Source organism: Delphinapterus leucas, chromosome 6, assembly GCF_059928025.1.
Source record: "Delphinapterus leucas isolate spDelLeu-1000000601 "Yukka" chromosome 6, BTC_Dleu_Yukka2, whole genome shotgun sequence".
Lineage (NCBI taxonomy): Eukaryota > Metazoa > Chordata > Mammalia > Artiodactyla > Monodontidae > Delphinapterus > Delphinapterus leucas.
Genome location: NC_143134.1, coordinates 117,553,333 through 117,661,122, shown reverse-complemented (window position 1 = coordinate 117,661,122; position 107,790 = coordinate 117,553,333). Strand labels below are relative to the sequence as shown.

Genomic DNA, 107,790 nt, shown 5'->3' with positions numbered 1-107,790 from the left:
ATCTCAGTCTGAGGCAGAAAGGAAAACTCTCGAGTTTGAAGCAATATAAACATTTCCCACAAACTCTCTGGACTTTTTGGAATACAACATTTTACGAAGAAAAATAGAACACTCTTGGGAAAATCCCAGCAATGGACCGAAAAAGAGGTGTTTCCCGCACCATCATTACAAATAGCAGAACCCTGCACTGAGGAGGTTTTCATTAGTTTGGCAAACTAATGAAATGACAAACTATACAGAAATGAATGCACATTGGTGTAAGTTTGCCAACTGTTTTTTCTTAGGAAGAGCTTTCATACATTGGATGAAAGTTCAAGTCCATTTATGTTAAGGGTGTGAAAACAGGCTTGGTTTTGTGGCCGTGGTAGCTGGTAGTAGTGATTTCAGTGGCCTTCCTTGGCAAAATTAAAAGCTGGAAATAAAATTAAAAACAAAACAAACAAACAAAAAAACCCAAAACATTAAAAGCTGGAAACTACGCATGTCTCCAAAACGGGGGGATGGGGGGGTGGGGGCGGTTCTGGTAGTGGAAGCCAGATGCCTGGGTGGGAGCCATTGCTTCTGAGGACATAGGGGAACTCTTGGACTTGGGTTAGCGTGGCTGAGAGAGGACCAGACTGGATCTCCCAGAGGTCAGTACCAGCACAGTACACCAAATTTGTTCTCTTCTCTCTGAAGAATTTTTTTTTCTTTTAAATACAGGACAATGTGAAGAGAACAAAAATAGCCCATAACCTTATCATTCAGAAAACAATTAACATTTAAAAAATAGTAATACATACACATCCCATCTTCCTCCTAACAGCTAAAGTAGGCTGCCCTCACACACTGAGCAGTGCCCTTCAGTGTGTCTCCTCCAGGCCTTTCATGGGATTGTAAGTGAAAGCACGCAAAGGAGAAAGAGCCAGCCTGGCCAAAATGAAATGAGGAGTCTCATGCACCAAGTCCTTTAAAAACGTTTACTGGCTCTCCTGCAGCATTTTACTGAATCATTTTTAGAAGAGGGCTGGGGCGGGTAAAGGAAATCATCCGATGGAGACTTAAATACTGATTATAAAAGTTTTTGTAAAACAACATACATGTTTCAAGAATAAACGCATTCCACAGATACAAACCTGGCAAAGAGAAAAATCAATGAGATTGGGATTGTACTTTTACAAGGCGAACTGGACATAAGCCCTCGAGTGTCTATTGGCAAGTGCGTGAGGGCAAGTGGCCTTGAGGAAACTTGGCCATGAGAGGTTTCCACTGGGCTTGGGAGGGGAGCACCTTGGGGAAAACACCGTACCCGTGAAATAAGGGAAACAGCAAGTGAACATGAGGTGCGGTGAGGACCTCTGGCGAACAGCTCCTGCTGGTTCAGGTCAGGGAAAACCCAAGAGACAGTCCTAAAAAGAAGAGAGCTGTAAGGGAACTGGAGGGCAAGTCCAGTCCAAACATTCTCTTGGGAAAGGAATGAGCAAAGTCACGGTGAGTTACAATCTGACCCTAACAGTAGTAACTTTAAGGCCTGTCAGGGTAATTAAAAACTTCCGTCAGGCGATGCTGTCAGAGAGGAGAGAACGAAGTGGGTTCTGCTTCATCCCCTGCTGCTTCAGGCACTTTTCTGGAGCTAGTAGCTAAGACAAGACCCTGAACATACTTCATCACAGGACGAGAGAGGAAAACCAACAGGCTTTCTGGGTATGGCTTAGCAAAGCCTCAGTTCCCACAGCATCCATCCGAGCTCCTAGCCCAAGAGTGGCCGCCTTAGGCAGGAGGAGACCGGGAGCGGATGGGAGAGCTCGTTAGGTAGGAAGTGTAGGGGCCATCCCCAAACACGTTGGCATAGGACGACTTCAGGAACTGGACGTAGTTCTGCATGCTGCGGTTGGTGCTCTCCGACTGCTCCAGGCGGTCTTTCAGGTCTTGCAGGCGGCTCTGGTAGCGGCGGTCAGCCTAAGAGGAGGAACGGGGCCGGGGCCAAGTGTGTGTGACATCCAGAACAGACAAACCCATAGCGACAGAGACTTTATTAGTGGTTGCCAGGGGTTGGGGGCAGGGGAATGGGAGTGGCTGCTAACAGGTAATTTTATTTCTGAAAATATTCTAAACCTGGATTGTGGTGATAATGGCACAACACTGAATATACTCAGAACCACTGAATTGTGCAATTTGAATGAGGGAATTTTACGGTAAATGCTGTCTTAACAAAACTGTTAATAAAAAAGGGGGTTGGCCTGGGATATCCTGAAGGGATGGGAAAGTGATGCGAGAAAAATAAAACCATGTCATATTCATAAAAACAACAGAACATCTTGCCCTGCAGGCGCCAGGAAGCTCAGATCTCAACCCACTCCCTTCTTGTCTGCTCCTACCCCGTCCTCCCACCCCCAGCCCGACTCACATCGTCCCGGCTCCGCCGGAGCTGGTTGAGTTCAGTCTTGGTCCTGCTCAGCTGGGCCTCAAGGTCCAGAATTTTGTTCTGGGCTGCTCGCTCCTTGGAGGCTGCGTGCTCCTTGGTTTGTTCCACCTGCCAGAAAAGCACAGAGGTGGGGCTGGCTTACCTGGCATGGGGAACACCTGGTAAAGAGAAGGCTGGGCCGCTCCCACTAACTGGTCTCGCTGTGGACAATTCTCTGGAGCCTCAGGGCAGGAGCAAACTATGGGGACAACTTCTGCAACCCCGCTTTACCTGCCCTTTGCCAACGCTCCATGAGTCATCACCTAAGACGTGGTACACCTGTCTGATGCCCACTCAGGCAGCAGTCAAAGGAGCGGTTGTGAATAAAGTGCCAAGTCCTTTACGATAATTGCTCACTTGATCCTTATGATGATTTCATGAGGCAGGTACTACTTCTATGTGCCCATTTCTCAGATGGAGAGATAGGCTCAGAGAGGTTAGGCGATTTGTCCAAAGACACAGAGATAGTTTAGTAATGGAATTGAGACTGACCTGCCTCCTGGCATCTTCAATGGCGCTCTCCAACTGCCTCGCCAGGGTCCCACATTCCCGGGTTTTCTCCTCTAGTCGCAGCTGGGACTGGTGGATTGCCTCCTCCCTCTTGGCAATCACCTGTAGGAACTCGATATTCTGGGCACTGGTCGCCTCCAGTTTCCTAGGTGAAAGCATTCAATCAGATCCTGCTCGTCCCCCTGCCTGTCGGGTTCCACACAGCTGGGGGCTGCCAGCCACCCCGGGCTGGGGTTCTCATCACACCAAGAATCTCCAAGGAACAACAGGAATAAACCAAAGAAATCTGCTGAGCAGCAAGGCGGCAAGGAGCTGTACGAAGGGTGGGAGAAGCACAGACTGACCGCGGCTGTGCTAAGTCTGTATGTCATCACGTGTAATACGGCAACTTGCGGCTCAGGCAGGTGGGTTCCATCATGATTCCCACTTTACAGATGAAGAAACTGAGCCGAAGACAGGTGAAGTCATTGGCTGAGGCCAGCACAGCTAGCACATCTGTCACCGAAACCTACGTGCTTAACTTCTTCTGTTCACTGTTGCCTCCCTCAGCAAAGGGACTTCAGCTGCGCCACTCAACATCATACATGACCAGCCATGGGGCAGCAGTGACCATCCCGTGTGTACACATGGTTCCCGCTGCACTTCCAGGGCACCTTCCAATTTAAGGAGCTCTGCAAGTCCTGCTGAATCCAGCTACACCTTCGAGGCCAGCAGAGTAGAGGTGGAGCCCAGGGCAGACCACCTGCTTTAAGTCCCTGCTGGCAGGCTGTGTGAGCCACCTGGGCCAGTTACAGCCTCCTGGGACCCCAAGCCTTTCACCTCTGAAAACTGAGGCTCCAGCCCTCATTTTACAGATGCTAAAAGCCCTGGAGGAAGACAGTCTAAGTCGCAGCTTTGCCAAGTACCAGCTATGTGACCTTGGGCAAGTCACTTAACCTCTCCCTGAGCTCAGTTTCCTCACATCTAAAATATCAACTCATATATACTAACCTATATGGCACATTTTTGCATGCCGGGTAGTATGCTAAGCCCTTTGAGGATTATCTCATGGAGGACTCACAATAATCCCATGAGCTGGGTTGTTATCCCTACCTTGGTCCCTTTCTCAAGGTGAGTAAACAGAGGTTCAAAGGGTGAAATGACTTGCTCAAGATCACAATGCAGGTTAAGTGGCCAAGTTGGGACCAAGGCCCAGACCTTCTGATTCCAAAACGTGTCCTCTTTACCTGACTGCTTCCAACAGTCCATGAGGAACACGGAAGAACAGATCAGAAAGGTCTTGGGAAGGACGATTGGGAACAAAGAGCAGAATGGGGGGAGGCCCCCACCGCAGCATCCTGGCCCTGCCCGTTTGCTTGGACGAAGCGTGCCTTTCTGATAGGTGATGCCTATGGATGGTCTGACCTTGATCACACTGCTATGGAGCGTCCCCCCTGGCCGGAGAACGCCTTCCTCTCTCCCACGACGCCTACCACTGCAATGGAAGCAGCTTTTCCTCTAAGGTCTGCCTAGTACCTTCCAGGGCCTTGAGTCCCTCAAACACTTCTGCACACTAGGCCCAAAGCAGCTAAGTGGCTGAAAGTCTCAGGTCCTAGGAAGAGGACAGAGATGGGACCAAGTGCCTCTAACCTCTCCAGTTCATCCACCTTCAGACTCAGTTGTTTATTTTCCTTCTGGGAAGCCTGATGTTTCTCTCTTGCCATCTCCAGCTTGTCCCCCTGATGTTCGATCTAAAATGACAGGAACACAGACTGGTTTACGAAAGAACTTCCCGGTACAGCCCTCCCTTCTCCCTGTGACCTGTCATCCACACCCAGGAGAGAGGCACACTGCCCTCAGCAGGCATCTGAGTCTCAACGCACAACCTGGAGGAGAGGGGAGAGCAGGGACAGGTTAGGCCCGACCCCCAAGATTGAAGGCTTTCCTGCGCCGAGAGAAGCCAGCTTCGATCCTGAAGAGCCACGACGACAATTCCTTGATCAGGAGAGGCCAGTCAGTGGGATCTGGGCGGACGTGAGAAGGCAGAAGCAGACGGCAGGCCTAACTGGCCCACATGACACACCACGGAGCTTTACCGAGGATGTAGCTGGGACCGCTGAGTTCATTCTTCTTAAATGGGGACAAATGCAGGCAAGGCCACAGGAAATCTACTGAGTCCTTCAGGCTGGCAAGTTTGAGAAGTTATCCAGAAGGCTGCTTTCTACAGAAGCCTCAGACGTCTGGGCCTGAAAGGCCCTGAGAATGCTCAGGTTCAAGAGAAGCCTGGTGATTTAAGAGTGCTGAGAACCTGGGCTTGGGAACCAGACAGAGCTGGCTGGGTTCCAATCCCTGTTGACAAGTATTAGCTCTGTGACCTCAGGCAATGACTTCTCCCCTCTATGCCCTGGGCTGCTTTCTGTAAAATGGGGAAAATAAGACCCCTTACAAAGTTCCCGGGAGAATTCAATGAGGGAATGCTGGAGCACCGAGCACGTGCTCAAACAATGGTAGCTACTTTCACTGGTACTACAAGGAAGCAGGTTAAGAGAGGGGAAGGGTCTTGCCCAAGGTCACAGTGCAGACGAGAGGCATAGCATTTCTTAGACACCGTAGGCTTGGTTCCAGTAACCCAGAGGCAGACTGCTTCTGGTAGAAAGGAAGTCCTCTTTCAGGACCCCTAGCTCAGGCAAGGGGTCTGTTAAGACTACGGAAAGGCAGCTAAAGCAAGAGAAAGATGGAAAAAAAGAAAACCTATGGCTTGGTGTCTGCTGGTGGCGCATGGCTGAGGGCAGCAGCGGAGCGGGAAGGGCAGAGGCTGGCGGAGACTTGGAACCCTCGGGGAGGGGCAAGAGCAGGAGGGCCCGGCAGCTCCCATCGAGTGGCGGCTCCTATAACTACAATCACATCGTGCAAACACAAGGCATTTGGCACACCAGACTTTTATTTCACAGCACTGATGATAGCTCACTCCTCTGAGAAAGCGGCAGCCAAGAAAAAGGAAGTGGTCCTCCCTGGGGGCCGGGGGGCGTGCAGCTCATCTTGGTAAGCGGGCCCCTGCTCGGGCTAGTTCGTGGGAACCTTTCTGCCAGTCCCTTACCCGGCTGCGCAGGTCTGATATGATGGCTGTGAGGTCGATGTTCTTCCTCTCATAGCCCTGCAGCTGGTCTTGGCACTCTGCCAGCTTAGCCTCCGTGATCTTGAGAATATCAGGCAGCTGCTGCAGGTCAGCCAGCTGGGACTGGAACTGCCTCCGCGCCTGGAGTGGGAGAGAGGGACCCACCGTTGGGAAGGGCCTGGCTGTTGAAGAGGCCAGGCAGAGTGCTTTGGATTTAGGGCAGGGCCGCCCTCAGTCCCCAGTAAAGGATCCTGAAAGATCCACGGGCAGAAGTGCGGCCTCCCTGCAGGCCACTGAGGGTGTCTAGCTGTTCTCTGGGGGGACACACTTGGCCCTGACTGGCCACTTGAGCCTGCCACTCCTTCAGTCATTGAAGAATAATGGCAACCATGTAGCAAACTCCAGGACCCAGGCATTACTCATTAAATTCATACAACAACCTATTAAGTAGGTGCCGTTATCCCCATATAAGGACGCTGAGGATCAAAGGATCATTTGCCCGTGGTCACTCAGCTACAAATTGGCAGAGGCAGGATTCAAGTCTAGTCTAACCTCAAAGCCCCTAGGAAGGCAATCACAATGCTCTAGGTCAGAGGGAAAGCTACAGCCTATCTGGGCTTAGTACATCCTTTTATTAACGAGGAGCCTGAGGACTAGAGAGAGGCAGTGACTTGCCCAAGGTTATGCAACAAGTTAATGGCTGAGCCTGGACTCAATCCATCTCCAAGGTTACTATTAAGATGACCCCTTTGCTTCTAGAGAGACAAGTCATCTCTAGAAGAATAAGGCTCTTTGGGGAAGGGGACAGGAGGAACACTTTCGGTTGGCACAAAATAAAGACATCACACAGAATGAAATAGGCACAGCTAAGGCCTGACAGATCTGTGGATTTGAATCCACTTGGATGTTCCAAGCAGAGGAAATTTTTTTTAAGGAAAGTGAAGAAAGAAGGTAATCAGGATGAGAAAGAGGGATAATGAGGAAGCAGGAGAGAAGGAAGAGATGAGATGAGGAAGGAGAGAGTACGTACACAGTAGAGTGGACCAGCCCAGCAATAAGGACCTTTATGAATCTCTGTCATCCACATCGGAAAGGGCCAATGACAAACAAGACGGACAGACTGACAGACATTGGACTGGGTAGGGGAAGAGGGCGAGGAAGGGGAGCAATACCGTTTCAATCTCTTTGTTCATCTCATCTTTAAGGATCTTGTTCTCTTTGTCACAGCGTTCCAGCTGGGCAGCCACTTCATCAGCCTCCAGTCTGGTCTTCATCACCTGGGGACCAAGAAAGCATCGGGCCATCTTGGGCAGAGCCAAGTTTTGGTGAAAAACACCTTCCCAGGAGAGGCCTTATGGTGAGTCTCCATCCCAGCCTACTGGGAGGCGCTGCCCTGGCAGGCTTGGCACCTGAGAGGCCTACCTGACTCTTATAGTTGTCAATCATTCCCTCGTAGTTCTTAACCGATGCCTTCAGTTGCTGAACCTCGACGTGCGCCTGGTTGAGTTTCTCCTCCATCGGGGTGAAGCTAGCCTAGAAGGGATGGCTCGTTGGTCACCAGTGGGAAGGTTCCGGGGCAGGTGGCCATCCCAACCTCAGCTCCTACTCCGAGGGGCCAGCAAAGGGAAGCCCCACCTACTCAAACCCACGCCAGCAGTTTTTCTCAGAGAGGCATCAGGGCAGGATTCCTGATAAGACCAACTCAAGTGAATACCGATGCAAATAAGAGACTCCTGTGTTTTTTGTTCTAATTACAAACAGCAGTACATTATGGGGGAATTCCCTGGCGGTTCAGTGGTTAGGACTCAGTTCAGCACTTTCACTGCCAGGGGCCCGGGTCCAATCCCTGGTTAGGGAACTAAGATCCCACAAGCCTTGCGGCTTGCCAAAAAAAAAAAAGAGCACTACATTATCACTAAAGAAAAGGGAGATAAAACCAAGAAAAATGAATCATGATGCCTTACTATATGGCTATATATTGATAACCGTGTAGCTATTTTATTTTTTCTAATAAGAATGGGATTATGATATACTTACTGCCTTGCAACGAACTTTTTCAATTAACAAGGAAGTTGGGAACTACTTCTCTCATCAATGAATGTTCTACAACCCAAATGCTCACCTTAGCAGATAGGACAAAATAAATCACGGTATCTCAAAAAAATAACAAGCAATCATTTAAAAGAAAGAGATAAAGCAAAAAAAAAAAAAATCTAAAAAGATATCCACGGAATATGGTTGAAGGAGAAAAGCGAGCTGCAGAATAATGGCTGGATGAATGGATGTGCATGTGTTTGAATGTGTATGTGAGTATCAGGGGAAAAAACTGGAAAAATACACATCTACAGTAACAGGGACCTTCACTTCTATATAACGTTTCTGTGATGTTTTCAACTTTCACTATGAGCATATTTTATCTTTGTAATGATAACAGCTAGGAAAATACACTTCTACAATCATTTTGAACAGTCACACTGTGTTTCACCACACAGACATACCATACTGCAACCAATACCGCAGCTAATTGTTAGACACGGGGCTTATCTGTCATTTATCCAACAATTGCACTACAACAAATGAGATACTACTATCCTCCCACCAGAGTGGCTAAAATGAAGAAGATGGACAATACCAAGTATTATCTCACATATCCCTGATGGGAGTGGAAATCCGTACAACTGCTTTACTATTTGGTGACATCTACCACAGCTGAATTTGTGTATACCACCTGATGACTTGGCATTTCTATTATACTTCAAGGTATAGAAACTGTAAAAATACACCATATATATGCACCAAAAGAGGTACAAAGACATTCTACAACCTAAATGTCCACCGACAGTAAAATGGATAAACACATCGTGGTGCATTCCTACACTGCCCTGCACTGAGAATGATGAACTGCCACACATGACATGGGTAACTTCCACAAACATAATGCTGAGTAAAAGCCATAAAGGCCAGGCACAAAGTTCAAAACCAGGCAAACTAATCTGCGGTGACAGAAGTCAGGATAACCATGCCCTTGGCAGGGGGTGTCTGTAACTAGGCAAGGTCACCGGGGTGCTGGCTTTAAGGTTCAATCAGGGTGACTGATGGACAAAGTTACATTCATTTTGTGTACCTTTCTGTATTATACTTCCTTAAAATCAATTTTACTTAAAAAAAAAAAAAAATCAGTAATAAATAAATAAATAAATAAATAGATCTAGATGTTATTGCCCAGATCAACTAAAAACCAAGATCCAACCTGGCTCTGCAACATCTACCTCTTTTCGGTTGCCTCTCGCCCTCGGTGTGCTAGGAGGGTGTAGAGGGAGTGGTTAAGAGCTAGTGGTTAGAGCCCCAGGGTCAGACTGAGGTTCAAATCCCAACTCCAACGCTTCCAAGGGCAAAATCTTGGCAAGAAACTTAAACTCTAAGCTTCAGTTTCCTAATTCTGTAAAGTAGAGATAATAATTACACTATCGGGAGGCTAAAGTGAGAATTAATGCATGTGAAGGGGCCCAGTAATGCCCCAGAAGAGTCAATGTTAACCTCAAAGTCAGGTCCATCTCACATGCAGGGGCTGACTGTCATGCTAAGCACTTCACATGCATCACCACCTTCTCACAAGGACCTCATTTCCTCCCGCTGAGGAAACTGCAGCAACACAGGAGGAAACGTCCCGTTCAGGTCCTGCAGCTCTAAGAGGCAGAGTCAGGACTTGAATCCAGGTCTTTCCGACTCCAGAACAAGCCCTCTTATCACGCTGCTGCCTCCAGGCCCTCTGAAGGCCCCGGTGGTCATCTCTGGGGCCCAACCAGGAGTACCATCAGCCTCTGCTCTCCACCCAACCGTCCTGGTCCCGGCTCTCACTACCAACCTTCAGCCTCTCATTCTCTAGCTTGAAAGCGGAGTACTCGGCAGTCTGCCGGTGTAGTCTCTCCACCAGGCTGTCCCGGTCTTCCCGCATCTTCTCCTCCAAGGTTTGTTGTTGGTTTACAAGATCTGTCACCCGGCTGGAAGGTCACAAAGTGAAAGCAGACAGAATCAATTCCACAGGTTGTGAGCAGCCCTGGACTTGGTATGGAGTAGGGCCAAGTGTTCCTACCCAGGTCACCCATGTCTCTCTTCTTGGCACCCTGCCTGCTCCCCAGTCTCCACCCTGAGGAGCAGCTGCCCTGCCACTGCCGCCTGTGGCATTCCCAGGTATCCCACTTCGTATTAACAGCCTTTTAAGGTTTGTCTCTCATACCACCCCCTCCAAGAAGCCTTCTCTGTTGTGATCCTCCCGTGAGGCTGAGACACTCCCTGAAGACAAGGGCCAGAGACACAGTACCTCCCCAGCTCCCCACGGCACCCCCTGGATCTCTTAACCCGTTAGGAACTGAAGTTAGGACAGAACTCGCAGGCCCAGTGGTCAGGGATAACCCCAGGCACCCGTCTCCCTCAGACACATATTCCACTGGGGTTCTGTCTCCCCCAGTCGAGGGCAGGTGCCATGAGCAATAACAAAGCACAAGCTTCCCTTGCTCCCTTCCCCTACCCGCAGGCCCTCAGCAGGGCTGTAATCCAAGAATAGAGACTGAGGAGAAGAGCACTGGGGCTCTTGACTGTAGACCCACTTGATACTGCAGAACCTTCGCACAGTGTATGTTTCCAGTATTGATAAATTACAGTTCACCGCTCAGCAAATATTTAGTGAGTACTGACTAGGCCCAAGAAAACGCCTTGTATTGGTTTACTAGCAAACTCCTACACAACTTTATTTTTTAGTTTTTAATTTTTTTAATTAATTTATTTCATTTATTTCTTTTTGGCTGCGTTGGGTCTTCGTTGCTGCACACGGGCTTTCTCTAGTTGCGGCGAGTGGGGGCTACTCTTCGTCGAGGTGCGCAGGCTTCTCATTGCAGTGGCTTCTCTTGTTGCGGAGCATGGGCTCTAGGCGAGCGGGCTTCAGTAGTTGCGGCACGCGGGCTCAGTAGCTGTGGCTCGCGGGCTCTAGAGCGCAGGCTCAGTAGTTGTGGCACACGGGTTTAGTTGCTCCACGGCATGCGGGATCTTCCCGGACCAGGGCTCGAACCCATGTCCCCTGCATTGGCAGGTGGATTCATAACCACTGTGCCACCAGGGAAGTCCAATGCATTTGTTTTTTTACTGCTGTAACCTTCAAGGCCAACACATAGCCTGTTATATAGTAGATGCTCGATAAGTATCTTTAAATGAATGATCACATGACTATAGCTGACTCTGAGAATGGTCACTGTTGACAGTTCACCAGTGGCAAGAAAGGTATGAGTTCAGTCACCTTCAACTTGAGGCCACTTTTGCCCCCTGCTCCCAGGCCATACCTCTGACCTACTGACTGGTGGACAAAATGACTGAGAGAAGACAGAGGGATTACCAGCTGCCCTGTGCCCCAAGGACAGGAAGGAGGATACCAGCGTGGCCTGTGCCCATTTCCCATGCCGTGCAGACTGGGGCCCAGCTCAAGCCCAGGTGTGAGCAGAGAAGGCCCCTGCATAGTGCCTGCCGGGGGGTAGGATGCTGGGGCAGGGGCTGGTGCCAGGACCCAGGGTCCAACCAGAAGGCCCACCCCAGGGCCGCCCACAGCTCAGTCCGATGCAGCCCCTGACCAGAGAAGACCAGATGGCAGCCGTGTGAGCGACGTGAGCTGTCGCGGGTTGCCTGGCGCCGTGCACTGGCACACCCCCTCCTCCCATCGGCCCACACGCCCTCTCCTAACACAGACGTACTCGTTCAGGACAATAATTTCCAGCTCGAGGTCCCCCTTGTCTTTCACAACTTGGTTGTAGCGGCTCCTCCATGATTCCAGAGTGGATAAAGCTTCAGCAACATAAAGATCCTGGGAACATGGGACAGAAGGGCCCATCAGCCTGGTGTCACCGCTGAAGCCAAGCAAGCTAGGAGTCACCCCAGGTCACCCCTCACCCTGATAACTTCAACCTCACTCCTGCAATTCCTTCCTAGAAGCACTGAGAGTGAAGCGGGAGCCCAGCTGTTGCTTTTGAGTTTCCAGCATCCCACGCGCCCTGACCGCAAATCCTTCCTTAACCGTCATTCCCACCCACAATATGGATGTGGTTAAAATGTCCCACAAACCCTCCACTTGCCTCCAGCCAGCTGCCCACCCCCATTGTCATCCTTTTACCCATTTACTGCCCCCCCGCCTCTCCCTCCACCCAGCAGCCAGCAGTCCTCCCAGCTCATTCACCCTTTTCCACTGCCATCTTCCTCTCCGTTCGCCCACCCGCCCGGCCACCTCTACTCAGCTTTTCACCTCTCCCTGCTCAAAGCAGCCATCCGCTGGCAGCCAGCCCACCCCCGACCCTTCGCCGTCGGCCAGCCCGTCTCGGGGAGGCCTGCTACCTTGTCAGCAAGCTGCACGTGCAGCTGCTCAGCGTACTCCTCACTCTTCTCAGCTCGTTCTTTCTGGGCTCGGATGGCCCTCTTCAAGGACTCTTTGTCTCGTTCTCCCTTCTGCTTCAGTTCCTTCAGTTGCTCCATGATGGCCTCCACTTCCGCCTTATGCTGGTTTCCGCTGCGCTCCAGATTCTGGGAGAGGACGGCCCGGGAGCAGGTGTGGGGAGAGGGACAAGGATGAGGGAGAGTCGGAGGAGAGAGACAAGGAAGGCCGGGAAAGGGCAAGGCAGAGAGTAGAGGTGAGAGGGGACGAGCAAAAAGAAGGAATGAGGGAGAGAGAAATCAGGTCAACTGTGTGGAGGCATAAAGCTCCCCCAGTGCAGAGCAGAGGTGAAGGCCCTTCCCAGCTCTCCGTAGCACCCCTCCCATTACTGAACCCACTGGGGTCTTAGTGTGAAGACAGAGCTCTTCTGGAATCCTTCCTTGAACTCAACATAGTGGTCAGAGATATTCCTCAGTCCCTCAGCAGAGCTGTGACCTCAGCAGGTCCCTGGCTCAAAGATGCAAGCTGCATTGGAGCCCACCCCCTACCCCATGGGTAGTTACGAGAACTGAAGGCCTAAGGGATTAAGTGATTGACTCAGGGGCATGGCACCCAATTGGTCACTGCTGGGAAGGGCACCCAAGACCCTCAGGGTCCACTGCTCTTGCCACTGGCTCAGAGTGCTTTGGCAACAGCGGCCCTGTACACCTTTAGGGCAAAGCCTTCCTGAGTGTGAGAGCCTTGGCCAGGCCACTGCCCTTCGACTGCCAGGCCCCGCCCCCTCCCTTCCCCACCTGTGGGGCTGGCAGGTACCTTGATCTGCATGCACAGGCGACTGTTCTCTGCCTCTTTGCACCGAAGCTGTGCCTGCAAATGCCCACGCATGGTCTCCATGGACTTCGAAAGCTCAGATGCTGTCTTCGCTTGAGCCTTTGGAGAGACAGAGAAAGTGGCAGAGCCGGGGTTTGAACCCAGCTCTCCTGTTCCAGAGCGCACTTTACCCACTAAGCTCTGCTGGCCCATATAGAGGAGCAACTGCTGGGGACGGTACCTTCTCACATTGTATTTCCTGGAGGAGCTCTTCCACCTCCTTGTCTTTGTCTTGCAGCAGTAATAGCAGGCGCTGGAGAGGGCACACACACACTGTCTGAGCTCCCTGCGAAGGGTGAGGAGGCCCCACCCAGGGAGGACAAACACTCCTGTGAGTGCCTGGCCACTGGGCCCAAGTCCCAAATACATTGGCCCAAGTCACAGAGACCCTAGCAGGAAGCACCCAACATCTGTATCACAATTTTTTACAACAATTTAAAATAATGCTAGTTGTGGGACACACTGAAACACAGACACACAAAACACTAAGGAAGCCCCATAATCCCCCACCCAGAGATCACCATTGTTAGTACACATTAAAAAGTCAGATACCTATTTTGCACTATAACCACATTTACCATAGTGTGATTAAATCTTCTATATCTTTTGAAAAAGCACCTTAACATTTCAATTTACGGATGTATCATAATTTGATAAGGCTCTTGAGCTGGGAATGCAGGTTTAGGCATTATCGCCATGACCGTTGAATCCCCTACAGCGATGTTCGGCCAGGCACCGAGGGCCAAGGGCCAAACCTCGGGAACCATGGTCTCTATTTCTTTCTTTCTCTTGGAGACTCCCAACAGGCATTAATACATCAAAGGCTCCAAAAGGTATTGTAGTTAAGCAGCTGGTTTAACTTGTCATTCAGGCTGGGCAGCAGTTCCCCAAATTTATTTGGCCATGGATCAACCCCCCCTTTTGTTTCTTGTACCCATTAACACCTTGAGGAACTCAGGGCTCTATGGAACAGACTTTGGAACATGCTGCCTTGGGAGAGATTCCTTGGGAGGATTGGAATTGTTGAGTCAACAAGTCTGTACCAGAATATAAATAAGGAAATTCAGGGAACAGACTCTGATGATTTACAAATCCATCACTGTCATCACCATCCCTCATGCTGATGTCCAGCTTGGTGGTTCAAGCTCTCGAGTGATTGACTAGACAAGCCCAGTGGGGCAGGAGGGACGGGGATATGTGTTTCATGATTTCACAGATCATGAAACTAAGACCCAAAGAAAAGTCAGAGCGGGGCTCCAGCCCTCTTGCCGCCACTCAGCACCTCTACGCCGTCGCCTATACCCCCTGGAGCAGGCAGGGGGAGCTGTGTGTTACCGCTTTCTCGGAGTCCGCCTCTGCCAGCCGTTTCAATAACGTTCCTTGTTGCTCCATCAACTTTTCGGAATCCTTCAAGGGAAGGCAGGGAAAGCCAACTCATTAAGCAATAAACTGAGATGTCTACATCCTCTAGGTCCTGTTCCTTTTCTAAAAATTATACTTCTAATGATAGAAGTAGTAAATTATATTCTCATTATAAAATATTTAATGAAAACCGATAAAGTCCCCCTCATCCCTACCTCCAAATCCAGCCCTGCCGTTATGAGTTCGGACTGTCTTGCCCATCCTATCTCTATGCATTTATACGTAGCTACACCTAGAGAAGTATCTTTTGGGGGATGAGGGGTGGGAAGGGATTAATGTGTAATTTTACCAAAATGATATCATACTGTATTTTTGTGTCACAACTGGATTTTTTAACCATAGTTTTATTGAGATATAAATTCAGATACAAGTCACCAATTTGAAATGTATAATTCAATGGTTTGTGGTATATTACATTGTGATTTTTTTAATTGTGGTAAAATATAACAAACTTTTTCATTTTAAGTGTAAAATTCAGTGGCATATGGTACATTTCCAATATTGTGTAACCAGTATTACCATCTAGTTCCAGAATTTTTTCATCACCCTAAAAGGAAACCTGCACCTGTCAAGCTGTCAGTCTCCATTTTCCCCTCCCCCCAGCTCCCCCCAAACTCCTAATCTGCTTTCTTTTTTAGGGGGCGGGCACACCACATGGCTTGCAGGATCTTAGTTCCGGGACCAGGGATAGAACCCAGGCTCCAGCAGTGAAAGTGCTGAGTCCTAACCACTGGACCGCCAGGGAAATCCCCAACCCCTAATCTGCTTTCTGTCTCTAATATGCTGTGGCATTTTTTAACTTCTCCCCGTAACCTTTGGGCAATAAGGTGGTTCCCAGGCTCTGCAGCTGTAAACACGGCAGCAGTGGACATGTTGGGCACGTACTAAGTGTCTCTTCAGGATTGATACAAAGAGTAAGAATGGCTGGGCCCGAAGATCTGTGATTTGTGGCAGGTGACATGCCCTGCAAAATGCCTGCACTGACGCACACAAACAGGACGTGAGAACGCCGGGCAGCAGCCAGCCTCTGCCTGTTGCCAGTCTTGCCAGCATGAATCCTGCTGTTTTAGTTTGCATTTCCCTATTTATGCATATGCTTATTAGCCATTTAAGCTTCCTCTTCCCCGGACTGCCTGCTCACACCTTTGCCCACTCTCGCACAGGGCTGTGTCTCTGAACTGTCTCTATTCTTCCCAGTCACCTAAATAAAGTGTCCCTAGAAGAAATCTCACCCCCCTTTCCCTTTCAGTCCCACAGGTCACCTTTGCAGGCTAAGAGAAAAGGGCTCCCTGGTCCCAAAGTTTCCCAGGAACCTAGGAACTGGAGGAAGACAGCATTATGGGTTCTCTAGCAACAAGAGGAGGCAAAGAACGTAGGACGAAAACCTAGGCCAGGGACCCAGAGCCTGAAGCTATTCTCACTGCCCCGACAGGCCATGCCCTCTGAGCCTCTGGGGGACTCTACACAAACTAACACACCATCTCACCAAATCCCCCACTCTGAGGAGCCAGGCACTATCACCACCCCCATTTCACAGACGAGGAGATCGAGGCTGGGAGAAGTGAGGTGAGCTGCCTGAGATCACACAGCCAGAGATGGCAGAGCTGGGCGCTAAGCCAAAGGACTCCAGAGCCAGAGCATTCCCCCAGCACACTGAGTACTCCCCAGTAAGCACCGCAGCGGGGCTGTGGTCCTGAGGGCCACATGGGCGGGAGGAGGTGAGAGCCTGTACAGAACCTGGAATGCCTGCTGCGGTGGGAGTTTAAATTAGCTGACCCTTCACCTCCAACTGGAGATTCTGGGATTCCGGGATTGTAGGAGCTAAGAAGGCGAAAAGGGAAAAAACTGGTAGGAAGACGTTTTCTGAAGCCCCGCCCCCCCCCACCGCCCCCAGTCCCAGGACAAACAGCAGCGACAGCCACCATTTACCAAGTACCCACTGCATGCCCGGAGTACGCACAGTCCTCGTCCACACATCACTTCTAAGTCCCTCACAACCCCACATGGAAGATGCTATTCCCATTTTATAGGTGGGAAAACTGAAGCCCAGAGAGGTAAAAATCACCCACCCATGAACACTGAGCTGGAAATGAAACAGATAAAACTATTTTAAGAGAATAATTTAGCTATAACTAGTAACATTCATAGAAATATATTCTGGAAACCCTCAAGTACACCAGGATAGTACAGACGAATGCGCAAAGTAACACTTGTAAAAGCAAACAACCAAAAATTGTCTCCATCAACAGAAGAGTGGGTAAATAAGTTGTGGTATTGTCATAAAATGGAATAGAGCAGTGAAAATGAACTACCTTAGGCTTCAAGGATAAAAATGGACGGATCTCAGAGAAACATTGATTGAAAAAAGCCAACTCAGAAGAAAACATATGGAACAATATCATTTATGTAAAGTTTGAAAACATGCTAAACGATACTATATGTTGCTTAGGGATACATATATAAGTGAAAAACTCTCAGATTCCGGATAGAGTTTCCCTCTGGTGGGAAGATGAGGTTACTGCCAAAGGAGACACCAAGAGGGATTTAACCGTGGGGACGAGGTTTTGTTTGGAAAGCTGGATAGTGGGTACACTTTTACTTATTTTAAATATTAATTTTTAAACTACAAACAAAGGAAGTTGACACTGTTTTTTTTAAAAAGTTAAACTAAAAAAAATATCTCATCAGGACGGGCTTTTTTTTTTTTTGGCTGCATCTCGAGGCTTGCAGGATCTTAGTTCCTCAACCAGGGATCGAACCCACGCCCACGGCAGTGGAAGCGCCGAGTCCTAACCACTAGACCGCCAGGGAAGTCCCAGCATGGGCATTTTGAGACTCTCGGTATCCCTTTGGTTTTGAACCAAACAGGAAGACAGCTGTTTATACTGTCAGTCTTTTCAGAGTCATTTGCTAACATAAAATATATTTCAGAGACCACCTTTTAAGAAAACAAAGTGATACCATACAACGTGTCCGCCAGCCATTAAGCCACCTGCTTCACCAAAACTCAGGTCTGGTCTTCTCCCCGCTTTGTCGCATGACCCCTGGGATGGGCTGAACCCCTGCCTGACTCTCCACTGTTCTTCTGACTTTCAAGGTCCTTCCTGTGCCACCAGGCCCACTTCAACAACGAAGACAGCACTCGTCTACCAGATGCCCAGCATTTCATATGAATGATTTCAGCAAATCTTTCTATGGCCCCCTCAGGTCAGGCAGGCACCAAGAATATTTTCTTTTTACAGACAGGAGCCTGCGGTGCTACAGGGCCAGGGCTCCGAGTGAGCACTGGGTAGGGGTGCGGCTAGGACCGCAGCTCACCTCTTTGCAGTGCTGTTCCCTCAGCAGTTCTCGGAGGGTGCGGTTGGTCTCCTCAAATGTGCTCAGCTTCTGCAGGAGAAGTTCCTTCTGCCTTGTTAGGGTGTTGATGTCCGTGCAGGTCATTTGTTTCTCCTGGAAGACAGCAGGCAGTCTTGCCAGGCACAGGTGGAGAAGGGAAGAGCTGGCACAGGGAGTCCCCATGGGGAGCTTAAGAGGTATCGGTGCCAGGCAGCCCGAGCAAGAAGAGCTGGGCAAAGGCAGGCTTCCCGGAGGAGGCAGACCTGGAAGGATGGGCAGGTTCTGAGCCTGCTGAGAACACCAGGTGGGGAAAAGGGCGGGAGAGTTCGGTGTGGGCGAGTGCAGTTAGGGTGGGCTTCTTGGACAAGGTGCGCTTCCTGGACGACAACATTTGGTGGCTGATACTGGCAGGAATCAGACACGTGCCTTGACTCACTGTGATCCCAGGAGACCCACGATGACATCTCAGAGGCCCTGGCTACCAAAGGTCAGCCTCGAAGGTCAGGGCCCAGAAGTGAGAAGAGGGGTGGGGGCCGAGGAGTTAAGTGTGCCCTGCCCTGGCCTGAAGATGTCATAAAGTCAGCATGACGACTGCGTAAAGACCCCGCCACGGTGTGCAGCTGCCCCCGCTCTGGGCCCGGCCCCGGCACTGGGTGGTTGGGCTGGCCACCTACCGTCTTCAGTTTCCCGATGGTATCCTTCAGGGCCATGACTTGTTTGGCCGCAGCAGCCCCATCCATTTCAGCCTCCATCAGCTTGGACATGAGGCACTCCTTCTCCTGCTGGAGGTGTTTCTTCTGAAGCCTGGGCCCAGAAAGAATAGGGCTCTGTGAGCCCTCCCAGGCCCCTGCCCACCCGGAGCTCCGACGCTCACCTCACAATGCCGTGCGAGGCTCATCTCCTGGTCAGGGAACAGTGGGGGAGGGGGCAGGGATGGCCCTTCTGGCCCGAGTGGCCTTCTGGAAGGACACCTGGTCACCAGAGCAGGGCCTCCACACCGGGGGACATTATGCCACCTGTTTGTCTCTCAGACAGAAATCAGTGTCACCTCATTCCCCAGCCACTGCCATGGCCACCTAACTACCATCTTCAGATCCGCTTTTGAGCCCTCCCCTCCACTCTCCCCATTGGAGCCAAGTCTGGTCACACCACTTCCTGCTTCGAAAACCCTTCTGTGGCTCCCAACCGCCCTCGATGCAAACACCCTGAAGTGGCCACCAAGAGCCGGCCCCTGCCAACCTCCGTGGCCCCCCTTCCCCTTGGCCCACCCTCTCCCCTTGCTCTGCCCCGCTTTTCATTTCTTAGTTGCAAACTCCTCCCGCCCTGGGGCCTTCCTGCAAGATGTTCCTGCTACCTGGTGTGTTTTCCTCCCCCGCACTCACCTGCCTAGCACCTGGCCATCCTGCTGGACTCCCGTTGTTTCCAGAAAGGCCTCCCTGATGCCCTCCCCCCGGAACTCTGCGGGGCCCACTTCTCTGACCGGGAATCATGAGCGCATTAGTGACTCTGTTGAACACTGTAACCCGGGCTAGGCTGGTGCTCCCGCAAGAGGGAAGGTGCCCAGGGCAGCGCCGCCTTACATAGTGAAGTCCTTCTCCTCCTTGATGCGCTCGATGCTGTGCCGCAGCACCGTGTTCTCGTGCTCGGTCTCGGCCAGCTCTTGGGCCACCTCCTCCAGCTCCTCCTTGCGTTCCTCCAGGAATCTTTTGGCCATCTGGCGCTCTCCCTTCTGCATCTTGACCTGTGCAGGGGCATGCAGGCAGGGGCCACTGAGGGGAGGAGCTCCTCTCCACCGCATCTCAAGGCCCGCTGCTTTGGACAAAGCGAGGGGCACCTCCGATTGAGCGCTCCATACTACTGAGGTCCTTTGGGCGCAAGCTCAGTCAATCGTCACAAAGACTCTGGACAGACATGATTCCTCTCATTTCCTTGTCACTGAGCAAAGGGAGCAAAGGGAGCCTGAGTGACTTTCTGGCTGGGGACAGAGCCAGGATACAAACGGTTGTTCAGCTGGCACTCCACGGGAGGAGAGATGTCACAAAAAGGCCCCTGCCCCTCGGGCTGTGGAGAAAGGCGGGCCTGTTACCAGGCAGCCACCAGCCGCAGGTTCTCCAAGAGGGCCCTGGGCCCCAGTCGCAGGGGAGGACTAAAGACACAGGCCCCGTCAGCAGCCGCAACGAGGAGTCCACGGCAGCTCCACCAACTTATTAGTTGGGGGCCTTGGACTTCCAGGTTGTTTCCAATTTCATTGCCACATCCCACCCAAAGACACAGCCCAGCAACTGGGGACAAACTTCCTCTGCCTGTTTGGGGCATTGTTTTCTGTTTTTGTTTTTTTTTAACTTTTGTATAAAATGGAAAACAGAGGCCCCAGTGTCCCAGTCACTTCATCTCCAAGACAGGGACAATAATACCACCGGCTTCGTTTACTGTAGTAAAAAATCAAACCAGGCCATCCATACAGAGCACCAGGCAAGGTCAGGGCCAGGCCTGGGCTAAGTGCTTGATGGAAAGGGATCCCAGGTTGCCCCGACTACCTCCCCAGGGGCACGTGAAACCCTGGGAGGCCTGCAGAGGCAGCAGGAAGGAGGTGTCCACCAGGAACTCACCTGGCAGTCCCAAGTGTCCTCGGGACACTGGCCAGCCTAGCCCCCTACCTCCCTCACCTCAGACTTGAGACAACCAACCGTGTTCATTAGACTGTCAATCTTCTTATCATAACGGTTCATTTTACAGTGACCCGAGTCGTCATCTTCGGTAGAGAGGTCACTTAACCGCATCACTGAGACCAGCTTTTCTGAAGATGGTGGTGTGATCTCCAGGCAGTGAGGTGGATTCTGATGTAGAGGAGGGAGAGACACATGAAGTCATAAGGCAGAACTGCAACCATTGGTCCCACCATCCCTGGCTGTCCGCTGAGCAGGAAGAGCTAAAACTGCTACAGGGCAAAACCACAGAGACCCCAAGGGGAAGGGCACACCGACCTTCTTGGTGGAACACTGCCTCATTACCTACCCTTGTTTTTTTTGTCTTTTTTTTTTTTTTGCAGTACGTGGGCCTTTCACTGCTGTGGCCTCTCCTGCTGCGGAGCACAGGCTCCGGATGCGCAGGCTCAGTGGCCACGGCTCATGGGCCCAGCCGCTCCGCGGCATGTGGGATCCTCCCGGACTGGGGCACAAACCCGTGTCCCCTGCATCGGGCGGACCCTCAACCACTGCGCCACCAGGGAAGCCCCCTACCCTTGTTTAAATGTTGTTTCTGAAGCTCTTCTAACATAGAAATAAAAAGCGTGTGTTACACAACTACTGAAGCCCGCACGCCTACAGCCCGTGGCTACTCTTCATTGCGGTGCGCGGGCTTCTCATTGCGGTGGCTTCTCTTGTTGCGGAGCACGGGTTCTAGGCGCGTGGGCTTCAGCAATTGCGGCACACGGGCTCAGTAGCTGTGGCTCGCGGGCTCTAGAGCGCAGGCTCAGTAGTTGTGGCGCACGGGCTTAGTTGCTCTGCAGCATGTGGGATCTTCCCAGACCGGGGCTCAAACCCGTGTCCCCTGAATTGGCAGGTCGATTCTTAACCACTGCACCACCAGGGACATCCCCAGTGTCAAGTTTAAAATGAAGGATATAACAAATTGGCAAAAACTGTGATTCCCAAAGTTGGCAAAAGTTGGGGGCAGTAAATATTTTCATACACCTAGGGTAGACATGAAATATGTCAAAAGTCTTTTAAATGAATATGAATACATTGGATATTGTATACATTGTATATTGTATGAATACACTGAATATTGTGGATAGTTGCAAAGGCAAACAAATCTTCTATAACAGGTATTTTAAGGACAAGTGGAGAAATTTAAATATTAACCAGATGTTACATGATTAGGAAATTAAGTTTAAAAAAAAATGAAGTGAAGTTTTTAGGACTAATCACTGTTATTTTGGTTATGGAGAAAATGTTATTAGAAATGCATACTGAATTATTTAGGGTTAAAATGGTATTTCTGGAAAATATTTACCTAAATACATCAGCATAAAAAAATATTTTTTAAAATGCATGTGCTCCTCAGAGAAGTTTATGCAAAGCTGTATAATACTTTCAAGACTTCAAAAAGATATTCTGATCTGGGGGCGAGTGTTTCCATGTTTTTTATTGTTGTTGTTTTTTTAACTTTTAATTAATTAACTTATTTATTTGGTTGCACCGGGTCTTAGGTGCAGCAGGCGGTCTCCTTAGTTGTGGCAGGCAGGCTCCTGAGTTGCAGCTCACAGGCTCCTGAGTTGTGGCATGTGAACTCTTAGTTGCGGCATGCATGTGGCATCTAGTTCCCTGACCAGGGATCGAACCGAGGCCCCCTGCATTGACTGTGCAGTCTTATCCACTGCACCACCAGGTAAGTCCCTCCATGGGATTTTGATATATTGAATTTGACTCTCTCATTCTATACATTTATTCCATTGTATTAAGTAATTGCTATTTCTCATTGTTTGCACCGTTTTTTCCTTCTCGTAAGCTGAGGTGGCTAAACTTCTGTGCTAATTTCCAGGGAAAGGTGATGGCTATCAGGAATAAAAGGAAGTATTTTATTTTTTTAATTTTTTTAACATCTTTATTGCAGTATAATTGCTTTACCATGGTGTGTTAGTTTCTGCTTTATAACGAAGTGAATCAGCTATACATGTACATATATCCCCATATCTCCTCCCTCTTGCGTCTCCCTCCCATCCTCCCCATCCCACCCCTCTAGGTGGTCACAAAGCACTGAGCTGATCTCCCTGTGCTATGCGGCTGCTTCCCACTAGCTATCTATTTTACATTCAGTAGTATATATAAGTCCATGCCACTCTCTCACTTTGTCCCAGCTTACCCTTCCCCCTCCCAAAGGAAGTGTTTTATATGGGTGTAAACTGTTATGTCAAACAAGTAGGACTCATAGGGTGCAATTTAAAAAATGTATGTGCCCTTTGTCCCAGCAATTCTATTTTTGAGGAATTTATCAAGAATATCTAAGAATGTGAATTAATATTTAAATTCAAGGCTAGGGTATAGATAAATGTACAGCAAGATAGTATTGGTTAAATACTAACAGTACACAAATGTACACACAATGGAATAATGCCTTAAAAAAATAATGTGCGATATAAATATAGTCAAAATATGTGGAAAAAAGAACATTACAACAATAAGTAAAATATAATCCCATTGTTACAAAAATCAAAAGAACACGTCTATTCACAAGAAAAGATCCAGAAGTCTTGCACCTAGAAGTTACATGGGTCTCTTCTCAGGGTGGTGGAATTACAGGTGGTTTTTACTTTCTTCCTTGTGCTGATTTAGATTTTCTAATTTTTTCTAATTTTCAACAATGACTGTGCATTACTTTTATAAGAAAAAGAGTTATTTTAATATATAAAAGAAAGACAATAGGAAAATGTATAGACAGTATGATTACAATTTGAAAAAAAAACTCCGCATGGGAAAAAGTGATAATAAATGTATCGCAATATTAATAGTTTTAGGGTGGCAGTGACAAGAACAGGACTGGTGATGTTGTTTCTTGAGCTGGGTCTTTGTAAAAATTCATCAACACGCTTCTGATGCATGTACTATCCTGCACTTTCCAATGAAAAGGTTTTAAAACTTAATAGCAGCCAGATAAGAGTAGTAGAATTACAGTGATTGTCTAGTTTTCTGTATTTTCAGCTTTCTGTCATAAAAATAGATGACTTAATTAGTAATAGGGTAGAGAAAAAACCCAGACCTGCTTTCTCCCAAAGATCTTATCTTGTGTACCAGGAGGGGTTTTAAAAATGAAACACGGGGACTTTCCTGGTGGCGCAGTGGTTAAGAATCCGCCTGCCAATGCAGGGGACACGGGTTCGAGCTCTGCTCCAGGAAGATCCCACATGCCGCGGAGCAACTAAGCCCATGCGCCACAACTACTGAGCCTGCGCTCTAGAGCCCGCGAGCCACAACTACTGAGCCCACGTGCCTAGAGCCCGTGCTCCGCAACAAGAGAAGTCACCACAATGAGAAGCCCATGCACCGCAACGAAGAGTAGCCCCCGCTCGCCACAACTATAGAAAGCCCGCATTTAGCAACGAAGACCCAACACAGCCAAAAGTTAATTAATTAATTAATTTAAAAAGAAAGAAAAGAAACATGAATCCCCACAAGCACATAGCAGCTTCCGGGGTCCATGTCCAGCTCCACCACAAACTCTTCCTCCTGTGGTCTTTTCTCTCTTGTCCATAATGGTAAGGGCAGGCTGGGGCCTCCCAGGAACATGGAAGGTCACTGAAAAATGGAAAGGGGCTGAACCAAGAGGACAGCATGAAAGACAGCTACTGCTTGAGAGGTGGTAAGTCACATCTCTGGGCCCCTCCGTTTCTAGAATTCTGTGGCCCCAGGACTGGACGGGGCACTGAGCTTTCCAGGGGGGACCATAGTCCTAGCAACCCATGTCAACAGGAAGTCCATTTCCATAGCGGCATGACTTTGATATATAAGTTGAGAACTACTAAGTCTCTTCATTAAAAAAAAAGAAAAGAAAAAAAGCATTTTAAATAAAATATAGTATGTTTGTTATAAAGAAATTCAAGCAAACCATGAAAAGATAAAGCATTAAAGCCTCCCACCCCAGAGGTAATCACTGCTTACCACTTCTTATATTTCCTCCCCAAAACAGGTTTGCACATATAAACATATCCATACACACATGGACACACAGATGCACTTTTCTGTGCAAATAGGGTCAAACTCTCCGTGCTGTGCCACTTGGTGCTTCATTATCGTCTAGAAATATCTACCTCAATCTTCTAGTGGTTGCATGGCATTCCATTGTATGGATGCATCATAATTTAACCAATACCCTCCTGACAGACATTTAGGTTGCTTCTAATTTTTCTCTATTGCAAACAATGCTTTAGTAAACATCCTGATACACACACAGATCCCTGTACTCTTCTGTGACTTTTAGCATCAATTCCCAAGTGTAGAACTATAGAATCCATGTTTGGATGGATGCTGCCAAACTGCCTCCAGAACGGCTGAATCGGTTTCACAATCCACTCAAAACTGTCCAGGGGGGCTTCCCTGGTGGCGCAGTGGTTAAGAATCCACCTGCCAATGCAGGGGACACGGGTTCGAGCCCTGGTCCAGGAAGATCCCACATGTCGCGGAGCAACGAAGCCTGTGCGCCACAACTACTGAGCCTGTGCTCTAGAGCCTGCGAGCCACAACTACTGAAACCCGTGCACCACAACTACTGAAGTCCATGTGCCTACAGCCCGTGATCTGCAACAAGAGAAGCCACTGCAATGAGAAGCCCGTGTACCGCAACGAAGATCCAATGCAACCAAAAATAAATAAATAAAACAGATAAATTAAAAAACATATATTAAAAAACAACAACAACAAAAAAAAAACTGTCCAGGGACTTCCCTGGTGGTCCAGTGGTTAAGACTCTGTGCTTCCACTGCAGGGGGCACAGGTTCGATCCCTGGTTGGGGAATTAAGATCCCACATGCCACGCTGCGCGGCCAAAAAAAAAAAAACACACACAAAAAACCATCTAAAAAAGATTCGTTGATACCTCCCATATGCTTGTCAACACAAGGTATTCATAATCTTTTCAACTTTTTTCCATTCAATAAAAATGATAGCTTGTTTTATCTAAAATGTAATTGTTTCTAATTTACATTTCACTGATTATTAGTGAGGTACACATAGTAAAAAAAATCTAAAAAGCATTTTAATTCCAGTCTTCCTTGCACTTTATATAGAGAGATATGTCAGAACACTTTTCATTTATTCCCTAGAATACCAAACTCCCTTTGTCTCTTAGGGATAACATGGTAAATCAGGGAGTCAAGAGAGTGAAGTATGACTCTAAACTTCAGAGTAATTACTATTATTTCTAATTTTAAAAGTAATAAGCTCTCAGAAAGAGAATCTTTCAAAATAGATCAGGGGCTTCCCTGGTGGCGCAGTGGTTGAGAGTCCGCCTGCCGATGCAGGGGACACGGGTTCGTGCCCCGGTCCGGGAAGATCCCACATGCCGCGGAGCGGCTGGGCCCGTGAGCCATGGCCGCTGGGCCTGCGCGTCCGGAGCCTGTGCTCCACAATGGGAGAGGCCACAGCAGTGAGAGGCCCGCGTACCGCAAAAAAAAAAAAAAAAAAAAAAAAAAAATATATATATATATATATATATATATATATATATATATATCAGGCATCATCATCTTAAGGTATAGTCATCCCTTGGTCTCCACAGGGATTGGCTCCAGGTCCCTCATGCATATCAAAATCAAAGGATGCTCAAGTCCCTTGTATAAAATGGTGTAATATTTGCACATAACCTAGGCACCTCCTCCTGTATACTTTAAATTAGCTCTAGATTATTTATAATACCTAATTCAATGTAAATGCTTTGTCAGTAGTTGCTGGCACACAGCAAATTCAAGTTTTGCTTTTTGGAACTTTATGGATTTTTTTTTCTTTCTTAAATCTGTGGTTGGTTGAATCCACAGATGTGGAAACTGCGGATACAGAGGGCCAACTGTAGTTTCAAGCCCTTTACTTGTCTCAATAATAAGATCTTTGTCTAAAACACAGTCACAGGCCTTGTCTTGTCAATGAGTTTTTTCACTGCAATTGACTAGAACGTAAGCGTAAGGAAGGCACAGCTGCCAGTTTGCAGCTGTAACCCCCGTGTGCAGCAGTGTCGCAAGAAATGCATGAATGACTGCACGGATGGATAGATGGACAAGCAAAACGTTTTGAGGTGTGGCTAAAAAAAGACAACAGTTCTCTTGGAACCTTGGCAACTCACACGGAAGGCAGTTATTCCTCAGGAGATTATTCCAGTGGTTTTGATGACATCCATGGAATACGTGCACGGTCTCTTATGGGGGTGACCGTAAAAGTGAAGATGCTTTCTTTGATATGTACGTTCTGGTATATATTTTAAAATTATGCTTCGGCACTAGCAAAGTTACGTGGGGCAAGACATGTAGCTCCTCACATACAAATCAGAGAGCCTACGAGTACCGCCTCTAGAATGAGACCCCCCTGAGTCTTAACTCCACCTCTGCTACTCTCTCTGTGAGACTTCACCTCTCTGAGCCTTGGTTTCCTCATCTGCACCTTGGGAGAGCGGGACCTACCACATTGCAGTGTTGGCAGGACTCAAGAAGATTCCCATACTTTCAGGGTTTAGCAAGGCGCTCAGTAAGCGGGACCTACTGGGATGTCTCTGAGAGCTCCTGCCGACCCTGAACCATACAGAGTGTGAGGCCTGCTAGAACCTGACCAGTTGGAAAAGAAAAGCCTGAACGAGAATGAGCCTACCTCCCACTTGCATCCCACATGCCGGGTGGATGATTTTCCAGGGGGCATCCAAGGTACCTTGGTTTTCACCCGGACACTCCGCCGCACATTCACGGTGTCCCCTTTCATTCCGCGCTTATGAGATTTCTGTGGAAAGGGACAAACCCAGGGTCACTTCCCCACGCAGCTGGCCGTGGCATCACTCTGGTGGCATCCGCTTCCAACTCTGCTGGGGAGCCGCTTCTGACTAAGGCTACTGCTGCCACTTCCAGGTGACCGTCCTACCTTCCAACCAGGCAACTGAGCTCTGAAAGCGAATGTGTCTGTCTCTCAAATCTCTGGAGTTAGAAGTGTGAGGAGGCCCAGCTGGGAGGTGTCGCCTTGCTCCACAGCCTTGGCCTTGCCCCACAGCCTTGGCCTTGCCCCCCTGGCATGCTCCTACCTGGCTGTTGGTCGCTGATGCTTTCGGGAGTTTTTTTATGTGGACATGGACAGGGGTGTTCTCATCCACGTGAACATGTAAGGGGGGAGTTGAAGAGCGGTCCTTCATGGTTCGCTTCTGGCAGGTGGGGGAGGACAACACAAAAAAGGTTGATCTGTGGATGAGTAAACTGGGCGTGAAAAACCGAGCTCACAGCCTCTGGGGGCCACTGAAAGCCTAGCCACCAAGCGAGCAGGACAGGAACCAGCACTACTGGCATGCGGGCAGGAAGCAAGGCGGGCGTGCCATTCAGCAGGCTCCTGCAGAGATCCCAGCTGAAGACCACCGGGGAGACACAGGTCCGTTCAAGAGAAGGGTCTGTGAGACCCACAAGTTCTACAAAAGAGCCCAAACCCAGGCCCCGGGGTCCTCAGAGCTGCATCTCTTTCCGAGACTGCTGGAATGCACAGCTCCTCCTCATTCAGCACAGCACAGATGGAAAGGTGAGTCCTCCTACACCGGAATCTGAATGGGGCATGCGGATTAGCACGGGACACTCACAGAACAGTTACGGTGCAAAATACTTCAAGCAGCAGGTAGATAAAGGATGGTGAAGACAGAAAGCTGGAGGAAATGCCGAGATGAGAAGGTTGTATGGATTCTAAAGGCCACTTAAGCAGGGCTGAACACATACCCCTCGCCTACCTCGCCTACCACCAGCTCCTGTCAATCCCCATTCTTTTTTTTTTTACTTTTTTCTTTTTTCCTTCTGGTCTTTTTTTTTGGAAATTCTGTTTTCAGATTTTTGAAGTCTGTCTGGAAGGATTAGGTTAACACAACCTCCTCACACCCAGCAGCCTTGCCACAGGCAAAACCAAATCCAATCAATCAGCAGGCTATGCATGAAGGCACCTAACAGAGCACCTGGCCGCCGGGCTGCCAGCAGAAGCGTTTCTTCTGGCGGGGCCACAGACCACGGGGCTGCTCCGCGCGCATGTCACCTACCGTCACAGTCACACTGGGTGAGCCACAAGGTGTCCTCAAGACCTTTTTCTGCTTGAGGCTCGTTACTCTGTTCTTCTCACACGATGGAAACCTGTACCCAGGCACAAGAAGCAGATTATAAGCAGAAAACTAGGGCTCTTCTATTTCTTAGATCTCCCGAAGTTATATACTACATATGGTGTCTAACGAGTCCACGGCTAGGAGAACCAGTGTGGAATCATTTGGCTCCCTGTACACAAGCACCAAGCTCTCATGGTGTGCCTGGCAGGGGGATGGAAGCAAGGGGTGATGGGCATTCGCAGGGCTGGCCTTTTAACCTGCCATCGCATCACACGTATTGTGACCTTTTACTGAAAAGCCCAGCTGTCATCCTGTCTGTCAGGAGACAAAAAAAGCAGGCAGCATGTGGGCAACAGCCAACATGCTAGTCTGGCCAAGGGCGAAAGTGCCCAGGACACTGGCTGGAGCAATGCTCAGTGAATGACTGCCATGAAAAGACAGAGGCACAAGCTCAGGAAGAAGGTCTCTGTGACTCAGTTTCATAACATTAATAGTCAAATATTCAAATAAGAGGATGAAAAATGACCATTTCCCAAAATATTCCATTTGCTACCCTTTAAGCTTTTATGGATTTTTTTTAATACCACGTGTAATTCATCTTATACATAAACAGCCCCATCACTAAATTTGCAAATAAAGCAAAAGTTTAATCTCCAAAATCTGGCAGCAGTCAATCCAAGAATTCCAGGACGGGAAGGGACTTGGAAAGTACATTTGATCCATCCCACTGCCTGATGACAGCCCCCAAAATATGACCTTGCCCTCACCCTCCATTATTTTGGAAAAAATCATGCAACATAAAAATTCTTTAGCACTTTAGCATACATTTTGCTGTATGTATATCACACCTTGATATAAAAGAAAAAGATTTTTTGAGTCCTACTAATCATTTAGCCAAGGAATACCAAATCTGTGCAGATGGGGTTTTTTTTTCCCTCCTCACTTAGAACATTTCTGTTTACTTGAAACCAATAGATTTGGGAAAGCTCTCACCCTCAGCGGGTTTTCCATCAAACTGCCTGGATTCCACCAACATTTGACTAACTGCCGCGTCCACCTCTTACGTGGTTGTTATTTATTTACACCTAACCTTCTTTCAAAAAGGATCTGAACCTAGTACTCCAATGACAACGATGGTGATCCTATTTGCTACCAGGAACTGGGGCACCTGAGGAGGGAGGGCCAGAGGGAGGCAGAACTGGGATTACATGCGTGCATTTTCCTCTTTCCTCTTAAAAATTATTTTTAAATGTTTTGGTCCAGGCTTTCAGTACACAGAACAGAGAGCTGAAAAGAGGATCCTCCAGTGAGCCTGGCCTGGGAGCCCCTGCCCGCTTTTCCCTGCCCTATGGCGGAGGCGCCCCCCACAATGGCAGTACCTGGGGGAGCCGCCTGAGGATGACGCAGACATGGTTAGGCATCAAAGCCGCAAAGGTGGGCAATTGGGTCAGCAGGCTCTGCTCAGGGGGACCCAGAGGGGCGTGTCAGTGAGAATCTCAGGGGCCGGGCATCAAACGTCCTGAGGGGAGGAGAGTGTAAGCTTTGGGGGTGACAGTTGGATGAAAACTTGGGAGGTGCTCCTCTGCTGTCCAAGTCGCACAGCAACTGACCGTCCTGCCAAAGTGGGGGGAGATAGGAGAGGCTGAGCGACCCGGTGGGCGGGGCGGTGAGAGCTCCCCTCCCCAGGGAGGGCCAGGGGGCGGAACTTCGAAGTAAAGGACCACCACACCCAGGCCCCACGCGGGAGGGAAGGTGGGTGGCCACCAGGGGGGAAACCTGAGATGCTGGCTCGCGTGCGAAGAGGGCGGGAGAGAACCGCTAGGCTCCAAGTGGGCCCCAAAGGGCCGGAACCGGCGTCGGCAGCGGGAGGGATATTCGGGGCGGAGCCAGGGCAACTGTCTCCTAGGAGAAGGGCGTTCCCGGCAAAATAGACACCCGAGAAGACCAATAGTATTTGAAGGAGGAAGGAGCGGAGGCTGCAGGGGGAAAGGGGCGCTAAGCAGCGAGTGGGTGCCCCGACGGCAAAGGGAAAATCCTCCAGGGCGAAGCAGCGGCCGCTGAGATTTAGTATCCGAGTTAGAGCGGGTTCGACGTCGGGTCGTGCAGGGAGCGCGGCGGGAGAACCGGGAGGCCCGCTGGACAGGTGAACCCACCCAACGGGGTAGGGCGGCCCGGAGGCGGTCCCCGGGGACTGCGCTGCCTACGAGGAGCCGGCAAATAACTGCCGGGCCGAGGCCCTCAGGGAGGGCGAGGCGGACGGGGCGACGCCCACCGGCGGGCAAGAGGGCGCGGGGCCAGTCTCTGTCGGCGGAAAGAAGGGACGACCACCCACCAGCGGGCAGGAGGGGACCAGTTTCTGCCCATAGAGAGAAGGCCGAAGCCCGGAGGGAGCAGAACCCTGCCGGTGGCCAGGTGAGGAAAGGCCCGCCCGTTAGCGGGAGGAGGAGAAGGCCCGCGCCGGTGGGCGGGGCGGGGGGGCGAGATTCTGACGGGAACTGGACGAGCGCGCCGGAGGGTGCCGGCGGGGGCGGCCCGGGGGGGCAGCGGGACCCGGCGACTTCGGCGGGGGCCACCCCGCCCGTGGGGACCAGGCCCGGCGGCGGCCGCGGGACGCCCCGGAGCGCCCTGGCTCCCGCCTGCCGGCGGCCTCTCACCAGGAACGACACGGCTGCGCCCAGAAACGCCTCCTTATGAAGTCGTTGAAGTCGGAGGCCAGGGTCTTGCCATGGAGACGCCGCGGCGGATTCAATCCAGCTCTGGCAGCGACGCCTCCCCGCTTTCTCCTCCTTTTCCGACAACAGGTCGGCAGGTCGCCCATTGGCCAGTTCAAACCCCCCCGGGAGCCTCTCGGGTGTCGCCATTTAGGCCCAGCCCCCTGGCGTCACAGAGATGCCCCGCCCCACCAGAAGCTCCACCCCCTTCCGGGCCACGCGTAGCGTCGCCGGGGAGACGCGCGACGCCACTGACGGGCCTGGCTCGGGCTTGCCTCGCCGGTCAAGACGAGCTTTCCCCCCTCCGCCATTTTTACCCTGCCTTCAGCCCTCGTCGGTTCCCCTAACTCAGAGGAGCGCCCAACTTCTAGCCTACTCCCTCTGATTCATATTAGGCCACTGGGCTCAGGGGTCAGGAAACATGTTACTGTCCGGAGCTGCGCGCTGTTTCTGGAAATACAGCCCTGTCTCTCCTCCCCTGTTGGTGCAGAGATGGAGCCCGCTTCTGCACACCACCCAGACTCTCTCCCCCTCCCACATCGCCTGTCTTTGTCCGGGGGGAGGAAGGGTCCGCGTTCCCCTTGCTCCGCACTGCCCTCCTGCACACTGTATGCTGCTGTATGTACACACCTACTCCGTTGAAGTTCTCGCTGCGTCTCCATCTTCTCAACTATGCTTCACTGTCAGCCAATCATGGGGGGCTGTCACGTGGCTCACGCAGCCGCCCTGGATTCTGGGAGACTTTAACGTCCTCAGGGCCATCCTGGCCTCAGTTCCTTGACATCCTCATCTCCATGACCTTCTCTCCACCTCAGCCATGTACTCCCAGGGTCACACAACTGGTCCACCTGAAATCTTAAGTTCCAGCCCCCCCCTCTCCAAACAGAACTCATTCTTTTGCCTTCCCGCCTACTGTCTAACGCTTATGGCGTTCATTCCTCAGTGTTAGGGAGCCCTCCACTCCCTTGACCCGTTCATTTTCTCCCTGTTGAAGAAATGATGGATCCCCAATCCTTATTGTAATCCAACCACCTGAGTCTCTGCAAAGATCAAATGCACAAATCATTTCCTCCACCCTCGGCTGAGCCCTCACCACTGCCCAGCAACGGTTTAATTTATCCCCCTCGGCCTCCCCACGTTGGCTTTTTATTTATCTATCTATTTATTTATGTATTTTTGGCTGAGTTGGGTCTTTGTTGCTGTGTGCGGGCTTTCTCTAGTTGCGGTGAGTGGGGGCTGCTCTTCGTTGTGGTGCGCGGGCTTCTCATTGCAGTGGCTTCTCTCGTTGCGGAGCATGGGCTCGAGGCGCAAAGGCTTCAGTAGTTGTGGCTCGTGGGTTGTAGAGCGCAGGCTCAGTAGTTGTGGCGCACGGGCTTAGTTGCTCCGCGGCATGTGGGATCTTCCCGGACCAGGGCTCGAACCCGTGTCCCCTTCATTGGCAGGCGGATTCTTAACCACTGCGCCACCAGGGAAGCCCGCCACGTTGGCTTTTCCGAATCTTTGCCTCTTCCCCATCCCATATGACAACTCTCCTTTTTCATAGAGAAACATAAATTCATCCAGTGGAATTCTCTCCACCTTCTCCCACCTTCCCCCACCTTATCCCCCCCCCTTCAGAAGAAGTGATGTCATTTTTGCTGCCCAAGATAACCTTCTTGTTTCCAGGCAGGCCTAGGTCAAACATCTCTGTAAAACATCTCTTGCCAGTCCCAACGCAGAGTTGTTGATCATTTCTCAGTGCTCCCACATTCAATGAACCAACATTTATTAAGTCCCTACTGTGTGCTAAGCCCAGGGTGAGGGACACCAAACCAACACATCCCACTCGGTCTTCAAGGAGTACACAGCCAACCCCTCTGATGTGACCAGATGAAATGATTAAAGCTTTCCCCTCCCCACCCACTGAAGGATTTTGCCTCTGTGGTTTTGTCCCCTACCCACCATCTGAGGAGGGTTTTTCTCTGCCAGTGCAGTTCTTCGGGGCTTTTGTGATGGAGAATCTGAGAATGGACAGGACTGAGAGGTCACCACCCTCAACACACACACACATACACACACATGCATACACTGGAAGCGAGTGACAGGAAGGAGGAGGGGGAAAATCTTAGAGACAGGCAACAGGGAGGAAGGGGTGCTGAAGACAGGGGCACAGGGACACCTGTAGTGGGTGAAGGACATGTGATGGGAAAGAGAACAGGATTTTTTCTTTAAATATTAATTAATTATTTATTTATTTGTCTGCGCCGAGTCTTAGTTGCGGCTTGCAGGATCTTCTGTGCAGCATGCAGGATCTTCTAGTTGTGAGATCTAGTTCCCTGACCAGGGATCGAACCCGGGCCCCCTGCATTGGGAGCTCGGAGTCTTAACCACTGGACCACCAGGGAAGTCCCAGAGAAGAGGAATTTTTAAAGCATAGCTGTGGTCTGTTATCTGCCCCTTTTGTGGTGTTTGAGAAATGCAGGTAAAGAACTTGAGTTATTCTGATATCACTTTGTTTTTTGTGGGGTTTTTTTGTTTTGTTTTGTTTTGTTTTTTGGCTGCATCAAGCGGCTTGCAGGAAGGACGTGCGATTGGAAAGAGAACAGGAATTTTTAAAAATATATTATTTATTTGGCTGCGCCGAGCCTTAGTTGAGGCTTGCGGGATCTTCTTTGCAGCATGCAGGATCTTTTAGTTGTGAGATCTAGTTCCCTGACCAGGGATCAAACCCGTGCCCCCTGCAGTGGAAACATGGAGTCCTAACCACTGTACCGCCAGGGAATTCCCTGATATCACTTTGGATTGCTGGACCGTGTTTTCTGAATTCAAGCCACTCCAAGCCTGGCCAGCACTGGCCACTTTTTTTTTTTAAGAGCACTACCTAGCACTGATGAGGACATTGGGAAATAAGCAGTCTCACACATTGCTGGTAGGTTTAAAAATTGATGTAACCGGACTTCCCTGGTGGCGCAGTGGTTCAGAATCCGCCTGCCAATGCAGGGGACACGGGTTTGAGCCCTGGTCCAGGAAGATCCCACATGCCGCGGAGCAACTAAGCCCGTGCACCACAACTGCTGAGCCTACACTCTAGAGCCTGCGGGCCACAACTAGTGAGGCTGCGTGCTGCAACTACTGAAGCCTACGCGTCTAGAGCCCGTGCTCCGTAACAAGAGAAGCCACCACAGTAAGAAGTCCGCGCACCGCAATGAAGACCCAATGCAGCCAAAAAAAATAATAAAATAGATAATAATACAGATCAATTGTTGAATGTGGAAAGGTTTCCAAAACATATAGCTGAGAAAAGTAAAAGGCAAGGTGCAAAGCTGTAAGTCGACCATGATGATGTAGATATATATTCACAGAGAAAAAAACTACAAATTTAGGGTGGAGGATACATGGGTGTTTCTTGTATTACACTTATATATCCTCTTTTTAAAACTGTGAACAGGGACTTCCCCGGTGGTCCAGTGGTTAAGGCTCTGCGCTTCCACTGCACAGGGTATGGGTTCGATCCCTGGTTGGGTAACTAAGATCCCTCATATCGTGAGAGGCGGCCAAAAATTTAAAAATAAATAAATGAAATAAAAAATAAAACTGTGAACAAAAGAGGGTATGTAATGTGTATTAGTTTCCTAGGGCTGCCTTGACAAAGTACCACAAACTGGGTGAATGAAACAACAGAAACTAAACAGAACTAAACAGTTCTGGAGGCCAGGAGTCTGAGATCAAGGTGTTGGCAGGGTCATGCTCCCTCTGAAGGTGCTTGGGAAGGATCTGGTCCAGGCCTTGGTCCTAGCTTTTGGTAGTTCCTTGGTAGCGGAACTCCAGTTTACCAATGGCCTTCTCCACGTGTGTGTGTCTGCATCCAAATTTCCCCTCTTTATAAGGATAACAGCTGTAGTGGATATTAGGGACCCATGCTTCTCCAGTATGACCTCATCCTAACTAATTACAACTATAACAAATCTATTTCCAAATAAAGTTGCATTCTGAGGTACTGGTGTTAGGACTTCAACATATTAACTTTTGGGGGACACAATTCAACCGAAACATAATGCATATGTTCCATTTAAAGATGTATAATAAAATCGGGACTTCCCTGGCGGTCCAGTGGTTAGGACTCTGTGCTTCTACTGCACGGGACATGGGTTCCATCCCTGGTCAGGGAAGTAGGATTCCTGCATGCTGCACGGTGCGGCCAAAAATAATAATAATATTAATAACAATAAAATAAACACTAATGGAGCACTACCCAGCCACCCAGCTTAAGTAATAAAAGATTTTTTTTCTAATTTTTAACCGGAAGACACTATCTCAGAATGTTAACACTAACGATTTTAGTTTCCTCATTCTGTTTCTCTAAATTTCAACAATGAACCTGGGCTTTTCTTGTTCGTTGGAAATAAACACAGGTGAAGGAGGAGTTGTTAGCTCCAGCGCTGGACCCCAGCCCTGCGTGCAGCTCCTGGCAGGGGGATGGCCCGAGTCCTTAGGCTCTGGAGCAGCCTCTCCATTTGCCCTAGGGCCTGATTACCAGCTGTTTCCATCTTAGAGCACTTCCTCCAGGGCCCTGATGCAATGGCCACAGCATAACCCTGGGGAGAAGGAATCCATGCTCCAAACAGGGTCTAGCTTTTTCTTTCAGGTGACTTGAGAGATTTCAAGTCCTGGGTGGAGTAGGGAGAGAAAATTCTCCCAGGCCCTATCAAGGATTGGCTCCTCTTGAACCTTTAACCAGCCCCTCACTGACCCTGGGCCTCTGAGATTGGATGGACGCTGGACTCAGTGGAGAAGAGAGTCCAGGTTCTACGGTGGCCCAAAGCAGCGGTTCTCAAAGTGGGGTCCCTGTACCAGCAACATCAGCATCACCAGGGAACTTGTTAGAAATACACATTGTTTAGGCTCCACCCCAGACTTACTGAATCAGAAACTGGGGGGCGGGGGGAGCAGCAATCTGTGTTTTAACAAGTTCTCCAGGTGATTCGGATGCACTGTAAAGTTTGGACTCTAAAGTTTGAGAACCACTTCCCGGACCATCTGGGAGTGATCTTGGAGGGCAAATCTGGTCATGCCCCTTCATTTTAATGAAGGAAACACATTTTACAGAGAGGAGAAGGACCTGGCTCAAGGGGTACAGATAATTAAGTGGCAGAGGTGAAATTGGAAATTAGATTACCTGTTTACAGAGACACCCTCCTTCTCCCTGCCCCACTTTTTCCTCTGACTCAGGCAGACCACCCAAGTCCATCCTGATTCATGGTCATCGTCTGGAGGGTCACTGTGATACCAGTGACCCTCAGTGCAGCACTCCCTCTGTGCCAGGCACCGCGCTCACCTGCATTAGCTCAATGGATCCTCACAACATCCGGTGAGGTCGGCTTGAGTGTAATCCCATTTTACAGAGCAGAAAACTGAGTCTCGAGAGAGGTCAGGACACTTGCCCATGGTCATAGAGCTAGAAGGGGCTGAGACAACTCAAGCCAGTTTTCTCTGCCCGCAGGGCCTACGCTGTTACTAGTAGGTTTGCAGGGAGGGCTCTTCTCCAGTATCCCTTTTTTTTTTTTTTTTTTTTTGGCCGCCCTGCTGTTTAAGGGATCTTAGTTCCCCCACCAAGGATTGAGCAAGGGCCCTCAGCAATGAAAGTGCGGAGTCCTAACCACTGGACCGCCAGGGAATTCTCCAGCATTTACAATTCGGCTAAGAAACCAGAAGGAAAAAAAGAGCTCCCCAAGCAGGCGAAACAGTTGGCAAACAGCCAATGCCCAAAAGCTGCCATTTACTCATAGCAAAGCCCCTTGTCTCTTGGTTTGCACACTGTTGTGGCAGTAGCGGGGTCGGGGGAAGAGCAGATTAGAAGTGGTCCAGCAGGAGTGAGAAGGAGACCTGGTTCTTGCCCCAACCCACCCCCACTCTCACTTTCTCACAGTTCCCCGTGCCTTCCCCAAGCAGTGGGTATGCCTTGGAGAAAGACTTCCCAGCCTTTTTTCAGAGCAGGGCACCCACAGAAAACCAAAATATTTACACAGCATCTAAGTAGTCTGGTGGGTATTGGGGGACGTTTGGAAGTCTTGATGAAAATTTCATACTTCATTCTTCATAATATATATTAGGATTAGAAACTGTGGTATAAAATATTAGGGAAGACTTTAAAGCTCAGTTTTGTATAAAACTTCCAAATAAAACATACTGGATAAAAGAAGACAGACACAAAAGGCCAGGTACTACATGACTCCATACAGGTGACAGTTTGGAAAAGGCAAACAGATCAGTGGTTTCCAGGGACTGGGGTGGGAAAATGGAATCGACTGCAGAGAGGCAGAGGAGAACTTTTGGGGGGGATGTATATATTCCATATCTTCACTGTAGTACTGGTGGCATGACTTTACATCTGTCAAAAATCATCAAAGTACAGAGAAAGACAAATACTGTATGATATCACTTATATATGGGATCTAAAAAAAAAAAATACAACAAACTGGTGAATAAAACAAAAAAGAATGAAGAGTGGCCCCCGCTCGCCGCAACTAGAGAAAGCCCTCACACAGAAACGAAGACACAACACAGCAAAAATAAATAAGTAAATTAATAAACTCCTACCCCCAACATAAAAAAAAAATAAAATAAATGTCCATAATTAAAAAAAAAAAAAACAGACTCCTAGATACAGAGAACAAACTAGGGGTTACCAGTGGGGACAGGGAAGGGGGAGGTGCAGTAGAGGGTTAGGGGAAAAACAGGGTTATTATGGAATTATATGAAATCATGTGTGTGAAACTTTTGAAAATTGTAAAGCACTATAGAATTTAAAGAATCATTCATTCCAAAAAAAAATCAAAGTAAATTTTACCGTATGTAGATTTAGCTACAGTTCCCAAACCTGTCAGCTCCTCAGGATCACCTGCGATAGTTTTGTTCAAAAACAGTCAGGCCTCACCCACAACCTACTGAATCAGAACCCTGGGCAGGAGAATTAGGAGGGGGCAGGAATCTGCATTTCAACCAGCTCCCCAGGTAACAGGTGGTGGAGTGTGTGGTTTGGGGCCAGGACTTCTGGGTCAGGACAGGGGATGCCAAGCTTCTATCTCCAGCCCAGACCCGACCCCTGAATCCCAGGCTCGTGTATCTAACTCATTGACACCTGCACCTGAATCTCAAATGTAGCACATCTGAAAATGATCTCCTGACCCACCCCAAGCCAGCCCCCTGCCCCACACTCTGTAGTTTTCTCCATTTCTGTTGATGGCAGTTCCATTCTTCTAGTAATTTGGGTCCAAAACTTTGACATTATCCTCAATCTGTCTAGGTCTCTCTCTCTGTTGTTGTTTAGCTTTTATTTCATAATCATAAACTTAACTCTGCAATTCAGCTAGACTTGGAGCGGGGAATGGAAAATGTGAAACCCAAAGCACTGCAGCAAAAGCACAAAGATTATAGGATGTCACGAGCAGATGAGGGTGAGGGATTCTCTACTGAGCTACGGAAGGAATGGGCTGTTTAAGATAAGGCACGAGTCAGATTTACTAGATTTGTCCACAGACAGCAATGGTGAGCTTCTTGCTGGTCTTGCCGTTGCTGGATCCAGAGTGGTCCACGGCTGCCACACCGTTCGTGACCTTTTCTACCTTGCCAAAGACCACACACCTGCCATCCGGCCACTCAGTCTTGACAGTGCAGATGAGAAACTGGGAACCACTTGTATTGGGTCCAGCATTTGCCACGGACAAGGTGCCAGGACCTGTGTGTTTCAGGGTGAAATTCTCATCATCAAATTTCTCATTGTAGCTGGATGCCACCAGTGCCATGATGGCACCACCCTGGCACATAAATCCCGGAATACTTCTGTGAAAGGAGGACCCTCATAACCAAATCCTTTCTCCCCAGTGCTCAGAGCACGCAAGTTTTCTGCTGTCTTTGGAACTTTGTCTGCAAACAGCCTGAAGGAGATGCAGCCCAAGGGCTCGCTGACAATGTGGAAGAACACAGAGGGGTTGACCATTGCTAGGCAGCGCAGGGAGCAGCTCCCAGCGGTGGTGTATCAGTGTCTCCTCCTGAAATTCTGCTGCTGCCTCTCACCGGCCCCACTGTTAACATCCTGGTCTGGGGCACCATCATGTCTCACCTGGATTATTACAATGGGTTCCTAACCCATCTACCTACTGCTACCCTGGATCCAACTACAGTTCATTACAGCAGCCAGGGCAATCATGTTAAAATAAAAATTAAATTGTGTCATTTGTCTGCCTCAAACCCTCCAGGGGCTCCCTGTCTCAGAGTAAAAGCCAAAATGACCTCCAAGGCCCTCCGTGCTCTGGCCCTGACCTTGGCTCCCTCACCTCCAGAACTTGGCTCCTCCTTGCTTGTTCTGCTCCAGCCACAGTGGCATCTTCCCTGTCTTTTGAACCTGCCAGTCCTGTTCCTGCCTCAGGACCTTTGCATATGCTGCCCCCTTGGCCTAGAATGGTCTTCTTTCCCATATCCCCATAGCTTGTCCCCTCACTTCCTTAAAGTCTTTGTTCATGTGTTAACTTCTCAGCTCATACTTGATATTTCCTCCCTCATTTTGTTCTGTAGGACTTAACAACCTCCAATATTTGCTTCTCTGTTTTTGTCTGTCTCCCTCACTAGAATATCAGCTCTATGAGGTCAGGGATTTTTGAGGGACAGTTTTATTCACCGCTGTATCCCTAGTATCTAAACATGGCCCATAGAGGGTGCTCAATAAATGTTCATTTTAATGAATGAAAGGGACACCTGGAGCCTGGAAGGGAGAAGTGACTTACTCAAGGTCATAGCCATCCAGAATCAACGGCTTTTGGTCTTGGAATGAACAAAGCACCAATTCCACAGCTCTGGCCCAAAGTCCTTCTCAGAGCCATGCCAAGCTCTGGAACCAAAGCCAGGCCAGCAGGACCTCATCCCTGGTACGGAAGGAGGGAAAGCCCAGCCCCAGGGGGTGCCTGACTGACTCTGCCAGGACCCAGGGGCTTACAAGACCAAGTCAAGGGGCTGCATGGGGGAGGGGCTCCTCTGAAGGAGGAAACCTGGAGATGGCAGGTCCTGCGCCGGTGGAACCACAGCAGCTACGGGCAAGATATGGAGTCGCCTCCCCATCCCCTCCGGCTGCCTGAGCGCAGGCAGTGGAGACAGTTGCTGGGCCTTCCAGGGGTGGGGAGAGAGGAAGGCCGGCAGTTCCCAAGCAGGAGAGCGTTAGAAGGTGAAGCTGCTGCGAGTAGCCCAGAGCACAGGGGGCAGATTCCAAATGCCCCAGGCTCCCTTCCCATTGCTGGCCCCAAACCAGCAGAGGGCGCCCTGGCCCACAAGGTCCAGGTTCTGCCACCTTGCGCCCTCTGGCTGCCACACTAGTTAGGGCAGGAGGGGAGCCCTGGATCTCCCCAGCCACTTCCAGGGGAGGGGTTCCAACCGCACAAGTGAAGATCCAAAGGCAAGGAGGCCTCAGCAGCCCTCGGTCTGGCCTGGGCCCACCCTGGCCAGCAAGGTGAGGCCAGTGATGACCACGACAGCCGCAGTGGGTAAGCACTCACTGTGGGCTGGGCTCCAGGCCTGGCTACTTTATACCCACCTGGCCCGTGAGATACTTCTCCTCCCACCTCCACTTTACCAATGAGCAGACTGAGGACGTGATGCCAGATCGATCGCCTGACTCCTTCTCTAGGCTGCCCTCCCCCTCTGTCTCTCCACCTGCTCATTCACAGATCAGGAACGCCTCCCTCCCAGCCCTCAGGACACACAAAGAGGCTCAACCATGAGTTAAAAAGTATAAAGTGCAATACCAGCCAGCTTTTATTGAGGGCCTACTGTGTGCTGGGTCCTCCTCCCACCTCCCTGCACTTCCCACTGGCCAGGGAAGAGGGTGGCAGGTGAGACCCATGTGTCAAGCTGGATAGGGAACTGAGGTGGAGGTAGAAGGTGGCAGAGGGGCCCCAGCAGCTGGGTCCTCAGCTGGGGGCAGGGCTCCTGTGTCCGCCCAGCTTGAAACTGAAGGCTGGGGGCCCTCCCTTCTTCCCTCCACCCCAGGCCCGGAATCAGGCTGGCAAAGTAAGAGGGCCTGCGAGCCCTGCCCTTGTGCTACGTGACCTTTGGGGAAGGGGACCCGTCTCTGAGTGGTTTCTCCCAATGGAAGATGAGTCCAGAGGGCAGAGTGGCCATGCCCAAGGTGGCAGCCAGGTCTCTACTGGGTCTATGGTTCCTGGTGGCGGCTCTTGCTCTGCTCCCTGGACAGCTATGGCCTATTCCCTGGTATTTCTCTGGAGTCACCACCCTGACCTGGTGGGACAAGAGAGGTAAGAGGAGAGAAGTAGAAAGAACTAGAGTTGGACAGTGAGAGACAGAGACAGAAACAGATACAGAGATAGTGAGAGACACAAAGAGATAGAGATGGGCAGAGAGAAAGAGAGCGAGCGAGAGGGAGTTAGAGGTGGACAGAGAAATGCAGACACAGTCAAAGATACAAACAGAGACAGAGAGAGAGAAAGCCCGAGACAGAGAGAGGGAGAGAGAGAAGACAGCTGAGAAGAGGAAAGGGAGACCCAAACACAGAGTCAGTCGTTGAAGGCGAGAGAAAACCGAGGCCCACCTAGAGCTCATCCTGGGGGTGGGGATGGAGGCTGTGCCCACTGCTGCCGGCCAGGTCCAGGCGGGGGTCCCGCAGGGTCTTATAAGAGCCACTCCAGCTGACGAGGCGGCCGCTGTCATCGTCCCAGGGCGAGGACGTCTCTGTGTCGCTGAGCCACTCAGCGTCCCCCGCGTAGTGGGTGGGAGCAGCAAGCAGGGGCCGGGCTGAGAAGGCCCGCAGGTCCCGCGGCCAGAAGTGTGCCTTGTACTGCTCACTGAGAGGTGGGAGGCTGGCTCAGGGGGGCTGGGGTAGGCCCCTCCACCCAGACCCATGTCAGCCCGGAGCCAGGCACCTCACCCCCAGAGCACCTGACCGCCCTCCCCATCTAATCCTGAGGCAGGATTTCTCTTATCCCCATTTTCCAGATGGGGAAACTGAGGCACAGAACAGGAAAATCGCTTGACTGAAAACCACAGGGCATCACAGAATTCACACATAGATTGGTCTGACTCCAAGGCTAAGCTGGGCTATTCCTTGGTGACCAGAAGGAAGTGACTCAGCCCTGCCAGCCTCAGTCTCTCCACCTGCCCAGTGAGGGGACTTACTACTTGCTGAGGTGGGCTCTCGAGACAGGCTGACCCTGCCCTGCCCCCATCTGAGGCTCACTTGGGGTGCTGGTCAAACATGATGGGCAGGAACTCATCCACGGGCAGCATTCGGCGCAGGGGCTCGGAGGCCAGCAGCTTGCGGGCGCCAGCCAGGCTCAGGACGTACGCCAGTGTCCAGTACGAGTAGCCAGCTACCACCAGGTGCGGCAGCCCCTCCACAGCTGCCTCCTCCTCAGGGTTCACCTGCTTCCGGCCGAGGTAGCTGCAGGTGACACCAGGGGTCCCAGGAGTCACTGTAGATGTCCCAGGACCCCTCAGGAGGAGGCAGACCCCTGGAGGCCCACCCCTCTCCCTGGCCCCTGGGGGCACAGGCTGCCTACATCAGGTCCCAAGGAAGTTTCTCCGCCTCCACCTCCTTCATCAGCAGCTCCAGCCGCATCTTGAAATTGCTTTCAAAACGCACGTCGTCCTCAAACACCACGACCTGGGCCAGGCCCCGGGCAACCACCTGTGGTACACGGTGGGGGAGGCTCTTTAGACCCCTCCCACCTGGCTGACTCTGACAGACACTCCTGGCCTCAGTTTCAGGCCAAATGCTCAGCCCTGGCTGCGTCGCTCAGCTGCTAAAGGCTGGGCGGGGCAGGGGGGGCCTCCCTTCTTCCCTCCACCCCTGGCCCTGAATCAGGCCGGCAAAGTAAGGGGGCCTGTGAGCCCTGCCCTCGCGCTACGTGACCTTCGGGGAAGGGGACCCGTCTCTGAGTGGTTTCTCCCGATGGAAGATGGGTCCAGAGGGTAGTCTTGCTCTCCAAGCAGATCACAATGGCAATCAGAACCCTTGCTGCAGTCACTGAGCACTGGGGCCACAGTGCTCATCTCCAGGGAGCCTCAGGAGGCACGATGTCCCCGTACTGCGGCAAGGAGATGGAGACACAGGGAGATGAACCCACTCGTCCAAGGACACACAGCCAGGAAGTGGCAGAACTGGGATCTGAACTACATCTGCTGGACTCCAGGGCCTGGCTCCTCACTTCCGCCTCTTGGGCTTTCCTCGAGGAAGCTAGGCTGGGGGGTGGGGGGCTGGGGGGGTGGAGGAAGGCCCTAGCCCCACACATCCCTGAGAAAAAATACTTTTTGTAACTGTTGGAAATGTGAAAAGAGCATGAGATCAGCTCAGTCAGTGGTGAAACGTACATCATCCTTCAATCTGTTCAGAGGTAGCAGAAACGCAGAAATATAAGCTCACATGCCCATATTCTGGCTACAGTAGAAAATAAAAACAAGGAGTGAGTCTGTGCTCCACCTCCTGGAGGGGGCGCCCCTTGGAGGGCCAGGCCCGGGTCCTCTCCTGCCGTGTCCAGGCAGTGACCTCTCCCAGGCACTCACACCCCAGCCCTGGGCTAAGGCTGCTTGGCCAAGCCCTAGGCCTTTCTTCTTCCCACACAGAACACACCCAACTCCTTCAGCCCCAGGGCCTGTGCACGCACTGCCTTCCTCTGCTGAGAAGCCTCCTCTCCCTGCCCCTCAATGGCGAGGCCCACCCTGACCCCACAGGAGGCCAGGCCAGTCCGCACTCTTGAACAGCCTGTATATCCCCGCTCCGTGGCAAGCTTAGTTCTTTCTTGATTTCTGCGCCTTGCTCTGGTCCCTTTGCCCCAGGAGGGACCGGCTGCATTCTTCTTGTTCACCTCTGTGTTCTCAGAGCAGAAGCTCTCCTAGCACACAGCAGGTGCTCAGTGGAGACCGCAGGGTGAATAAGGTATAGGGTTGGGCCCTTAGGAGGCTGAAAGCTGCTGGCCGGGTCATTGTTAGTGTGCACGGTCAACCCCCGGTCACACGAGTGCTGGTACAGAGCAGTGGATGGGGGTCCTCACCTCCTCCCAGATGGAGTAGTGGCTGAGGAAGCAGCCCACCTCGCCCTTGGTCAGTGTGCGGCCCGAGTAGGGGTCCTGGTAGCCGGGAAGCAGGTCCACGCCGAGGCTCCTCATGACACTGCTGTTGAGTGTCCTGAGGCAGATGGTATAAGGGGGTCAGGGGTGCCCGCCAGGGACCTGTCCAGGGGGAACTGGCCTGTGCAAGTTGGGGACAGTCACACTGGAGTCTGGTTGGAAGGAGGCTTCAGTCTTGTTACTGCTTTGTGTGGCCTGAAGCCATCAGTGACTGGACCTGGAAAGCCACTGCCACCTCGGGCGGGGGGGATCCTAAGGGGAGGGGGCAGCAGTCTGAGGGGGACACACCCCAGGATGAATGCGGGGAACGCGGCAGATACTTCTTAGGCAGCGGCCCAAGCGAAGGATGGACATCCTGCAGTCCACAGGGCCGGGGCGTATGCAGCAAACAGCAGTGGGCACATGGGGCCGTGTGACCCCTGGTTGCCGGGGGAACACGACTGGCCTGCTCCCACCCCCGCCCCGCCCATCAGGGACCTAAGTTCAGGATGGAAAAGAATAACCCTGATAATCGTAATGAAGACATTATTAACCTTTGGGATACTTACTACATTTCAGGCCCTGGCTAAACCTTCACTGAACCCTTACAAGCCCCTAAGAGGAAGGCAGTTACTCGCCGTTTACACAGTAGGGCTGAGAGATGGAGGTCACGCAGCTGGTGACCACGCCCAGAAGCTCCAGACCCTGGGCCTTAACCACTGTACTCTCCTCCCTCAGGTGGGCTGAGGGAGGGCACCCTGTCCTGTTCTGTCTGCCCTGGGACTCCCCGAGACAGAATTACTCAGGCCCTGTTTGAATACCTCCTAGAACGGCAAACTCATTCAGCTCACTGTCTGCTTTTCCCACCCCCATGGAGCTGTGATGGACCACCCGGTCCCCACCGGCTGCCCAGGGTCCTGTCCCCACCCAGGAAGCCTCACCGGCCATCCACGGCATCCACCAAACGCCCAGAGATCTCCATCTCCCAGAGCGAACTCAGCATGCGCTCTCGGCGGTTGGGCCGGCGGGCCAGGCTGATGACAAACACCTGGAAGAGGAGGGGAGGCAGGGGAGTGGGTGCAGGGGGAGGGGAGAGCCCACCCACCTCCTGGCCCCAATCCTGCAGGCCCGGAGGACTTACCTCATCAAACCCCATCTTGCTGGGCCTCTTTGGGGGCCGGGACACATGAGCTGAGGCCCACATGGGGGGCCCATCCACTGCAGAGGAAAGCACCCCCCCATCATGAGTCCCTACTGGCTCTAGTCAGCGGCAGCCCTGGAGTCCTAGCCCCCCTCGTTCCTGCCCCCTGGCAGAATACCCAGCAGGAGATCACAGAATCCACCTGCCTCCATTGTATGGATGGGCAGACTGAGGCCCAGCGGGAAAAGGGACTTGCCCAGAGTCAGGGAATGAGTTGGGGAGAGGCTTCAACCCCAGCGGTGGGGAGGGGGGACACACCGGCTCACAGCCCTCACCCAGCGCTTCCAAGATCAGGTGGATGAAGTTGACTCTCTCATCCTCCAGCCCCTGGTGGGATTTCACAGGTACGTTCATGTACCCATAACGGTGCTCGTTGCACACGTGGGCCGAGACCCCTGCGGAGAGAGGCCGAGTGAGCACTGGAGTGCAGGGTGGGGCTCTCAGAACCCAGATGGGAGGTCCTAGGCCCAGTCCTGCCAGTGACCCACCACGTGAGTCCTGTCTGGAACCCAGCGTCCCCACCTGGGCTTGGAGGGAGAAACGGCTTGGCTCAAACAATATCTAAGGGATCTTCCTGCCGAAATGGTTTATTCACGCGATAGACGCATCTAGAGCACCAGCTGGCTGCTGGTGGTGAGAAAGACAGACAGTCCCTGCCCTCGGGGGATCAAGGTGAGGAAGGAGCAGGCAAACTCACACCTGGCTACAGCCAACTGATGCCACCGGGCGTTGCTCCACCCCCTAAATCTTTCCCACCTCTGCCCAACCCCCCTCGCCAATCCAGCACCATCACCTCTTGCCCGGATCCCTACACTTAACCCCACCCCCTCGCCTGCCCCCACCATGCTGTCCTCCACCTGGCAACCAGAGTGGCCTTTTTTATTCCTTCAATGTTTATCATCTTTATTATAATTATATATTTAGCCTTTGTCTTCTACAGACTGTGAGTCCTCCAGGGCAGGCACATGGTATCTATTAAAAAGTTAACCCCAGGCCCAGCATTGAGCACAGAGCCTGGCCCAGTGCAGGTGGTGGAAGCATGAATGATGGAGACAGAACCCCTGTTCACGAAATTCCTACAAACCGCTGACCAATAAAGAGCAGCTGATACTCAAAGTAGAGGTAAGAATGAAAAAATAAGGAAATAGGGAATTCCCTGGTGGCCTAGTGGTTAGGATTCTGAGCCTGGGTTCAATCCCTGGTTGAGGAACTGAGATCCCACAAGCCGCCCGGTGTGGCCAAAAAAAAAAAAAAAAAGGAAATACCTTTGCTTCTTCTCATTTTTTTCTCCATGTATTTGTTTCACCTTCACTCTCTTTCTGCACTTGATTTTTTTTCTTCCTGCATCTCTGCACTGCAGACGTTGCTAGTACCTCATGCACACACACAAAAAAGATGACACTCAAAAAAAAAGATGACACTCTTCTCCCTGGACACTTCTCACACACTGCTTGCCCAAGTGCAACACTTCTTGATTAAATCATCACTTCTAATTCACCTTGACCATGAGCAGAGTTCTCCACCCACCAGGCAGCCTTCACGTCCTTGCCACCCGTGAGTGCACGTGAAATACATTCTCTGTAGCCTTCTCAAGATCTTTATTCCAACAGCAGTATCTCTGTCTCACTCTCAACTTCGACTCTTCCTCAGAACTGGGTTTATCCCATCCAAACCCAAACACTTTTTTTTTCTTTTTGGTTTTTTTTTGGCTGCGCTACACAGCTTGCGGGATCTTCGTTCCCTGACCAGGGATCAAACCTGAGTCCTCAGCAGAGAAAGCACAGAGTCCTAACCACTGGACCGCCAGGGAATTCCCCAAACCCAAACACTTTCTAGTAACCTTCATCTTAAAAATAACCACCGACAACAGAATGATATTTTCCAGTGTTCAGATCCAATCACGTGATCCTCTGATGGCTGCCCGACACCCACAGGCTAAAGACCAGATGCTTGCCCATCAGGTCCACACAAGCTGGCCCCTGCCTACCTTTCCTGACTCAGCCTGCACCATGCCCCCTTTGCTTACTGTGCTCCAGCTGCCTGCCTTCTTGCATCCCCTGCCACCACAGGACCTTTGCACCTGCTGGTCCCATTGCTTAAAATGCTCTGTCCTGCTCTGTCTACCTTGTTAATGTCTGCCCATACTTTAGATCTCAGCCCCAAAGTTTACATCCTCCAGGAAGCCTTCCCTGACAGGTTAACTCTAGTCTAAGCTCCCAAAACACCTATAATCAAAAAGCTCTTCTTCCGGTCATTGTGATTGGACATTGATTTGTGTGATCCTTTGACTGACTGGACTGGAGGATCCAGGAGGTCAGAGACTGCCTGATTTTACTCACCACTGTCTCCCCAGTGCCTGGCACCTGGTAGATGTCCCAAAAATATTTGCCTAATGAAGGAATACGTGAAAGGGCCATGGTGGGGACGGCCAGAAGGACATCTAACCTACCGGGGCAGTGGGCCCAAGAAAGCCTACGACCTGGAGAACACACAGGAATTAAAAAGATGAATTGAAGAGTGGGGAAGAGCACGCCAAGCAGAGGGAATAGCATGTGCAAAGGCCTAGAGGCCTGGGAGAAAGGCTCAAGGAGAGCTGTCCTCACCAGCAGCCTGACAGGCGTAGGCGAAGATGATGATGTCGTCGAAGGGCCAGGTATAGTTGGGGTGAGGGGGGTAGAAGCCCAGCTGTTCTGTCCCCTCCGCCCGCAGGGATACCAGGAAGGTGGAGTGGACCATGGGGACACGGAAGCAGCCCCGGCGCTGGCGGTTCTTGGTAGGGAAGTAGTCGGCTGTGCGGCGGTAGTAGCCCTGGGGAAGGGGTGGCTCCGGGCTGTGAGAGGGCGCCCCTCCATCCCCAGCACACTGCTCCCCTGCCAGGGCCCACAGACCCTAAGGCCTTCAGTCTCTCCACGTCCCTCCTCTCAGACCTCAAGCCTCCTGAGGCCCCCGAACGCGGCCTTACCTGGGGGGTGATCCCACACCAGAAATTGGAGTAGTAGGTCTGAGAGTCCAGCATCGGGGCCACCACGGGCAGCCGCTGCTCGATCAGAAGCCGCAGTGTCTGGTTGTTGGTCAGAATGTTGTCCGTGTCTGCAAACTGTGGGGAGGGGGATGTCACAGGCCCCAGCCTTGTCTGGGCTGCAGTCCCCCAAGGATTCACTGAGTGGGATCCCTCCAGATTTCCAGAAACCCAGAAAGTCTCCCAGGATCCAATGGGGTTCCCTCAGAGAGGTCTAACCTATAAACCAGTAGATCCGTTTCTGGACCAAGAATCTAGTCTGGGGCACTGGCTCGGGGATTGGGTCCAGAGATTATACCCGAGTTGCTGATCTAAGAACTTTATCTGAAGTTTTAGGAAGTAAATCCAAAGACCTACTCTGAGCTCTAGTCCAGGGAACTAGGCTCAGTTTATACTCTGGGCTCTAGCCCAGGGATCGAGTCTCAGTATATACCCTGAGCTCTGACTCAGGGATCCAGGTTTAGTACCAAGTCTGAGCTCAAGCATAGGGATCCAAGCTCAATATCTGATCTGGGTTCTGACCCACGTTGCTAGCTGAAGGAGCCAGCCTACAGGTGGTTAAGTCACACCAAGATTTCTGTCAAGGGCAGGTGCTACCACCTGTGGGAAGCCCAATTGTAGGCCAGGCTTTCTTACCAGGATATAGTCGGCCCCCCAGTCCCTGGCAAAGGTCAGGGCTTCCTGTTTCAGCTCCATCAGAAACTGGTGCCGTTCTTTGGTCCAGTGCTTAGGGCCCTCCTCGTCTGGGTAGGACCTGAGGGGGTAAAACGATGAGACATTCCCATGTGGTAGGGGCATGTGGTGTCCCTCTCTGCAGGGCAGTGGACAGAGCCCTGGTCTGGAGGCTGTGGCTCGGGGTTGTCCCTTTCCTTCTCTGGGCTGCAGCTGTTGTCCATCTTCCCCAGAACGTTCCCCTCAGGTCACCACCTGGGCTCCCCCTCAGGCCTCCAGACCACAGCGGCATAGTCATCGCCCACAGCAGCCAGCCACTCCTGCAGCATCTCTGTGGTGTTGTCCACGTTGTGGTCTGTGGCACACCTGAGGACACAGGAGGAAGAAGGGTGAGGAGGCACAGCCACCGAAGGACCAAACCCCGAGGCAGCCTTGACCCCCGGAGCACCAACACTTGCAGGGCTGGCCTCTCCTGGGAGCAGAGGAGGCAGGTGTGCTCCAGAGGAAGGCAGGAAGCCAGGTCCCAATCATAGGTCTGTGATCCACTGTGTGACCTCAGGCAGGTTCTGACCCTCTCTGGGCTTCACTTTCTCCCTGTAACTTTAAGCTGTCCTGGCATGCTCAGGGGCTGAGATGACAGAACTTGAATGCATTTTGAAGGATGAAAAGTACCTCAACTTTGAGGAACATACCTGCCACATTCTCTGGTTACCTTCCTTCCCTGCTGTTTGACCACAGGTCAGCCCCCTCCCCTCTCTGAGTCAGGACTGGACAGAGGAGCTGCTGCTTCCCTCCACCAGATAGTTGTAATAACGACCAAACCACACTCTGAGCGTCCCTGAGAAATGCTGATGGGCCCGAGCTCCGTTGCCACCACGAGTAGCCTCTCTGAAGGGGCTCTCATGACAGAGGGGGGTGCAGGGGGCTTAGCCAAGAGCCCAGGTTTTAGGTGATACTGCCCCTTTAAGTCAATTCCCCAGAAGTGAACATTAACTACGTGTCAAGTCTTCTATGGGTGGGAACTAACTAACTCCCAAACTGGTAATTGTGGGCAGCCTCCCCAGGCCACTGGCTCCAACCCCAGCCCAACTTTGGTGTGTTGGGGAGGGAGGGTAGTTTGGTCATTTCTCTCAGTTTATCCCCAACCTCAGCTTGGGACTCCTCCCTGCTCTGGCTTCTACAGACTGTGGCCTCTGATTCCAGTGCCCTGCAGGGACGCCTAGGGGGAGGGACTGCAGGAAGGGGGCTTTGCCCTTGGCCGCAGGACCCAGCCCCTCTCCTGAGAGAGGCTGGAACCAGCCCAGGGGAAGGGGGAACGGGTGTGAATCCCCCATAGGGCAGCATGGAGCCCAGGGCTGACAGCACCCTAACGGGCTCCCCAGGAACCCGGAGGCCTGCTGGGCTGTGCCACATCGGGCCCCAGGGGACGCCAGCTACTCCTGTCTGCTCCGCTCCAAATCAGGCCAACCACAGGTCCCACGGGTTCAGTTTCAGCTCTGAGGGCTAGGGCAAGAGGGACTGGGCCCAACTTACACCCAGAGGAGGTCCCAAGAGGAGGAATAGGGGCCAGAATTAGGGAATGGTGTCCCTCTGTCAACCTAAGGCCTCAGAGGTCAGTCTGCAGGGCCAGGGGGATAAGGGGTCCTGTCCGGGGACACGGGTTGCGGAGGGCCTATCTGCGAGGGAGGGGCCTGTCTGGGTGGTGTCTGGGCAGCGAGCAGATGGGGCCATCTGGAGCCCGGACTGTCCGTGGGGTTGGGGGATAGATGCCCGGTGGATGCCGATGCCCGGGTCTCTCTCACCAGAGGGCCAGCCTGGCCCGGGGGTAGTCCAGCCGCTCCAGAGCGCCCAGGTAGTGGGGCAGAGAGTGCTCGGCATTGCGGGCCAGGATGGCAAGGACCACGGTGGGCAGCGGCGGCTCTGCGACGCCCGCAGCCTCGAGCCGCGGCCCCAGCAGGAGCAGCAGCTGGAGCAGCGGGGCGGCGGGGGTAGCGCGCATGGCGGGCGCTCTGGCGGCTGCGGCGGCCCCCGGGGCTCCCAGCCCAGCCGAGGGTAGTGGGCGGTGCGGTGCGGCCCGGCCGGGGCGGGGCCTGGGGCCGGGGCGGGGCCGAGGCGGGCCCGGAAGGGGTTGTGGGGGGCGCACCCCCCAAAGAGTGGACTCCCACTCCCAACCCCTATTCGTGGATTCTCAAGTGTCCTCTCCTCGACCAGGGGCATCGCAAGGCCAGGGCCCGGACACCCGCCCCGGACGCGATCCAGGAGCAGCTCCCTCCCTGCTGGAGGGTCGTGGAGGACGGCATCCGAGCCGCCCGGGCATCTCAGAATGCTCGACTACGAATCCCTGGGCGTGCAATCGCCAGAATCCGGCTCCACTGAGCGCCCCTGAATCCGGATTCCCTGGCCATCCATCTGACCCTCTGACCTGAGCCGCAGACCCCGTGGGACGGGAACCACTGGGCCGCGGCCTTTCCGGGTTCCCCCGCTCCAGCCCGCTCCACCACCCCCGGGCGCCCTCTGGCGGGCCCAGACGGAACTTCTCAGACCAGCCAGCCGACGCGTGGGCGGACAGAAAGACCGGCTTGGGGGGCGGGGAGGGGGTCCCCCTGACCTGCAGACGTCATCCCGCCGCGGTCCGAGCCTGGCGTCCCCAGCGCGTCATCGTCCTCGCCTCCATCGCCAGCACCGGCACTGCTCCGGCCCTTTAGGAGAGCAAGGCCTACTCTTAGATTGAGTGTAGAATATGGGGCACCACTCAGCCTCTCATGGTGACCCAGCCCCCTCCAAAGCAGGGTGACTCCTGTGTCTGGTCAGAGTCGGGGTCCTAAGGCCCCTGCTGAGATGGAAGAGGGTCCCCAGACTCTCTTAGGGCAGGGGAGGGGAGGGGTCTGGAGGCACCAGTATGGGTTCTAGCTCCTCTCTACCACCAACCTCAGGCAGGCCGCTTTCCCGGAGCCTCAGGGCCTCCTGGGTAGAAGGGCTGCTAACAGCACCCACCTAGGAGGGTTTGCAAGGATTCCTTGAGAGCGTGAATGCACTTAATTCTATGCATGGGGCCTGGCAGGCGGGAAGAGTTCCTGGGTCTGGAAGACAGAACTGGAGGAGCCAGCCTCTCCTTCCATTCAGCCCCTCACCCATGGGAACCTACTTTCCTATGGCACCTTTGGGTCTCCCTTCAGGTTCTTCCCAGGGTCAGGGAGGGGGGCTAAGCCTGTGCACACTATCTCCACTGCAAGAAAAGGGGTGGGGGCCCAGCAAGTAACAGCCTGGTGATGGGGCAGCATGTGGAGGCATCAGACCCCAGAGTCCTGGTCTCCAGCCCAGCTCCAAAGCCTCCAACAGCTTCCAGGTGGGGCTGCTTCACAGCCAGTGCCCTGCAATGGAAGGCCTGAGGCCCCCTGAAGCATCCTGGGGAAATAATGAGTCCCTTCCCTTGCATGGCTGCCTCTGCTGGAAGGCACTCCCAGCCCCAGAAAGAGGATACCCTTTTTTTTGTTGTTGTCATGCTGAGCAACATGCAGGATCTTAGTTCCCTGACCAGGGATTGAACCTGTGCACCCTGAAGTGGAAGCGTGTAGGCTCAACCACTGGACCGCCAGGGAAGTCCTGGGGATACCAAAGCAATATCCCCCACCTCACCCATCCCAGGATCATCCCAGAGCCTCTGCCCATGCTATTAGTCATGGGGCTTCCAGATTCTTCTCTCACCTCAGTCATCGTCCTCCTCCCAATGCACTGACCCCTCCCATCTTCACCTCTCTCCCTCCCCAGTCCACCCAGTGGTCTAGCCTGTCACTGACTCCCTTGCCCCAGGGTTCTCCCATCATTCCTGCCTGAAAAACCCTACAGCCATCTTGCTTTGGGGCACGTTAAGACAGTCTCACCCTCCTGATCTCCACTCTCCACTGGACTTTCACTGAGCCCAACAATCCAGTTTCCCTGTGCTGTTGCCCCCGCTCCTCTGTGGCATTTCACACGCCCGGGTCTTCTGAAGCCCTCACTCCACTCCCTCTCCCCCAGTGAAAATCTTCCTGCCTTCTTTGGAAAAAGAGAAGCCATCACCTGAGAACTCTTATTTCCAGCCTCCAAACCTTCCACGCCCTGCGACCAAGCTGGCCTCTGCTCTCACGGCCTATTACCATGGAAGAGGCACCCCTTCCTCATAACAGAACCATCCTTGGACTCCAAAAGCCATTCTCTTGCCCTTCCTGGATCACCAACATCCGTCTCTTCTGGATCCTTCCTTCAACATTCCAAAGGACTTAAACCTCCCCCAACTTAAAATGTGAATACAGGGACTTCCCTGGTGGTCCAGTGGTTAAGACTCCATGCTCCTAATGCAGGGGGCCCTGGTTCAATCCCTGGTCAGGGAACTAAATCCCACATGCCGCAACTAAAATCCCTCATGCCGCAACAAAAGATCCTGCATGCTGCAACGAAGATCCCACATGCCGCAGCTAAGACCTGGTGCAGCCAAATAAATAAATAAATATTTTTAAAAAATATATGAATACAGTCAGCTGCCTGCCTGTGCTTTGCTCCCGGTCTCACTTCCTCACCTTCATTCGCTGATTGACACACACCAAGGCTGCTCCAGCCAAACTGCTCCCGTCAAGACCGGCATCCTCCTGGCCCCTCATCCAAGAGGGCTCCCTCCAGCAGCTGACTTCATGGACCACTCCCTCTTTCTGCAAAACTGACATGTGTCTCTGCTTCTCACCTGGACCCACATTCCATCTGTCTAAAACAGAACCCCAGTCTTTCCCCCAAACCTGCTCCCACTCCGGTGGCCTCCCTCAAGCTGATGACAAGTGCCTCTCTCTCAGCCCACTCCTCATCCTGGCAGGAGACCTCAATGTCTCCTGCACGTGGCCACTTGCGCGGCTCAGGGCATCAGCACCACTCACCTGGGCTACAGCACCTGCCAGTACTCACCCCCGCGCCCGAGGCTTTCTCCCTGGAAACTGTTCTTCACACAGTGGTGCTTTCTCAACTGCATGGTGTTACACCCTTTGGGGGCTGCCATTGCCCTCAGCATAGAGCTCAAACCCCTCAAGGGACAAGGAGGCCCTTCGTGGCCTGCCTGCTGCTTCTCCAGCTCCTCTGACCTCCCCTCCCCTATCTCCTGCTCCAGCCAAATTGGACTATGTACAGTTTCCAGAACACTTCATGCTTGAAGACCTTCCCACATCCTTTTTTTTTTTTTTAATTCCTCTGCTTGAACTGGGCCAACTTCTACAGGCCCTCTGGAAAGCCTTCCCTGATGTCATGTCAGGGGGACCTACTCCTACAGGGAATCCTATATAATCCCATTCATTCAGCAAATATTTATTGAGCACATGCTATGTGCAGGAAGAATTCTAGGTACTGGGGATACAGAGGTACAGACAGTCTCTGTTCCTAAGGTGCTCACATTCTGATGAGGGAAGACAAACAGGAAACAAGCAAATTGATAAATTAATAGATAACTTCGAAGAACAGTAAATGCTATGAACAAAATAAAACAAGGTAATGAGAACAGAGAGTAGCTGAGGGTGGGAGGCAACATTGAATAGAGGAGTCAGTGAAGACATTTCAGAGCAAAGGGGAGCCAGCCAAGAGCAGATCTGGGGAAGAGTGTTCCAGATGGAGGGAACAGGTGGGAACAAGCAAGGAGGCCAGGGTAGCTGGAGCAAAGTGAGCAAGGGGAGTGTGGTAAGAGGTGAGGACCACTTAGGGCCTTAAAACTATGGCAGGATTTTGGATTCTTTTGAAAAGTGCAACAGGAAGACACTGGAGGGGGTAAGCAGAGGAGTGACAGGATTCCTCTTAAAAAGATCGCTCTGGGGACTTCCCTGGTGGTGCAGTGGTTAAGAATCTGCCTGCCAATGCAGGGGACACGGGTTCGAGCCCTGGTCCGGGAAAATCCCACATGCCACGGAGCAACTAAGCCCGTGCGCCACAACTACTGAGCCTGTGCTCTAGAGCCCGCGAGTCTCAACTACTGAGCCCACGTGCCTAGAGCCTGTGCTCCGCAACAAAGAGAAGCCACCACAATGAGAAGCCCACGCAACGCAATGAAGAGTAGCCCCTGCTCACTGCAACTAGAGAAGGCCTGCACGCAGCAATGAAGACCCAACACAGCCAAAAATAAATAAATAAATAAATAAATTAGAAAAAAAAAAAGGTTGTGAGATTTAAAAAAAAAAAAAAAAAGATCGCTCTGGCTGCAGCTCAGAGGGTGGACCACGGGGGCAAGGATGAAAGCCCAGGAGAGCCTGGTACTGGGAGAGATGACGGTGGGCAGGGCTGAGATGTAATGGAGGCAGAGCCCACAGCCTTATGGGATTAGATGTGAGAGATGGAGCGAGGAGTCAGGATGACTCACAGGGTTTGAAGTGGGCTGGGTGGTGGGATAGGTTCTGAATGGGGAAGACCTGAGAAGCAGCAGGTAGAATGTGAAATCAGGTTCTGCGTTGGACCTTATTTTGAGCTGCCTTTTAGACTCGCAAGTGGAAAGATCACATGCCACGCCTGCCCAGCTGTGAGTTCTGAGGCAGGGGCCCGTCCGCCACCTTCACCATTTTATACCAGCCCTAGAGCAGGGCCAGCCGGCCACTGGGTGGGCTCTCAATAGAAACATGATGAGGTCATAAGAACCTACTGTATGGCACAGGGAACTCCACTCAATGCTCTGTAATGACCTATATGGGAACAGAATCTAAAAAAGAGTGGATATATATATATATATGTATAGCTGAATCACTTTGCTGCACAGCAGAAACTAACAACATTGTAAATCAGCAATACTCCAATAAAAATTAATTTAAAAAAAGAAATATTATGGGGTTACTGACTAGGGTGGGCTGACCAAGCCCCTGTGCTCCTACTTACACTCATTTTTTTGCCTTCACATATAATAATACGGCGTACTCTGCAAAGGTAATATTGCGCCAAACCCGCCGAAATTCTAAAGCAGTGGTTCTCAAAACATGGTCCCTGGACCAGAGCCAGCAGCAGCGTCACCTGGAAAGTGTTAGAAATGCAGATTCCTAAGCCCCTCCCCATATCTACTGAATCATAAACTCTGGGAGTGGAGGTTAAACCAACAAGCCTTTCAGGTGATTTTGATGCCAGCTCAAGTTTGAAGCTGCTATTCTATGGGCCTAAGGACTCATTCTAGGGGTCACGTAGGACCCCGAAAATGATTGTTTTGGGTTCATCTGGCTGAATAGGACCCAGACCACCCTGGACCAACACATAGTTGGGCTCTGGATTCCCCTCCTCACAGCATCTTCACTCCCGTCCCTCAGCCATTGTAGTTCTGGCCAAAGCCAGGTGGTGGCGCCGGTGCCTCAGGCTCCACACTGGCTTCCGGAAACAGAGACCCTGGAAGAATTGTCCCCCTCCCCGGCACCCTTCTTCTCCCCTCTGGGAGCCTCAGCTCCAAGGTCTGCCTACAGGCAAGGACCCTGAAGAGTGACCTTCATCAGGGAGAGGGGCGCTGAGGTTGGCACACCCAAGGTGAAGGCCAACCCCCTCTTCCTGGAGATTAGGAAGGTGGGCTAGAGGAGCCCCCTAGGTCAGAGAGAAATTAGGGGTGTCTGGCCTGTGGGGCTTGGGGGTCAGGAGCCCTGGCAGGTGGCTGTGGTCCAGTGGACCCTGGTCACACCCCCATTAACCCTCCGCCTTCCCTGCCCAACCTAACGCGAGGTCTCAGGTGCTGTTTCCCTGCCAATGGGTGGGGGCAGCCTAAAAGTACCCCAGGGCCCACACAGAGCCCCAGGGTTGCGGGTCCTCACAGCCTGGCAGCCAAGCAGGATGGGAACGGGGGGCCTACGGCAGAGGGGATGCACGGATGGAGCTCTTACCAGCTGCGAGCTTCACGTCTCCTGGGTTGGGGGCTCTCTGGGCCCCTGTCCTGCTTTGTGGCCAAGGGAGCCCAGGATCCTGGCCAGAGCAGGAGCCCACACCCTGCTCCTGGTCCTGGTGCAGCTCGGCAGATGGGGGTCCAGGAGCCCCAGTAGGCTCCCTCCTACATGAAGTTCCAAGCCCGGTTCCAAGCGGACCCAGGGCTGAACGCTGAAGTCTTGCCCCCCATCTGCTCCCCTGCCCCTCATCTTTCCTATTTGAGGGGAGACTGAGACCCCCAAATTCCAGATGGAGTCACCACTCTGCTTAGATATAGCGTATCTTGGTGTCTGGTCGAGGAATCTGCCCATGCCCCCTCATCTTCCAGGGTCCCACCCAATGCCCACCCCACCCCCAAAGGACCACCCTCTCGCTCTTGGCCATGCCCTCCTCTCCCAGGAGCCCAGATGTGGAGCTGTCCTCCTCTGAGAATCTGCCTCTGTCCTCAGGAGGCTGGGTCCAGGCCAGCTGTTTTCCTCGTGCAGCCAGCTGTTTTGCCCATCAGGAAGCAGCCCTGGCTCCTCTGCTAAAATCGTGGCAGTCCCGCTGGGCCAGGGCCCGGGAGCTGTTAACTCCTCTGGGGCCAGGCAGCCCCTTCCCCTCCCAGCCTGACCCCTTCTGCCTTCCTCTGACCTGCAGGAGTATCGTGTCGCAACACTTCTAGAAACCCCCAAGCAGACCAAGCATTGCTATCTCCACCCCCACTCAGCAACTGCTAACCCACAGCCCCTCCCTCCTCTCAACAGAGCCTTGTCCTCAGGTGACCCCAGGTGAGAGGAAGGTTCAAAAGGATAGATGTTACCCCATTCAGAATAATAACAGTAATAGCTATCATTAACTGTCTGCTGTGTGCCAGGCATTGTGCTAAGTGCTTGAAATGTATTACCTAACTTAGTTTTCACAACAACCCTGTGAAGTAGGGAATATCTTCATCTTACAGATGAGAAAATGGAGGCATGGTGAAGCTAAATCACTTGCCCAAGCCCACTCGGAACTGGGGTTTGAAAACAAAACTGGGCTGCCTGCCTCTCTCTGGCCGACCCTGGTGGTCCTGGAATCCCAGTTGGTGTTGCTATTTAAGTTTCCCCGAGCTTCTCTCTCTCTGATCTGGGCCTCAGTAGCACCATCTGTGAAATGGGAAGCTCACGGGTGGAATTACCACCACCACCCACTCCGTGGGCTGAGTCCGGAGTAGTGCCAGGCTCTGCGCTCAGCACCTTCCAAGTATTTATTAGTGGATCATTCCTCTCGGTGGCGGCGGTCAGCCTGGGCTAAGATCCCAGCTCTGCTGCTTCCTGGCAGCCTAGTTTTGGGCAAGGGACTTTACCTCTCGGAATCTCAGTATCCAAAGTTAGAAAATGGATAGAAGAACAATATCTACTGCGTCCTTGATTTTGTTGTGAAAAGGATGAGATAATGCAGGTAAAGCGGTTAGCAGGTACCTGACACAGAGAGAGTCGGTGGGAAATGTTGCCCCTTTACTATCACGACTATAAACGACAATCCGGAAGGATCTGAGTGGCCCACCCACCATTGTGCGCCCCCATGCCCAGCACGGAGCAGGCACATAGGAGGGCTCTGTCATTTCTTGTGAATGAATGCACCCTGGTCCAGTGATACCCACGCGAGAGCAAAGGCTGCGAGAAGGGGCACAGCTTATCCAGATTACACAGTTAGCGGGGTAGAGCACTGGGAATCCCAAAGCGCCCTTAACTCTTCCTGAGCCCGGAACCTGGTCTGCCGGGAAGGGGAGGAGAGACAAGGGAACAGGGACAATCCCAGGGCTGAGACGGCCCAGAAGGTGACTGGGCTGTGGCTGGGTGGGATCTCAGGGTCTGGGAATGACCCCTCAGGATGCAGTGACCCGTGCTCTCCCCCTTTGTCCCCTCCCCCCTGCCCACCATGGGTCAGCTCCCTGGTCCCAGCCTAGACATCTGGAACTGGGGCAGACAAAGGGCTGCGAGGAGGGACAATAACCTTCTGTCCATTTTCAGATGCCGGGCCGGGTCTGGCCAGGGCTGGGGGCCGGAGCCCCGGCAAGGCGGTGCCAGGCCCCCCGTGGGCAGCGGACAATGTTGGCAGTGATGGAGAGGAGGCATTTCAAAGCGTTTTGTTCCCGCTGACCCCCTCCCCCCAACATCTCGCCCCAGCTCGGGGTGAGGCCCCAGCCCCACCCCCAGCCACCCAGGCCCCTGCTCCCGGCGGCTTGGGGACCGGCCACATTCTTGACCTCAGGGGAAAAGTTTAGACTCTTTGCGCCCTGGGCAACAATAACAGTGTCACAGAACTGATTTAGGAGCAGCACTTACCATCACAAAGCGACAGACAAAGAGCCAGGGCTGAGAACGCGCCGGGCCTCTGCGTCTACTCTTCCAACCGCTGCTCGTTTCTCTCCTGGGCACCGCCTGGGCAGGACTGGGGGCCAGGGCCCGACCCTGGGCACGGAAAGCCAGGGCAGGACTCGAGGTGGGAAGGAGTGAAGGAGGAGAGACAGGGGATCTAACAGGGAATGAGGGGACCTGAGAGCTTTCCTGCTGAGAAAGCCCTTCCCCACTCTGGGCCTCAGTTTCTCTCTCTGTAACGAGGAGGCTAAACGATAAGGCTGAAAGCAAGAGGCTCCGATCCTGCGGGCAAAAGGGTCTCAGTGACGACGACGACGATGATGATGTTGAGAGGATTTACCACTTCATTCTGCCAGGCACTGTGATCACTGACCCCTTTCTGCCTTAAGCCACCTCCCCCCACCACTTTTTCTTTTTCTCTTTCTTTTTTTTCTTTTTTTTAACGATGGCGAACACTCAGGCAGCATCCTCTGCCTCTTATTCTCCCAAGAGAAGAGCGATTATCAATGGCAAATGGCAGCTGCAGAAGCAACACCAAGAGCAGGTTTCACACTCAGGAGAGAATGCTGTGACTCCTCCTCGCGGTTTCCGGTGCTCTACACGTTCAGAGAAACTTTTCTAGTAACAAACTACAGACATGATTCCTGAAAGTAGAGTTTTTCATCCTCTTTTGTCATTTAATCCTCACCAACCGCACAAAGCGGGTGTACCATTAACCCTAGTTTACAGTTGATAACTGAGGCTCAGAGAAGTTGAGTCACTTGTCCAGGGACACACAGCTTGGAGGTTATGGAGCCGAGACATGAGGCAAGGCTGTTTCTCTTCTGATTATAGATTATACTGCAGTGGGAAGGAGAGAGGGGCAACGAGGCAGCTGGACCCTGCTGAGTCCTGGGTGGGAAGGCCTGTCCTCCCAGCCAGAAGGCTATGAGTAAATAAATGTCTGATTACCCCCAGGGGGAACTCCACCCTTGGAGCAGGTGCCTTTAAAAACTAGAATGATTCTTGTCTGTGAGCAGAGGTTGGCCTGGGCAGACACCCAGATGCGGGGACTGGACACAATGACCTCTAGTGGAGACCTCCTAGGAATTAGAGGCAGGATAGGAGAACATTTAAGGGCTCAGGGCACTGGAGCCAGGCTGTGAGTTCGAATCCCGGCTCTGACTTTTCCTGGCAGTGGGTCCACGGACAGTTACTTCTACTTTCTGTGCCTCAGTTTTCCAATCTGTAAAACTGAACCCACCTTTTAGGAGTGTGGAGACCATTCAGCGAAGTATATGCAAGGCCTTAGAACAGCATCTGACTCAGTGAGGGCTGCCTGTTTCTATTCAGGAAGGTGCCATGGCCAGGGCACCTCAAGGTGGGCACTTCGGGGACCCTGTAGCAGGCAGTCAGCTGTTGGCCTTGCTTTCCAAGGAGTGGTTGGGCTTTGATTACAGCATAAGGGACTACAGTTAGACCCTGAGATCTAAGGGGACCACATTCTCTGGGATCTGTAAGGTCGAGGCCAAACCATGCCTTCTCATCAGAAGAGATTGTGGCTTCTCTGATGCCTGGGCAGGGGTTGCTTGGCCCTGGGCATGGTGCCTGGAGAGAGGATAGAAAGGGAAGGATGCCCTGGGAGGTGCTATCCAGAGTCTGCCCTCCCCCAACTGCCCCTGAAAGCCAGAGGGACCAAACTGTATGTGGAGGGCGAAGGCAAGGTGGCCGAGCACAGCGCCCAGAGCACAAACAGTACTGCCCTTGGCGTCATAAGGGGGCCTGGTGGGTTTGAGTTCCAGTTCCACCAACTCGCTGTGTCACCCAGGATGAGTTGCTACCCCTCTCTGAGCTCATTCCAAAAGTCTTTTAGGATCCAAAGTGTTCAAAGGAGACCATCACAGGAGCTTCTGTGATTCCATAGGTCTTAAGCAAAAGGTTGGCTTGGAATCTAGAAGTCCCGCTCCCCAGACTCCAGCCCCTTCTGTCTCCCTTCATCCCCATATCACCTCCAGCTCTTCTAATCATCCTTGGTTCCTCTCACCAAACTACAAGTGCCACACGCACCGCAGACAGAGGGTGAGACAGTCTGACAGAAAATGTCACAGATTTCTGGGGACGCATAGGGAGCCCCGACAAAGCCTCCCGCTCCCTCACTGCCCGGCTGTGGGGCCAGAGGAGCACTCACCTGGGCAGAGCATCTTGGGGTCCCCTCGGCCCGGGAGGCGGATGGCACTGCTGGGGCCATCTCTGGTGACTTCCCTACCCAGTTCCCGCTGCTGAGAAGGGCTGGTCAGGCAGGCCCTCAGGTGCTAGCCCGCCCTTCCTGGGCACAGATTTTCCTGGCATCTGCTGGGCAGGAAGGGCACTGGCTGGGGGTTGGGCAGGGGGGCAGGGAAAGATTGGGGCGAAGGTGTCTCCTGGAGGGCTTGTCCCCAGTCCCTAAACCCACTCCTTTTCTGGACACTGTGGGCTGAGGGTCCAGGAAGCCATGGGCCCTCGGGAACCAGGGGAGGGTTGACGGGGTGAGGTTGAGACGAGCCCAGTCCCCTGCCCCATCCTGCCCCCCGCCCCAGCAGGCCAGTACAGCCCAGGCTGAGGTGTTTGCTTTTCCTGTCTCCACACTGACTCCATTCAGAGAGGCCTTTTTCCACCCCGGGCCAGTAGCCAGGGAGCCGGGGCACCAGGGAGAGAGATCACCACCCCACCCTCCCGCCTTTGCAACCCCTTCTGCCATCTTCACTTCAGGAACCTCAGCCTCAAGAGCTTCCTGGTTTGGGGAGGACTACGGCAGGGGGGCCCACCCTGGAGAAGAGGGAAACCAAATGGAAACAAGGGTGGTGGGGGAAGAGGGGTGTGAAGTGAGGTCAGGAAAGACGAGGAAGAGGGACAGGGCTGTAGGAGGGCCAGTGGGGAGAGCAGGGCTCCTAATGCAGGGAGCCCAGGCAGAGGTGGGCGGGACGGGGGGCACAGAGCCCGAGCCACGGGGCAGGGGGCTGGCACGGGAGGCAGGGAGCACCTTTACAGGCTGCCCCAGGGCCGCCCGCCTGGGCTCTGTGCCGTCGAGGCTGGGAGCTCCTGACTGGCCCCTGAAGAGCAGCCTCCTCCTATCTCTGGGACCTGGGCCCAGGCGGGGCTGTGACCTGGTCTGGGGCCTGGGGAAGGAGGAGGGTGAAAAGTTTCCCCAAGTCAGAAGGCCACGGGGGAGGCATCTCAGGGGGTCCTGCTCTTTGCTCTCTCTGACTGTCATGTTGGTACATAAAGGGGGTAGAAAGGTCAGATGTGGTCTTTCAGGCCCGTGGGAAAAACTCTGCCCATTTCCCTAATCCATATTTATTGGTGTGAGACAGTGGGGTGAGAGGAAGCCCCCTGCCCCCACCCGTCGCCCCGGCCAGGCCAGGTTAGCACTAAGAACAGGCTCCATGTCACCCAAATCCTACTCTTTGTCTCCAGATTGGCTCCAGAGTTCTCCCCCTTTCCTCCTCCCCTTTGCTCCCCCCACCCCCCTTTGGGGTTGCCAAGCAACTGTGGAAGGGTAGCTGAGATATTTTCTTTATTACAAGCAAAGGCAAGACAGCATCATGGCTCCAGGAGGGGAGCAGGGCAGGGGCTGGGGGAGAGGGCATCTTGTGCTCTGGGGGAATCTCGCTACCTCAGTCTGCTCATGGGCATGGGCAGCGGGGAGACAGGGCCTCAGAGCCCAAGAGAAGGGGGAAGATGGGGAAGATGGAAGGGAGTGGTGGTGGTGGGCTGGGTGGGTGCACAAATGTTGACCCAGTCTACATCATGCTAGAAGAAGCAGCGGTGCTCAGAGACCCAGGCCAGAGTCCCTCACCTGTCACCCACCAGCTGTGCATCCTAGGCCAAGTCACTTCCCTTTTCTGGGCCTAAGGCTCCCCTTTGATAAAATGAGGATAGTAACATGTATTATCTTAGTTAGTGCTTACATTAACCCCATGAGACGTTTATTTTCCCCATTTTACGGGTTTAGGAACCTGAGGCTCAGAGATGCGACATGATGTGCCTCGCAGGTAAGTGACAGAGGTGAGATTCTTGAGCCCCGACCATTTTCTTAATACCAGTTTTACTGAGATGTAATCCACATACCATACAATTCGCCCATTTAAAATGTACAATCTAATGGTTTTTAGTGTATCCAGAGTTGCACAACCATCGCCACAATCAACTTTCGAACCTTTACATCACCCCCAAAAGAAACCCCATACCCATTAGTTTTCACTCCCTGTTCCCCCCAAAACGTCTCCTCCCTTCATCCCTAAGCTACCATTTTTTGCTTTCTGTTTCTATAGATTTACCTATTCTGAATATTTCCATAACTGGAATCAGACAATATGTCTGAATCCCAGTTCTTAACTTCCAATGGCTCCAACATCACCGGGTGCTGGGAAAATAGACGTGTCAGATGGTGGCTTGGGTACGAACATGGCCTTTGCTGATAGACAGACTTGGATGTAAAACCTGGGCTCTCCTGGAGCCCGCGCGTTGCAACTACTGAGCCCACGTGCTGCAACTACTGAAGCCCACATGTGCAGAGCCCGTGCTCTGCAACAAGAGAAGCCACCGCAATGAGAAGCCCACACACTGCAACGAAGAGTAGGCCCCGCTCGCCACAACTAGAGAAAGCCCGCGTGCAGCAACGAAGACCCAACACAGCCAAAAATTTTTTAAAAATATAAATAACCTGGGCTCTGCACCTGGGGGCAGTCACTTCCTCTCTCTGGGCCTCGGGTTCTTGGTCTGTACAATGGGAACAGTAACAGCGTTCCTCACAAAGCTGTCATAATCCATGAGAAGTGCTTAGCCCAGTGCCCAGGACTTAATATATGGTCGTTCTGAGCTGGATTACAATGACCCATGCATCCGCCCATCTATCTATCCCTTTACCCAGGCATTTAATAAAAGTTAGCACCTTCTAAGGGTCTGGCATTCTTCTAGGTGCTGGGGATGTAGCAATGAATAGGACATGATCCCTGTCCACGGAGGGCTTACATTCTAGTGGAGAGACAAATTCGACAGTGGGTAAATATCAGGCTTTCAGAGAGGGATACGTGTAATAAAGACAATAGCACAGCATGATGGGATGAAGCATCCCAGGTTGGGGAGGAAGGCTTCCCTGCCCTTCCTTCACTCATCTCATGGAGAGGAACATCTTTTGTAAACGGAAATATACTATGCAGGGTGTAGGGGTTCTTAGGATCCCCTCTGAGTGGGGTCAGTGGCCTGGCTTTGTCATCTTCTGAGATTGGGGATGTATCAGGTTGTCAATTCATTTCCAAGGCAGGTTGCTCAGCTCGTCACCATGTAAGAGCACTGGCTGCTCTTAGAGAACTCTGCACGGATGGGGCAGTGGGAGCCACGAGCAGGCAAGGGCCTGGCCTGGGGAGACACACTGAGTCATAGCAGGGCTCTTTCCTCTCTCCCGGGCCACGGTGAAACTGGATGAATGGGAGCGTTTGGGGACAGGACTCCAGGGTTGGATATATCTGGATCAGAGATGCAGCCTGACCGACCTGTTGCCACAGCTGTTTCCTGTGCACCTGCCTGCCAAGCTTTGGTCATGAGCCTGCCTCTGAAGCACAGAATCGAGGCTGCAGCATGAAGGAAGCCCCCTTTAGTGAGCACCTCACAGCGATGTGTCCAGCTCCATACCTAGAACCTCATCTGAGTGGCTACATTAGGCACCCACAGTCAATTCTTCATTCATTTTCTCTTCTATTCAGCTGTCCCAATGTCTGCTTTTTCATCCATCTGTCTATCCATCCACCCATTCATTGAATTATGACTCCTATACAGCATTCATTCATTCATTCAACAGACAATTACTGAGCATATCCTTTGTGCCGGGCAGTGTTTGGACTAGTTCCTGGTCAGATGCCAGTCCTGGTAGGAACGGCATGCCTAACTGGCAGTGTGGGAGACTTTGCCACCTTCTTCCTGAGAGCTAGTCTTTCTTAACAAGGGAGAAGGGAGAGAGCAGAGGCTAGGAAGAGTTGAGTGCATCCCTGAGCCTGAACGTGTATATATGTGTCTGTATATGTTGGAAGATAGTGATAAAACCTGACTGCAAGCAAATGCAAGGCATGTTTGGACCTTCCCAACACCACGAGCATCTAATAATCATCTCTAGGGACACAGGACCGGCATGATGGCCCCATTTCACAGAGGCAATAACTAAGGTTCAGTCTACTGGAATTCACACGCCTGGAAGCCCGAGGCAATGCTGTCTCTCTCAGCTGTTTTCCCACATCCTCCCCGTTGGAATGAATCACTCAGTCTTCTATAATCCCAGAGAATTTTGCTAATGCTTCAGTTAGAGGGTTTTCCCCTGGCTCCGCTCCTTTCACTGGGGCTGGCTCCTTTTGCTGTGTGTCTGTCTGTCCACTGGTCCACTGGATGGATACTTCTGGACAGGCAACATCAGACTCTGTTCATCTTTCTTTCCCCCTCCCCCCAGGCTCCAGCGTACAGACAGTACACCACAGGTGCTCACTAAATGTTACTCATTAGTAACAAGGCTGTCAAAAACACAGCTGGGGACTCTGCTCTGCCATCACCTAAGTCCAGGTCCCCCCACCAGCTCTCACCTGCAAACCAGCAGTAGCCTAACTGGTCTCCGTCGCTGACCAGCTTGCCCCTATCTCGCCCCCCTGCCTCCCATTTGCTACACTCCAGGGCCAGCACACCTTTAAACATGTAAATCTGAACTTGTCAAACCTCTCAGGATCCCCACTGCGTTTAGGGTAAAATCACAAATCCTTCCAGTGTCCTACAGGGCTTGGTGGGGTCAACCCCAGCTCCAACTCCACTTCCCCTTCGTGCTCCAGCCACGCCAAATCTCCTTCCTTCCCAAAACTCACCAAGTCGTTTTTTGCGTGTTAGCTTTGGAGGTGCCCTTCCCTCCTCCTGGAACAGTGCCCGCCTCGGCGCTCCGCCCGCCTCCACCTTGCTGGCAGCTCCTCGGGGCGGCTCTCCTTCCCTGGCGCTCTGTTGTGCATCTCCTTTGGGGACATCTGCCCATGCCGAGTCCCCGACTAGCACACAGTAGGCATGCTACAATATCTGTTCAGTGACTAGCAGGAGGACCCTTCTAGGCGCCTCAGTTTCCCTGAGGATGAGGGTGAGGGGAACTGACCCTTTTCTGCCGGGGGCTGATGGCTTTAAGTAGCTCTCACATACACGGAGAAGCCTTCCTCCCGACCCACTCGTGCAGAGACCACTCTCGTCCTCTCTGTCAAGGCTGTGTTTCTGCCAGGCTGGGGTGGGGCTGGAACTGGATTATAATTTATAAACAGACACGGGATGCCTCCTGGCTTTCACCGTTTGGAGTGCGCATTTACGCCAGTCCCCCTCCATATCTGCCACGTAAAGGGTGGGAATCTGTAGTGTGCGGTGGGTTCCAACTCTGGCTCCATCACCTTCCAGCTGGGGACTAGAGACTTAACTGCCACCAGTCTCGGTTTCTTCATCTGTAAAATGGGGCTGATAACAGTGCCTACTTCCCAGGGTTGTTGTGAGGAGTCAAAAGGCTCCTACTTTTAAGACGCTTAGTGCTTGGTACTTACAGTACTTGTCACAGTTATTGTTGTTATTATTTTTAGCAGATGGAGCATTCACAGGAGTTAGGACCTGGTTAGCTGGGGTTCCCTCTCTATAAAACCTTGACTTCAAGTATTACTCCCCAGAAGCCTTATTTTTTCAACTTCCATAAGAAACTCCAAGAAGTTCACGTGGCTCGTTTTTAAGTCAGCAATGGCTTTTCAACGATGGGTTGGGGGGAGGGCACTGTACTAGGCTCTGGACGCACAAAGATCATCAGTAAGACCCACTTCCCGTCCCAGGGAGGAAAACAGATCAAGCAATAATCACAGTTCAGTGGGGCACGTGGCGGTGGCCCACAGACTGTGGGGAGAGGAGAGGATTTCAGGGCATGGGCAGGGACGCTTGGGGTGCCTGGGGAACCCTGGGGTAAATGGAGAGCAGAATGCATGGGAAGAACGGCCACAAAGTCCCTTCCAGGGTGTGAGATTCATTGGGAAAGATAGGCTGAGTGAGCTCTGCAGGTGAGGAATTGGGTCTGTATCTCCCAGTAGACTGAGAACCTTCTTTGTGCCAGACCCGGCTGGGGTGGGCTGGGGTGGGGTGGGGGCATACCAGACCTAGACAGAGCCCCTGCCCTCCTGGACCAGTGTCGCTGTCCAGTGGAAGAGACAATGACAAGAATTAACAGATTCCATGCCCCTCTCATGCCCTCCTGCTCCCCCACCCCCATCCCTACAACCCTGCTAGAGCTGAGGCATCCAGGAGCCTGCAGGAGGTATCCTGGTAATAAGCCCTTGTCCTTGGCCGCAGAGAGGGCAGTCTCCAGATCCCTAGTGGGAGTGCGGTCTCTCGAGATGGCATCTTCAGCCTGGGGGTTGGGACTGCATCCCCTCCTCCCTTATCCTGCAGCACAGCCTTTTAAGGGGGTGACCCTGACCTCTAGACCGGTCCCCCTCACCCTCCAGCTAGAAGCCCCTGGGGCAGGAGCTTAAGGCAGGAAGGCTCCAGAGGCCTCAGGTTTAGATGCAGATGGAAGGCCAGAGTTGAGCCTTAAAAGATTCTGGAGTCCCCTGGGCTCTCCTGGGGAGCTCATCCAAGGCCAGGGGCCTAAGTTGGGTCCATGGGAGTGCAGGGCCGAGATGCGGGTGCCTGGCCCAAGAGGGAGGGAGGGGGCGATGTGCAAAGGGTTCAGGCGAAGGAGCTGGCGGGACACTGGGAGTCTAGGATGTTGGGTGGGGGTGGGAGGGCGAGGGGTCCGGCCGGTGCAGGGGGGGCGGCCCCCGGGGAGGGGCACGCTATGTCTTTAAGAGCTGCCTGAGCGCAGGTTGCAGCTGCCTGGCCAGCCCGAGAGACAGCGGAGATTCATTACCCGCCGACACAATGACCATTGATGGCCCCGTGGCGTTATTCAAATCCAGTACCAATTGCAGCCGAGCCCCTTTCTCCGCGCCAGGCCCGTATTGTTGGAGCGGCCCACTAAAAGCCCGCCCCGGCCCCGAGCCGCCAGAGGCGCCCGCTCGGGCTCAGCCCTGCGCCTCGCCAGCTCGCCGGCTCCCAGCCCGGCTCCCCGGGCGCTGCAGGTGACCCGGCGGCGCATTCCAGCGCTCCCCGCCGTCCCAGCCACTGCCGCCACTGCTACCGCCGGCGCCCCGGCCGCGACTCAGCCACAGGGAAGCGGAGAGCGCCCGAGCCGGTGCGTGCGCGGGGCTGGGCGGGGGCGGGAGACCCACGAGTCCAGCAGCCCGGACCCCGGGTTCGGAAACGCGACCCGGCCTCGGGTCCCTGTTTTCCGGATTCCCGGCGAACCCAGGGAGCCCAGGCTGGGGGCGGGGAGAGGGGAGTCGGGGGTTCCCCGGGACTGACAGAGGAGAGTCCCCCGACCTGGGGCGGCGTAGAGACCCAACGCGGGCTACTCTAGGGACCCCGGGCCGCGATCGAAGGAGACACGCGCCAGGAGCGACCGGGATCCCCACGCAGGGTCGGGATCCGCGTGCTTGCTCGTCCACCTTACCGCGGGATGGGCCGCGACTGCCGAGCATCTGCGAGGTCCGCGAATCTCCGGAGATCTGGTCCGGCGCTTTTAAGGAGCGAGGCGGAACCCCGCAGGAGACCGGGGCCCTGAACTCAGGGGCTTCGCCACTGATTGTCCAAACGCAATTCTTGTACGAGTCTGCGGCCAACCGAGAATTGTGGCTGGACATCTGTGGCTGAGCTCCGGGCACGACAGGGGCGGGAGCCGCAGGGACCGAGCTCAACGCGGGCGAGACTCCTCGGGGTGGCGGCTGGCTGGACCCAGCGCGAGGATCGCGGCCCTGGCCAGGCGCGCGAAGGAGGGACACCGGTCCCTGTCACCAGCGCCGCCATCCTCCTCCCCTCGTCGTCGTCCTCGTTCTCCTCCTCCTCTGCGGGTGACCAGTCCTGGCTGGCGGGGTCCTCCAGGCGATAGCGTCGTTTTTCCCTTTTTCAAATTTCGGCCGGGAACGAAGCTGGCACGCCGCGGCGCGGCCCAAATGTGGTCCGGGGAGCTCGCCCTCGGCCCGAGCCGCAGAAAGTCCGGGAGAAAGAAGATGCCGGCGGACTGCGCTTGCTAACTCGTTTTGAATTGATTCTAACCCATCCTCCCCCACCAGTATGCCCTAAGCAAGCCTAAACCGACCCCTAAATCCCAAATAAACCGACCCCTCCCGCCAGCCCCTCCAGACCGACCCATGGGCTGAGTCTCCTCCAGCCGCGGCTGGAGTGGGAGAAGCGTCGGGAATGATGCGCTCATTGCCCCAGCGGGGCAATCGCCTCGGCTTTGGAAATAGAACTTGGACAAACGAATTCTTTTCATTAAAGATAAATTTTTGGAGATAGTGGGGTTTATTTATTTATTTCCTCAAAAGTGGGTTCAGGAGTTGCGGGGTGGGGGGGCAGTTGGGTGTCATCGGGTCTGAGCCCAGGTCATCTATCCCTGACCCCTTTCGCGCCCAAGCTGAAAATGACCCAAAATGCTTGGAGTGTGGCCCTGGCCAATTTCAGCCGTGATGCTGGCATCCCTCGTTTCGGTGGAGAGCCCGGCTTCCCCAGCACGTCCTCCTGCCCTGCTCCTCAGCATTAACTGGCACGCTGTGGAGGAAGGGATATCCCGTTTTCACCCCTCCTCTCCCCAGTGCAGGCAGGAAAGGATTCCTCTCGCCTAGTTCCCAGGACTTGGAATCCTGCGGGGGTGGATACAGGGGCACTCTGAAGCTCAGCGGGGCTGGAGGCAGGAAGGCACTTCCAGGTTACAAGAACCGGGACAGGTGTATCCTTCATGTGAGGCTGTCCCTTACCCTGTTCCCTAACATGCAGACCCTGACCTCAGCACCTAGTGCGGGCTGGTCATACAGCCTCTCCCTAGACAGCACCTGCACCCATAATGTAACCTCAACATGGCCACTCCCACACACACACATACCCAGGGGGCCTCCACCTGCAGCGGTGCTGGAGAGCAGCTCACCAGCCCGGGGTCGTCTGCCCACAAAGCCTTGAGAATGATGTGCACACACCACTGCCAACACTGTTAGGACAACCATTTGGCACTTTCATCTCCAGAGTGAGAGAAATTCCACCTTAAATTATTAACATTTAATGGAAAGCAAAGTTTGGGGGCGGGATGATGTTAATGCCCTAATTTTTTTTTTTTTTTTTGAGGTCTCCCTCCAGCAAACAAAGCTTTTCCTCCAGGTCATGGGAAGTGGGGCTCTGCAGTCTTATCTATGCCTCCTCCGTCCTGAGGCCGCTGGCTGCAGCTGGTGGGACAAAGCCTGGCCTCGGACAGACGGGTAGGGAAGTATCTCGGGACGCACGCTGGTCAGCACAGACCGGCTCTGCCACCCCTTCTCCAGATGGCCCGTCCTATCACCCTTTCTCGGAGTCTGGATAGTCTGGCTTGCAACCCCTGCTGTCTTCTCGGGTGAAGGGAAGTTCTGAAAGCCCTAGGCTGAAGACAGAGGTTGGACCAGAGACCACGGCTGGGGGAAGTGTGGGGTGCCACCGGTTTCTAAGGACGAAGTTCCAGGCAAGGCCAGTAAACAACCTAGTCTTTTATTTGCCCAAGGCCAGCTGTTGCAGGCACTGAGGCCCCAAGACTTCCAGAAGGGATGGAGGGAGGAGGGGTGAACCATCCTGCCTACCAGGTGCTGCCTGCCCCCATCCTGCTTCCTGCAGGAGGAGAGAGAGGAGATCAAGTGTACATTTGTGCCATCAAGTATCTCCCCAGTTTTCAGGTACTATAAAAATTCAGTTGTTGTTGAGGAGGAAACTGAGGCACATTGACCCCCCAAGCCTCTATCTGCCAGTCCAAGGTTTAGCCGACACCCTCCTTCTCTCCCCGCTCAGCAGAATGAGCTGCACGCTGGCAGCCTCTTGCCGGGAGGAGCGTCTCAGGAGCCCATCTGGTGGCCTGTGTGGGGGGAGGCCAGCCAGGGTCAAGCACTGTGGGTGGGGGAGCAGGAGGAAGGGTGCGGCTAGAAGAGCAGCTGCTGTGGGGGGGGCAGCACTGAATAGGGGACCCCAGCTGGGGCTCCACAATGATATCAGTGGGGGACAGGCAGAGCCCTCTGCTGTCCAGATGGGGAAACTGAGGCGGAGACCCCTCCAATCTTTGAGAAGGGAGGGGCCTGCCATCAGCTATTCAGGTTTATTCATCTTCCCCCAGGAAGGCACCACGGCCCAGGAGCTGGAGTGCCTCGTCAGCGGCCACTCAGTGTTTAGACTGAGACACAGGAGTAGAGAGCTGCCGGGTCACCTGGCTGCACAGACCCCTCCACTCCTGACAAACTGAGGGGCACCCTCCCCCACCTCAGCTGCTGGGAGAGGGAGTGCCGGGCTCGGGCGCCTGCCCGCCTGCCTGCCTTCCCCTGCTCACGTGCCTGAGAAAGGCTCATTTTTAGCACCTGGCCTCTTTTCCCTGCCTGGAGGGAGCTCAGGGGACAGAGTAGGGAAGAAAGCAGCCAAGGGAGACAGGGAGATCTGGAAGCAGGGCCCAAGGGGATGTCTGATTGTTCTGTTCTCCCCACCCCAAGGGGGCCCAGGCACAGAAAAGGGCCCTTAGCCGCCGTGCAGCGTGGATATGAAGAGGATGCTGTCCTGGTCCTGAAGCTGGTAGTCCAGCTCACCCTGGTCCAGAAGAGAAATAAGAAGACCGTCAAGGGCACTTTTCCAGTTTCTCCCCAGGTGTTGAGAGGGAAAGAGGGGGAGCCTGGCTGCTCTGGGAGAAAAAGATAGGATCTACCAGAAAAAAAACGGGTACCCTATACATTAACTACTAGCAAATCTCCAGGGTGGAGGAGAGCTCATCACTTCCCCCAGCTACCCATTCCTTCCTCACTTGGGGTGGGAGACTCAAGTAGCCTCAGTCTGGAGGCCAGATTGGGACAGAGGATTACGTAGCCACCCTATGTGCGTCTCATGAGAGGCCCAAGGCTTTCCTACCAAAGCAGTGAGGGGAGTGGTTGAGGGAGGGCTGTCCCCCGAGGTACTGACCAGCAGTTCCCAGTCGGCATCGTTAACCAGCACCAGAATCCCTGGCCGCCTGTGGGAAAGATGGTGGTGAGTAGCAGGGCGTGAAGGGCGGGAGCTGGCTGGGGCAGGGGCAGAGGCTTAGACATTTGGGCCGCAGGAGTGTGGTGGGAGCCTTTTCTCTCGAGGGTCCCCATTAAAGTTCTCCCAGGGAATGGAGGCGATAGGAAAGTCTGAGGGCCAGATGCAACACAGGTGCAAATTCCACTGCCACCTCCCAGACCTCGGGCAGGTCATTTTGTTGCCCTGAGCATCAGTTTCTTCATCTGAAAACAGGGTAAATCACAGGGCCTTCCTCACGAGCTCTGCGGGAGGATGAAGTGGCATGATGCGTGTGAGGTGCTTGCTTGCCAGGGTCTAGCATGGGAACCACTGGTAGCAGCCTATCTTTCCAGGGGTCTAACCTCACTGTCCTAGGCCTCCCGCATGCGCGTCCTGGAGAGGAGGCTACTTTGGCTTTTCTGAATCAGGGAAACCTGCTAGTGGCCCCAAGCCCCTGAAGGCCTGAGAGCAGCCCTGCCTGGAGTAAGGCAGGGCAGGCCGATATTTGGACAGGTACCTTAGCCTGGTTCCTGCTGGCAATGACCCAAAGAGCATTGCTGTCCTTGGGGGTGACCTCCACGACTGTTGGACCATGACCTGAGCCACAGGCTGGATGGCAGCCCTAGCCCCCAGGGCCTACTGGTGAACCTCTGCTTCGAGGCACATGAACAAGTCCCACAAATGCCCTGGCCACTTCTGTGACATATCAGGCTGGCCTTGTTGTAGGAGTATAGTGATTTCATGGCACATGGAATCTGGATTTTTTCCTAGGAGGCTAAGCTGGGCCTGGGACAGATACAGAAGCTTTGGGCTGGGCTAGGGGTGTCCCCAGTGAGCATGAATGTGCATGTGTGTGCACACACATGCAGTGACTCCCTGTAATCCTAGACCTGCACCGTCCAGCCCGGTATCTACAAGTCACATTTAAATTTAAATTCCATTTAAGTAACACTGAACACTTAGTTCCTCAGTCACACTACCCACATTTCAAGGGTTCAATATCCTCATGTGCCTAGTAGCTACCGTACTGGACAGCACAGATAGAGAACATTTCTATCATCACAGGAAGTTCCATGGGAGAACACTGTCCTAGGTTGTCAAGCGATGAGAGAGAGCTTGGGTAGCATCTTTTCCTCAGTAATGTCTGTATGGAGAAAGTAGCTGAGGCCCAGAGAAGTGAAGTAACTTGCTCAAGGTTCCACAGCAAGTTTGTGGCAAGCAGAAGGTGGAATCTAAGTTTTTTGATAAATTTACCAGTCTCCTGACCCAGGTTTTGAAAAAAATCCCCAACAGTCCAATGTGGTAACAAGAAAACTGAAAATAAACTTCAACAGAGCTGGACAGAGGCAGCCTTTTCCTTGGAGGGCTAAGAGGAGGATAAAGGGAGAACAAGACCCAGAGAAGGCTGTGCTTGAACCAAGGACAGGGGCTCAAACCTCCTTCCCTTCACCTGCCCTCCTCAGGGAAGGGAGAAAGGGACTCACACGCTGTCTCCCCGGATGAACAACTCCGGCCGCTCTTTTAGCAAGTTCTTCTTGATCCAGACAAGGAGGTTCCGGATGTCCCCTGGAGAAGAAGGCACAAAACAAACTAATGTCAAATCCAAATGATTCCTGGCCCTCAGGGCCTTGCCTGGACCAGGAGGAAGTGAATATGGGGCTGAGAGGGCCTCTTTTAGACCGGGCTGTCATGGCCCCTGAACTAGTGGATTCCCAAGGTGAGGAAATGGACCTGGAGAGGTCTTCAGAGAAAAGTGGCATCTGGCACTGCTGAAAGCTTGAAGAAGAGGCAATGGGGATGCAAGGCAGACAGCAAGAGGAATGGTCACGTCTGAAAGGGTTGAGAGACAGACCTCCACCCACTAGCCCTTGAAGATGATCTGAAACCGCCATGGGTAGGCTTCTGGGAGAGCCCCTCCACCTTTATCTCCCCAGCCAGTCCCAGATGGGGAGCATTCGGCTTTGCTCTTCGAAGGTCTGCATATATTTCCCTTTGTCAGGGAAGAAAAACAATTGCTGAGCCGATAACATCATTTAATTTCCTCTGACAGAAGGAGAGAAGGATCCTTCACCAGCCGGAGACGCTGACAAATCACTGCCCCTCTACTCCCCCTTCACAGAGCCCTCCAGGGCAGGGGCGGCCACCCTGAAGAGGGAAGAGGTTCAGGGTCGAAAGGGCCTCTCCTGCTCAGCTGGACACTGCGATCTGCCTCTGTGGTTCTGGGACAGCCACCAAGCTCAGTACATCATCTGGAGGCTCAGAGCCACCTGTCTCCCAGGCCTTCTCTCCTTTTCTGGGAGCCAGGTCCCAGGCCACAGCACACTGAAACCCGGCTCTATCATCTACTCGAAGGCTATGGCTCTCAACAATCTACGGCTCAAACAGAGCATCCCTGAGGCTGCAGGAGTAGCCTTCTCAGAGACTAGCTGAGATGACAGCTAGTCTCTGAGAAGCCAGCAGAGGGCTGGAGGTTAGCCATCCCCATCCTGAGTCAACGTCTCAGAGGGGTCTCTGTCCTAGGTCCGTGCCTGAGACAAAGCTCAGGGACTAAGCTGGAGAAGGGTCCAAGCAGTGCCTTGGTTTCCCTAACTGGAGGTGGACTCCTGGCACGCAGGCGAGGGAAAGGCTGCCAATTAAGGAGAGGCCCAGCGCGTGTCACACACAGCACCAGCCTTGGGCAGGGTTTTAAGGCACTCAGGCAGGCTGCACCCTGGATGGACTGGTTCACTCTGCTCTGTGCCAGCTTCCCTGGATCGTACGCCAGTAGAGCACAGGGCCATGGGCAAAGTGTCCACAGACTGAGACTGCGCCTTTCAATTTTAACTCCTATTTTTAAACAAAGCAGATGGGAGTCTTCACGGTCCCTGCAGCGGGCAGGGGACAGGGAGTGTTGCCTCCAACTAGCTGCAGTCCATTTAGACTCCTGGCTGGGCTCCTCCCAGAGGCCTGGGTTTCAGAGGTTTCCCCTTGGCCTCCATCTTGGCACCGTCTGGTGGGCCGCCAGCCCATACATCTTGTGGCCGCTCGATAGAGCCGCCGGGGTCTGACATCCATCAACCAGCCCCGGCAGGCGGGGTTGTGCCTGTGTGCGCAGAGGCACTGAGGGACTGGGCAGTGCCTGGCCTGAGGGCCACCAGCTGCACCTCCACAGCCCCCACTGGCCTGTTCAGAACCAGGACCCAGTTGGGTGGCAGCCCTGGCTCCCTCCGAGAGGGGATTTCTGCTCCACTCTCGTAGGCTGGGGGTGGTGGGGAGGACTAATGGTCATGTCGGGGTCATCCAAGTGATGGCACCATCATGGAGGCCCCAAGGGGTGGGCCTGGGGGGAGTCTGCTGTGGGTGCTGGCTCATTTATCATGATGCTTCTCTTTGCTGAGGTCATTCCCTCCCTCCTCTGCGCCCCCCAGGCCTGCCCACATTCTTGATAGCCTGTTACCATGGTGAGGCCACCGCATCACCACCCGTATTGTTCCCCCATGCCTGGATTTGGGGGTGGGGAGAGGTGGAACTCCCGACTCCCTTCGCAGCCTGCAAGGGCCACTCTGCCTAGCCTGAAACACACCCCCAGGGACATCGTGCTAGGCTTGCCGAGGCCCAGACAATATGCAAATAGCCTCCAAGCCAGATGGTCAGCTTCCAAAGGCGCCCAGGGGAGGAGGAAGGGTTAAGCAGAGTCAGGGGCTGGTGGCTCGGGGATGGCTCTGGGGAATCTCACTTGCACCTTCCCCCTCTGTGTCCTCCTGCCTTCCCATTGCTACCGATGGTGGCTTCCCTCATGGGATCCCATGCAATCACTCACAAGACAAATATTTACTGAGCAGCTACTACATGCCAGGTGCCAGGGAGACGGCGGGGAGTAAGGCGGACACAGAGCCTACCCTCATGGAGCTAAGAGGCCAGCAGGGGAGACAGACATTACTTAATTAGTCGTGACAAACGCCCTCTCCTTTGTGTGGGATCAGGAAGGGCTCCCCTGAGGATATTAACACTGAAGCTGAGGCCTGAAGGATGAGAAGCGTGGGATGCGGGAGTGTGCCAGACAGAAGGAAGAACATATGGGAAGACCTGAGGCAGGTTGGAGTTGGCAGGTTCAAGGTAATAGAACAGAGAAGGCCAGAAGATCAGCCTGAGACAAGGCCAGAGAGGTAGCCAGGGCTGGATTATGCAGGGCATGTGTGGGCCTTGAGAAGGGGCTGCTTGGGAAGAGGCCTCTCCCTCCTCCGGAGCCCCAGGGGTATTTCCTGAGTGTGAGCCCCAGCATGCAGCAGGGAATCTCTCACACAAAACGCCCCCGAGACGTTTACTGAGCACACGGACAACTGTGGGCGGAGCGGGGGAGGAGGACTGGTTAAGAATGGGACTCAGCCCTGGGTCTGAGTTCGACTCCATCACTTCCTGGTTATATGACCTTGGGCAAGGAATTCTCTTGAGCTTCCTTCCTCGTCAAATGGGAACTGTAAGCATGCCTCATAGTGTTGCTGTGAGGCTCAAATAAGATGGTCCACATAAAGCTCTTGGCACTGTACCTGGCATAGCGATGCTGTAATTCTTCTACGAGCCAGAGGAAGAACCTGTACCCTTTAATCTCTCTTGCTGCCCTGAGCTTCCACATGCTCTGCCCAGGGGCCTGGCACCTCGAGGACATGCTTAGGAAGCTCTGGAGGGTGAGGTACAGTGAACTATTGAACAGACACTGCTGGGACTGGCTGGGGTTTTCTGTGGGATCCACTACCTTTCTATCAGACCTGGAGAGGGAATGAGAGAATGGGGGCATTGGGAGAGTGGCACTTTAGATTTTCAAACTCCTAAGATGCTCCCTGGACAACCCAGGTGGAAGGAATCACACTCTGAGGGCAGGCAGCCCAGGGCAGGGAGATGAGCACCCCAGTGTAAGGTTTCCAGTGCAGGAAGCCTTGGGACCTGGCCTGCCTACTGGGGGAAGAGCAAGTGATGGGAGCTACTGCTCCCATGGCAGAGGGGTTAAGAGCTCGGGTTCTGGAGCCGGAAGGCCCTGGGCCGTGCACTAGATGGCCCTGGGTGGGATATCACTTGACCTAAGTCTCAGGGTTATCCTCTAACAAATGGGGATAATAATCCAAACTCCTAATGCCAGCAGCAGGCCCAGCAGTGTCAAACAGACCAGACAAATGCACATTTGCCCGCAGTGACTCAGGATTGCTTATCCTGTGGGCTGCCAGAACCTTCTCCTAAAGGCTGCTGGGAAACGGGCACCACACATGCCCTTCTTAGCACCTACAAAGGGTCCCACCAGAATCCTGTGCCCCAGTGGATTTGTCCTTGTCTGGGGACAATAGCCACCCACTGTGGCAGGGCCCCCGTGGTGTCCTAGCTCTCTGGTCTCATCTGATATTGCATCCCGGCTGCGGTGGACCCTCACCCAGCCTCTTCTTGAAGGCCTCCGGGGAGAGCTTTTCTCCCAACCAGAAATCTGGCTTCCTGTCCCTCCCACCCACCGAGCCTGGCTAGTCCTGGGGACCACGCCAACAAATGTGGCTCCGCTTCCCCACACCATGCAGACTTGGGAGACACGGATCCCCTACGTCTTCTCTTCCACAGGTTAAGCCGCTCCTGTCCCCACCAAGTCCACCAGGCTCCAGGACAGGGCTCTTCTGGGAGCCCACCCCAGGCCTTAGTTGAAAGGGGAGAAGAAAGAGCTGGGATGGGGGGAGTAAAAGACAAGAGAGGGTAGAGGGAACATCAGAGGGTCCATTTACAAGTGAATGGGGGTAAGAATGGAGCAGTTTGTGGGCTAAACTGGCCTCAGAAGGAGGTTTACAGATGTGCGTGGGGACGCTCCTCATTGTTTAATTAAGCAGAAAGTGGATCTTTTCAAAAGCAATTTTGCACAGGGACTGAGAGTGGTTGGGGGGAGAGAAGGGTGGTGGGGAGGGGATCAGCAAACAGGCCCCAGAGCAGAGAAAGGAACAGCTGGCCCCAGAGAGGCTGTGAAATGCATGCTAAGCAGTTTAAAGCGCCTGGGAGCTCCCTAGCCGACCCTGCCTCCCGCGCCAGCCCCCCTTTAATACAATGGCAGGGCAGAGGGGCAGGGAAAGGTGAGGCAGACAAGTCTCTTCCTGGGGGCCAAGGCAGGTAATGCCCACACTGGGACGGCCGAGGTTTTGGGTTCGCTTCAGGCCACTGACCAACCATGGGCTGTGAGCCTTGTGTTGAAGGGATCCTTGAGGCATAAAAGCCAGCTCTCGGTGGCCAGTGCCCAAAGCTGGTGGGTGCCTCCCAACCCTGGCCACTCAAGGCCTATTCCATGGAGGTGGTGGTTAAGACCCACCCCGCTTTCCCCTGCACATGCAACTGCTCATTGGATCAGTGCACCCTGTTTCCCAGAACCATATACTTAGATCTGGAAGCAACTTTTCCAAACTGCAGATGTCAAACAGATAACCAGCTCACTCCAGACTAAATCCAGCCCAACTTCCCATTTTACAGGTGGAAAAAAAAGAGGCCTGCAGAAATAACTAATGTGCCATCACGCGCTGCCAGGGCTCCTCTCTTGCGATCTCACCCACTTTGGCCTTGCCCAGCCTCTTCTCCCAAGTTGGCTGGGTTGGAAGCTCTCCCCTGGCCCAGGACCCAGGGCCCTGTTTAGTCCCCTTGTTTGTGAGCCTTGTCACAATCCATGATCTTATGGCTGCTATTTTCTCTGCTGGAGTCTCCAAGACCTGCTTGGCCAAGTGGCAGCCCCTGGGCTGGGAAGGCTGCCAGATGGCAGATGTGGGCACGGGCTTGGGGGGAAGAGTGTTACTTTCCCAGTGGCACCAGGCCCCTGCCCTCCTGTTGGGCTCCGTGTGCCAGGGTGAGGCCTGGTAGCTGCCAACCAGCTCTGCGGCTGTGATGTGACTTACACCTCTGGGCACAGAAGGGCAAACATGGAAGCCAGAGGTAGAGATCCACAGCCAAGGGTCCAAAACTGAGCACATGGGCCATTTCCGCTTGCCTCTCCTGCTTCCTTTTCTTTATTCCAGAGTGGGAAGGATAGGCCCCCACCTGTCCCCTAAGCAGTAGACAGGGGACCCAAAACCTGGGTCTCAGCCCAGCCTCCCTACTTGAGTAACTCTGGACAGGTCACTCTCTTTCTCTCTCTCTGTGAGGTTTGGTTTCCTTGTCGATAGATAATATATACTGGGCTCATTATGAAAATTGAAATAAGTAGCTGTTGGAGGCATGAAAGAAAGTGTAAAAACTGGAAAATACACTGCGCGTTTGAGATGTTATGTGATTCAGGGAACCTCTTGGGATAAATGGTAATGGGTTGGGGCTTCCCTGGTGGCGCAGTGCTTGAGAGTCCACCTGCCGATGCAGGGGACACTGGTTCATGCCCCGGTCTGGGAAAATCCCACATGCCGCAGAGCGGCTGGGCCCGTGAGCCATGGCCGCTGAGCCTGCGCGTCCGGAGCCTATGCCCCGCAACGGGAGAGGCCACAACAGTGAGAGGCCCGCGTACTGCACAAAAAAAAAAAAAAAAAAAAAAAAAAAGGTAATGGGTTAGTGGTACCATGCAAGGACGGCGGCGACCCTGACATCTGCTTCTGAACCCCAGCTCTGCCATTTATATAACAGCATGACCTGGGGTAAGACTTTTTACATCTCTGGGTTTGGGTTTCCACTTTTTAAAATGGGAATAATAATGATAGCTACCACCTAAGAATTTGTGACAATTATTGGTACAACCAGCTGGGGCTTTGCCTACCATGCCACACTCAGCCTGTGCCCCTTACAACACTGGCCTTCCTTCAGGTCCTTGACCACCCCAAGGCCTTCTGCCCAGGGGCTTCACAAGTGCCGTCCTCTGTACTTGGAGTGGGCCCCCTGCATCTCTACTCTCCCTCCAATTTATTAGGGTGGCTTCTTTCCGTTCCTCAGGCCTTAGCCTCAAGGTCACCTCTGTAAAGAGGCCTTCCCTTACCACCCTGTTGTCTCATTCAAAGCACCCTTTTGTTCTCCTCATGCCAGTGATGACCACTTGTTCAGTTACGCGTTTGCGTGTTTACTTCTTCACTGCCTGGCTCCACTTCCATTACTCTGTAAGCTCCATTAGGGCAAGAACGATTATCTGTTTCGCTTACGACCAAATACCCAGCAACTAGTACAGTGCCTGGCACAAAGGAGACATTCAAAAACACGTGTGCCAATTACAGGAAAGAATAAAGTACTTACTTCCATGCCTGGCACTTGGTGCCAATGAATGAATGAAAGGGGCTGGAATGATTAAACTCGGGGACTTGCATGCCAAGCAAAAGCAGGGGGAAATAAATAATAACTTGTGATGTTTTAATAACTTCCCAGATAAGTCTTTATGGCTGAATCTTTGAGAGGCTTCTGAGAGCCCCTTGTTCTCTACCAAGGCTGCACAGCCATCTGTCAAACTAAGGAACCATTGCCTTTATCATCTTGGGTCTTCCCCCACCAGGGACACAATCCCACAGTCTTGACATTTAACCCCAGCCTAATGCCCACACCCAGCTCCAGGGGGCAGTGCCCTCTGTCCCTTAGTGAGTGTCCCCTGGCCTCTGAATGTGGCACACAAACCCGCCCTATGCCATTGCTCTCCAACCCAAGGGAGGGTCAGAAACAGCCTTGGTAGCCAGTGAATCTGGGCAGTAACTGTCTAACTCTTGGCAGATGCACATCCAGCCCCAGAAGACTCCTGTCAAACCTCACCTGATCATTTTCTACTGCTCACCTCCAGGAACCTCATTCCCCTGCCTCCTCATAGAACTGATTTCATCTTCTTCCCAGAAGTATCTCAGCCCTAGGTGAGACGGGCTCTTGTCTCTGAACATTCTGCTCTTGCTAGGATCCACTGCTAGGGCTGCAGAGCACCTCCGCAGTTGCAATGTCCAGCCCCTGCCTCTAGGTTACACTGCTATTTACCCAGCTGGACCTCTGGAAATCAACTCCTCACTCCCTCCCCCTGTCTGAAGGCAGGGTCTGTCTCCCCAGTGCCTGGTACATGGTCTGCAGCATGGGAGGTGCTCAGTGCACATTCGCTAAAGAAAGGTGAACACGTGTTTGAATGAACACATGGAAAAACCCCCGTCTCCCTTAGTCAACCTCCCTCCTCTAACCTCCTTTCTGGCTGGATGCTTTTCTTCTCATCCAAATCCTGTTCCCACCATGTAAGTCCGTCTGCATTGTTCCATTCTTGACGAAGGTTACCTCCTTCATGAGGACATCTCTCTGTTGCCGTCCAGTGCATGGTACAGCTGGCTGACACCTTCTGACCCTGAGAGGTAGGGATTACGATCCCCACTTCACAGATAAGAACACTAAAGCTCAGAAAAGTGAGGTGACTGGCCTAAAGGGCTAAGGGGATTCAAACTCAAGTCTGTCCAGGGAGTTCCCTGATGGCCTAGTGGTTAGGATTCCGGGTTTTCACTGCCATGGTCTGCATTCAATCGCTGGTTGGGGAACTGAGATCCCACAAGCTGCGTGGCTCGCCAAAAAAAACCAAACCAAAACAAACTCAAGTCTGTCTGAATAGAGAACCCGCGCTCGTAAGGACTAAGCTAGGCCATCTCCTCCCTACAAAGCTCGCTGATTGCAGAGAGGATGCGGAAACAACTTGGTGATCTCTCTTCCTTCCTCCTCACTGGCCAGGGAAATTCTACCCATTCTCACTTGAACAGGGCTGAGTGACCCTGTGGAGCAGCTCCTGCCCAGTGGCCCCCAGAGAGGGGCTCAGAAAGCCCATACTCACAGGGTTCCTCCTGTCCAGGCAAGGTGACCTGATGCTTCTTCACACCGTCAAACAGGAGCTCCGCACCGCCTCTGCAAAGGAGGGCCAGAGAAAGAGCTGGGTGAGCTCCTGCAAACGCCTCAGAGACTGAAAACTGAGGAGGAGGGTGGCTCCAGAGGCCCAAGAGATGCAGAGACCAAGGTTCAGGAACACCCTGGGTACCAGAGATCAAGTCTCAAATGTGGCTTCCTGATGTGGTAAAGCAGGAGAGAAACAATTTTTATTAGTATTTAAGTATCCAAATTTGCAGATTCTTGTTTTTATTCCTCTGCCTTAGTGCACAGGGGCAGAGCACAGGCTTTGGAGTTGTGGGCCCTGAGATGGAGACCAGGCTCTACCTGCACCTGACGGCGAGGCCCTGGGCACGTGACTTCATCTTCTGAAGCCTTAGTCTTTCCACCTGCAAAAATGCTGAGAAGCTACCACGTGGCACACTAGAGACCCTGCGTATCTAGAGGTTTCCTTTGGCTTGGCGATGCTTTTAAATTTCCCGGCCTGTGCCCCACGCCCACCCCCGCTGCTGGCCTGGTGGGCACACCACAGTGCTGGAGGGTAAGAGACCCCACTGGGCTTAGCAATAACCCTGCCATTTGCTACAACATTATTCCTCTCATTTCATCTTCAGGGAATCCAAGGGAAGGCGGGAGGGAGGCGGGTATTATTAACTCCAACCAGTGGAGAAGCAGACTGGGGCCAGCAGTGACTTGTCCAAGGCCAGACAGGCAGTGGCTGAACTAGGATTTGAATTCTAACTGGTTTCTCGCAGAAACAACCAAGACTCCCCCAAAGGTCAGGAAGCCCCTTGAGGGCAGAGTCTGGTTCACTTCTGTGTGCCAACACCTGGCCAAGGGAAGACTGGGACAGCAGAGATGCTCAAAGCCAAGTGCAGAAGCCAGGGCTCAGGATGTAGACACTTGGGCTCTTTCAGTGCCCCACACTGCTCCTCCCCCTGGGTCTCTCCATTCCCGTCTCAGACTTCACATGGATCTTAACTGAGAAGGCCTTAACAGACTTTTGACGAATGTGATGCCTCCCACCCCACCACCCTTCCCCAATTTCAGAGAACAGAGGTGTCCTGAGACAGTCCACTGGGAGGCAAAGGCAAGGCAAGCATTGTCATGGGGGAAACATGGGGCGACTGTCATCCAAACAAGGTCATGCTTTGTTGATGCAGAAATGTGGAGGGGGAGAGGAGGCCCATCTGTGGTCGTGCACAGGGCCATTTCAGCTGCAAGTCCGCACAGAGCGTCCATTTATCCCCTTCCAAGAGCCTCGTTCTCTCCTGGGTGGGGGCTGGCACATGGAGCAGCTGGGGTGGGGGAGGGTGACAGGCAAGGGGCGACAGGAGTTGGGGGTCAGAGGAGTGGGAACTGGAAGCACGGGGATCCAGGCAAACAACTCAGATTGGCCAAACCTGGTGGTGCCAGGCTCAGAGGCCAGGGCTGTTTTTCCCTTCACAAGCGGATAAAGAACCAGTCTGGCTCAGAGAGTGACCTGTCACTGCTGGGTTCACTAGCCCTCGAGGGAGGGGTTGACATTTTTGTTGTCAGCACATCTGGAGGGGAAGAAGGTGCATGCCCAGCCTCTAGAGTGATTCAGGGAGGCAGGAGGGGCCTGTTTTGGTCCCAGAAGAGAACCAAGGCCAGACTCTTATGTTCTAGAGGATTTGCTATTCAAACGCAATTAAGGCATTACAACCTAAGATACCTGTCTTTCCTCCGCTCCCCAGTTCTCGGTGGGAGGTGTCTGTTGGTACCAGTGACTGGTACAGACATTCCCAATATGGCCTTCACTTTTTCTAGTTTATCTTCATCTTTTTACCTTATATATTTTTATTTGTATTTATTTCCCCTCCACCTGCTGGCCTGGTACACAGCAGGCACTCAAGAAATATTTGATGAATGAATGAAAATGCCCATTTCCCTCACTTCTTCTCTGACCTCAATTGCATTCCCTCCCTTTGCCAATACCTCCCGGACTAAAGGAGGAGGAAAAGGGAGAAGAGGGCATCTCACATCTGTACTACATACTCTGCATCCTCTGTGACCTGAGAAAATGCTCTGTTCAGGAGGCAAGAGGAGGACGGCAGAACTGGCCAAGGACAAGAGGGAGAAAGGTGGGCGAGGCCTTCTAGTGTCTATCAGAGCTGGTGGGGCTGAGGGGACCATATCTGCTCAGGGGAAAGAGGCAAAGGCCTAACCCAGACTCTTCAAGGATTGGGGTGGCACTGAGGGACACAAGGGAGAGAATGATGGGCAAGGCAGCTTCTTTGCAAACCTACTTAGGTTCAGAATAAAGGATGAGGGAAGTCTGCTAAGAGACGTAGGAAATGAAAGAAAGGCCGGGGCAAAAACATGCATTGAGACAGAGACCAAGAGGGAAGGAATCTGGGCTTGGCATACATATTGGGCATTCTTGCTTCCCGAGAAGCTGCAGTTCTCAGGGGACACTGGGGTGCTGGGTGAAGGGAACGCTGTCTTGCCTTGCCAGGGTTCACTACTGCTCTTGGGGGTAAGGGAGGCTGAGAGATGCTCAAACCAGAAAACGGGTGCTCAAGCTAGTCTGTAAGCTCTGGAGGGCAAAGACCATATCTTCCTCATATGACTTCCCCACTGCTGCCAGCACAGAACCTAGCAAACGGAAGACATTTCTGAGGAACAAACACCATGTCTGACTCAGTGAGCATGACAGGTAAGCCGGCTGTAGATAAGCCTTAACACTGGCAATCTGCAGCTTCTCCCTCTTCAGCTCTGCTGAGGCCTGTCAAAGCAGCAGGGATCCTCCTAGAACCCCCAGGCTATGGGGGTGGGCATAGCCGGACAAAGTGTCAGAAAAGCAATATAGTCAGGAGGCCAGACAAACATAGTTCTAATTGGACCCGTGGGGCCAGACAATATCATCAATTAAAATGCAGTTAACATTCATGAGACTCTACCCCCTTGCAAGGGCCAGAATCGCTGAACGCTGGAGGGCACGGACAAAGTTCTATTTATCTTTGTATCCTCTGTGCCTGGCTCACCGCCTGGCACATGGTAGGCGCTCAATAAATGACTGGTGAATGGGCTACACAATGAAGGAGAAACATGAAAGAAACTGGGGGCATCCAATGGAAGGAAATGCATTTACGGGCAGACGTTTTAGATTCCCATCCCGGACTTTTCCTTTCACATAAGCCTTGTCTTGTTTATCTTCACACACAAAGACAAATCTAGTCCCAGCTTTTCCATGGGACTCTGGAAATTATATCACCCATCTCCTAGGGTCTCAGCTTCTTTGCCTTCTCTCTAACCTCTGCAGTTTCTCTCAGCTCCGAAATCAGATGAAAAACCTTCTGTTTATAGGAGGCAAGAGATAGTGGCTTGAGGAGACTTCCTCCCTCCTCCGTGTTTCTTCAGTTATTGGTGTGTGTGCCCCAATCCTGCACTTTCCATCCTGTGCATACTGTACTGTCATCAGGGTTAGTCTCCTCCACTGTGCTACTACCTTCCTTAGCCCCGCACCGCCACCTGACTCAGGAGCTGCAGGAGGCACTCAGTAATATGACTGGTGAGTAGCAAGTTTACTGAATGTACTGAAAGGGGTTCAGGTTTGTTCAACACCCCCAAATCTTGGGAAAGGGAAGAAAGGAATCTCGTCTTGGCCACACACCCCACGAGAAACAAGGCTCCAAGAACCGTGTAAACGGAAATTGCTGCCAGAAGAAAGAAATCAGGGGCTGGAGGTGCTCCTTCGCGAACCGAGGAACTCAGATACCAGACACACGAGCCTGCTCCAAAACGGGGTTTGCAAAGAAGGTAGAGAGGCCGCCCGCTAACCATCAAGCCTTTTGAGTCTGGCAGGGCTCAGGGTACGGAGAAGTGCCGAGACCGCACCTCCACGCCCCGGCGTGCGCCTCTATTCCCGGACATACGGCCTCGTGGCCCAGGCGGACCGAACCTCTCAAGCTCTCCGAGGCGGGTGCCGTAGCTCAAGGAAGTCGCCGGGAGCCTCGGCGATTCGGTCGTGACAGGCCCCAAGGCAGAGGGAGGGGAGTTCCGAGCCCGACGACTTCATTCCAACCCCACGGCGCCCCAGCTCTGTGACTCACCCGAACTCCACCTGCACTGACAAGGGCGCTGCCATGTTGAGGAAGCCGCGCTCACAGGAAACTCTCTTCAACTTCCGACGCTACTGCCTCGTTTCCGCTTGCTGCGGACGGAAGAGGCGGTGCCAGGGAAACGCTCCTGCTCAGCTATTGGAGGGAGGCCTGAAGCAGGGAGCTGAGCTTGGAGGATAGTGGGCCCGGTTGAGGGCGTTTGACTTGGTCCTTTTCCGCAGTTTAGGGATGGGCCTCAAACAACCAGGGCGGGCAGCGACTGGCATGAGCCACAGCTAAGCGGAGGAGAGCTTTGGCATCTTGGTGCTGAGACTGTGAGCCACGTTACAGTTTATCTTGCACTAGTTACCAGTTCTCTTCAGTCCGCACACCGCTTGGACGAGCCCGTCCACTCGTCTTGATTTATAAGTGACCCCCAAGTCTTTATTTCCGGCCCAGAAATCTCTCTCCTGAGCCATCGACTAGCAATCCAACCGCCCTGTCGATTTGGATCGCACTCATTCAACAGATATTTATTGCACGTCCTCCATGTGCCTGGCATTTTGGTTGGTGCTAATGGATGCGGGGTTGAACGGGATAGGCAAGGTTCCAGCCCTTAGGGCACTCACAGTCTAGTGGGGGAAACTAATCAAATAAACATACGAGTCATGCTAATAAATGTAAAATTTCAAACTGAAAAATGATCTGGAATTGTAAGAACTTCAAAATGAAAATGGACTGGACTGGACTTGGGCTGAGCGCTAAAGCCTGAGTTAGAGCTAACTAGGTGAATGTGAGGGGAGAAAAACCTCTGGGAGCATTCCAGCGAGAACAGACTGTGCAAAGACTCTGGGTGGGAGAACGTGCTGGAACACCAAGAGAAGGCGGAAATTGGGGAACAGAGGGCCTGGTAAGAGATGAGGCTAGAAAGGTGGGCAGGGGCCAAATCATGCCTTGCGAGCCAGGTAAGAATTTCAGTCTCTATTCTAAAAGCAATGGTAGACCTTGGAAGGATTTTGGGGTGGGGCGTGTGTGTGTGTGTGTGTGTGTGTGTGTGTGTGTGAGACATTATTAGAACTGTGTTTTAAAATATCCTTCCTGGGACTTCCCTAGTGGTCCAGTGGTTAAGACTCTGTGCTACCGCTACAGGGGGTGCGGTTTCAATCCCTGGTCGGGGAATTAAGATCCTGCATACTGTGAGGCGTGGCATATAAATAAATACATACAACATAAACATATTAAAAAATATCCGGGCTTCCCTGGTGGCGCAGTGGTTAAGAATCCGCCTGTCAACGCAGGGGACATGGGTTCGAGCACTGGTCTGAGATCCCACATGTGTCAGAGCAACTAAGCCCGTGCGCCACAACTACTGAGCCCACGCGCCACAACTACTGAAGCCTGTGCGCCTAGAGCCCATGCTCCGCAACAAGAGAAGCCACCGCAATGAGAAGCCCACGCACCGCAACGAACAGTAGCCCCCGCTCACCACAACTAGAGAAAGCCCGCTCACAGCAACGAAAGTAAATAAACAAACAAATAAATAAATTTATTTTAAAAAAAACCAAACTTTCCTGGCTGCAGTGTGGAGAACGTTTGGGGGGAACAGGGAAGGAGACAGGGAGACCACTGCAGCCTGTTACAAAAGCCCAGGGCACAAAACGGGTGAAGTGGATCTCCCAGGGCATCTAAACAACACTTGCAAAATAGAACCCAGCATTAGTAGAGAAGGTGGGGTAGCCTGGTGTTTAAGGGTGGATATAAGGATGTAGTCATCACTAAGAGCTGGGAGTTCAACTGCCGGCTTTACATCCAGGTCCCACCACTTCCTACTGTGTCTTTGGTTAAGTCCCTAACGTCTTTGTGTCTCAGTTTCCTCATCTGTAAAATGAAGACAGTAACAGCCCCCACAGGGTTGCAGTCAGAACTAAGTGAGTTCTTGGCACAGTGCCTCGCATCCTAAAACAGGCTCCCCGTGTTCCCCATCTCAAGGATACCACTGCCATCCACGGAAACACCCCAGCAAGACACCTTGGGCATTGTTCTTAATTCTCTTCCACACCCAGACAGTCACCACATTTGGACTCGTCTCCTTGCTAAGCTGATTTTGCAACCCCACGTTCTTCCGTTCTTCCACCACTGCCACCCCCATCACCTCTCACCTGCACCTGCTTCTCTGGCCTGCCTGCCTCCCACTCCCTCCCTCTGGCCTTGGCTTCCTTGTACAATTCGACTCCACAGACATCCCTGAGCGCCTTCAGTGTATCAGGCACGGTTCCAGGTCACTGGCAAAATGAGGGCAAATGAGACAGCCCTGGTCCTCGAAAAGCACAGAAGAATCCTGTGGTAAATGGAAAGGCCCCAGTGGAAACTGTGGAACTCAGTTTCCCCAATCTGTAAAGAAGGTTTTGGGGCCAAATGATCTCTTAAGGTCTTTTCAGCAAAAATATTCTAGGGAATTCCCTGGCGGTTCAGTGGTTAGGAGTCTGCACTTTCACTGCCAAGGGCCTGGGTTCGATCCCTGGTTGGGGAACTGAAATCCCACAAGCTGCACAGTGAGGCATTAAAAAAATACACACACACACACACACACACACACACACACACACACACACAAAGATATTTCCACCGGCTCCTCCAAGGGCTGAGCACTAGAAATCTTGCCTGATTCATCCTAGAGCCTTAGCTCATAATAAAGAGCTTCATACATTGTAGAGATCTGGTAGGTGCTTGCTGAATGAGTTAATGAATGAATGCATGAGCGAACACATATCAATCCCCTGCTCAAAGCCATTTAATGTCTTCTCTTTGCTGACAAGGTAAAGGCCTCTGACTTTAGCCCACCTTTATGAGTTGAATATCCTTTAACCCTGTGAACCGCTGCCTTCTGAGGCTGGAATGGGAAAGCTAAGGAGCTTTTGAAAAGCTTCATCCATTTGACAAACATTCATTGAGCACCTATTAAGTGCCAGGTCCAATGCTGGTGCTGGGAACACAATGGTGAACAAAACCAAGGGGTCCCTGCCTTCCTAGGGCTGATGTTTTGGAAAAGACACAGATGTGAAAATAGACGACACAGTGCAATCAGTAGCATGAAGGGGGAACACGGGGGCCTGTGGGAGCTGGAGGAGGGCCCTGTCCAGCCCTGGGGTTAGGCAAGCCTTCTCAGAGGAAGTCACATCGAAGCCCAAGTCCCAAGGAATTGTGGGAGGTGGAGGTGGGCAGGAGAGGGCATGTAGGGAGGCCAGAGGAGTGGGAACCCTTCCCACATTTCAACAGGCACGGGGGCCTCCAGCTTCTCCTGGCAAAGCCCCAGAGACTGGGAGCTCACTTCTCGGTAAGTCAGCCCACTCTGAATGCCTGGCTCTCATTCTTAGAAAGTCCTTTCTCCTGACCCCAAGCCTACCCTACTCAACCTCCTAATTAGTAACAATAACAGTTTAACATGTTATACTCATTCAGCGAGTACTGACCCCCACTCTGCCTCTGCCAGGAGCTTCGCATGCATGACCTGATTGATGCCTCACAGGGGCTGCTATTAGCACCATTTTTCAAATGTGAAAACTGAGGCTGAGAACCGGTGACTTGTTCACGGACCCCTACGTGTCAGGCCTCGACCCCAGGTTGTTGCGCCTTCAGGATCCCTGACCCTCGCTGCGTCCTGTTGGGCTTGGCTCACCCAAATGCCTTCCACTGGGATCCACGCAGAAGAGGGGCTTGGGCCCCAACCCTGTCCCTCCAGCAGGCCGGCTAGCCGGGTGTTGGCCTCCATCCCCTCTGAAGCTCCTAGGGAGACAATGGCGGGGTCTGCAGGGGAGACGAGGGCGCGGGGGCCCCCCTGCCCGCTGCCCTTTGTCTCCCCGCCTGCTCCCCTCGTGCGCCCCGGGAGGCTGGGAGGCGCCTCTTGCAGGCTTCCACCTCCCATTCTTGTGCTAATTGGGTGTCAAGCTGAGATCAGTGAGAAAGAAATCCTCCCCGGCTCGGGTTAAACTGCCGCCAAAGATGAGGGCTGAGCCCAGAATATCATTAGGCCGTGAGGAAGCAGGGCCCCCTCCTCCAGGGGAGGGGCTGGCCACGCATTCAGGCCCCTTTGAAAGTCACTCGGTCGCCCCTTCCCTTGCCGCCAGCGCCTCAATAGGCCCCTCAGAGGTATTTAACCTTCTTCCCAGGGATTGAAAGTGATACACCAAGCACTGGCCTGGGCAGCCACTCGCCTGTCTAAGGGTGGTAGGACCTCTGGGATGCTCGAGGCAGGCCCCTTCCAGCCTCCCCGGCCCAGCCTGCAGATGGGAACACCGAGGCTCTGGGAAGGGGGCTTGCGTCCCAGGACTGCTATTCACAGGCCCTGTGGTCTGTGGAGAGACTTAGCTTCTCTGAGCCTCAGAGTCCTCATCTGTGGAGTGCGGGTAAAAATTGTAGCTGCTCTGTGTGACGGATTTAATGAAATAACGCACGTCAAGTGCTTGGCCTCACGTCCTGCACATAGGAAGTGCTCCACACGTGGTGGCTGTCAGCAAGTCGAAGGCAATGGGTTTGGCCTCATACAAGGATTTCCTAGCTGAGCCCCCAGTCCTCAAGTGTGCAAGAAACGCCCACAAAGGATTCACTCTGCATACCTTGCCTCAACTCTCCCCCCAGTCCCACCGCTGCAGCCTCACTGCCCTTCTTTCATCTGCCCTGCTCGCCCTTCCCTGCCCTTCACCTCCAGGCCTTTATGTTTTGTGGCTCCTTCTGTCTGGGCCATTCTTCCCTCTCCTATTCTTGGATGACTCTTCCGTGAAAAGCCTCTGTGACCATGAAACGCGACTTCCTCACCTCCCCCACATGCTGACCAGGGCTCTGGGTTAGGGTGCAGCTAAGCACACACCCTTTGCTTCTTGACTGGCTAGGACCCTCTCCTCTGCCCCCAGATAGTGGGCTCCCTGAGGGCAGATCTGACCATGCCCCGCCCCCCTGCACAGAGTAGGGCTTTAGCATCTGCTCCATTGATGTACTTACACAGTGCTTTGTAAACTGTGAAGTGCTATGTAAATGTCAGGAAATGCCCAGTAAACAGTAGCTATCCTTAACTTCACAAGCAGGTATTGAGCACCGACTGCAGGCCCCGGGGCGGGGGGGGGGGGGGGGGGCGGGGATGACTCACACAGCCCTGGTTTGGGATGACCAAAGGCAGACAGGAGAGCTGCAAGGCCCAGGGGCCCACCAGCCCCGTCCCTTCATGGAGGGGCTGGGGGCGGGTGCTGGTGCAGAAGTGGGAAACGGGCCTAGTCTGCGGTCTTAACACCTCAACACTGCTCCTTTTTTCTTTCAACAACCACGTGCTGCTCAGCTATCAGCATCAGACCCCGAGCTGAGAGATTTCCAAGCACGACCTCATTACACGTTCACAATTGTCCCGAGGTAGGGATTCCTAAACCACCATTTATGGGAGAGGAAACTGAGGCCTAGCCTGGCAAATGGACTTGAACTCAGGCCTGACCGGCTCCTCAGCAGGAGCTTTTAACCACCACTCCTTACTGCCTCTGGGTGACTGTGTTCAACCAGGGGAAAGGAACAGGGACCACTGGGGGGCTCCTTCCCGTCGGAAAGCAGTCATTGCTGCGGGTTAAAGACACAAATCTTCACTGTCAACCAAGTCCAGCCCCTTGGGAGCCTGATCAAAGGCCCACCACAGAGTCCTCTGGGATGAGTACCGCTGGGGGTGAAGTGGGGACTTGCACTCCCTCCTTCCAGCTTCCCTTGGCTGAGCGCCAAAGGCTGGACTGGATTCTGCAGGACCTGTGCGCCCTCTGCTGGTCACACTAGGGCACTGCATCCATGCCTGCCACTCCCAAACCCCACCCGCATCAGCCTCGCTCTCCAGGGGCCAACTCCAGCGCTGCCTCCCTCTTCTCCCAAGAGTGGCACCAGACTCCACTATCTTTCAAAGGTCACTCCCCCAGGAGGCACCCCAGATTTCTCAACCTGGTCACCCACCACCCAGTCAGCTGCTGGCCTGGGGTGTGGCTCACAGTTGGCTCCACAAGCATGCGTGGAATGGAAGCTCATCTGGCTTTCCTGTTGCCTTCTGCACCAAGGAGCAGCGGGAAGGGCAAGGGGCTGGGGCTGGCATTCCAGTCCCCACTACTTGCTGTGTGACCTCAGTCAAGTGACAGACGGTGCTGAGGGTTAAATAGTGAAGATGACGCCCTGGGGCACACACGCTGCCTGCTGCCCTGGCTTGGGGTGGACCCCCTTTCCATTGGGCTACGCACATTTCCAGCCTGCGTGCGACTCCAGGGTTGGGCCCTAGGGGACAGCTGGCCCTCCGCTGGCACTGCTGACAGCTCTGCAAACACTGTTCCAGGAAGCTTTCCTAGACTCTACCCAGCTGGTTAGGCAGCCCTGCTCTGCCTTGCACAGCACCCCTGCCAAACCCCCTGGGAAAATGCACCCCTGGCAGAAGGAACAGCATGGGCAAGGGTCTGGAGATGGGACCCTGTGCTGGGTTAGGGTTTCCTCCCTCAACGGCTCTGAACAGCCCTTTCCTCATACTGGCTCCCTTTAGCTCTCTGAATCTTAACTGATCACCCTTGTCACAGAGACGACAAAGTCACTTGCCCAACGCGCAAGCTCGTGACACAGCTGGTTTAGACTCTCAAGATCATGCTGTTAAAACACCCTGCCAGGCTCAGGTGGGAACTGCCCCCCATCTAAGATAACCTGCTATATCCCTCAGTCCAAATGAACGAATGAATGGAGGAGTGAATGGGGCAGAAGCTGGGGCCTGAGCAGGCTGGGGTGAGCTCAGGTGGCATCACACGGGCAGGGGGAGGAAGGCAGAGTTTATTGGCCCCTGAGCGCCCCCCCACCCCTTCTCCCTTCATAGCCAGGCCAGGACGGAGACGGAGGAGGGGACAAGGACAGACCCACAAAGACAGAGAGGCCCTGCCTGAGGGACAGCCAGGCAGGCACCCAGAGAGAGGGGGATGAGACGGGTGCCCCCTCCAGGCTGCCTGCTACAGGTCCAGGCTGCCTGCTACAGGTCAGTCTCTCTCCTGCCCTCCTAGAGGCACCGGCAGGGCTGAGGACGCCTGAGTGGCTCCAGGGCCTGGATCCTATTCGGACACCTGATCAACGGCCACTGCTGCCCCCGCCCACTCTGCTGGCGTCCTGGGTCTGGGGGCTTCTGCCCTGGTCCCGTTTACAAGCTGCCTGTTCTCTGGAGAGTGCTTGGTGACCCTCCACCTCCCCTGTCCTGCCCTAAGACATCACCCTGAGGGGCCCAGTCTCAGTCTCAGCCTGGGGCCCAGAGGCCCCCTGAAGACACAACATGGAGATGAGGCTTTCACAGAAAGCCTCGGGGGGAGGGGGAGGCAGCAGTGAGTCCCTTGGCAGTTTTGAGGGGTGGGGGTCGGCACCTCGGGGTTGTGAGGCCAGGCCCTTCTTGCTTTGGTCTGGCTTTGCCCAGGAACCCTCTGGGGTGGGAGCTGGTGCTCTGGGTCCAGCATCCGGTGGCCCTCAGAGGGACTCGGGGCAAATCACAGCTTCTCCTCGCCTGCCTGGATGCGAGTGTAGGCCTCTTGGTCCAGAGGGACATAGCGGCCCTTCCGGACATCCAGGTAGAACAGTGGGTCTTTCACAACTGTTGGGTCAAAGCCCTCCTTCCGCAGGTCTGTCTTCTGTAGCTTGAAGGTCCCTGAGGGAGGGAGAAGACGGGGGAAGAAGGGTCAGAAGGGTGCAGGGCAGGGGCCTGAGCTCTCGGAACCCGCCCTCCCGCCAGGGTTGAGGAAGGGCAGAGGACACCGGAAAGGGGAGGAATGGGAGGAGGGGCACCGCCCTCTACAGTTTGCAAAGGCTCCATCCATTACATTACGTATCACTCCTCAGAGCAGCCCCGGCAAAGGGGAAGGGGCCGAGTTACCCACGCCTTTCTGCAGACAGGGAAACGGAGACCTGAAGAAGAGAAGCTATTCTTTCAGGGCCACATGCTGAGTGACAGCAGAGTGAGGACCAGACCGCAGGTCTTCCCTGATGGCTCCCTTTCATCTGAGCACCTCCCAGGTACAGAGGTGATCTCATGCAATCTGCACATCAACCCCAGGGGCAGGTGCACAACCATATTCTATGGATTCTAAGACGCACAAGATTTCAGATTTCAACATCTCTGAAGTAGCTCAGTTCGTGTGTCTTCCCCTTAATAGTATGTGATATAAATTATGCATCTTTCAATCAACGGTCTTAGCCCCTCTATATAGATGAGAAAACTGATGCTCAGAGGCACATATCTCAGCCAACGTCACACAGCCGCTCGGAGTCAGTGGAGCTGGGGTTTGAACCCAGGTGTGATAGAGATGCCAGAAATGGCTACAGCTTCTCCCCAGGTACCCCTCTGCCGCGTGGACTGGCCACTTCTCCCAGCAAGAGATGGAGTCTTTCTCAACGGCTGCTTGAATCCAGACTGGCCTTACAACTGGCTCTGACTCACAGAATGCGGAAGAGGCCATGTTGCGGGTGGTCTAGGCCTCAAGGGGCCTTGCAGCTTCCATCCCCACCCTCTCGGGGTGCCCTGAGACCAGTCTAGCCTCTGAAGGGGGAGAAACCACATGGAACAGAGCAGAACCACCCCAGGAAGGGCCGCTTAGACGGGCGCTAAGACTGGCCATATGTGGCTATGCAAATTTAATTAAAATGAAACGAAATTTAAAATTCAGTTTCCGCGTCACACTGGCCCCACTTCAAGCGCTCGGGGCTGGTAGCTGCCGTGTGGAGCGCGCAGAGCGCAGACAGAGCACACTGCCATCACCACCGTTCTGTGGACATCACTGCAGAGCCAACTAGACGGAAGCCCCACGTGAGGGTGGCCCTCTTACACCCGATGGCACTATTTGACCCTAGATGGGGCCAACAGAAGAACACGCAGCTGGACTTAACCCCAAACTGCTGACCCACAAATTGTGAGCAAATAAAATGGCTGTTCTGAGCCCTAAGTAAGTTTGGAGGCAGCCAGGACTGAGGAGAGTGGAGGGGAGGTCGGGGCATGAGCCTCAGAGCTTCCTGCCCAGAGAAGCTCCTGAGAGGACCGACAGACAGAAGGATGGCACCACCCCGCCGTGTGCCCGTGGACCCACCACTCGCCCCTCCTCCTGAGTCACCTGCAGCCTCCCCCAGCCTCCACACAGGACAGGAATCTGACCAGGTCACTACCTTGCTCAAACACTTCTGTGGCTCCCTACTGCCCCCGGTATAGTCCAAGCCCCCCTCCCCGGCCCACAAGGCCCCTGCTGCCCTTGCCATCCCACCTCACGCCGCTGCCCACCCCTCACTGCTCCAGCTTCAGGGGCGTCCTTTCATTCCTCTAGCAGCCAAGTGCCTCCCTGCCTCAGGGACTCCGCAGTGGCTGTTCCCAGAGCCCGGAAGGCCTCCCACCCCACGAAGTCCTCCCTCCCTCCCTCCCTCTCACTCTTGGGTCTCCGCTGAAACCGCACCTCCTCAGGGGAGCCTCCCAGTCACCCACAATCCCCTCATTCACTTTCCTGTTAGTTTGATCTGCATTCCATTCTTTATCTTTGGAATTCCTTATCCTGTGGCTGCCTCCCCTGCTGCTCTAGAAGCTCCCAGAAGGCACAGGTCCTGCCGGAATTTGTCACCTATACCCCCAGGGCCTAGCACAGTGCCTGGAGCAGACTACTCAGTCGTTATTTGTTCTCAGTTGTCCCACTGAGAATGGATGCACCCTCTCTCCCTGAAGCCTGGGTCTGCTCACAGGTAGGTCAGGTTACCAACCACTTGGCAAGGCTGTGGGTGAAGGGAAAATGACAGGCACCCCGGCCTCTCAGAAAGACCCAGGAAGGGGCCTTGGCCTGGCACCTGCGAGTTGGAGCTGGGGTCGGGGGTGGGGACAGACCTGTTTTGTGCAGCTCAGGCAGGAAGCGCAGGAAGATGGGGCGGGCGTACAGGGGCAGCTCCTTCTCCAGGAGCTGGGCTAAGCGCTCCAGGTCACAGCTGCCGGAGGGGTTGGCCACAGCGGCCATGCCGGCCCGGCCCTCGGTTCCTGGGGGTGGCAGAGCGGGCAGTGAGCGGCTGGCGATGGCCCCTGCGGCCCCTCCGCACACACGCCGGCACCTCCCGCTTCCCCGGGTACCTGGCACCTCGACGCCATACACGGCCACGTCGGCCATGGCCAGCAGGCGGCTGAGCGTGCCCTCCACCTCCGTGGTGGACACGTTCTCGCCTTTCCAGCGGAAGGTGTCCCCTGTGCGGTCCCGAAAGTACAGGTAGCCCAGCTCGTCCATCACCAGCACGTCGCCTAGAGGGGAGCTGGGTGAGCTGGGTCCCGGGGAGGTGCTCTCAGAGGGTGGCGAAAGGCCCCTTCCTCCCCCCCCACCCGAGGGGCGGGAAAGGCCTAGGGAGAGGTGCCCACCCACCGGTGAGGTAGGCCTGGTCCCCCTTCTTGAAGACATCCTTGGCGATCTTCTTGTTGTTGGCGCCCTGGTTGAGGTAGCCGTCGAAGCGCCGCAGGGGGTCCTGCTGGACGATGGCGCCCACCAGCTGGCCCGGCTCACCTGTGGGCAGGGGAGGCGGGGTCAGACCTGCCCTGGGGTCTCTTTCACACTGAGTGCACCCTGCGGCTGTCCACAGAAACGCCCACTTCTCCCCGCCCCACCCCGGGAGCCCCGAGGGCAGGGAGCTTCTCGGTAAAGTCTGGTCACTGAACAGATGGATGGAAAGTCGAACAAACAAATGACAGGGTGGTCAAGCCCTACACGGACGGCCTAACCAGAGCCGGCACTCCCAGGGCCCTGGCTCTGCTTAAAGAGCTTTACGTTCTGTATGACTGAATGGATGCACGGATGAAGAAATAAATGCCTGGAAGCCCTCAGAGAAGATGACTTCTGGCTGCTGACCAGGATGGGGCTCCCCACCCACCGGCCCCACCCCCCTCCTGAGTCAGCCCCTCCCACTCTCACCCCCAACTGCAACCCTAGGGTAGACCTGGCTGGCATGGAAGGCAAACGCCATCAGGCCCCCGGATCAGCTCCATGGTGTCCTCGTTGACACGAACCAGCCGGATGGGGTACACGAAAGACAGGATGCGGCTGTTGAATCCACAGGCCCCCACCTGCAAAGGCCGAGACTCGGGCCCAGCTGCTCCCACCATGGGCCTGAAACTGGACAGTCTGGGGGCTGCGGGGGGCCTCCAGCACCCACACTCCCACACTGGAACTCTGCTCTCCCCTCTGCCACCCGTGCCTTCCGTGGTCCATCCGCGTCCCCAACCTGGGCCGCACCTGGCTGTCGAAGTTACCCAGGCTGCAGTTGCACTCAGTGGCCCCATAAAACTCGGCCACCTGGGAAATGTGGAAGCGGCTACAAAAGTTGGTCCAGATGGACTGCCGGAGGCCGTTGCCGAGTGCCATGCGCACCCGGTGCCGGTTTTCCGCCTCCCGGGGTGGCTGGTTCAGGAGGTAGCGGCAGAGTTCGCCGATGTACTGCACGATCTGGGGATGGACTTGGCGTGAGTCTGGGGCCCTGAGGCTACTCTTACTTCACTGCCCCCCAACCCCCCAAGCCCCTACCCCTACTACCCCAGGGGCCGGCTGTGCAATCCCTTCCCTCTCTGGGCCTCAGCCTCCCCATCTGAACAATGGGAGTGTTGCCCCAAATAAATGGCTGGCTGCCCTCAGCTGTAAGACAGATGTCCCTGGGTAGACCTGGTGGGAGGGTCCCGAGGGGACGGGGATGCTCATCCCCTTCCCCTCTCACTCACTGTGCAGTTGTATTTGATACAATCGTCCCAGAAGCGGGAAGCTGAGAACTTCTTCCGGATCACCACCGTCATGCCATGGAGCAGGCATTGCCCGATTCCCACGATGTTTCCTGAAGGCAGAGGGGTGGGCCTCAGAGGTCAGGTAGACAGGAGACCCTTCCCTCCAGAGCCTCCTCTTGTACAGCCCAATCTCCTCAAAGGCTCTTTCCCTTTCTCTCTCCTGTCCTGTCCCTCCAACACTAACTGGTCATATCTCTCTCGCCAGTCAGACACCTTCCATGGCTCCCCAGTGCCTATAGGATTGAGTACGCAATCCTTAGACTGTCCTCTGAGGCCTCTGGAGCTGGCCCCAAGCTCCTGCTCCCATACCCGTAACGCTACCATTCAGCCAGGGGGCACTGAGCTAGCCAACCTAGCTTCTGCACCTCACATCTGCCTGCCTTGGGTGCACCTCCTCCAGGAAGCCTTCCAGGCCATCACTGGGCTCTTCCCTTGAACTGAGCTCCTGCTCCCTGCCTCTCCTCATACTCAATGCCATTTCTTGTATTAAGAGTCAGGGTAGGGTTCCATCATTCATCCTGCCCCAAACACACACAGCCAAACCCTAAGCACCTTGAGGGCAGGAATTACATTTATTCCATCTCTGTCTTTCTAAAACTCCTAAGACCAAGCAGCTCCTAAGACTGTGCATACCTGTGGAAGCGACCTGAATGGTCAGACCAGCCCAGGTGCCCTGCGGGACACAGCCACACACACCACTTTTGCTGGTGTGGCCACTTTCATTCAGAGATCAATGCCCATGTCTGTATTTGAACCCAGATTTGACTCCAAAGCTCAAATGTTTCTACTGCAACATGCTGCCTGCCAAGAAGGGTGGGGCTTCCAAGACTCTGGGGGTGCTGGAGGCTGAGTGGACAGGCCTGGAATACCTGCAGAGTGGTAGAGGGGGAGACAGTCGTAGACGATGTCGTCGGGCCGCATGCGGAAGCCGTAGTACACCAGGGCAGCCATGCGGTAATACCTGGGAGGGCAGAGGGCCAAGGGCTCTGTGGGCAGCTGGAAAGGCAGGAGGAGCGGCTCCGAGGCCCCACCATCCCCAGGCCTCCCCCCAGGGCACCTTCCCCTTACCTGCTGTGCACCACGATGGCAGCTTTGGGCAGCCCTGTGGTGCCTGACGTGTAGATGTAGAAGAGCTTATCTGAAGAAAACAGACACAGGAATAGCTGTGAGAGGGGGCAGCACAGGGCTGGGCACAGAGTCAGGCAGGCAGACATCTGTAGGTGTACGTCACTCAACACCCACTCCCACCACACCTCCTCCAGAAAGCCTACACTGATGGCCCCAGGCACCACCCTCTGCTCTAACGCCCGCACTGCTTCCTTCAACGAGCTTTTCCCGAGCCCTCGCTCTGTGCCAGGCCCGGGGAGACACCAGCGGCTAAGATGAGCACAGGCCTTGCCTGCGTGGAGGCGAGAGCCAGGTGGGACAGGAAGATGAGGACACGGGTATTTCCAATACTGAGCGCAAAGTGCTGGGAAGCACAGGGCCTGCCAAAGCCCAGCTGCAGCGCTTGACCCAGGCTCCAGGGAGGGGAGGTGGCACCAGGGAGGGCTTCTCGAAGGAGGTGATGCCTACTGCGTGGGGAGGGTTAGCTGCAGGAAGCCGGGTGCAGAGGTAGCTTTTGCACCACTGACCATTTCTGTATTCCCCCACTGCCAGGACCAGGGATTGTCATGTTATGGTTTCTGTGTGAGGTCAGCTCCACCAGGCTGGAGGTTCCAGGAGGTCAGGAATGCCTCTGCATGTTATATAGTAACTATCTCACGTTCTCAGGGCGCGTGCAGTATGTCAGCCCTAGGCTTGGCGCCAGGTTCAACCAGCCAGAGTCCCGCCCTCAAGGAGCTTACAAAAGTACCCAGCGGACCATATCCACACATGGCAGAGGTTAAACCGTAATGACGATGACGGCCAGTTACTGAGCACTTCCGGTCATACCCTAGCTTTCCACTGGACCTTTTCCAACCCCCAAACACAGGTTCTGTTGCCATCCCCAATTTTATGGCTCTGGGAACCGAGGCTCAAAGGGCAGCTCAGGTGTTCAGGGTCATACAAGGGAAGCAGTAGAGCTGGGATACGAACTTGGCCCAGGCTCTGAACCCCCAGGCGATGCAGCAAGCTGTGGGCTCTAGAAGGCAGGCTGGAGTGGGCAGGAAGAGAGGTGAGAGGGTCTGGAAGGCTGCCTAGAAGTCGGGGGGAGGCAGCCCAGAGCAGGGAGGGGATCACAGACCAACAGGGGCCTGCACTGAACAGGTGGTGGGTGACCATGCAAAGGGTCTCGCCCCTGGTCCAAGCGCAGCCCAAACTCAGGCGAGGCAGGCTCCTGGGTTCCACGTGATCCTGCGCATGTCAGGAGTCAACGAAGGCTGTTCAAGAACTGCGTTCTGTGTGCCTGGTGCTTTCACACACATCAGCTCATGCAGCCTTCGTAGCAAGCCCAGGATTACTGTCCTCATTTTCCCGGATGGAAAAGGGAGGTGACATGACTCACTCCAGGTCACGCAGCAAGTTTACAGAAGAACCCAGGCCTTGAGGCCACTGCTCTGTCCCTGGCCATCTTAGAACGCCCCTGTGGGGGTGAGGGGCCCACCTACGAAGCCCTTGTTGGGGCGGCTGGGCAGGTGCTTAGGGGCATCTTCTAGCAGGGGGTCCAGGTGCTCCGTGCCGGCAGGCACTGCGCTGGCCTCCCAGGGACCGGTGCAGAAGAGGCTGATGGAGGGGTCCAGGCTGGCACAGATCTCAAGGACAGCTGTGGGGGAAACAAGGCAGATCAGCAGGCAGGCCAGGACACCCCGTGTTCCCAGGACCTCTGCTTGTGCCGGGGCTGTGTCAGGGGAGGCTGGCTGGGTAGGGCAGAGAGATGGGTGAAGCACCTGGGACCTCGTCATAAGGAAGATGCTGAGAGGAGCAACGGCTCCCATTACCTGCTGGCTAACTACGCCATGGGCTCTTTACATGCATGCTCCTGCGCACACACCCCAGGAAACAGGTACCAATAACAGCCCATTTTACAGATGAGAAAATTGAGGCTGAGAATGGGAGGGATTCACTCACAGCTAGAATGTGCTGGAGCTGGGACTCAAAGCCAGCTCTATCTCACACCAAGGCTTACTATGGCCCTACCCACTGTACCATGCTAGTCTATGGGGGATTGGTTAGGAGGGAGGAGTGGGGGTTCAGAGGCCGGCAGCCCTCCAGCCTCTTCAGAGGGTGGGAACCTTCTCTCAGGCTCTCCTGTGCACTACACATGTCCAGATACTCACCCGCCCTGAGCGTAGGCCAGTCTGGCCCACACGGCCACAACTCCTCTGGCTTCCTCTTGACTTGTCCAACCCTCTCCCCTCTCCCTGCTGCATCTTTCCTCCTCCCCTTTCAGCATCTTAAGAACCTCTCCTGCCCATTATTCCACAGTCACAGCAGCACGGAGAGAGAGAACAGGGACACTGTGGTCAAAGCCCGAGATCAAACCCCGGTTCTGTCACTTAACAGCTGTGTGGCTCTGGGTGAGTGCCTCATGCCACTCTGAACCTCAGTCTCCTCATCTGTGAAGCCAAGATGACAATCTCTACCTCACCAGGCTTAGTGGAGATTAGAGCTGCTTTTGTAAAGCCCCAAACTCAGCATGTGGTCAGTGCCCAACGCGGCGGCCAATAAACATAAGCTCTGCAGGAGAGCGGGGAACAGATTCTTGTTCCCATTTTATAGATGAGGCCTAATTAGTCACAAGAACAGTTACCATTATGTCTGAGGGGTCACCTAGCATCGGCCACTGTGTTAATACTTCAGGTGAAGTGTCTCCCTGAAAACAGCAGGAGGCAGGTGCTATGGTGAGGAGACTGAAGCACAGGGTCTCACTCGGGTCTCCAGCCTACCAGGGGCACAGCCCAGGCCATCTGACTCCAGGGCTCGTGCCCCTAACCGGTGAGCCACACAGACTCTCCCAGGGCTGGAGGGGGGTTGTGGCGGTCCCGTGGGACTCCCTGCCTATCCCCTGCCCCTTCGGGGCTCACCTGGGGCCATCTCGCTGCCAAAGATGAGGGCCCGGGCCTGGGAGGAGGTCAGGCAGTGGCGCAGCGCGTCCCGCCGGAGGTTGGTGTTGATGAGCGCCGCCTCCACGCCCAGCTTGGCCATGCCCAGCCACAGGCCCACAAACTCATTGCAGTTCTCCATGAAGAGGGCGACCACGTCGCCCGAGGCCAGGCCCCGAGCCTGCAGGAAGTTGGCCACGCCGCTTGAGTAGTCATCCAGCTGGCAGAAGGTCCAGTGGGTGTCCGTGCCCTCGAAGATCAGGGCCGTCTTGTCCGGGTGGCGCTGGACCGTGGAGGCGAACAAGATGGGCACCGTGCGCCGCTCCCGCAGGTAGCGTCGGACCTTGGCCTTCACCTTCAGGAGCACTATGCCGCCGCTGGGTGTGGGGCGGGAGAGGGATGAGCAAGGGAGCTGTGACTGCTGGGCTTGGGAGTGGGGGTCCGGAGGCCCTGGTCTGATCACTTGTGACACCCCTTTCCCAGCACCTGTGTGCGGGGCAGCGATACATGCAGTGGCTCACTGATGCTGCATGATAACATCAGGGACCCGGGCGATTACTCCCTCCCCGGTACAGAGGAGGAAACCAGTGCCAGGGTTTGCCCTGGGCTTTACGGGTGGAACGTGGCAGCGCTGACATTTGAACCTCAGTCCTGTCCGGCTCCAGAGTTCAACTCCAAGTACACTCTAAGCTCTGCTCTGAGTCTGCTGCTCTGTTGGGGACTTCACGACTACAGGGCCCCAAGTCAAAGTCCAAACTCCTCCTCCTGGACCTCCCACACCCCCGTATTGTCCCTCTCCCCGTAACTGCCGCAGAGAAAAAGGACGAGTTTGCGATTTGTCCCGTCTCCCTCCCGGTGAGCCCAGCAAGGTCCGCCCTGTTCACCATCTTGCCCCCGGGCGCTGCTCAGTGCCAGGCACAGGGTAGGTGTTCAATAAGTGTTTGTGGAATCGCTTGGCAACATCCTCCTTTCCTGCCCCACCCGTGCCACCTCTGACCCCTGAACTCTCCTGGCCCCCCAGCCTCTGTGCCTTTGCTGATGCCGTGCCCTCTGGCTGGAATCCCCCGCTCCCACTTCCTTGAGGTGACTCTCAAGTACAACTGCTTTTCCTCCAGGAGGCCTCCTCTGATTCCCCAGGGCCCGGGCCTGAAGCCATCTCCCTTTGTTCACGCTCCCACAGCTCTCTGCTGTGACCACCCTTCCCGCAGTGGCCACTCGAAACCTCCTTTTGCAATCAACTCAGACTGGCAAATGCCGAGCCACCTGTTCTGGGTGTGGGTCGGGGTGCTGGGCACTGGGATACTACCGTGATTAAGACTGCCAGGGTCTCTGCCCACATGGCACTGCCAGTTTAGGGATTGACTGTGTCCCCTTCCGGTCTCCCTGACCAGTCTAAGCTTGGCCCAGGTCTGGGGCTGCCTCATTCCCCTCCCCACCCCAGGCCCCAGAGTCAGCTCAGCGCTTTTCACAGAGGAGGTAGCAGCAGGTGTTTCTGGTACAGGATATCCCCATGGACCATCTCTGACTTTCTCTGGGAAGCAGGTTCTCCCTGACATGATTCAGGGCCTGCTCTAGAATTCAGTGCCCTCTCAGACTCATGCCAGCTGGAGGACAGGGCCTCCTCCACAGGGTTCTTCTTCACCCTCTCACAAGTTATAGCATGTTCTTAGGACTCCTTACAGATGTCTCCTCAACACGCCCGGTGTTTGATGTATGTCCCAGGACCCCAAGTCTGCTCCAGGCTAAAGAGCACCAAGTTAAGTAGATTCCCTGGGAGGAGACTTTGACCTTGGCAATGGAGGTACCACATACTATTGCAAGGGGAAGGGTGTGGAACACAGACTGCTCCTTTGGGGCCTGGGTGCCCTGTGCTGGTAGAGACCATAGGGTCTGGCCTGGGGAGATTTGGGGGATTAGGAGCCCAGCATAGTGTAGGAAACCCAGGAAGGGTTGTACCAGGTACTCACAAGACATCACGCCTGATGGTCTTGACGAAGACTCGGACGAAGCGCCAGCCGCCAGACCCCAGGTAGAGGAACAGCAGGGAGAACCCTACTTGGGTCCAGGGCAGTTTCAGCACCAGCTTGGAGAACAGCAGCAGCCCCACCAGAGATGCCCCAAGCAGCATTGTGGCCTGTGGGCACAGGGCAGTCAGTGGACCCAAATGCCTGGATCCCCTACCTCCTGGCTCGGGCAACCAGGCCACTATCATCTCAAAGGGTTAACCTGTAGTGAGGCCATATTGAGTAGGGTAGCCGAGGACTGGGTCCCTTTCTGGGGCTGTCGGGAAGGGTCAGGCTAGAGGCATGGGACTTGAGGTGAGGAGTTCCAGGGCTGAGAGTCAGAGGCTGGGTTCTAGCCCCTAAGTCCCATCTCTGCCTATGACTCTCTGAATGACCTTGGGCAAGTCCCTTTCCCACTTCAGTCCTTAGTCTTCCCCTCTGTGCAATGGGTGTAATGAGAATTGCTCTTAGAGGCCCTTCCAACCAAAAGAAGACAGTCCACTCTCCTGACATCCAGGATCCCAACCAAAATGCCTTGAAGCGGGTATTGACTTGAGTGCCTCGGGCTCGACTCCCCACCCAGAGACCTACGGAGTTTCTGTGGATGATCAGGCCAAGCCACAACACCCAAAGGGGCAACTTCTTGAGAAGGGGTCCTGCTCAGTCCCTGCCCATAGGTCCAGGCAGTGCCATGCCTCTGTTGGCCCACAGAGGGCGATGGAGAAAACAGGTGAGAGCCTGGAGGTGCCTGAGAGGTGACCGCACAGAGGGGAAAGGTGATTGAGGGAGAGGAAGAGGGGCTTGAAGTCACCCCCACAAACACACTCAGCAAGCCACTCAGATGAATCTTAGGGGATTGGGGCTTAAGGGGAGAGGAACGGCTGGCAGGGCTGAGATTAGGACTCTTGGATTCTATTCCTGGTGCTTTACAGACTTGCTCAAGGGGCAGCAGATGGGACTGTTTTCCTTCAGGTTCTCCTGTTCCTGGGGAGGGGCTGAAGGTCACGTCTATGAGGTAGCCTGAGATTCTCCAAGCCAGGACGAAGACATGGTCTGGACCACAGGGAACCCTTACACCATCTCTCCCTCCTCCACACGAAAAGCAAAAGCCGGGAGGGGGACCGAACCAGCGCCTCCAACTCCAATGCCAAGGGTCTCCAAGGTCCTCAGACCTCTGGACTAACAGAGCCCGCCAGGGCAAAAGACAAGGACCCGTCCCGGAAGGCTGGGGGATGGGACGAGGAGGGAACGGGATGCCCAGATCTCCCGGGCCGCGAGCCCGGGTCACTGCGGACCGCCTTGACCCCCAGAAAAGCCAGGGTAGCAGAGCGCCCGGCAAGGAGACAGAGCAGCAGGGCGCGCCCCCCACCCCAGACCGGTACCGCCACCTTCCCCGGACTCGGCCGGGCACATTCTCCCGCCCGGGGACCCGTTGTCCTAGCCTGTGCTCACCTGGTGTCGGCCCCGCCGCGGAGCACGCAGTCCAGATGCGGCCCGGCTGCTGTAGCAGAGTGGGGAGCGCGGAGGAGCATCAGCCGCTCCTGGGCGCACAGAGCCGAGTCTCAGCAGCGTTTCCACGGCTCTGCGCCCTGCACGGCCCAGCAGCTCGGCCGGCCCCCCCCCGCCCGCGGCGCTCCTCCCCTGCCCGTCTCCCGCCCGCCTCCCGCCCGCCTCCCGCAATCCAAACCGGCTGCGCCGGCCGGCACCGCCGCCGGCCGCGCCTTGCCCAGGGTGAGCACGCCGCAGAGATGGCAACGCCGCGCAGCCTCCGCGAGCCCCACGCCGGCCGACCCAGCCCGTCCTACGCGCGCGACGGCTCCTGGCGGCGCCCCCGCGCGGCACGCTGGGAGTTGTAGTCCGCGCCGCGCAGCCCCGCCGGGCAGCAGAGGCCCCCGGGGCAGTTGAGGAGGCAGGCGGGCTCTGCCTGGACCCCGACCCCCAATCCCTGGGCGTCCGGACGTGGGGGAGAGCACCCCCACCGCACCGTTGGCGGAGAATCTGGAGTCCGCGCCCGGACCCGAGCAGAGTTCAGCAAAGGCCCGGCGCCACACCTAGAAGAACGCTAAAAAGGCTGTTTCAGGCAGAGGTGAGTCGGGTGGGAAGAATCTAACAACTGGCTCTGTGGCGCAATGGATAGCGCATTGGACTTCTAGCTGGCCTCGTGTGGTTATTCAAAGGTTGTGGGTTCGAGTCCCATCAGAGTCAAATTTTGACAGCTCCTCCTTCACTTCCATTCGGAAATTTTACGGCCTCCAAGGCCACAAGGTTCAGAAGACCCAAAGCCTCCTGCAGACCTCAGACGGGCACCTGTGCTTCTGGGACAGCAATAAACTTGGTGTAGGGATTGCTGCGTAGGAACCCTTTCCCATCCTTGGTATCTTGAAAGCAACCTGGCACACTTGGTGGTACAAAGGGCACGGATCTGGAGACCCGTACGTATCTTTGGCCTCTGAATGGTCTGGACCCTGAGGGCTGTGACCACGTTTGTCATGCCACCCAGTTCTGGGCCATCTGCCAACTTCCCACCCACTGTGTCATTCTGGACCTCTGAAAACTGGGTTCCTTGATAATCAAACATGTTGGGCATCCACAGTTGCCACTTGTCCTTAAATAGATTCCTTAATCCCTTAGTCCAGTCAAAGTCCTTAAAAGTGAGGAAGGACAGTTTTCAGGGTATGTTTATAGGAATTAAAAATGAAATTTTGGGGCTTCCCTGGTGGCGCAGTGGTTAAGAATCCGCCTGCCAGTTCAGGGGACATGGGTTCGAGCCCTGGTCCGGGAAGATCCCACATGCCGCGGAGCAACTAAGCCAGTGCACCACAACTGCTGAGCCTGCGCTCTAGAGCCCACAAGCCACAACTACTGAGCCCTCATGCTGCAACTACTGAAGCCCGCGCACCTAGAGTCCATGCTGTGCAACAAGAGAAGTCACTGCAGTGAGAAGCCCGCGCACCACAACGAAGAGTAGCCCCTGCTCGCCACAACTAGAGAAAGCCCGCGTGCAGCAACAAAGACCCAACGCAGCCAACAATAAATAAAATAAATATATTTATTTTTTTAAAAAAAAGAGGGCTTCCCTGGTGGCGCAGTGGTTAAGAATCCACCTACCAATACAGGGGACACAGGTTCAAGCTCTGGCTCGGGAAGATCCCACATGCCGCGGAGCAA

General features: G+C 53.9%; 4 protein-coding genes, 2 non-coding genes and 1 pseudogene across 20 annotated transcripts; 1 reads left to right on the top strand and 6 right to left on the bottom strand.

Moving 5' to 3' along the window:
- Nucleotides 1–944: 944 nt before the first annotated feature.
- ODF2 (outer dense fiber of sperm tails 2) lies at nucleotides 945–31,729 on the bottom strand. Of its 9 annotated transcripts, none has more exons than XM_022578573.2 (22): nucleotides 31,551–31,664; nucleotides 30,276–30,415; nucleotides 28,837–28,927; nucleotides 27,853–27,969; nucleotides 27,432–27,557; nucleotides 20,772–20,921; nucleotides 19,665–19,825; nucleotides 18,759–18,888; nucleotides 18,067–18,198; nucleotides 14,662–14,733; nucleotides 13,508–13,612; nucleotides 13,270–13,386; nucleotides 12,420–12,605; nucleotides 11,786–11,895; nucleotides 9,913–10,048; nucleotides 7,470–7,580; nucleotides 7,220–7,324; nucleotides 6,030–6,188; nucleotides 4,583–4,683; nucleotides 2,936–3,098; nucleotides 2,387–2,512; nucleotides 945–1,938 (listed from the first exon to the last, which is right to left on the bottom strand). In XM_022578573.2, exons 2-22 carry the CDS (start codon nucleotides 30,305–30,307, stop codon nucleotides 1,750–1,752), a joined length of 2,619 nt encoding a protein of 872 aa, XP_022434281.1. In that variant the 5' UTR covers nucleotides 30,308–30,415; nucleotides 31,551–31,664; the 3' UTR covers nucleotides 945–1,749. The 9 variants fall into 9 exon arrangements, with proteins under 9 accessions (XP_022434281.1, XP_022434282.1, XP_089769934.1 ...); XM_022578574.3 differs by having other exon boundaries at nucleotides 30,276–30,510; nucleotides 31,551–31,641; XM_089913808.1 differs by having other exon boundaries at nucleotides 13,508–13,579; nucleotides 30,276–30,510; nucleotides 31,551–31,641.
- A 3,892-nt stretch (nucleotides 31,730–35,621) lies between these two features.
- On the bottom strand, nucleotides 35,622–41,221 carry LOC111177163 (peptidyl-prolyl cis-trans isomerase A pseudogene; annotated as a pseudogene).
- Nucleotides 41,222–41,360: 139 nt separating this feature from the next.
- CERCAM (cerebral endothelial cell adhesion molecule) lies at nucleotides 41,361–62,084 on the bottom strand. Of its 3 annotated transcripts, none has more exons than XM_022578585.3 (13): nucleotides 51,387–52,181; nucleotides 49,840–49,950; nucleotides 49,549–49,666; nucleotides 48,856–48,990; nucleotides 48,497–48,701; nucleotides 46,169–46,288; nucleotides 45,834–45,910; nucleotides 45,634–45,740; nucleotides 44,639–44,771; nucleotides 43,148–43,275; nucleotides 42,826–43,029; nucleotides 42,181–42,433; nucleotides 41,361–41,870 (listed from the first exon to the last, which is right to left on the bottom strand). In XM_022578585.3, the coding sequence occupies exons 1-12, from the start codon at nucleotides 51,581–51,583 to the stop codon at nucleotides 42,181–42,183; spliced, it is 1,788 nt and encodes a 595-aa protein (XP_022434293.1). In that variant the 5' UTR covers nucleotides 51,584–52,181; the 3' UTR covers nucleotides 41,361–41,870. The 3 variants fall into 3 exon arrangements, with proteins under 3 accessions (XP_022434293.1, XP_089769936.1, XP_022434298.1); XM_022578590.3 differs by lacking the exon at nucleotides 51,387–52,181 and adding exons at nucleotides 52,193–52,283; nucleotides 59,781–62,084 and having other exon boundaries at nucleotides 41,362–42,433; XM_089913810.1 differs by having other exon boundaries at nucleotides 41,361–42,433.
- On the bottom strand, nucleotides 60,265–60,473 carry LOC115802749 (small nucleolar RNA U3). Its single transcript, XR_004023278.1, has one exon. It is a non-coding gene; the product is annotated as a small nucleolar RNA U3 (small nucleolar RNA).
- An 8,100-nt stretch (nucleotides 62,085–70,184) lies between the features above and the next one.
- On the bottom strand, nucleotides 70,185–93,987 carry URM1 (ubiquitin related modifier 1). 4 transcript variants are annotated; one of them, XM_022578595.3, is made up of 5 exons: nucleotides 86,801–93,987; nucleotides 82,675–82,745; nucleotides 74,423–74,504; nucleotides 72,861–72,909; nucleotides 70,195–70,460 (listed from the first exon to the last, which is right to left on the bottom strand). In XM_022578595.3, the coding sequence occupies exons 1-5, from the start codon at nucleotides 86,833–86,835 to the stop codon at nucleotides 70,449–70,451; spliced, it is 249 nt and encodes an 82-aa protein (XP_022434303.1). In that variant the 5' UTR covers nucleotides 86,836–93,987; the 3' UTR covers nucleotides 70,195–70,448. The 4 variants fall into 4 exon arrangements, with proteins under 4 accessions (XP_089769937.1, XP_022434303.1, XP_022434301.1 ...); XM_022578593.2 differs by lacking the exon at nucleotides 70,195–70,460 and adding an exon at nucleotides 71,402–71,778; XM_022578594.2 differs by lacking the exon at nucleotides 70,195–70,460 and adding an exon at nucleotides 71,402–72,494 and having other exon boundaries at nucleotides 86,801–86,893.
- A 117-nt stretch (nucleotides 93,988–94,104) lies between these two features.
- On the bottom strand, nucleotides 94,105–106,265 carry SLC27A4 (solute carrier family 27 member 4). Of its 2 annotated transcripts, none has more exons than XM_022578596.3 (13): nucleotides 106,075–106,265; nucleotides 104,587–104,753; nucleotides 102,602–102,996; nucleotides 101,182–101,340; nucleotides 99,663–99,732; nucleotides 99,464–99,555; nucleotides 98,535–98,644; nucleotides 98,056–98,265; nucleotides 97,760–97,886; nucleotides 97,192–97,329; nucleotides 96,909–97,073; nucleotides 96,672–96,818; nucleotides 94,105–94,463 (listed from the first exon to the last, which is right to left on the bottom strand). In XM_022578596.3, the coding sequence occupies exons 2-13, from the start codon at nucleotides 104,745–104,747 to the stop codon at nucleotides 94,306–94,308; spliced, it is 1,932 nt and encodes a 643-aa protein (XP_022434304.1). In that variant the 5' UTR covers nucleotides 104,748–104,753; nucleotides 106,075–106,265; the 3' UTR covers nucleotides 94,105–94,305. The 2 variants fall into 2 exon arrangements, with proteins under 2 accessions (XP_022434304.1, XP_022434305.1); XM_022578597.3 differs by lacking the exon at nucleotides 106,075–106,265 and adding an exon at nucleotides 105,214–106,037.
- A 472-nt stretch (nucleotides 106,266–106,737) lies between these two features.
- Nucleotides 106,738–106,827, top strand: TRNAR-UCU (transfer RNA arginine (anticodon UCU)). The gene is given in 2 exon segments: nucleotides 106,738–106,774; nucleotides 106,792–106,827. It is a non-coding gene; the product is annotated as a tRNA-Arg (tRNA).
- The last annotated feature ends 963 nt before the right edge of the window (nucleotides 106,828–107,790 follow it).

Bases quoted from the DNA above. Each gene is read 5' to 3' on its own strand.
- CERCAM (XM_089913810.1), bottom strand. From the start codon at position 51,583: ATGCGCGCTACCCCCGCCGCCCCGCTGCTCCAGCTGCTGCTCCTGCTG. The intron at 45,911-46,168 runs GTGAGGGCTGTG...TTTCCTCTGCAG, and splicing joins CCTGATCTTGGAAGCGCTGG to TGGATGGGCCCCCCATGTGG. The intron at 42,434-42,825 runs GTGAGCCTCAGA...CCCACCTCTCAG, and splicing joins ATGTTTGACCAGCACCCCAA to TGAGCAGTACAAGGCACACT.
- SLC27A4 (XM_022578596.3), bottom strand. From the start codon at position 104,747: ATGCTGCTTGGGGCATCTCTGGTGGGGCTGCTGCTGTTCTCCAAGCTG. The intron at 102,997-104,586 runs GTGAGTACCTGG...CCCCACACCCAG, and splicing joins ACCATCAGGCGTGATGTCTT to CGGCGGCATAGTGCTCCTGA. The intron at 96,819-96,908 runs GTACCCGGGGAA...TGCCACCCCCAG, and splicing joins GTATGGCGTCGAGGTGCCAG to GAACCGAGGGCCGGGCCGGC.
- ODF2 (XM_022578568.3), bottom strand. From the start codon at position 31,714: ATGGGCGACCTGCCGACCTGTTGTCGGAAAAGGAGGAGAAAGCGGGGA. The intron at 27,558-27,852 runs GTAGGAGCATGC...CCCTTTCCACAG, and splicing joins CATCAGCGACCAACAGCCAG to AAATCTCATAAGCGCGGAAT. The intron at 1,939-2,386 runs GTGAGTCGGGCT...TCCTCCTCTTAG, and splicing joins TCCGGCGGAGCCGGGACGAT to GCTGACCGCCGCTACCAGAG.
- URM1 (XM_022578593.2), bottom strand. From the start codon at position 86,835: ATGGCAGCGCCCTTGTCAGTGCAGGTGGAGTTCGG. The intron at 74,505-82,674 runs GTGAGTATGGGC...CTTCTTCTCCAG, and splicing joins GCCTGGACAGGAGGAACCCT to GGGACATCCGGAACCTCCTT. The intron at 72,910-74,422 runs GTGAGTCCCTTT...TCTTTCCCACAG, and splicing joins TTCATCCGGGGAGACAGCGT to GCGGCCAGGGATTCTGGTGC.